The sequence below is a fragment of the Odocoileus virginianus genome, unplaced genomic scaffold (genome assembly GCF_023699985.2).
Source record: "Odocoileus virginianus isolate 20LAN1187 ecotype Illinois unplaced genomic scaffold, Ovbor_1.2 Unplaced_Contig_60, whole genome shotgun sequence".
Classification (NCBI taxonomy): domain Eukaryota; kingdom Metazoa; phylum Chordata; class Mammalia; order Artiodactyla; family Cervidae; genus Odocoileus; species Odocoileus virginianus.
The window spans coordinates 24,972-151,039 of NW_027224377.1; the positions used below are offsets into that span (position 1 = coordinate 24,972).

A 126,068-nucleotide genomic window follows, 5' to 3' on the forward strand; every position below is an offset into this window, starting at 1 on the left:
TGAAAGTGAAAGTGTTAGTAGCTTAGTCGTATTTGAGTCTTTGCGACCCATGCATTGTAGACCAGCAGGCTCCTCCGTCCATGGGATTCTCCAACAAGAATCCTGGAGTGGGTTGCCATTTCCTCCTTCAGGGGATCTTCCAGACCCAGGGATGGAACTCCTTTTATTCCTGATTTAAACCCTTCTTCTAACTCATACTGACCTTGAGAGCAGTGTCTCCCAAACAGACCTTCACCTTGTTCATGCATGGCTCTGTGGCTGTTATTTACTTCAAGGTCCTTGTTTGTAATTCTTTCTTCATTGACTCTAAAGAAATGTTTAAATATACTTTCAAAAAAGCTCAGGGTTTGGTAATACATTGACCTCTCAAGTCCTCAGAGGATTATTGGCCCCGTAGGAATCTTTTCTGAATCATCAGCCAAGGACATTTTTTTTTTTTTTTTTGGTCCTGTTTGACTCCCACAAACAGTATTAGAGACCAGCTTTAGAAATGCAGTTGAGCTTTGGTTAAGCATATGCTTCTGGCTATAGGCTTCCCTGGTAGCTCAGGTGGTAAAGAACCTGCCTGCAATGCAGGAGACCCTGGTTTGATCCCTGGGTTGGGAAGATCCCCTGGAGAAGGGAATGGCTACCCACTCCAGTATTCTTGCCTGGAAAATTCCATGGACAGAGGTGACTTGTGGGCAACAGTCTATGAGGTCACAGAGTCAGACATAACTGACTCACACACACACACACACATATACACACACCTCTGGCTATAGTTTAGGATGAAACTTAGGTAAGGTAAGTGAAAATCTTGATATTAGGATTTTGTTGCTCATTTTGATGTTGGTGACCTTGCCAAAGGATATATGGGGTGGTTTTAGACATAGGGCAGAGTTCAGAGAATGGATTTCTCTCTGAAAACATGAGTGTTTGGTACAATATGGTTACCCTGAGAGTAGAAATGCCAGTCTTTAAAATTATGGGCCAGATTACCCTCGGACATCGTGACATGTTTATTAGTGACTGACCGAGGAGACTTAAATAGCAGGTTCCCAGCTCCCAGACATCGAGTAATTTAAGAGTCATAAACATATCAACTATCTCTGGGATGAGTACCTAGGTGACAGGGCCTCATGATGTATTATAGAGCTTGTAGCTCTGCCACACACGGAGAGACCATAAGAATGTATAGCAATTTTACTGTACCCTATGCTTTCTCAGGGTAGCCTTTGAAAAAAGTCACACTCAGCCAAGCACTCGTGTATAAAGACATCGAGAGGGAAAGAACAGAAACACTACAGAAAGGACACTCCACTATAGTCACTCTTCCTCAGCTTCAAGGTGATGAAGAGCTGGCTGGAACTCTGCACAGAATCATCTTTCTTTCTCATCTACCTTTAACTTTAAACTAAACTGATGCATTGCTGATATTCAGAACAGAGAAGGAAGCAGTGCTTTCAGATCTGTTCTCAGCAGTTAACGATGTTGCTTCTGTTAGTGGCCACCCTCACTCTCAGTCTGTCCCACTCCCCTGATTTTTTTTAATTGTCATAAAATACATATAAAATGAAGTTTACCATTTTAAGTACACACTTGAGTGGCATTAAATACATTTACATTGTTGTGCAAACACCTCACCAACCATCTTCATAATTTTTCACCTTCTCAAAGTGAAACTCCATATTCATTAAATAATTATTTCTCATTCCTCCCTCTCCCCAGGTACTAGCCATCATTATACAGCTTTTTTTTTTTTTAATGAGGGTCTAGGTGTCAATATATCATAATCTGTTTGGGAGAATAAAGGTTTGCTTCCTACTCTATGATGGGGAATCTTGAGGACATAGAGTAGACAATTATGCTTATGTACAGAAGTGACTGAGAAAATCACACTCAGCCAAACTACTTTGTAGAATACACTGGTATGAAAATGAAGAAAAACACTGTAAGTAGGAAAGCTTTGCTTCTGCTTTCTCTTTTTCAGACTCTGATGTGGAGTTGATTGCAACCTTGCCAGGAATCATCTCGAGTGATGTAATTTGAGTTCAGGCTGTTTGTCTACCTAAGGAATTGATCAGGAGTAGGAAAGGTTATGCTCCCTACCCACAGAACAATGCCCTACTGAGAGACTGTCTTTGAGGAAAATGTCACAGTCCATGGGGATTTAGAGAAACACTTATTCACACAAGTAAAACATGGATTCCATCAGCTTGACTGGTTGATTGGGGTTTTGTCCTGGGAAGACTATGCCAGCAGACACAGGATGACTGACCCATAGTGGGAACTTCCTAGCAATGACAGAGAATAATTATAATTCTGATTGATCATTGATTTCGAGAAGACAAGAAGGAAACTGCTTTTGTAATCATCCCTTTTTTTTTTCTTCTGGAACACAATCCCTTAGATTTATCAAGACCCAGAGACACTCTGAGAGATAGTGAGGGACAGGGAGGCCAGGCATACTTCAAGTCAGTCCATGGGGTCTCAAAGAGGGGGGCATGACTTGGTGACTGAACAACAAGGACACTTTTAGTGTGATCTGATAGTTGATAGAATGGTGAAATCATGCAAAGAGATGGTGCATTCAATAGGAAGAGCTGGTCTCCTAATTTATAGAAAGATGTATTGGAAAGGGAAATAAGCTAATAATGAGAATTTGGTGGGAGAGGGAAGAGTAGGGGTGAGGTTAAGAATAACTGAGGAGGGATTTAAGTGATCGCCAAAGGTACTGTTTCCTTGTTTTGACCCCAGATTTCTTGTGAATGGTGGTTCAGTTAAGGCATAAAGATTAATGACCAAAGGTTAAAATTTTGATAGTAAACAAACTAAGATTTCTAAGAAGAGAGAAGGCAATTGCATGCAGAACACAGATAGCTACATTAAAACTAAATAGGAACACTTGCATATATATTAATAGCTTACAATAGAGGGCAAAAGGGGATATAGATGTAATTATTGATGAGGAGGCTTGAGATTGAGAGAAAGATTCTGTTTTTGTCCTGGTTTTTCCTGAGAAGTAGGGAACATAGCATCCTCCTGAGATACATGGAAATTTTGTGGGGATAAAGTTTATAGGAAATCAGTGAAAATTTAGAACATATACTAAAAAGAATATGTAGGAAGAAAGAACTGTTTGGAACAGCCAGAACATTTGCTCAAGAATTTTTGAAGATATAGTTCACATTAGAGTTGAAATTTTTCTTGTCACTCCTAGTTAATAATGGGCTCCCCAGGTGGCTCAGTGATAAAGAATCTGCCTGCCAACGCAGGAGCTGCAGGAGACTCAGGTTAGATGTCTAGGTTGGGAAGATCCCCTGGAGGGAGAAATGGCCATCCACTTAAATATCCTTGCCTGGAAAATCCCACTGACAGAGGAGCCTGGAGGGCTATAGCCAGCCCATGGGGTCACAAATAGTCAGGTATGACTGACTGGCTGAACAGCAATAGCTAGTTAATAATTTTCTTCAAGATTGCCTTATATCTCAGGTAGAGGAAAAGACATGATTGTGTACAAACTTGTGGTTTAAATATTTCAGTTACTGTAGTGCATTACACTGAAGCAAAAATATTCTATTTGGACTTGGTTTTGTAAAGATTGCCATTTATTCATTCTGCATTTTGAGAATGAAGATAACTGCAAAAGTGATGGAAACCTTTTCTCTCTTTGATATTTATGTCTTTTAAAAGATGAAATGAGTCAATGTAACTAGTCAGGATAGGATCATTTTCCTGTAGCAACAAATTAATCCTGAGCTTAACACTTCAACTTTCATGTCCTGTTCAGGCCTAATTCACTGAGAGATAGTTGCTCCCTTAGGACAGCCCTCTTCCAGATAGCTACTGGTTGACACAGCTTGCTTCACTGTGTGGCCCTGCCATCTCAGTGTGTGTCTTCCAGGTTTTCTGCAGCAGGAAAAAAGAAACTGAAATAGTCCCAGCGAGGAACATACAGATTTCTCAATGTTTCAGCCTAACTGTGACACACATCACTTCCTGTTTAAAAACAAAGGGGCTGGAAAATATGGTAGTAACATATGGATTCTTAGTGATCAGCAAATGGATTGGTAACATTTGAAAAAAAAAATCTCCCATTTCAGGGGTTTCCCAGGTGGTGCCATGGTAAAGAGTCCACCTCCCAATGCAGTAGACACAAGAGACGTGGGTTCAATCACTAGGTCAGGAATATCCCCTGGAGAAGGGAATGGCAACCCACTTCAGTATTCTTGCCTGGAAAATCCCATGGACAGAGGAGTTTGGCAGGCTACAGTCTATGGAGTCACAGAGTGAGACATGACTGAGTGTCTCCCATTTAGAAATAATTACTTACTAAATCATTGAAGATTAATGTATTTGCAATGAACACCTTAGGTATGCCTATGGAGTCACTTGGGTTAAATTCAAGTCCTTCTGAAGGTAGAAGTAACATTTATGGATTTGCAAGACTCCAGTCCTGGCCCCAATTTGGATCCCTTTCTTTTATTGGGATTATTTCCTTTAAACTTACACTGTGTCTATATCTCAAATGATTGTCCATGTCGTCATTGGTTTACAATTGGTATAAATTTTCCTTTCAAATTTGAATGTGCACACTTTCTGACTTGATAACTTACCTATCACCAACTTAATTTTTGTTTGTACTGAATATTTTTTCTATCCATTAGCTAAAGCACAAATCAGTCCCCCCAAAACTATTTGGGTATCTTTTACAAAAACAGTGCTCCACAAAACTCTGCCTGGGAAATTGTGTGCAAGATAGCTCTACAGTTGTGCCTGGAAGAATTTTAAATCCCTTCTTGGCTTTAGACATAGAAAATAATTCATTTTGATAACAGCCCAGATTACACTATAAAGGATGTCACTGAAATTGTGCAACACTTGGTACTAATTTTGGAATGAGTCTTGCCTTTATGTCACTCTCATTTCTCAAAACTCATTCATTTCTCATTGGTCATTATCTCACACAATAATAATTCTACCTTGCCTACAGTACTAAAACTATTCATTTGAAAAAAAATATGTGGTTGTTAGGACTTATTGTTTATTTAAATATTGTGGTTGTTAGGACTTATTTTAATTATTTGGCCTATTGGTTATATACTCTATATCTGAAGCTTTACAGAGAATTGTTCTACTGAAAACAGTAACTCAAAGTTTTTCCAGCCTCTGTGATTCTTTAAGTTGATTAACAATGCCCCTTTGAGGGCTTTCTTGGTGGTCCAGTGGTTAAGAATCCACCTACCATTTTGCAGGGGATATGGTTCAGTCTCTGATCCGGGAAGATCCCACATGCTGAGAAGCAACTAAACCTGTGTGCCACAACTACAAAAGCCCATGCACCACGACTACTGAAGCCCTGACACTTAGAGCCCGTGCTCTGAAATTAGAGAAGCAGCTGTGATGAGAAGCCCGAGCACCTCGCTCACTGCTACCAGAGAAAGCCCATGTGCAGCAATGAAGACTCAGTGTAGCAAAAAAAAATAAAAAAAAACCCTTAAAAATAAAATTTAAAAGTAATTATTTTTTAAAAACAACGTCCCCTTGATTAGTAATTTATAGAAGTAATTTATGGAAGCAAAGAAATTTCTATTTGAAGAGCTTTAGTCATCATTTAATCAAATCTTGATATTTTATGAAAGATGAACCATTAAAGATTCCAGAAAGCAAGGGGGTGAATAATATACTTAAAGTCACATATTTTAACTTCAAAATCATTATCCTTTCTATTTGTCACTCTTGTCCTTAAGATATGAATAGATTTTGTTTTATCTTCTCTACTCACAAAAATTTTTACCCAAGGTTACTCTTTGGCTCCAGAGCTTCTTCATGGCATTTTTCACCTCTGAGTTTCTGAGGGTGTAGATTAAAGGGTTTAACATGGGTGTTACCATGGTATAAAACACAGCCACTGCTTTATTGATAGGGAAGGTGATCGTGTGCCGAAGGTACACGAATATACAGGGTACAAAGAACAGGACCACTGCAGTAACATGGGAGGCACAAGTGGAGAGTGCTTTCTGCTATTCTGCAGTGCTGTGTGTTCTTAGAGAGCAAAGGATAAGCACATAGGAGATAATGAGAATAGGAAAAATGAGCATATACATCAGCCCACTATTGGCAGCAACAAAAAGACCAAAGATGTGAGTGTCAGTGCAGGAGAGTTTCAGCAGAGGGAAAAGGTCACAGATGAAATGGTCAATGATGTTGGGGCCACAGAAAGGCAACCAGACTATAAAAAGAATCTGAATCAGAGCATGAAGAAATCCTCCGGCCCAGGCCATGGCCACCAGGAGGCCACACACTTGCTTATTCATTGTGATGGCATACTGCAGGGGCTTGCAGATAGCCTTGAAGCAGTCATAGGTCATCACCGTGAGCAAGAGGATCTCAACTCCTCCAAAGAAATGCTCTGCAAAGAGCTGAGTCATACACCCACTGAAGGAGATGGCTTTCTTTTGAGCAAGTAAGTCAAATATCATTTTGGGGGCCATGGTAGAAGAGCAGCAGCAGTCTATGAAGGACAGAAAGACAGGGAAAAATACATGGGGGAACCTAAGGCTCTGCTAGTGGTGACTGTCACAATGATGAGTAGGTTGCCTGCCACAGTGAGAAAGTAGATGAGGGTAAACAGAGTGAACAAGAGTTTCTGTACATCTGGATTCTGTGTCAGGCCAAACAAGAGGTATTCTGTCACATTGTTCATTTGCTCCATGAATCCAGACTGGCGTTCAGATAACTGTTTTCTCTGAGAATAGCACAGGGATCACAATTGTGAGGATCAATTTCAACCAATCTCACTAAGTTTTCTCAGAATTATTTTTTGTAAAATGGATAAAAACATCAAGTAGATAAAACCAAGACTTAAAGTTGGGCCATATTATTATTAGCCACAAAATGAACACCTAACTGTCTCTCTCTCTTGCACATACCCACACTCACCCAGACAGGAATATACATATTCATATACACAAACACAGTTTTATCACTGTTGACATTCCAGTCATCTTTCTATAATTGTACACTGATGGGTATTCCCACCAACATGCCTGTATATTTTCTCCTGTAGGAAAAGAGGAATAAAAAGAGGACTCATACAAAGGAGTAGAGACTTGAGTTCATGATAATTTATTCCCTTGTCTCTCTTCTCTAGTCACTTGTGCTGATGAGTTTAGGCTGCAGAATTTATTATTCCAACGTTTAACTCATTTCAGGGTGAATATAAAACATGAGGTAAATTCAACTCAACTCAAAATAAGTGATAATATAGTTACACCTCAAAAAAAAAAAAAAAAAAACTGAACTGAATGAATGTTTAAGGCTCCAGTAAGGTATAATTTCTTTACCTAAGGTATACTTCCTAACTTAAGGTATAATGAGGGCTTCCGTGGTACCTTAGATGGTAAAGAATCTGCCTGCAATTCAGGAGACCCTGGCTCAATCCCTGGCTAGGGAAGATCCCTGGAGAAAGAAATGGCAACACATTCCAGTATTCTTGCCTGGAGAATCCCATGGACAGAGGAGCCTGGCAGGCTAGAGTCCATGGGGTCACAAAGAGTTGGACACAACTGAGCAACTGCACTTTCACTTTCAAGGTATAACTGGCAGTTAGATTTGTGAATTTATATTACACTCAAGTAAAACTTTCTAAGAATACCATCACACAAGAAGGAAAAAGTATATTCTGAAGAGGATAAAGTATCATGATGCAATGCAATATCCCACAGATTTTTCGAAACATTGTGATTCACTGCTTGGGGAATTTCTATCATGTTTAGGTTTCAGAGGAATTTTGTAAATCAAGCTCGGTTTAGGGAAGATTGTGAAAAATTCTCTAGACCTCTTTAGAAAATGGGTACTTTTAAAGTAAGGGAACTAAAGCATTATAATTTGTTTAGCAGAGTGTGTTATATACAGTCAGGTATTTTTAAATTCTGTTTTCACTGGTTAGCAGCTATCTGATGTTATATACAGACTTTAGTCTTACTGCACCTAAACTTTTTCATATACAAATTAGGAAAAATAACAGATGGTATGGAGGAATTGAAGAATATTATTATTACATAGGTCAAAATGTTACACTAAAAGTAAAATGCATAACTTTACACATACTCCCAATTTTTGATAAAAGTATGAATGTGAAAAAACTTACATATCATTGTTCTTACCCTTGAAGTAGTTGATTATTATAGGTAGTATTTAGAAAGAACACAAAGAGAGAAAAAGTGAATTAAGTACTCAACCCATGAGGTTAAAAAAGCAACTAATTATATTCATAAAAAGTTCCATGCATGCATAAGTATATTAAATAATAGAAAACTAGTAGGCTAAATAAATGAATTCAAAGGTTTTTTTTAGCATTTTAAAAATATGAATGAAATGAATGAGCACAGACAAGCTCAATAAGAGGCAAGTATGGTCAAACTGTAAAAGGTCATTATTTTTAAAGAAAATTTGAAGAAATATTATGTGTAGTTCATAAAAGATGTTTTAACAACTAAATAGGCACTTTTAAAATAAAGTCTCTGTTCTTATGCCATCACCAAAAAATAAATAAATAAAAAGAAAAATAGAGAAGAAAGTGTAGCCTGCATTAACGACTTTCAATAAAACATATTTCTTCAAAAACAGAAAATCAAACGGGCAAATGTATATCTAATCTCTAGGTGAGAAAGAACATTTTAAGCAAAAATCAACAGTATAAAAACCAGGACAAAGCTAACAGATTCAACTACATAAAGGTATAGAACACATTAGAAAACTATTTGCAGCAAGTATGATAGATAACTATGATCATAGAAGAAGTTTTTACAAAAAAAAATATTCTATCTACACAATTATAAAGTTAGCAAAATTTTTTAATAAAAAGAAAATTCTTAGAAAAAGCACTAGATGCCTAAAAAAAAGTCCCTATTTCATAAGTCATCAGGGAAATACAATTAAAAAACTGAAATATTTTAAACTGGAAAGTGAGCAAAGATTTATGACAGTTTTATTAGTCAGTATTGTATTGATATAAAATATTCTGGAAAGAATTTTGACTTTGTATAATAAGGGCTTTATAACTAGATCATGCCCCTTGATCTAGTACTCCTTATGCTTGAGAATCTATTCTTTATAAAGGTTATGGACAAAAATTGTGCATACAGGCTATATTTTGTATTTTGTATGATAAAGTGAAAACAATCCAAATATGTACATAAAGGGGAAGAATTAAGCAAATTATGGTTATGAAATATCAGGTGAACATTGAGGTTATTTACAAGAAAAATTAATGGTGTGAAAAAATTCTTCCAACATTATATTGAGTGGAAAACACAAGTATTAAACAGCTTCTTTATTATGATCTAAAATGACATATAAACATAGAAAATCACCTGAAAGAAATGCTCTAAAGACTAGTAATGCCTATTTGGATTATGGATTTAAGATACACTTTGTAATCTTTTTAAAATTTTCTGAACTGATTTTTCTAGAGAGAGAATATATTACTTTTATTTTTTATTTTATTATTTTTATTTTTCATTTATTTTTATTAGTTGGAGGCTAATTACTTTACAATATTGTAGTGGCTTTGCCATACATTGACATGAATCAGCCATGGATTTACATGTATTCCCCATCCCGATCCCCCCTCCTGCCTCCCTCCCCATTCCGACCCTCTGGGTCTTCCCAGTCCACCATCCCTGAGTACTTGTCTCATGCATCCAACCTGGGCTGGTGATCTGTTTCACCCTTGATAATATACATGTTTCAATACTGTTCTCTCTAAACATCCCATCCTCGCCTTCTCCCACAGAGTCCAAAATTCTGTTCTGTACATCTGTGTCTCTTTTTCTGTTTTGCATATAGGGTTATTATTACCATCTTTCTAAATTCCATATATATGCGTTAGTATACTGTATTGGTCTTTATCTTTCTGGCTTACTTCACTCTGTATGATGGGCTCCAGTTTCATCCATCTCATTAGAACTGATACAAAAGAATTCTTTTTAATGGCTGAGTAATATTCCATGGTGTATATGTACCACAGCTTCCTTATCCATTCGTTTGCTGATGGACATCTAGGTTGCTTCCATGTCCTGGCAATTATAAACAGTGCTGCGATGAACATTGGGGTGCACGTGTCTCTTTCAGATCTAGTTTCCTCGGTATGTATGCCCAGGAGTGGTATTGCTGGGTCATATGGCAGTTCTATTTCCAGTTTTTTAAAGAATCTCCACACTGCTCTTTATAGTGGCTGTGCTAGTTTGCATTCCCACCAACAGTGTAAGAGGGTTCCCTTTTCTCCACACCCTCTCCAGCGTTTATTGCTTGTAGACTTTTGGATAGCAGCCATTCTGACTGGTGTGTAATGGTACCTCATTGTGGTTTTGATTTGCATTTCTCTGATAATGAGTGATGTTGAGCATCTTTTCATGTGTTTGTTAGCCATCTGTATGTCTTCTTTGGAGAAATGTCTGTTTAGTTCTTTGGCCCACTTTTTGATTGGGTCATTTATTTTTCTGGAATTGAGCTGCAGGGGTTGCTTGTATATTTTTGAGATTAATCCTTTGTCTGTTGCTTCGTTTGCTATTATTTCCTCCCATTCTGAAGGCTGTTTTTTCACTTTGCTTATAGTTTCCTTTATTGTGCAAAAGCTTTTAAGTTTCATTAGGTCCCATTTGTTTATTTTTGCTTTTATTTCCATTACTCTGGGAGATGGGTCATAGAGGATCTTGCTGTGATTTATGGCGGAGAGTGTTTTGCCTATGTTGTCCTCTAGGAGTTTTATAGTTTCTGGTCTTACATTAGATCATTAATCCATTTTGAGTTTATTTTTGTGTATGGTGTTAGAAAGTGTTCTAGTTTCATTCTCTTACAAGTGGTTGACCAGTTTTCCCAGCACCACTTGTTAAAGAGGTTGTCGTTTTTCCATTGTATATCCTTGCCTCCTTTGTCGAAGTAAGTTGTCCATAGGTACCTGGATTTATCTCTGGGCTGTCTATTTTGTTCCATTGATCTATATTTCTGTCTTTGTGCCAGTACCGTACTGTTTTGATGACTGTGGCTTTGTAGTATAGTCTGAAGTCAGGCAGGTGGATTCCTCCAGCTCCGTTCTTCTTTCTCAAGATTACTTTGGCTACTCGAGTTTTTTTGTATTTCCATACAAATTGTGAAATTATTTATTCTAGTTCTGTGAAAAATACTATTGGTGCTTGATAGGGATTGCATTGAATGTATAGATTGCTTTGGGTTGTATAGCCATTTTCACAATACTGATTCTTCCAATCCATGAACACGATATATTTCTCCATCTGTTTGTGTCCTCTTTGATTTCTTTCATCAGTGTTTTATAGTTTTCTATGTATAAGTCTTTTGTTTCTTTAGGTAGGTATACTCCTAAATATTTTATTCTTTTTGTTGCAATGGTGAAAGTTATTGTTTCCTTAATTTCTCTTTCTGTTTTCTCATTGTTAGTGTATAGGAATGCAAGGCATTTCTGTGTTTTAATTTTATATCCTGCAACATTACTGTATTCATTGATTAGCTCTAGTAATTTTCTGGTGGAGTCTTTAAGGTTTTCTATGTAGAGGATCACGTCATCTGCAAACAGTGAAAGTTTTAATTCTTCTTTTCCAATCTGGATTACTTTTATTTCTTTTTATGCTCTGATTGCTGTGGCCAACACTTCAAAAACTATGTTGAATAGTAGTGGTGAGAGTGGGCACCCTTGTTTTGTTCCTAACTTTAGGGGAAATGCTTTCAATTTTTCGCCATTGAGGATAATGTTTGCTGTGGGTTTGTCAAATATAACTTTTATTATGTTGAGATATGTTCCTTCTATCCATGCTTTCTGGGGGGATTTTATCATAAATGAATGCTGAATTTTGTCAAAGGCTTTCTCTTCATCTCTTGAGAATATCATATGATTTTTATTTTTCAATTTGTTAATGTGGTGTATTGCATAGATTGATTTGTGGTTACTGAAGAATCCTTGCATCCCTGGGATAAAGCCCACTTGGTCATGATGTATGATCTTTTTCATATGTTGTTGGATTCTGTTTGCTAGAATTTTGTTAAGGAATTTTGCATCTATGTTCATCAGTGATATTGGCCTGTAGTTACTTTTCTTTTCTTTTCTTTTTTTGTGGCATCTTTGTATTAGGGAGATGGTGGCCTCATAGAATTAGTTTGGAAGTTTGCCTTCTTCTGCAATTTTCTGGAAGAGTTTGAGTAAGATAGGTGTTAGCTCCTCTCTAAATTTTTGGTAGAATTCAGCTGTGAAGCCATCTGGTCCTGGGCTTTTGTTTCCTGGAAGATTTCTTATTACAGTTTCGATTTCTGTGCTTGTGATGGGTCTGTTAAGATCTTCTATTTCTTCCTGGTTCAGTTTTGGAAAGTTATACTTTTCTAAGAATTTGTTCATTTCTTCCAAGTTGCTCATTTTATTGGCATAGAGCTGCTGATAATAGTCTCTTATGATCTTTTGTATTTAAGTGTTGTCTGTTGTGATCTCTCCATTTTCATTTCTAATTTTGTTGATTTGGTTCTTCTCCCTTTGTTTCTTGATCAGTCTGGCTAATGGTTTGTCAATTTTATTTATCTTTTCAAAAGACCAACTTTTAGCTTTGTTGATTTTTTCCTATGGTTTCTTTTGTTTCTTTTGCATTTATTTATGCCCTAATTTTTAAGTTTTCTTTCCTTATACTTACCCTGGGGTTCTTCATTTCTTCCTTCTGTAGTTGCTTTAGGTGTAGAGTTAGATTATTTATTTGACTTTTTTCTTGTTTCTTAAGGTAAGCTTGTATTGCTCTGAACCTTCCCTTTAACACTGATTTTACAGTGTCCCATAGGTTTTGGGTTGTTGTGTTTTCATTTTCATTCGTTTCTATGTATATTTTTATTTCCTTTTTTATTTCTTCTATGATTTGTTGTTATTCAGAAGCGTGTTATTTAGCCTCCATATGTTTGAATTTTTAATACTTTTCCCCCCCTGTAATCGAGATCTAATCTTACTGCATTGTGGTCAGAAAAGATGACTGGAATGATTTCAATTTTTTGAATTTACCAAGGATAGATTTATGACCCAGGATGTGATCTATTCTGGAGGAAGTTCCATGTCCACTTCAGAAAAAGGTGAAATTGATTGTTTTGGGGTGAAATGTCCTATAGATATCAATTAGGTCTAGCTGGTCCATTGTGTCCATTAAAGTTTGTGTTTCCTTTTTAATTTTCTGTTTAGTTGATCTATTCATAGCTGTGAGTAGGGTATTAAAGTCTCCCACTACTGTTGTGTTACTATTAATTTCCTCTTTCATACTTGTTAGCATTTGCCTTACACATTGTAGTGCTCCTATTTGGATGCATATATATATGCATATATATATATATATATATATATATATATATATATATATATATTTGTATTTGTTATATCTTCTTCTTGAATTGATCCTTTGATCATTATGTAGTGTCTTTCTTTGTCTCTTTTCACAGCCTTTATTTTAAAGTCTACTTTATCTGATATGAGTATTGTGACTCCTGCTTTCTTTTGGTCTCCATTTGCATGAAACATTTTTTTTCCCCAGCCCTTCACTTTCAGTCTGTATGTGTCCCTTGTTTTGTGGTGGGTCTCTTGTAGACAAAATATTTAGGGGTCTTGCTTTTGTATCTATTCAGCCAGGCTTTGTCTTTTGGTTGGGGCATTAAACCCATTTATATTTTAGGTAATTATTGATAAGAATGTTCCCGTTGCCATTTGTTTTGTTGTTTTGGGTTCACATTCATACAGCCTTTTTCTGTTCCCTGTCTAGAGAAGATCCTTTAGCATTTGTTGAAGAGCCGGTTTGGTGGTGCTGAGTTCTCTCAGCTTTTGCTTGTCTGTAAAGCTTTTGAATTCTCCTTCATATCTGAATGAGATCCTTGCTGGGTACAGTAATCTGAGTTGTAGGTTATTCTCTTTTATTACTTTAAGTATATCCTGTCATTCCCTTCTGGCCTGAAGAGGTTCTATTGAAAGATCAGCTGTTATCCTTATGGGAATCCCCTTCTGTGTTATATGTTGTTTCTCCCTTGCTGCTTTTAATATTTGTCTTTGTGTTTGATCTTTGTTAATTTGATTAATATGTGTCTTGTGGTGTTTCACCTTGGGTTTATCCTGTTTGGGACTCTCTGGGTTTCTTGGACTTGTGTGACTATTTCCTTCCCCATTTTAGGGAAGTTTTCAGCTATTATCTCCTCGAATATTTTCTCATGGCCTTTCTTTTTGTCTTCTTTTTCTGGGACTCCTATGATTCCAATGTTGGGGCATTTCACGTTTTCCCAGAAGTCCCTGAGGTTGTCCTCATTTCTTTTGATTCTTTTTTCTTTTTTTCCTCTCTGCCTCATTTATTTTCACCATTTTATCTTCTACCTGACTTATCCTATCTTCTGCCTCTGTTGTTTACCATTGGTTCCCTCTAGAGTGTTTTTGACCTCATTTATTGCATTATTCATTTTTAATTGACTCTTTTGTATAACTTCTAGGTCATTGTTAAGCATTTCTTGCATCTTCTCAACCCTTTTCTCCAGGCTATTTATCTGTAAATCCATTTTGTTTTCAAGAATTTGGATCATTTTTATTATCATTATTCTAAACTATTTTTCAGGTAGATTCCCTATCTCCTCCTCTTTTGTTTGGCTTGGTGGGCATTTTTTCATGTTCCTTTACCTGCTGGGTATTTCTCTGCCTTTTAATCTTATTTAGATTGCTGTGTTTGGGGTGGTCTTTCTGTATTCTGGTAGTCTGTGGTTCCTTTTTATTGTGGAGGTTTCTGCCAGTGGTTGTGGCTGGACATTTGGGTTGTCAAGGTTTGCTGGTTAGGGAAGCTTGTGTTGGTGTTCTGGTGGGTGGAACTGGATTTCTTCTCTCTGGAGTGCAATGGAGTGTCCAGTAGTGAGTTTTGAGATGGGTCTATGGGTTTGGTGTGACTTTGGGCAGCCTGTATATTGATGCTCAGGGCTATGTTCCTGCATTGCTGGAGAATTTGCATGGTATGTCTTGCTCTGGAACTTATTGGCTCTTGGGTGGTGGTTGGTTTCAGTGTAGGGATGGAGGCTTTTGGCTGATCTCTTATTAATTAATGTTCCCTGTAGTCAGGAGTTCTCTGGTGTTCTCAGGTTTTGGGCTTAAGCCTCTTGCCTCTGGATTTCAGTCTTATTCTTCCAGTAGCCTCAAGACTTCATCCATACAGCACTGATAATAAAACTTCTAGGTTAATGGTGAAAGGATTTTCCACAGTGATGGACACCCAGAGAGGTTCACAGAGTTACATGAAGAAGAGGAGAGGGAGGAAGGAGATAGAGGTGAGCAGGAGGAGAAAAAGGGGGACTCAAGAGGAGAGAGACAGATCTAGGTTGTACTCTGTTCCCTAAGTGTTCTCTGCAGCCCAGAACACCCACAGAGATTCACAGAATTGGATTGAGAAGAGAAGGGGGAGGGAGGAAATAGAGGTGATCTGGGGGACATGAAGGAGAGTCAAAAGGGGGAGAGAGTGATCAAACCAGTAATCACACTCCTGAGTAAAAATGGGTACTGAAGATTGGATTCTTAAATGTCCAAAATTGATATCAAATACTGAAAAACAAAGATTAAAAATCTAGAGTAGAGGTTAGACTCTTAAAAATACAATATTAAAAAATATACAAAAAAATTAAGAAATATATATGAAGTTTGCTTTTAATATAGAGTTTTTTTTTTTTTTTTTTGCCAGGTTTTAGTGGGTTATAAAAATGAAAATTAAGGGGTAATAGAAGAGCAATAGAGGACTTTAAAAAAAGAAAAAATAATTAAAAATAATTATAGTAAAAATATATCTAGGAATTTCTCTGGAGCTGTTGTGGGCAGTGTGGGCTCGGTTCAGTTTCAGATAGCTTTTGTTCCAGCATACACTTCTCAATGTCTATAGGCCCCTTCCGGTGTAGTTGGTGTTAACTACAGGGATTTTAATCTGTTGCACCTGTCACTTCTAAAGCGGTTCCCTTTGTTTATTTGGCTTCTGTTTGCAGGTCTCTTCAGTGTCTAATTTCTTCCCTGACACAAGTGGTGGAGGGGGTCTCTTTTTTAGGTTAGCTTGCTCAGTCGTGCTGCGGGGAGTGAGGGGCACTGCAAACAAATATCACTGGCATGTGTGGGGAACACTCGCAGTGTTCCAGCCACATTGGGTTTGCCCCTGCTCACGGCATGTTTGCTTTCTCCATCTACACTGCTCAGGCTCCAGGCTGCTCTACAGAGAGTGGGCCCTGAGTTGCGTGTACTTCCCAGGTCTAAGCCACTCAGTTTCGGGTTTTCAGGTACTCCACAAAGGCCAGACTCGGTTATCTTTATAATAAGAAAAATAATTTAATAAAAGAGATAATATTCTGTGTGACTCCTTTTCTCAGTATGTTGGTCATTATTCATACAGATCTGTGACAGTAGAAATGGATGCTTAAACCTAACTCACCTGTAATTTGAATACCCTAGTATGAGATGGTTGTCATCACTGATTCAATGGACATGAACTTGGGCAGTCTCTGTGAGATGATGAAGGACAGAGTAGACTGACGTGCTGCAGTCTATGGGGCTGCAAAGAGTTGGACATGGCGACTGAACAGCAACAATGAAGTATCACCTTGAGAAAACGTGATAAAATATCTCAGATTGTGCTTACCTCTCTGGATGCATTTGGGAAATAAGTAGCATGCTCATTTCATAACAAGACATTACTTGTAGAGCATAATTTGCTTGGATGCAGTGATCATTGACCTATCAATAACTGCTGCTTTAAAGGTTTATTCACTTTTTATCTTAAGTGTAAATTTCCTTTTCTTTACTTAATTATTTGAAAATGATTGCTGAAAGAGAATTCCTAAATAATGCTGAGTTCATGGACTGGGTTTTAGGTTTGCTTCATTGGCTCATACTGTCATGTGAGTAAGGCACACACATCTCAGCTCAGATAACAAATTCCTTTATTCAGACACCTTCCAAAGCCCTAGGCTTAAAAAAAAAGTGATGGGGGGAAAAAGCTAACCAATGGAGGGAATTTTCACTTATGCTATCTTATTATACATTTGACAGTCTTTCTTGTGCCCAAAGTATATTAAAAAGAGCCACTTGGTCTGAGATCTATCCTGACTTAAAGCCCTGGAAATAGCAAACTGTTAAAGTAGAAAAATTAGGAATTGCAAGCACCATAAAATCAGCAACAAATAAAACTTGATTTGAAGTAGCAATTTCCTGAAGTTAGCTCTTTCAAATATTTTTATTACTAAACTTGTTCTCAGCCTTTAGATATATTCTTTGGTTCCTGGGAGTCTGGATCCAAATGTGTTGGAGACTCAAAACCACACAGTTTCTGTGATCTGGGGATGGTTATGCTTATATGGTCTTCCAGGGTTCATCTTTATCAACACTTTCCAGTGTGGTTACAGGGAAATATTTAAATACGTATTACTCAAGTGCAAGGAGTTAGGGAGTCTCTGATCTCTCAACTCCCAGAGGATTAGAACTAGCAGCTTCAACCAAGATGGCAGCCAAACCAGTTTATCCATTCTCTCTTGTGGCCATGGCACCTGTGATCAAGGAGATGAGGGAGGGGCATATGGGCTGGGTTTGCAGGCTCTCTATGACTGTGTTTAGAAAATGATCTTGGACTCTGGACCCAAGGCGCAGAAGGTTCTAGTCATGGGATAATGGATGCATGAGCTCCCTAGTGTTCATAAAACAGCCTTATTCATACCTGTCTCACAGAGTTATAGAGGGGATTGAGGAAGAGAACATGTGGAAATATCTAAGTCCCTGCAGAACTGCTATTCTACTGCTAATGCCCTGTAGATAAAGGCATGTAGACTAGAGTGGCTCAGATGGTAAAGAATTTGCCTGCAGTGCAGGAGATCTGGGTTCAGTCCTTGGGTTGAGAAGGTGCCCTGGAGAAGGGAATGGCAGCCCAATCCAGTATTCTCTCCTGGAGAATTCCATGGGCAGAGGAGCCTAGGGGGCTACAGTCCTTGGGATTGCAAAGAGTCAGACATGACTGAGCAACTGCCAGGCTAGAGAAACTGGTTTTAGTAGAATAGTGAACCATGATTAACTGTAAGAGTTTTGCTGTCTCTTCTGTTTGCTAACTGTGACCTTGGGCAAGCTCCTCAGCCTCTTTCTTTATACCTGAGTTCTAACACTTGTAAGAAGAGGGTGATAGGAGTACCTGCCACAGGATATTGTGGGGTTTCTATCAGTTAGCACATGTAAAGTACTTACAATGGTGCTTGGCATAATGCAAAAGCTCACTGTTGTCTGTTGTCACTTTCTGTATAGGAAACCAGACCACATCAGGAAATCAGAGGAAATCAGGAAGCACAGAGGAAATCAGAGGCCTGACTGATTCAAGTTTCTGGAAAGAATTGTCTCAACTCACATACATGACTTCTTTATTCTTATTGTTGGTAAAATCTGGGCAAATACAGAAATTAAGAGAGAAGGAAGGTTAAGTTTTAAAGTATTGAATACTGATTCATAAGTCATTATAGTTCAGAAATCTATGGATGTTCAGCCTTCTCTCACTAAAAAATCTGACAGTGTAGTGGAGTCCTAGAAAGGTTGTAGGAGATACAGGAAATGTAAATGCAATGAGAACTAACAGATAATGAGCACTCTATATTTACATCACTGTTCTACAGGTGGTATTTCATCTAATTCTCAAATAATCTCCATGTGGGATATATTAATCCTACTTTATGTAAATGAAAATTGATGTTTACTGTGAGCAACTTTTGAGATAAAAAAAGCTAATAATAAGTAGACCTTGGATTGAAATACAAGCTGGTCTAATTTCTAAGCTTGAGCTCTAACAATTATGTTATTGTAGGGCACTGGACACTGATTCTTCTGTGATGTGCTTTTTGCACTGGGATTGGTGGGGGAGGAGGTGCTGATTCAGACCAACTGTGCATTATGTAGAGGCTTTGCTTCTATCACCAGTGGCAGGGAGGACGTATTCCTCAGACAGATCCCCTGTGTAGCACTGACCAGAAAGGACCATTGAGAAAAGAGAATATTTCTCATCTTCCTTTCCACATTTGGCCCCCATCTGGGATATCTTCCTAAGCACTCTCTTGGGAGTTTTCATTCTGGAAATTTCCTGATGTTTTCAGAGTAGAAGGGAAGACTGAGCAGATGTTCAGACCTAGGACCAGGGATACTCTCTATATGAATGGGGCATGGTGGAGTCTTAGAGAAATAATATACCAAAGACATGAACCTGGGTATTGATGATAAGTTCTATGTACTGTAGATTTTATGCTTGTCATTGAACTTACCAGAACCTGTTAAACAGCTTAAATACATCTTAAATAAATAGGGGTTATTGGGAAGAACACCAAAACATAGCATATAAAATTACCTATTAGTTCTTTATGCATAAAAATATTTCCTGAAATAAGTTGAGAAAAATTTGCATTTCTCCACTACTATAATACTGTTGATCATCATTTATTGAATCCTGGCTAAGCTGTGTAATCTTGGGTAAGTTATTCAACTTCTCTGTGGCTCAGTTTCCTCTATCTTATATAGAGAGATAATAACAGTACCTCATAGGTTGATTAGAATCAAATTAGGTACTTAGGTACTGTCTTGGGATATGGGATTGAAGATGATTGTTTTTCAAAATGGGAGAAAGTTGGTCATGTCTAAATACCAGTGGGAAGAGCTTAAAAAGAGAGGAGATGAGGGAGGGTGAGAAATTGGGAGAGAGGAAAAGAGGAAGAGGTATAGGAAGGAGGAGGGCAAGGGAAATGGGAGGGGGCAGGGAAGGAGCGATAAAGTTATAGATACAGGAGTGAGAAGGGAGTAATCAGTAGAGGCTTATTAGGTATGGGACAGTGTTAGTTGTCCACAGAGTAGCCATTTCTCATCTTCTTTCTTTCAACCAGAGCTCCATTTGTTCTGGTGCCAGGTGGCCATGTGTTTGGGGGAATCTGTGGTCCATCCCCAGGCCATAGTGTGAATCTGAATTAGTTTAAGTAACTATGACTATGTTTTTCTCCTTTCTAGTGATAAACTTAGGGATAGGCATGTGACACAATTCCAGCTAAGAAAGAAAAGAAAAAAACTATGGGTATTACTTTTTAAAAAAAATTTATTGAAGTATAGTTGATTTACAATGTTGTGTTAATTTCTTCTGTACAGCAAAGTGACTCAGTTATACACACATATGTATGTGTATATATATATATTCTTTTCCATTATGTTTTGTCACAAGCTATTGAATATAGTTTCTGGTGCTAAATAGTACGACCTTGTTTATCCATCTTGTATATAATGGTTTGCATCTGCTAATCCTAAACTCCCATTCCCTTCCTTCCCTCCCCTATCCAACTTCCCCCTTGGCAACTACAACTCTGTTCTCTATGTCTGTGTGTCTGTTTCTGTTTTGTAGATGTGTCATTTGTGTCATATTTTATTTATTTATTAAATTTTTTTATTGATGCGTAGTTGATTTGCAATATTGTGTTAGTTTCAAGTGTATAGCAAAGTGAAGCAATTGTGCATATATGTATACCCACGCATTTTTTGGTGTCATATTTTAGATTCCACATATAAGTGATATCATATGGTATTTGTGTTTCTCTTTCTGACTTACTTTGCTTAGTATGATAATCTCTAGGTCCATTCATGTTGCTGCAAATGCATTGTTTCATTTTTTCGATGGTTGAATAATATTCCATTGTATATATGTACCACATCTTTCTTTATCCATTCCTCTGTTATGGGCATTTAGGCTGTTTCCTTGTATTGCCTATTGTAAATAGTGTTGCTATGAATGTAGGAGTGCCTGTATCTTTTAAAATTAGTTTTTTCTGAGTATATGCGCAGAAGTGGAATTGCTGAGTCATATGGCAACTCTAGTTTTTTTTTTTTTTTTTTTGAGGAACCTCCATCCTATTTTCCATAGCGGCTGCACCAATATACATTGCCACTAACTGTGTAGAAGCATTCCCTTTTCTCCACATGTGGGTGCACTTCTGAGTGATGCTTCTCTGTTCCTAAAAAGAGTCATAACAACATTTTTTTTTCTTTTCTGAATAATGCTTTTTTGCAAGGGGATGCCAGAACTGCCACTTATTGTTAATCAGTGGGAATTTGGACTAAGAAGTTACCTGAAACACTTAAAAATAACACATTTAAAGATGATTTGCTAGCTGGTAATTGAACTTTACCTGAAACTGCTTTTTACTACTAAAGGACATATATTATTGAGATCTAAAGTACCCCAAATTATGTCAGATCATCATTCTAGTATGTAGGGAAATGAACAGAAGAGTTATTTTATCAAATAGGAAATCAAATTTAAGAATATGTGAATGTGGTAATCATTGCATGTATGAACAATGGCTGCTTTGCCTTCAAGCCCTATATTAGATCCTCCTGAAGACTATCTAAACCTCATGGCTGAAGGAGTCCCTCCCTTATGATCAGTTATTGGAGGATGTCTAAAATCAGTATTATTTACAATCTGGTAAGTAGGAGCATAGAAACTAATTCACTGAAGAGGAAAATGTAAATCCACTCAATGAGTAGAATGAAGAGTGGTGTTCCTTGTGGAACGAGAAGTGGGTTATAATGGTAGTGGCATCAGATGTACTGTACTGATTCTTATTAAGTATCCAATGGATTTGTAATAGAGTCTGCAAAATGGGCCTTAGATAACTGGAAGATAAGGGGAACCCTGGATTATATCAAATGGGGGGATCTAAGTGAAAATTAATTCAAATAATAGAAAGAAATAATTGTTGCTGTAAAGAGAACTGATATATAAATCATAATGTATCTTTTGGGGGGTTAATTAAGTACAACTAGTAGGATTAATTTGATTTCAATTAAATCTGTGATAATACTGATATTGATGATCAAACATATTAGGAAATTGAATTAAAATCTCCTCATGATATTCATCCGATGAAAGCTGATTTGTTAGAGGAGGAACTAGAGTTAGTTAACAATCAATGAATTGTTATATAATCAATATATTGATACCTTTCATTAAGTTTAAATTTTAGTGGTCGGAAGAGATAAAACAGTTATCAAACTCATGCATCCTTATGAACAAGTTTGTGGTGAAATATTTGGTTAACTGAAATGCTTCTTTTAAAAATGCCCACACCTCATTTGATGATACAGGGCATTAGCAGTTTGGCAAATGTCAATCTGTTCTTTTCTGTTCTATAAATGATATATGCAGGAAATAAATAATTATGAGTGATTTTAATTTAATGTCTTGACCAGGAGTCAAAGGATAGAATCTGTGGATTTCTGGGGCATGGTTTCCTGGAAAGTCTCAGAAATTTAATATAGCATTGGATATATAAAATATTATATTTAATATAGCATTGGAGGTCTTATCCAATATAATGTGCTAAGTCGCTTCAGTCATGTCCTACTCTTTGCAACCCTATGGACCTGTAGCCCACCAGGCTCCTCTTTCCATGGGATTCTCCAGGCAGGAATACTGGAGTGGGTTGCCATGCCCTCCTCCAGGGGATCTTCTTGACCCAGGGATCAAACCTGCATCTCTTATGTCTCCTGCATTGGAAGGTGGGTTCTCTAGCACAATCTGGGAAGCATATCCAACACAATACAATAGGAAAATAAAATGAAAGGTATCAAGATGGGAAAATAAAATATAAGACCACTGTTATTCACAGATATCATAATTTTATATATAGACTCAAAGGCTCAGCTGAGCAGAAGAGAGAACTGAGTTGTCAGATGACAGAGGAATGAATAAATTAATAAGCCACAAATGAAAGCAGCAGCCTTAATCATTTGCTGACATAGTATAAGTGACAGGTTAAAAGTAGAGTAAGTATCAGCTTCCCCCTGTTCCATTATCCCTCATGAAACATTGCATAGTCAAGAGTCAGATGGATTAGCACAGCTATGGGAGTCATCTCATTGTTGAAGGAGCCCTGAATAAAAGGTTTCCATAATTTTATAGACCTACACAGGGGAAAGGATGAAGAAGTGGAAAGGGGAAAGGACTAGCAGAAGTAAGATGTAAATCCTATCTTACCAGTAATTATATAAGATAGAAATGGTTTCAGTTCAGTTCAGTCGCTCAGTCGTGTCCGACTCTTTGCGACCCCATGAATCGCAGCAGGCCAGGCCTCCCTGTCCATCACAAACTCCCGGAGTTTACTCAAACTCATGTCCATCGAGTCGGTGATGCCATCCAACTATCTCATCCTCTGTCGTCCCCTTCTCCTCCTGCCCCCAATCCCTCACAGCATCAGGGTCTTTTCCAATGAGTCAACTCTTTGCATGAGGTGGCCAAAGTACTGGAGTTTCAGCTTCATCATCAGTCCTTCCAATGAACACCCAGGACTGATCTCCTTTAGGATGGACTGGTTGGATCTCCTTGCATTCCAATTAATAGGCAGAGATTGGCAGAATTGACAAAAAACATGATTCATATATATTTTATCTACAAGGTCCATAATTCAAAGACACAGATAGTGGAAAGTGAAAATGTCAAGAAATATATATTATGGAAATAGTAACAAGAGAGGTGAAAGAATAGACAATGCAAATATAGGACAAAATAAACTTTAGGCCATAAATTGTTGCTATAGACCAAGAAAGACATTTTATAATGATTAATAGTCAGTTACTCAAGATATAATAATCATGAACCTATATGTATCTCAACCTCCTCTGGTGACCTCAGTCAGTGAGTAAATTTTCTTAGGGATATTCCACCTGGATGAAACCCCATGGTTCCATCATTTAGAGTCCTTCATGCCTCAGCTTTATCACATAATTTTCCAAACCAAGAATGCAGGCTGTTAAAGTGCAGGAAAAGAACCAATCAGGTGATAATGTGTTGTTCATGGATGAAATCTCCCAAATATCAGCTTCTGGCAAAATCTTAAAAAACAGAGGTAATTATTTTTAGGGAGGATAAAGCCTTAGATAGAAAGATTGGTTCTTTGATGTTCTCAGTATCCTCTCTAAACACTAAGATTCATGGAGAAGATGTTTCCTCATTTTAAGAGAAGACTGATACTGCTGCTACTGCTAAGTCACTTCAGTCATGTCTGACTCTGTGCAACCCCATGGACTGCAGCCTACCAGGCTCCTCCGTCCATGGGATTTTCCAGGAAAGAGTACTGGAGTGGGGTGAAGAGAAGACTAAGAAAGGCTTATTAGGTAACAGAAATATGTGTGTCTCCCATGGAATATTACTCAGCCATTAAAAAGAATTCATTTGAATCAGTTCTAATGAGATGGATGAAACTGGAGCCCATTATACAGAGCAAAGTAAGCCAGAAAGATAAAGACCATTACAGTATACTAACACATATATATGGAATTTAGAAAGATGGTAATGATAACCCTATATGCAAAACAGAAAAAGAGACTCAGATGTATAGAACAGACTTGTGGACTCTGTGGGAGAAGGCGAGGGTGGAATGTTTCAAGAGAACAGCATCGAAACATGTATATTATCTGGGGTGAATCAGATCACCAGCCCAGGTTGGATGCATGAGACAAGTGCTCGGGGCTGGTGCACTGGGAAGACCCAGAGGGATGGGGTGGAGAGGGAGGTGGGAGGGGGGACCGGGATGGGGAATACATGTAAATCCATGGCTAATTCATTTCAATGTATGACAAAAACCACTGCAATGTTGTAAAGTAATTAGCCTCCAACTAATTAAAATAAATGAAAAAAAAAAAAAAGAAATATTTGTGTCTCTTGTTCTATTAGCCATAGACTAAGTTATGAATATCAGAAGATTCTTCTTAGTACCTAACACTTTGGGTTTCAAATTCAACATACCATTTTCTTTTATTTTGACTTGATTTTCCAAGACATTGGAGGATGCTGAATCCTTTTAAATAAATTTGTGTCATTTTTACATCTCTGCTTCCTGTAGAATTATCCAGGCAGTGGGGACTTGAGAAATATGCATGATTTGACATTACAAGTAATGGTTATTTCTTATTACTAAATGCCTTGGGCATTCTCCTTAACTACAGAGGCAACCGTGGTAAGTGAACTAGAATTGTTGGTTTTTTTTTTTTTTTCAAGTTTTTACAATTCTTTTTTCCTCCAAGGGATCTTTTTTTTACAATGAAGCTCATTAAAGGTTTACTTCCTAATGTTTTATGGATTACTTTTAGATACCCTGAGATCTTTTGCAGAAATATTTGTTCTCCTCCATGTATATGGAATTATCTGTAATTTATCCAGAATAGGATTACAATTTGTGGATTCTGAAGTCAATTTTTAAGTCAGCCTGGGACTAAAGGGAAGGTCAGCATTTAGATTCTGTTCTTTGAAGGAAATCTTCAGCTCAAATATTGAATTCCAAGTGGAAAATGTGTTAATATATGGCATCTACAAGAATGCTATAAAGAATGTACCCTTTGCTGTAGTTGGGAATATACATTAAATCGCAAGCTCTGGGGAACTTTTTCTTCTGATTACATTTAAACATTCTTGGATCTTCTAAGCAGGTAAGATCTTATTTCTGCTGGAATGGATGTGGTCTCTGCAAATGACTGAATTTCTTCATCCCTGACCTCAGACTTAGATCTTTATCTTAGAGAGTCAGGATGCATATTGCTGAAGACAAAAGATGAAAGTTAATTTTCTTTGTCACGTTAAGGTGTTTTTTGTTTGTTTATTTGCCCTTGTATACACTGGACTTAAGTCATCTTAAGGAAGGTAAGGTGTGGTGGTGGGAAAAAAAAAATCACTGTGTTGGGCATTAGAAAACTTGGATTCTTGTCTGCTACTAATCAGCTGTGTTTCCTCTCTGGACCTCAGCTGCCTCATCTTTAAAGAGAATATGAGTTGATAAAATGCAAGTCCTGGAAAAAAATGTTTTAAACTTCTAATTTTGTATTGGGGTATAGCCAATTAACAATGACTCAGCCATACACATAATATGTGTATCTATTCTCCCCCAAACTCCCCTCCTCTCCTGGGTGCCACATAACATTGATCAGAGTTTCATGCGCCCTACAGTAGGTCTTTGTTGATTATCCATTTTAAATCTAGCAATGTGTACATGTCCATCCAAAACTCCCTAACTATTCATTGGTACTGGAAGAATTTTAGGGCACAAAAATTCTGAAATTGTTAAATAGATCCTGAACTCATTAACATCTAACTGTACATTTCACGGTTTAGCCAAATAACTGCTATGGATTACATATGGTCACAGGTGGTAGCTTTGTCCAAACTCTGACGTTGCTGATTCCCAGAAGTAAACTGGATCTACACTGGAGAGCTAAATTCCAAAGAACTAGAGCCAGACATCCTGGTTTTTAATACAGACTTTATTTTATTTTTTCATCATTTTGACTTGGACAAATTGTTTACCTTCTAACCACATTTACTTTTCTTTAGACTATAGATAATAGTGTACCAAACTCATAAGATTGTTGTGAAGGTGTTGTTAAATGGAATAGTGCACATAAAGCTTTAGTATAGTGATAACACATAGCAAAATCTCAACAACATTTAAAGATTATTATAAGAACAATGTGTGGTAAGTTGCTTCAGTCATGTCTGACTCTTTGCGGCCCTATGCACTATCGCTGGACAGGCTTCTCTATCCTTGGGGGTTCTCCAGGCAAAAATACTAGAGTGGGTTGCCATGCCTTCCTCTGGGGATCTTCCTGACCCAGGGATTGAACCTGTGTCTCTTATGTCTCCTATACTGGCAGGCAGGTTCTTTACCTCTAGTGCCACCTGGGAAGCCCATAAGAACCACATGGCGGAAAATTAATCTCTGCATTCTATTAAGAATGAGAAAACAGCAGATTTATAGTAAAAGTTTGTGTCATATAATGTTTGAGTATATGGAATTTAAACAAATAATAGAGGTTTCTCTGCTTGGAAGAAAATTTATCTGCTTAAGTTATTGCTTCTCAGTTGCAGCATGAATGCCTTGATGAGAGATAAGAATTACTCTGTGAGATTAACACTATTTCTCATTTCTCCAAAAATATGTATCATAGAGGATTTGAGTGTTAATAGGCACAGTTAAGTCTAGTACAGAAGAAAATTATCATGTGTTTGAGTCTGTCAGTTAATAGAGGATATCAAAAACATTGATGTTAGGACTATTTTTAACAGTTCTAATCACTTCAAGGTTTGCAAGAAACAGAAGCAATAAGTGAAATAATGAGAATAGGTGGGTCATGTTTGGAATTTTCTATCTTATTTTGATCATGAAATCCAACCTTTGGTACAGACATTCAGGAAATTATTTGGTTCTTGGTTCTCGCAAAGGCCATCTTCTCTAGGGAAAAATTGGCAAATAGAAGTATATTAAACTTGTTCCTCAAGTGTTCTTGTCCCTGGAAGGATTCTGTGATGCACTGGGCTATCCAGAAAGGAGACTACTATCCTGGGGCTTGGAACTCTAAAGCTAGCTTCTCAATGGAGAGTTTTTAGGATCATCTGGAAGAGATTTCCTTTACACATAACTCATTATTCACCTTGACCATGTGTAACTGGGAGAAATCATTTTACTATTCACTGCTTTTTTGCTTTAAGAATATATAAAGAGAATAATGGAGTCTGAGATACAGGAAAAAGTGAACATTAAAAATGTCATTATTGATGTCCTATAAAACTTAGTTTTATATACTACCTTAAAGTTTAATTGAATAATATGTGTATTACTATTATATCAAGTAGTTGAAATAAACTTTGTAGTAAACTGATCGGTTGGTTATTCAGAGGACTTATTGGCTACCAGTATAAATGGTATAAGTTAAATGCAGAGACCAACATTTTTGTTGGTAGAATAAAGATGGGATCTAAGGTAATTATAAGTGACCCATGGGGCAGTCGGGGCAGCCTTACCCTTCATCCTAATTTTCTGAAGTCAGTGAGTGCCAGTTATGCCCTCACTCTATGTCTAGTTGGTGAATTGATAACAATTGCAAGTACATTAGAGCAGTTAACTAAAATTATATTCAGATATTTCTTGGGGTCCCATGATATACAAAAGTACAATTATATCTGTTTTCTCTTTTTTTTTTTTACATATTTGAAGGCCAAAATCCCAGTGATATAACACAAAAATGTATTTTCACCATTAAATTACATCCCATTTTGTTTTTTGTTTTTTTTTTTTCCATTTATTTTTATTAGTTGGAGGCTAATTACTTTACATCATTGCAGTGGTTTTTGTCATACATTGAATTAGCCATGGATTTACATGTATTCCCCATCCCGGTCCCCCCTCCCACCTCCCTCTCCACCCCATCCCTCTGGGTCCTCCCAGTGCACCAGGCCTGAGCACTTGTCTCATGCATCCAACCTGGGCTGGTGATCTGTTTCACCCTAGATATACATGTTTCGATGCTGTTCTCTTGAAACATCCCACCCCCGGGTTCTCCCATAGAGTCCACAAGTCTGTTCTATACATCTGAGTCTCTTTTTCTTTTTTTGCATATAGGGTTATTGTTACCATCTCATGCATATTCCAATCAATTTAAAATGACAGTTTCAACATTACAACTCTAAGAAAAAACATGAAAATTATATTTATTTTCTCATGATAGAAGTAGTAATGCAAGCTGTAGAAATTTAGAAAATACTGAAAAATATGAGAAATAAAATATCAACCATAATCTCACATTCAGGAGCAAATGTCCTCAATGTATTAAATTATTTTTCTTACCAATCTTCTATACATATGTTTTAACATAGATTAGAAAAGTATATAACATTTTCTAAGTGAAATTTTTGAATTTGAACTTTATTTTTAAAAGATGCATATAAAATCTGTAATCTTTAAATGCTAATTAAGTAAGTATATTCACTAAATTTTTACCTATTTTTACATAATTTGTAAATATAGACTTTTGTGATTTTTTATTCATGTTATTTTGTACATAACTTTTAGATTGTCCTTCAAAATTGTTACATCTAATGGCCCAATTTTTCCATTATATTGATGTTCCATTGAAATATTTCAGGTACTATGGTCAAGGAAATTGAATTTCTTTCTTCTGGTTATCCTATGTCTTACAAAAATAGCTTAAGATTAGAATTTTTTTAAAAAAAGGCTAAGTCAACTAAAAGAAGTTTTAAGATACTACTCCTACAGAGTTTTGGGGAAAGCAAGACTCATCTGTGAGATTATCAGAGAACTGTTAAAAAGGCAGAGTTCTGGTGTATTTGACCCTTTTATGGTTCTTTTTTATTTTCTTTTTAAGGTAAAGTATTCTTTCCCTGAGTTTTTATTACCCACACCACATAGATGGAGAATGAAAGGAATGTGACTGTGTTCATTCTAGTAGGTCTTACACAGAACCCCCAAATGCAAAAAGTAGTGTTTGTGGTGTTTTTGGTCTTGTACATGGTAACCCTCTCAGGCAACCTGCTCATTGTGGTCACCATCACCACCAGCCAGGCTCTGAACTCCCCCATGTACTTCTTCCTGACCCACCTTTCCTTGGTAGATGCAATCTAGTCTTCTTCTTCAGCTCCTCAGTTGATTGTGGACTCCCTTCAGGAGATCAAAACAATCTCCTTTAATGGGTGTATGTCTCAAGTCTATCTAGAGCACATTTTTGGTGCTACTGAGATCCTGCTCACAGAGATGGCCTATGACCGCTATGTGGCCATCTGAAAACCTCTGCACTACACGGCCATCATGAGCCACAGGCTGTGCCTCCTCCTGCTGGGGGTGGCCTGGACCGGAGGGTTTCTCCACGCAAGCGTTCAGATCCTCTTTACAGTCCGGCTGCCCTTCTGTGGCCCCAATGTCATAGACCACTTCATGTGTGACTTGTACCCTTTGTTGAAGCTTGTCTGCGTGGACACCCACATCCTTGGTCTCTTTGTTGCTGCCAACAGTGGGTTCATCTGCCTGTTAAACCTCCTCCTCCTGTTGGTCTCCTATGTGGTCATCTTGCGCTCCCTAAAGAACTCTAGCCTGGAGGGGAGACGCAGAGCTCTTTCTACATGGGTGTCTCGCATCACAGTAGCTGTTGTGTCTTTAGTGCCCTGCATGTTTGTTTATCTTCGCCCAGTCACCACTCTGCCCATTGATAAAGATGTTGCTGTCTTTTACACTGTGGTGGCCCCTATGTTAAATCCTCTAATCTATACCCTCAGAAATGCTGAGGTAAAACATGCTATGAAGAAACTCCAGAAGAAAAAAGTGACTTCAGATAATAGTTAAACAGAATCATTAAACATTGCAGATAGAAGTAACAGAGCCACTCTTATCCAAGCCTCTTGATTAATATATCAAATCTAACAATGAAATGAATAATACTTGCTGATAGCCACTTAAGCATAAGAACTAAAGCTTGGGTTGGAATCCAGACTTACGGTCTCCCAGCTCTCACTCTCCTTATCACAACTTAATGCTTCCTAATAAATAAATACTTACCTATTTAAGAGGAAATCTGTAAATATATTCAGAAGCTAAAAAGCACAAATCTAGAGTTTTGAATTGGTCTTATATAATGTGGAGATGTGTCAGTTACTACTGATTATTGAAACATGCCTAATGATATGCCTTTACTTTGGACTCTGGCCTCAATATAGATTTTTTGTGTGAATTTTCTTGTTCATTAAATCTTGATTGTACAGTAAAAGAAATACTATTTATGACATGCTTATGTCATGTCATACAATGTGATACAATGACAAGCATCGTATTATGCATTTTCCATACTGTGTTAGATGGGGTCTAGAGATCAGAACGGAGTGATTTGAACTGAAAAAGTTCACATGTGATCATTAATTATATCAGGGTGCTGACTATGAAAAGGGTAACGAGCTCTAGAAAAAAGCCCTTTGACTGAGAAATGAGTATCCAAGGAAGGAAGTCATTTAGAATGTGGACTTCCTTCCCAGGCCGGGATTTCAGTCTTTTGGAGAGAGTGTAGATTTTGCCCATGGATGAGGGATGGCATGTTTGAGCAAACTTCAAGTTAGTGGTAGAACTGAGATACATACTGAGTTATTACTCTTTGTCCACATACTTTTTACTCATTAAACACAACTCTAGTGTGTCTTTCCAGGCAGTTTGGACAGAAATGAGGTAATGAAACTGGTGATATTTATTAAAAAAAAACTTCACATGGTTTCCCATTGAGCATGATCCGATGGTCCCAGAGATGATCATTAGTTCATCAGCTGTAACAGTGATCTCTACTTAAATTGTACTTCATTGCTTATGCTACTTCAACTTTTTTCTCTTGAAGTTCTGGTACTTATATCACAAAACAATATTAATTATCCTTAAAACAGTTAAAAAACTGTTCTTTTATCAGTTCTTTTTCACTCTTCCTTTGCATCTGTGTACCCATGTTCCTCAGACCAGCCTTCTGCCACCACAAACTCATTCCCATATGTTTTTGTGCTGTGTTCTGTTGCTAATCACTGCTGTCAGCAGTTGCGGTTATGCCAAACTACACTCACATTTATAATTTTTATGAACAGTTTTGATTTATGAAAATAATAATTGAAAACATTGGTATCTTTATGTTAAGGTACCAAACAACATATTATATAATAATTACATCATATAATTTGGCTTCTAATTTTTAAAATAAAAGCTTTTTCATATGTGAGGAAACCTATATAACACTTTATTTTATTCATATTTAAAAATTAAACTTGGCACACACATTTCTACAGATCCTCATAGTTCTTTTTTAAAATTAATTTTAATCAGAGTATAGTTGCTTTACAATGTTGCATTAGTTTCTTGCTGTACAGCAAAGTGAATCAATCATACCTCTAGATATATCCCCTCCTTTTTGGATTTCCTTTCCATTTAGGTCACAACTGAATAGAGTTCTCTGTGCAATACAGTGGATTCTTATTGTTTATTTGTTTTATATATAGTAGTGTGTATATGTCAGCCCCAATCTCCCAATTCTTTCCACTCCCCCTTCCCCACTTGGTAACCGTGTTTGTTCTCTATATGTGTGACTCTATTTTTGCTTTGCAAATAAGTTCATCTGTACCATTTTTTAGATTCCACATGTAAGTGATATTATTCAATGTTTGTTTTACTCTTTCTGACTTACTTCACTCTGTATGAGAGACTCTAGGTCCATCCACATCTCTGTGAATGGCACTGTTTCATTTTTTATAATATTCCATTGTATATACACACCACATATTCTTCATCCATTCCTCTGTTGATGGGCATTTAGGTTGCTTCTATGTCCTGGCTATTGTAAATAGTGCTATAATGAATATTGGGGTGCATGCGTCCCTTCAAATTGTGGTTTTCTCTGGATATATTCCTAGGAGTTGGATCACTGAATCATATGGTAGTTTTTTTTTATTTTTATTTTTTTCCATTTATTTTTATTAGTTGGAGACTAATTACTTTACATCATTACAGTAGTTTTTGTCATACATTGAAATGAATTAGCCATGGATTTACATGTATTCCCCATCCCAGTGCCCCCTCCCACCTCCCTCTCCACCCGATCCCTCTGGGTCTTCCCAGTCCACCAGGCCCGAGCACTTGTCTCATGCACCCAACCTGGGCTGGTGATCTGTTTCACCCTAGATAATATACATGTTTCAATGCTGTTCTCTTGAAACATCCCACCCTCGCCTTCTCCCAGAGTCCACAAGTCTGTTCTATACATCTGAGTCTCTTTTTCTGTTTTGCATATAGGGTTATCGTTACCATCTTTCTAAATTCCATATATATGTGTTAGTATACTGTAATGGTCTTTATCTTTCTGGCTTACTTTGCTCTGTATAATGGGCTCCAGTTTCATCCATCTCATTAGAACTGATTCAAATGAATTCTTTTTAATGGCTGAGTAATATTCCATGGTGTATATGTACCACAGCTTCCTCATCCATTCGTCTGCTGATGGGCATCTGGGTTGCTTCCATGTCCTGGCTATTATAAACAGTGCTGCGATGAACATTGGGGTGCACGTGTCTCTTTCAGATCTGGTTTCCTCGGTGTGTATGCCCAGAAGTGGGATTGCCGAGTCATATGGCAGTTCTATCTCCAGCTTTTTAAGAAATCTCCACACTGTTTTCCATAGTGGCTGTACTAATTTGCATTCCCACCAACAGTGTAAGAGGGTTCCCTTTTCTCCACACCCTCTCCAGCATGTATTGCTTGTAGACTTTTGGATAGCAGCCATCCTGACTGGCGTGTAATGGTACCTCATTGTGGTTTTGATTTGCATTTCTCTGATAATGAGTGATGTTGAGCATCTATTCATGTGTTTGTTAGCCATCTGTATGTCTTCCTTGGAGAAATGTCTGTTGAGTTCTTTGGCCCATTTTTTGATTGGGTCATTTATTTTTCTGGAGTTGAGCTGGAGGAGTTGCTTGTATATTTTTGAGATTAATCCTTTGTCTGTTGCTTCGTTTGCTATTATTTTCTCCCAATCTGAGGGCTGTCTTTTCACCTTGCTTATAGTTTCCTTTGTTGTGCAAAAGCCTTTAAGTTTCATTAGGTCCCATTTGTTTATTTTTGCTTTTGTTTCTAAAATTCTGGGATGTGGTCATAAAGGATTCTGCTGTGATTTATGTCGGAGAGCATTTTGCCTATGTTCTCTCCTCTAGGAGTTTTATAGTTTCTGGTCTTATATTTAGATCTTTAATCCATTTTGAGTTTATTTTTGTGTATGGTGTTAGAAAGTGTTCTAGTTTCATTCTTTTACAGGTGGTTGACCAGTTTTCCCAGCACCACTTGTTAAAGAGGTTATCTTTTTCCGTTGTATATCCTTGCCTCCTTTGTCAAAGATAAGGTGACCATAGGTTCGTGGATTTATCTCTGGGCTGTCTATTTTGTTCCATTGATCTATATTTCTGTCTTTGTGCCAGTACCATACTGTCTTGATGACTGTGGCTTTGTAGTAGAGTCTGAAGTCAGGCAGATTAATTCCTCCAGTTCCATTCTTCTTTCTCAGGATTACTTTGGCTATTCGAGGTTTTTTGTATTTCCATACAAACTGTGAAATTATTTGTTCTAGTTCTGTGAAAAATACCGTTGGTAGTTTGATAGGGATTGCATTGAATCTATAGATTGCTTTGGGTAGTATAGCCATTTTGACAATATTGATTCTTCCAATCCATGAACACGGTATATTTCTCCATCTGTTTGTGTCCTCTTTGATTTCTTTCATCAGTGTTTTATAGTTTTCTATGTATAGGTCTTTTGTTTCTTTAGGTAGATATACTCCTAAGTATTTTAGTCTTTTTGTTGCAATGGTGAATGGTATTGTTTCCTTAATTTCTCTTTCTGTTTTCTCATTGTTAGTGTATAGGAATGCAAGAGATTTCTGTGTGTTAATTTTATATCCTGCAACTTTACTATATTCATTGATTAGCTCTAGTAATTTTCTGGTAGAGTCTTTAGTGTTTTCTATGTAGAGGATCATGTCATCTGCAAACAGAGAGAGTTTCACTTCTTACTTTTCCTATCTGGATTCCTTCTACTTCTTTTTCTGCCCTGATTGCTGTGACCAAAACTTCCAAAACTATGTTGAATAGTAGTGGTGAGAGTGGGCACCCTTGTCTTGTTCCTGATTTCAGGGGAAATGCTTTCAATTTTTCACCATTGAGGGTGATGCTTGCAGTGGGTTTGTCATATATAGCTTTTATTATGTTGAGGTATGTTCCTTCTATTCCTGCTTTCTGGAGAGTTTTAATCATAAATGGATGTTGAATTTTGTCAAAGGCTTTTTCTGCATCTATTGAGATAATCATATGGTTTTTATCTTTCAATTTGTTAATGTGGTGTATTACATTGATTGATTTCCGGATATTAAAGAATCCTTGCATTCCTGGGATAAAGCCTACTTGGTCATGATGTATGATTTTTTTTAATATATTGTTGGATTCTGTTTGCTAGAATTTTGTTAAGAATTTTTGCATCTATGTTCATCAGTGATATTGGCCTGTAGTTTTCTTTCTTTTTTTGTGGCATCTTTGTCTGTTTTTGGAATTAGGGTGATGGTGGCCTCATAGAATGAGTTTGGAAGTTTACCTTCTTCTGCAATTTTCTGGAAGAGTTTGAGTAAGACAGGTGTTAGCTCTTCTCTAAATTTTTGGTAGAATTCAGCTGTGAAGCCATCTGGTCCTGGGCTTTTGTTTGCTGGAAGATTTCTGATTACAGTTTCGATTTCCTTGCTTGTGATCGTTTTGTTAAGATCTTCTATTCCTTCCTGGTTCAGTTTTGGAAAGTTATACTTCTCTAAGAACTTGTCCATTTCTTCCAAGTTGTCCATTTTATTGGCAGTTTTAGTTTTTTAAGGGGCCTCCGTACTGATTTTCCATAGTGGCTGTACAAATTTCTATTCCCTACACATTTCATGGTACCTTGTCCTTCCACTATTTTATAATTTATAACATCTTGTTGTAATTTTTTACTTCCTTTTGGGAGGTTTTCAATGGATCTTAAGCTTTTTGAAGGCAGAATCCAGGTCTCTCTCTTTTTTCTTTTTTACCATTGCAACCTTAGAAACTATCAACATCTGATATATTCTGTGTGCCCCAAATATTTCCTAGCTAATGAATTAAGACAAAAAAGAATAAAATGAGTGCATTTATCTTGAAAAAGCTTTGGATGTAGACAGAGCCATGTATTTTTAAAAGCAGCTTTTAATAATGAAATGTTACTGAAAAGTAGATAGGTTAACTGAAGAGTATAGCTTAAAGAGCTCATATTCTATACATCTGAGTCTCTTTTTCTGTTTTGCATATAGGGTTATCATTACCATCTTTCTAAATTCCATATATATGTGTTAGTATACTGTAATGGTCTTTATTTTTCTGGCTTACTTCACTCTGTATAATGGGCTCCAGTTTCATCCATCTCATTAGAACTGATTCAAATGAATTCTTTTTAATGGCTGAGTAATATTCCATGGTGTATATGGACTCTGTGGGAGAAGGCGAGTGTGGGATGTTTCAAGAAAACAGCATCAAAACATGTATATTATCTAGAGTGAAACAGATCACCAGCCCTGGTTGGATGTATGAGACAAGTGCTCAGGGCTGGTGCACTGGGAAGACCCAGAGGGATCGGGTGGAGAGGGAGGTGGGAGGGGGAACCGGGATGGGGAATACATGTAAATCCATGGCTAATTCATTTCAATGTATGACAAAAACCACTGCAATGTTGTAAAGTAATTAGCCTCCAACTAATAAAAATAAATGAAAAAAAAAGAGCTCATATTAATAAGAGAAAAAATCTTGCTGAGAGTAGGGAGAATATTAAGGTAAACTATTCACTCATATGCTGAGAAGTGTAGTTTAAATTTCTTTCTCATCCTCAGTTTAAACAGGAATAAAAGCAAATTGTAGTTCCCCCTGAGGTCAAGCCAGACTTTTCCTTGAAGTTGAATCAACTTAAAGTAGAAATGAATTCCCTAGCCTCTAGTACTACTTTTTGGACTTCATTTTAGTGAATTTAATTGTTTTCCTTTATATATTCACCCACACATTCAATATTTACCATGGATATGATATTGTGCTATCTTGTAGAAACTATTGCTATATAGTAGGCAAGTACTTTACAGTACTTTACAGAGTGTGACTGTATATGTCAAAAATAGAAATTCTTTTCTGACATCAAAATGTTCTTTTATTTGAGTCTTTACTCTTTCTGATGTGTTACCAGCAGAGCATGGGTTATATGAGCAATACTAAATGGTGCTGAAGGCTACAAGGAAATTTGGAAATGGTGTAATATTCATTATCTACCCCTCAGAGGTAGACAGGCCAGTGTGTTTATAGCATTAAATAGTTACATACTATAATATTTCAGGTACTATGTGACTATCAATTGTGATATATAAAAACAAGCACAGTTATTAATGAAAAATTATTAGATTTTTAGTGATAATGATCCAATATATACTCTGTTATGCACAGGTCCTGTCTCAGTAAATGGTTAGTAGTACAATTATCTAAGCATTCTGTCATCATTGCCTGGAAGTTCATTGATGTTCAGCCTAACCTGGGAAATTAGTAAATTTTGATTACTGGCTTTCCATTATATATGTTTTGATGCTTTCCTCTTTATGACACTTTTTGATACTTTCCTTTTTCTGCTTCCCAAGGTGGTGCCAGTGGTAAAGAATCTGCCTGCCAATGCAGGAAATGCAAGAGACACAGGTTCAATCCCTGGGTCAATTTCCCTGGAGTAGGAATGGCAACCCACTCCACTACTCTTGTTTGGGAATCACATGGACAGAGAGGGGGCTACAGTCAATGGGGTTGCAAAGAATTGGACAGGATTGAGCATGCATGTATGCACACATATCTTTATGCATACCTTCTTAGATTATTATAGACATTATTTGTTATTGTTCAGTCACCCAGTTGTGCCTGACTCTGCAATGCCATGGACTGCAGCACACCAGGCCTCCCTGTCCCTCATCATCTCTCAGAGTTTTCCCAAGTTCATGTTTATTGAATCAGTGATGTCATACAGCCATCGCATCCTCTGACCCTCTTCTTCTGCCCTCAATCTTTCCCATCATCAGGGACTTTTCCAATGAGTTGTCTGGAGTTTCAGCTTCAGCTTCATCAGTCCTTCAGGTGAATATTCAGAGTTGATCTCCCTTAAGAATGACTGGTTTGATCTCCTTGCTGTCCATGGCACTTTTAGGAGTCTGGAGTCTTCTCCAGAACCACAGTTTGAAGACATCAATTCTTTGGCGTCCTTCCTTCTTTATGGTCCAGATCTCACAATTGTACATGATCTCTGGGAGGACCATAGCCTTGATTATCCAGACCTTTGTTGGCAAAGTAATGTCTCTGCTTTTTAATATGCTGTCTAGGTTGGTCACAGCTTTTCTTCGAAGAATCAAGTGTCCTTTAATGTCATGGCTGGAGTCACCAACTGCAGTGATTTTGGAGCCCAAGAAAATAAAATCTGTCACTGTTTTCATTGTTTCCCCATCTATTTGCCAATGAAGTGATAGGACAGATGCCATGATATTAGTTTTCTGAATGTTGAGTTTTAAGACGACTTTTTCAGTCTCCTCTTTCACTTTCATCAAGAGGATCTTCAGTTCCTCTTCACTTTCTGCCATAAGTGTGGTGTCATCTGCATACCTGAGGTTATTGATATTTCTCCCAGCAATCTTGATTCCAGCTTGTGCTTCATCCAGCCCAGCATTTCTCATGATGTACTCTGCATAGAAGTTAAATAAGCAGGGTGACAATATACAGCCTTGACCTACTCCTTTCCCAATTTGGAACCAGTCCATTGTTCCATGTCCAGTTCTAACTGTTGCTTCTTGATCTGCATACATATTTCTCAGAAGGCAGGTAAGGTGGTCTGGTATTCCCACATCTTGATGATTATTATATATCAGGCAAATACTTTGTGGAATATAACTGCATATATAATAAATAAAATTCCTGTCTAATAGCAAGATGTTCTTTTGAGTCATCATTTTTTATGATTATTTTTCAACCTAAGGTGGTGTCATGAGCAGTACTAATATTCTGAAACCTACAAGAAAATAGGGAAAAATTGTGCAATCTTCATTTAACTGCTACAGAAGTTCAATAATGCATTGCTTTTATAGCTATGAAATAAGTATATACTATAATGTGAGTCAACATACCACTGTCAACAATGGTATATAGAGTTACTAGTGAAAATTAATGGAAAAAGAAAAAGAATTAAATCTTGCCATTTGTGACAATATGAATGGACCTAGAGGGTATTATATTGGTATTAGAGAGGCCAGAATTCTGTATTGGGTAGCCATTCCTTTCTCCAGGGTATCTTCCCAACCCAGAGATTGAACCCAGGTTTCTCACATTGCAGGCAGATTCTTTACCAGCTGAGCAACTATTAATTATATTACCTTTCCATCATTATTGCAGGAGAGTGTATCACAGCAATTAAGATCATGGTCTGGAGAATCAATCATATTTTGATTACTGACTCTTCAATATGTCTGTTTTAATATCCTCCCCTTTCTGAATATTTCCTCACTTACAAAATTGGGATGATAGCAGTGCCTGCTTCTTAGGATTCTTGTAAAGATTACTGCTCAAAACCAAACTACTTAGCATTTTAAAAAATTTATCAGAAGGAAAGTCTATGAATTCACATTCATGGTTGCTGTTTTAAAACTTAACATCAATTTGGTAGAATCTTCTATGTATGAAAGAAATGGTGATGGGTTATGTTTTTCTCCTTTTGTGCAACTATTTCTGTTCCATTCAACAAAAATACTATAATTTTCTCTTTTTTTTCTATTTATTTTTCTGTAGTTAATTTCTTTATCCCTTAAGTAGTTCTTACTGAGCTCATCCAAAATGTCATTTTGACATTTGCCTGGTGGGCTACATAGTTCATGGTGTCACAAAGAGTCAGGCACAACTGAGAGACTAACACTAATCAATGTTAAGTTCTAGGTACATTTATCTCTCATCTGAAATAACTTTCCTACTACACAATTTCCTAATGGCATTTTTCATCTGGGCATTTCTCAAGGTATAGATTAAGGGATTTAACATGGGAGTTATCATAGTGTAGAATACAGCAACTGCTTTATCAATAGGTAAAGTAGCTGCAGGTCTCATGTACACAAATGTGCAGGGCACAAAGAATAAGACAACCACTGTGATGTGGGAGACACAGGTGGAGAAGGCTTTGTGTCTTGCCTCCAAACTGTAGGTCTTTAGGGAGTAAAGGATGGCCACATAGGAGACCAGCAAGAGAAGGAAGTTTAACAGACAGATTAAACCACTGTTGGCAGCAACAAAGAGCCCTAGAGTGTGGGTATCAGTGCAGGCAAGTTTCGAGCAAAGGGTTCAGATCACACATAAAGTGGTCTATGACATTAGGGCCACAGAAGGGTAATTGGAAAATAAAGAGAATCTGTATGAATCCATGAAGATAGCCTCCCACCCATGACACTCCCACTAGCAGTCCACACAGCTGCCGATTCATGATGGTTGTATAGTGCAAGGGCTTGCAGATGGCCACGTAGCGGTCATAGGCCATCACAGTGAGCAGGATTATCTCAGCACCTCCAAAGAAATGTTCCCCAAAGATTTGAGTCATGCAACCATTAAATAGGATAGTCTTCTTTTCATAGAGTGAATCTGCAATCAGCTTGGGGGTACTTACAGAGGAATAGCAGGCATCAACAAAGGAGAGATGGGCCAGGAAAAAGTACATGGGAGACCTCAATGATGAACTGACATTAATGGTGACCATGATGAGCACATTCCCTACCACAGTGGTGAGGTAGATGACCAGAAACACAGCAAATACAATTTTCTGCATCTTTGGATTCTCTGTGAGCCCCAGTAGAACAAACTCTGTCACGTTCCTGTTCTTCATGTGTTTCATATAATGGTTCATTTCATTACCTGAAAGAAAACCACAATTTTCATTCATGCAACTTTGAATTTATTATACTCCATTCCAATAAGTGATAAATGCCCAGGATAGAATGAGTGTGGATTCTTTTGAGTTTATTTGACAGATAAAACATTATAAGATTTTAAGATTATTCCTGTAACCACATACGTGGGAGACCTTTATCTTCTGAGATATCTCAAGTTACTACTGAATTGAAGTAGTAGATTTCCCAAATAATGGCAGATGTGTTTGAAAGGAGTTAGAAAATAGACATAAAGCCATGAATAGAAAGTTTAGGAAGTTTCTTTTTACTCCCTAAGAAACGGGGAATTTTGGAAGGTTGTTAATGTGAGTAGAGGGATGAAAGGAATTTGATCAAGAGGGAATCTTGTATGTTATTCCAGTAAAGATCTTTATGTATCTTAGATGAAGCTGGCTGAGGTTCACTAAAGGGATGCAAGACGGAGACAGAAACCACAGAAACTTCTTATAAGAGTTGGAAAAAGAGTAACAGGAAGATGGTGATGGGAATATAAAAAAAATCAATACAAGAGTTAATTAAAAGTATTTGTAATGTATGTTGACTAAATCTAATCACTTAACAATAATGTAAGTCTTATAAGTTAGTCACTCAGTCATGCCCAACTCTTTGCAAACCCATGGACTGTAGCCCACCAGGCTCCTCTGTCCTTGAAATTCTCTAGGCAAGAATACTGGAGTGGGTTGCAATTTCCTTCTCCAGGGGAATCTTCCCAAACCAAGAATCGAACCCAGGCAGGTTCTTTACCACTGAGTCACCAGGGAAGCCCATGAATGATTGGGTAGCTTAGTAGGTTAGTGGTAAAGAATCTCCCTGCTAATGAAGGAGACAATGCAATGTTCAGTCCCTGGTTTGGGAAGATATCCTGGAGAAGGAAATGGCAACTCATTCTCATATTCTTACCTGTAAAATTGCCTAGACAGAGGAAACTGGCAGGCTACAGTCCATGGGGTTGCAAAGAGTCAGGCAGGATTTACTGACTAAACAGCAACAAGAATGAATGACTGCTGTGTGCATGGTGTAGTAGCACATGATTCACATCCTCGCTTCCTTTTCTTAGCAATAACAACCTGTGCAATTGGTATCATATCATCCACTCTGCAGGTGAGGAAGCAATGCCATAGACTAATGTTAGCAGTTGTAATAATAATGCTTACACTAAAACTGCACACTTACTGTGACTTTAAGTGCTTATTCAGACATGTAATCCTTAGTTCAAACCTAAAAGATACTCACTGCTATCATTTTTAGGACTTCCCTGGTGGCTCAGATGGTAAAGCATCTGCCTACAATGTGGGAGACCCAGGTTCGATCCCTGGGTTAGGAAGATCCTCTGGAGAAGGAAATGGCAACCCACTCCAGTACTCTTGCCTGGAAAATCTCATGGATGGAGGACTTGTAGGCTACAGTCCATGGGATCTCAGAGTCAGACACGACTGAGCTACTTCACTTGTTACTATCATTTTTATACTGATTTTATACATTAGGAAAGAGAAGCATAGAGAAATTTAGGATTTTGTCCACCACCAAGTGGTTAATAATGGGCAGCGCCAACATTAAGTCTCAGGTTAATCTTATTTATTAATTTTCCCTTCAAAATTTTAACCTATACCCAACATTGTTAAGTTATGATAGACAATGTTGAACTAGTAATCTCATTTTGATAATAATTCAAATTATTTTAATACTACTTCAGAAGCAAGTTTATACAGAACAATTTCATCAGCACACACACACACACACCACACACACACACACACAATGACATCTTTGAACTCTCAAATAGTAAGTAAAATGTGGTATTGCATTCATTGAACGGTCCTTCCATCTTGACCTTTCCCTCAGGCCTAACTCTCCATTCTCTAACACCACTCCAAAGACTGGGACACCAGATTTATCTGCAAAATGTTAAAAAATGAATATTGTTTGAGCATCATGAGAGGGTAACAGGCGGGAAGGCCAGGGGTCTCCAAACGGAGGAAAGAGGCTGCAAGTGCCAGACATTTTTATCTCTCTTAAGCGGCAGGAGGAAACAAACCAGCGATATGTTTTTCCTTCTCTATACAAATTTAAAAGGAGGTTTCTCTTAAAATGCTGTGTTGCCATGACACCTGGTCTCACCTAAAGCTAACTACTCTCAAACCTTGAGTTAACCAATACATTTCTTTTTCTTATGGAAATGTTGTCTTAAGCTATGTTAATGTACCCCAGACTCTATCTTCAAGTTGGTTCCGCCAAACGGCCTAACTTACTTACTCAGGTATTGTTCCCCTAATCTATGTAAATGAAACTATTTGTTGGTATTCTGCCCTTCTACAAGATTCAAGTCAATCGTTTTATGGCCAGGGATGAATTATCTGGTGCCATTCTAAATTTTATGACATTCCTTTCTTTTCATTAACAGACTGTGAGTGACTATATAACATACAGCTAAAGACTAGGAGGGGGGTACTCTTTTGCCCCCTTCTGATGCCTGTGTCAGAAGCTTTCTCTATCTCCTTCATACTTTAATAAAACTTTATTACACAAAAGCTCTGAGCCAATCCGGCCTCTTCTCTGGCCCTGGATTGAATTCGTCTCCTCCGGAGGCCAAGAATCCCGTGTCTTATCGTTCAGCAACAACCTTTCAATCAGAAAAACCTGATTCAAATCCTGATTCTTCTGAATGCAACCTCTTTCATCTAAGGTACATTTCTTTGTCACCTCATACCCTTGTTTTTTCAGTTACAAATTTATAATAATGGTATCCACCTCATAGATCATCAGAATAATTGAGGGAATATGTATGAACACATCCACCATGGTGCCATGGATGCAAAAAAAGAGCTTTTGGTTACTTCTGTAACTGTGTATACACCTGTGGGGTAGGAAGAATTAACAGTTGGAGTAGAAAGAACTGTTTAACTGTGCAATGAGCTCCAGAAGAATCACCACCAATTTTACTCTCAAAGACGCAGTGGAGACTCCTCTTATCCTTAGCAATTTTTCTCACGAGAGCCTCCATATTTGTGTTTGATGAGACTGCTGATGATTTATGTCGCTAATATTTGTAATTTCCTCTTTTATATATGTGAAATATATTTAAATTTTGTTTTAATCCTCACCAATAGTTTTCCTTACTAAAGGCACTTACTGTGCCTTTAAGTGCTTATGCAGACATGTAATGAGAAGCCTCATGACAAAGCCTAGTCACGGTGTCAGAGAGCTGGGTGCCTACAATTTGTTTAACCTCTATAAGCCTCAAAATATCCAACTTTCAAATTAAATTAATAAAATCACAAACTACCTTTTGAAAAATTGGAATGAAGATCAAATATTCTATGACTATATCTGAAAAGTGCTGAAAAATAATGAGTAGTATACATGGGAAGTAATAATCTATAATAAATATTGGTACTATTGAAAATCTTACCTCAATTCTTTGAGATGATTTTAGTGATGTTTGAGGTGCCCAGAAAAAAATCCTATATTCAAACTGACCGATTCTTGTAATAAGTAACTTTCAGTATGAAAAATGTCACACTTGAGCAGAGCCTATTCATATAACTAACTGTGAAATGAGCAATTGTTAAGAAATTGTCTACCTTCAATATGTGTACTTTTTTAGGAATATTGATTATACCTCAATAAATATGTTTAAAAAAGTGAAAGCCTTCTTAGAAATCAAAACCTTCCCACCTAGCTTCAAGCCTCGAAATTTCTTCAAGAAGATCTGTTGAAATCTGTTCACTTGTTTGAATTTAGAAGAGGTTCACTTGAAACACTATGGAGAAGTGATCTTAAATAAATCTCTCTGTTCCCACAGGGCAAGAGGCAGAAAGTGTGGAGGAAGCATATTCAAATGGTTCACTGTGCACATAATGAATCTTGCTTTGGAAAAGTGAGCTACAAGACCGGTCATTTTCACTTTGTCCTTTATTGCTGTTTACAGAGATTTCCATAAGGTTCAGGGACCTTGTTTTGCAGTTTCTGCTTTCTCTCTGAGGAATTATCTCCTCTGATGGAAAGGCTTTGCATTAGAAGCAGGTATTCAGGAGTGACATATTAGAGATTCACCCATTCTTTAGCAAGCAATTAAATTCCCTACACCTGAAACTAAGTTTTTGGGAGACCCTTTGCCTGAACCTGGATTGTTAAGAAAAATGAGCATCATGTAATAACAAAGAGGCACAATCCCAGTGTGTGGACCTGTGATGTATTTTCCCCATTGAATCAAGTCATGGAAGAGTTCCTATTTTGTTATGAATGTTAAATCCTTATTGGAAACCACAGCTGATTACTTGATAGCCAGATCAGTGAGGGTACAAAATTAATGAGAACCATTTGAAGTTCTTGACTCTGTTTTTCTCTCTCTGCCTCATTTATTGAAGTATCATGGACAAATAAAATTGTGTGTGTGAAGGTATATAATGATATTTTGATTTAAGTATTCAACTTGTGGTGCTGGAGATGACTCTTAAGAGTTCCTTGGACAGAAAAGAGATCAAACCTGTCAGTCCTACAGGAAATCAAGCCTGAATATTCATTGGAAGGACTGCTGCTGAAGCTGAAGCTCAATACTTTGGCCAACTGATGTGAAGAGCCTACTTACTGGAAAAGACCCTGATGCTGGGAAAGATTGAGGGCAGGAGGAGAAGGGGGTGACAGAGGATGAGATGGCTGGATAGCATCATCAATTTAATGGACATGAGTTTGATCAAACTCCCAGAGGTAGTGAAGTGCAGAGAAGCCTGGCATGCTGCAGTCCTTGGGGTTGCAAAGAGTTGGACATGACTTAACAACTGAACAGCAACAACCATGTACCTTGTTAAGTAATTGCCACAATCAACCATTTTACATATTCATGACTTACGTTGCTACTAATTTTTCTTTTTTTGGTGTTTGGTGATAACACTTAAGATCCACTCACCTAGGTTGCTTCCATGACCTGGCTATTAGACAAGTGCTCAGGCCTGGTGCACTGGGAAGACCCAGAGGGATGGGGTGGAGAGGGAGGTGGGAGGGGGGACCGGGATGGGGAATACATGTAAATCCATGGCTTAATTCATTTCAATGTATGACAAAAACCACTGCAATGTTGTAAAGTAATTAGCCTCCAACTAATAAAAATAAATGGAAAAAAAAAAAAGATTCACTCACCTAGGAAATTTCAAGCGTACAATGCAGTATTGCTAACTATAATCACATTGCTATAAAAGGGATTTCCAGAAATTCTTAATCTTCATCTTATATAATTGACACTTTGTTCCCCTGATCAATGTCTCCCTATTTCTTGCTCCTTAGGCTTTGGCAATCACTATTCTACTTTCTGGTTCTATAAGTTTGACTTTTTAGATTCCATATGTGAGATCCTGTATTATTTCTCTTTTCTCTCTTGCTCATTTTACTTTGCATAACATTCCCTAGGTTTATTCATATCACAGATTACTTTTCCTACTCATAAAGCTACATGATATTTTATGATATTCTAAATATACATCACACTATCTATTCATCCATCAATGGGTACATGAATTGCTTCTATAGCCTGGTTAATGGGAATAACCTGCAATGAACATGAGTGCAGATATCTTTTTGAGATATTATAATTGATTTGAATTCCTTTGAATATGCAACAAGAAATAGGACTGATGGATGAAAAATAGTTCTATTTTTATTTTTGGAGGAATCTCCCTGCTGTTTTCCATAATGGTTATGCCAAAGTATTTCCCACCAAGAGTACAAAAGGGTTCCCTTTTCTTCACATCCTTACCACTGCTTTTTATATTTTATCATTTTGATAATTATAATACTTAAAAATGTGAAGTGATACCTTATTGTGGTTTAAATTTACATTTTCTTGATTATTAGTGATGTTGAACACATTTTTATACAACAGGTGCTTATTTGTATGTCTTTTGAGAAATGTCTATTCAGGTCCTTTGCCAATTTTATTTAAAATTTGTTTTACTTCCAGCTTATTGATATGTAATTGACATATGGCACTGTATAAGTTTAAGATGTAGATCATAATTATTTGATTTACACACACCATGAAATGATTATCACAATAAGTTTAGTGAGCATTCATCATCTGCTACAGATAAAAATTAAATAATTAATTTTTTTTGTGTGTGTGATGAATTCTTAGGATTTATTCCCTTAAAAATGTTTGTATATAACATACAGAAGTGTTAATTATATTTATCATGTTGTACATTTTATTACTAGTATTTACTTACCTTATAACTGGAAGTTTGTATTGACTTTTGACTTCCTTTCTTCATTTTTCCCCCTTTCCCTACCACCTCTGGTAACCACAAATGTAATTCTTTTCTTCAATGTGTTGGTAAGTCTACAGTTTGTTTTTGAAGTATAGTTGACTTACAACACTGTTATTTTCTGTTAAAAAACATAGTGATTTTTTTCCTATACATTTCAAAATGATCACTAAAAGTCTAATTATGTTATGTAATATAAAGCTATTACTTAGTTATTGATTATATTTTCAACACTGTACATTTTATCATCATGACTCATTTATTTTTCTGCTGGAAGTTATTCCTCTTAATTTTCTTCAACTATTTCTTTCGTCTCCCCATTCCTTCTCCTTTGGTATCTAACTGCTTTTTTCTCTGTGACTGTTTATGGTTTGCTATGTTTGATTATTGGTTTTGTTTTTTAAATTCAACATATACATGTTGAATATACCGTCTAGCATATATCCTCAGCATAATAACCTCTAGGTCCATTCACAAATGGCAAGATTTAATTCTTTTTCTTTTTTTTTATAACTGAGTAATATCCCATTGACTTTACATAACACATCTTCATCCATTCATCTATTTATGGGTACTTGGGATCCTTCTATGTCTTGGCTATTATAAATAATGCTGCAATGAACATAGAGTGCATATGTGTTTTCTTTTTTTTTTTCTTTTTTTTTTTCCATTTATTTTTATCAGTTGGAGGCTAATCACTCTACAATATTGTAGTGGTATTTGCCATACATTGACATGAATCAGCCATGGATTTACATGTATTCCCCACCCCGATCCCCCCTCCCACCTCCCTCTCTACCCGATCCCTCTGGGTGTTCCCAGTGCACCAGCCCCGAGCACTTTTCTCATGCATCCAATATGAATGACTATGTCTTCTTTGGAGAAATGTCTATTCAGGTACTCTCCTCATTTTGTAAAACCTGGAATGTTTGTTTTTTTGATGTATGAGTTGTATGAGGTTTGTTTTTTTGTATATTGTAGATATTAACTTCTTATCAAATATATTGTTTGCAAATATATTTTCTCACTTAGTAGGCCTTTTGTGTTTTTGATGGTTTCCTTCACTGTGCAAGAGGTTTTTTACTTTAATGTATCCTCATCTGTTTAACTTTCCTTTTGTTTCTTTTGCCAAAGGAAACATATCCAAAAATTATTGCTAAGATCAATGTCAAAGAGTGTACAGTCTATATTTTCTTCTAGGAGTTTTATCATTTCAGGTCTTATATTCAAGTATTTAACCCATTTTAAATTTATTTTTGTGCATGGTGTGAGAGAGTGGTTAATTTGATCCATCTTATAGCTTTCCAGTTTTTCCAACATTGTTTATTGAAGAGACTGTCTTTTCCCTTTGCCTCCTTTGTCATGGATTAACTGATCATATGCTGTAGGTCCTTTTTTTGGCTCTATAGATTGTTTCATTGATCATGGTATCTGTTTTTATGTTTAAGTCATACTGTTTGATTACTATAGGTTTTTAGTATAATTTGAAATCAGGGAGTGTGCTACTTCCACTTTGTTCTTTCTCAAGACTGTTCTGGATATTCAGGGTATTTATATTTTCATATAAATTTTAGAACTATTTATTCTAGTTATGTGAAAAATAACATTGGTATTTTGGCAGAGATTTCATTGAACCTATAGATTGCCTTAAATAATATTGTGATTTTAATAATATTAATTCTTCCAGTTCATGAACATGATATATATTTACATGCATTTGTATAGTCTTGAGTTTCTTCCATCAGTCTATTACAGCTTACCAAGTCCAGATCTTTTACCTCCTTAATTAGATTTATTCCTCGATATTTTATTTTTTTTATCATGTAATTGTAAATTGGATTGTTCTCTCTTTTTTTTTTCCATTTATTTTTATTAGCTGGAGGCTAATTACTTTACATCATTACAGTAGTTTTTGTCATACATTGAAATGAATTAGCCATGGATTTACATGTATTCCCCATCCCAGTCCCCCCTCCCACCTCCCTTTCCACCCGATCCCTCTGGGTCTTCCCAGTGCACCAGGCCCGAGCGCCAGAACATGGATTGTTCTCTTAATTTCTATTTCTGATGGTTTGTTGCTAGTGTGTTGAAGAAATGCAACAGATTTCTGTATATTAATTTTGTATTCTGAAACTTTACCAAATTCATTGATGAGCTCTAGTAGCTTTTCAAAGATTTTCTATATATATTGTCATATCAGCAGCAGTGACAGTTTTACTTGTTTCTAATTTGGATTTATTTTATTTCTTTTCTCTGATTTCTATGGCTAGAACTTCCAACAAATAATAAATGTGGCAAGAATGAACATCCTTGTCTCTTTTCCTTATCTTAGAGGAAATACTTTCTGTATACATAGTATAACATTATACACTGAGTATAATGTTAACTGTGAGATTATCATGAATGGCCTTTATTACACTGAGATTTGTTTCCTCTATTCCCACTTTCTGAAGAGTTTTTGTCACAAATGGGTGAAGAACTTTGTCAAAAGCTTTCTTTGCCTATATTAAGATGATTAAATGATTTTTAGTCCTCAATTTGTTAACATGGTATATCACATTGATTACTTTGTTGATATTGAACTATCCTTATATCTCTGGGATAAATCTTATTTGATCATAGTGTATGATCAATTTATATTGAATTTAGTTGCTAATATCTTATTGAAGAATTTTACATCTAGGTTCATCAGTATATTGGCCAGTAATTTTCTCCCTTTTTAGTGATATTTCTGTCTGGTTTTGGGTGATGCAGGCCTCATAGAGTGAGATGAGAACCACCCCTTTCTCTGTAATTTTTTTGAAATAGTTTCAGAAAGACAGGCACTAATTCTTCACTAAATATTTGGTAGAACTTACCTGTGAAGTAATCTGGTCCTGGACTTTTTTTATTTTTAATTGAAAGTGTGTGTTACTTGCTCAGTCATGTCTGACTCTTTGTGACCCTATGAAATGTAGACTACCAGGCTCCTCTGTTGGTGGAATTCTTCAGACAAGAATACTGGAGTGGATTGCCATTTTCTCTTCAAGGGGATCTTCCCAATCCAGTAATTGAACCCTGGTCTCCTGCATTGAAGGTGGATTCTTTACCATCTGAGCCACTAAAGCTTTATTTTTTTAAATTACTGACTTAATTTAATTACTGGTAATTGATATGTTCATATTTCTTGTTTTTTTTTTCCTGGTTCAGTCTTGCAGGATTATGCATTTCTAGGAATTTGTCCATTTCTTCTAAGCTGTTTATTTTATTGGCATAAAGTTGTTTGTAGTAATCTCGCCTAGAGTGAGGCATCCTGAAATGCGAAGTCAAGTGGGCCTTAGAAGAATCACTGCAAGCAAAGCTAGTGGAGGTGATGGCATTCCAGTTGACCTATTTCAAATCCTAAAAGATGATGCTGTGAAAGTGCTGCACTCAATATGTCAGCAAATTTGGAAAACTCAGCAGTGGCCACAGAACTGGAAAAGGTCAGTTTCATTCCAATCCCAAAGAAAGGCAATGACAAAGAATGCTCAAACTACCACACAACTGCACTCATCTCACATGCTAGTAAAGTAATGCTCAAAATTCACCAAGCCAAACTCCAGCAATACATGAGCCATGAACTTCCAGATATTCAAGCTGGTTTTAGAAAAGGCAGAGGAACCAGAGATCAAATTGCCAACATCTGCTGGATTATCAAAAAAGCAAGATTTCCAGAAAAACACCTATTTCTGCTTTACTATGCCAAAGACTTTGACAGTCTGGATGACAATAAACTGTGAAAAATTCTGAAAGAGATGGGAATACCAGACCACCTGATCTGTCTCTTAAGAAACCTGTATGCAGACCAGGAAGCAGTAGTTAAGCTGGACATGGAACAGCAGACTGGTTCCAAATAGGAAAGGACTATGTCAAGGCTATATGTTGTCACCCTGCTTATTTAACTTCTATGCAGAGTACATCATGAGAAACCCTGGGCTGGAGGAAGCACAAGTTGGAATCAAGATTGCCGGGAGAAATATCAGTAAATTCAGATATGCAGATGACACCACCCATATGGCAGAAAGTGAAGAAGAATTTAAGAGCCTCTTGATTAAAGTGAAAGAGGAGAGTGAAAACGTGGGTTAAAGCTCAACATTCAGAATACTAAGATCATGGCATCTGGTCCCATCACTTCATGGCAAATAGATGGGGAAACAGTGGAAACAGTGACAGACTTTATTTATTTATTTATTTATTTATCTGGCTCCAAAATCACTGCAGATGTTAATTACAGCCATGAAATTAAAAGACACTTACTCCTTGGAAGGACAGTTATGACCAACCTAGATAGCACATTAAAAAGCAGAGACATTACTTTGTCAACAAGGTCCATCTAGTCAAGGCTATGGTTTTTCCAGTAGTCATGCATGGATGTGAGAGTTGGACTATAAAGAAACCTGAGTGCCGAAGAATTGATGCTTTTGAACTGTGGTGTTGGAGAAGACTCTTGAGAGTCCCTTGGGCTGCAAGAAGATCCAACCAGTCCATCCTAAAGGAGATCAGTCCTGGGTGTTCATTGGAAGGCCTGATGTTGAAGCTGAAACTCCAATATTTGGCCACCTGATGCAAAGAGCTGACTCACTGGAAAAGACCCTGATGCTGGGAAAGATTGAGGGCAGGAGGAGACGGGGGTGACAGAGGATGAGATGGTTGGATGACATTACCCACTCAATGGACATGGGTTTGGGTGGATTCTGGTAGTTGGTTCTGGACAGCGAGGCCTGGCATGATGCAGCTCATGTGGTCACAAAGAGTTGGACATGGCTGAGCAACTGAACTGAACTGAACTAATCTCTTATAATCCTTTTTGCTTTCTGTGGGATTATTTATAACTTCTTTTTTAAAAAATTTTTGTTTTTATTGATTTGGGTCTTGATGAGTCTGGATAAATTTTTGTCAATTTTGTTTATCTTTTCAATGAACCAGGTCTTAGTTTCATTATTATTATTGTATTATTATTTTAATTTTAGTCTTTTTCCATATATTTCTATTCTGATCATTATGATTTCTTTCCTTCTACTAACTTTGGGATTTGTTTGCTTTCTTTTTCTATTTCTTTTAGGTGAATTGTTAGATTGTTATTTGAGATTTCTCCTGTTTCTTGAAGTAGGCTTCTATTGCTCTAAACTTCCCTCTTAGAACTGCTTCTGCTGCCTCCTATAGATTCCTGGATGGAGGGCATGGCAACCTGCTCCAGTATTCTTGCCTGGAGAATCCCCATGAACAGAGTAGCCTTGTAGACTATGGTCCACAGAGTCACACAGAGTAGGATATGACTGAAGCAATGTAGCATGCACACATAGATTCTACGTAATTTTTTGCTGTTGTTTGTTTGTTTGTTTTGTTCTAAATTGTTTCCAGGCATTTTAAAATTTCTTTCTTTTTTTCAGTGATTCATTAATTGTCTAGTGTTGTATTGTTTAACTGCCACTTGCTTTTTCAGTTTTTTTTTTTTCTTTTCCTATAGTTGATTTCTAGTTTCACAGTGTTATGGCCAGAAAAATAATTTCTTGATATGGTTATACTATTATCACTATCTTCCCTAGTTCTCCATCTACTGCCTAGCCATAATATTTAAATATAATAACTATATCAAGTCATATATCATGTGACTTAAACCCTCTCCTCTAGGTTGCAGAGTATTTGCTAAAAATATATGTTTCACTGTCCTGAGGATAATGTGAAGAAACTTTGAAAAAAAAAATTTACCTAGGTAGACTTCTTTTATTGAATGACCAGTTGAATTTCTAAAAGTCTAAAATAGTCAGTGAGAAGGCATAAGAGTATATCTTTCTATATTTCTACACCAGAAGTGTTGGTAGTAGAATTTTAGCCTCTATTTGTTCTCCAACTCTAGATATCACACTGCCTGAAAATATAGCAAGTCACAAGGGTTTCTATAGATAGCGTATGTCCTGATGTGCTTATAGTACAACTGAGAGCTTGACTCAGAATGTCACCCTCATCTGGTAACCTTAGCTAGTGAGGGAATGCTCTCAGGGATATGCAACCTCCAGGAAACTCCATGGAATCGTTCACATAGTGTTTACTATCCTTTATGCCTCAGCTCATGATACCCTAAGACTTATATGAGGACTGCTTTCTCAAACAAATTTACAACCAGGAATGGAAACTGTTACTACATTAGTTTAAAGTTCACAGAAAAGAACCAATCAGGTGAAGATGTGCTGTTTGTGGACAAATTCTCCCAAATATCTGTTTCTAAGGCAAAATCTTAAAAAACAGAGATAATTAATTCCTAGCAGGACAAAGACTTAGATATTAATAGAAAAATCAGTCCTTTAACATTCTCAGTTAATACTGTATTCTCAGTATTCTTCTCTAAATACTAAGATTCAAGAAGAAGCTGTTTTCTTATTTTAAGAGCAGAATAAGAGGAGTTTATTAAGTAATTGAAATATTTGTACTTCTTGTTCTGGAGTCATGAATCTAAGTGCTATAGATCAGATGATTCTCTTTAGTACCTAAGAAGTTTGGGTTTCAAATTTATCATAGCATTTTTTTTTCCTTTGATGTGAATTTCCAAGACACTGGAGCTTTGCAAATGTTTGCTGAATCCATTTGAGTTTATCTGTGCCATCTTGACATTCTCTGCTTCCTGTAGAATTATCCAGTCAGTGGGAACACTTGAGAAACTTCCATTACATGACATGATGTTTGAGCAGCTACAAATAATGATTATTTATTATTCCTGAATGCATTGGTCATTCTTCTGAAGGACAGAGGCCACGATGATAAGTTAACTAGCACTGTTGATTTTTAACCTGGTTTTTACATTTCCATTTTATTCCAAGGGGTTTAGAGTTAAAATCATTAAAGTTTTCCTTTCTGATATTCATGGTTTTAGGTGTTTTAGGATATTTTGCAAAAATATTTATTTTTCTCACTGTTTATGGGTTTAGCTACAATTAATAAGGGATAGGTTTATGATGTATGGATTCCCATGGAGAATCCATGGGAGAGAGGACAACACTTGGATTCTATTTTTTGAAGAAAAAGCTCAGTTCAAAAACCAAGATCCAACCAACTACAATATTGTAAAGTAATTAGCCTCCAACTAATAAAAATAAATGAAATAAATATATATATATATTACATTAAAAAAAAACCAAGATCCAAAGAGAAAATGAATTAAAATATGACTTTAAAAATGTACCCCTTGCTGTGATCAGGCATTGTTATTAAACTCCAAGCTCAAAGGTTATTTTATTCTAATTATATTCAAACTTTGGTTGATCTTGTTAGATCTTATTTTTGTTTCAGTGGATGTGGTCCCAGTAGCATGAATGAATTTCTGTATCCCTGAACTGGACTTCCCTGGTGGCTCAGTGGTAAAGAATCTACTTGCCAATGCAGGAGATGCAAGAGATGCAGGTTTGATCCCTGGGTTGGGAAAATCCTCTGGAGTAGGAAATGGCAACCTATTCCAGTATTCTTGCCTGGAAAATTCCATGGACAAAGGAGCCTGGCAGGCTGCAGTCCATAGAGTCACAAAGACTTGTACATGGCTGAACACACACACACACAATCTTAGACTTACATCTTTTTCTTAGAGAGTCAAAACAGGTATTGCTAAATATGAGAGATGAAAATTAATTCTCTTTGTCACCTTATGGTGATTATTTTTCCTGTATACAGTCACCTTAAGCTGGCTGAACAGAGTAAGATTTGGTGCTGTGAAAAAAAAAAATACTGTTTTGGGCTTTAGAAGACTTGGATTCTTGTGTTCTAATGATCAGTTAGCTGTGTTTCTCTCTGGGTCTCAGTTTCCTCATCTTTAAAGAGGATCATGACATTTGGTCCCATCACTTCATGGCAAATAGATGGGGAAACAATGGAAACAGTGACAAATTTTATTTTCTTGGCTCCAAATCACTGAAGGTGGTGACTATAGCCATGAAATTAAAAGATGCTTGCTTCCTGGAAGAAGAACTATGACCAAACTAGATAGCATATTAAAAAGCAGAGACACTACTTTGCCAACAAAGGTCCGTTTAGTCAAGGCTATGGTTTTTCCAGTAGTCATGTATGGATGTGAGAGTTGGAACATAAAGAAAGCTGAATGCTGAAGAATTGATACTTTTGAACTGTGGTGTTGGAGAAGACTCTTGACAGTCCCTTGGACAGCAAGGAGATCAAACCAGTCAATCCTAAATAGATCAGTCTGAATATTCATTGGAAGATTTGATGCTGAAGCTGAAAGTCCAATACTTTGGCCACCTGATGTGAAGAATTGACTCATTTAAAAAGACCCTGGGAAAGATTGAAGGCAGGAGGAGAAGGGGACAACAGTGGATTAGATGGTTGGATGGAATCACCAACTCAATGGACATGAATTTGAGCAAGCTCTGGAGTTGGTGATGGACAGGGAGGCCTGGCATGCTGCAGTCCATGGGGTCTCAAAAAGTCAGACATCTCTGAGCAACTGAACTGAATCGAACTGATGAGATGATAAAATGTAAAGTACTGGGAGATTTTTTCTTCACAAAATTCTAGGTCTTGTCCAATTGACCCTGGATCCCATTAACATCTTTCACTATATTTCATAGGTTAGCAAAAGAACTGCCACGGATTTCATGTGGTCACTGGTGGCCATGTCTAAACTCTGGCATTGCTGATTCCCAGAAGTAAACTGGATTCCTCCTGGAGAGGCACTCAGTGGTAAAGAGCTACATACAGGCGTCCTGAATTTGAATACAGTCTTCTCTAATAGGTTTTTCATCATTATTACTTTGGACAAGTCATTTATCTTATTGTAACCTCAGTTTCTTTTTCTTTAAAATACAGACAACAGTACACCAACCTCACCAGGATCATTTCAAAGACCACGAACATGTGAAATATTTAGTATAATGCCTAATACATTGTGAAACTCAGCAAAGCTAACAGTTATTATATGAATGCCATGGTGTAAAAAATAAATCTCTGCATTCTATAAAGATTGAGAAAAAGCAGACTTATAGTAAAAGTGCATTTCCCAATGTTTGAGTATATTGAATTTAAGCAAGTAACAAAGATTTTCCTGCTTAAGAAGGGGTTTGTTTGCTGAAGTTCTTAGCTCTCAATTGCAGTCTGGGTGCCATTTGATGGAAGGTCAAGATTATTTTGCTGTCCATAACTTTAGTCCATTTCTTATTTTTCCAAAATTATGAGTATTAGAGAATATGAGTGGAAATAGGGACAGAATTGGTCTTTGGATTAAGGCAAAAAAAAAAAAAAAAACTGAAAATTATCTTGTCTTTGGGTCTGTCAATTAACAGAGGACATCAAAAATATCCACTGAGTTTGATGTAGGCCAGGTTGTTTTGTTTGTGAGTTGGTTACTGTGTTGTGTGGGATAAAAGTAGCTGATATAAATTGTAAAAGAGAACTGTTTTAAAGCTAACTGCTTCCAAGTTTGCAAGAAACTGAGGTAATAAGTGAAGTAATGAGAATGAATGAGTTAAGTTTGGGATTTTCTGTCTGATTTTGATCATGAAATCCAGCCTTTGGTACAGACCATTGGGAAAGTATAAAAATATATCAGTTGGTTCTTGGTTCTCCCAGGTGCCATCTTCTCTAGAGAAGAGTTGGCAATTAGAAGTGCACACAGACTTTCTTCTCAAGTGTTATTGTCCCTGGAAGAATTATCTGATGCCTTGGGCTGTCCAGAAGAGAGCCCACTATCCTGGGGCTTGGAACTCTAAAGCTATCCTCTCAACGAAGAGTTTGTGGTATCATCTGAAAGAGTTCCCTGGTGCAGAGAATCTGGGCTTCCCTGGTAGCTCAGGCAGTAAAGCATCTGCCTGCAATGCGGCAGTCTGGGTTCAATCCCTGGGTCTCAAAGATCCCCTAGAGAAGGAAACGGCAACCCACTCCAGTACTCTTGACTGGAAAATTCCATGCACAGAGGAGCCTGGTAGGCTACAGTCCATGGGATCACAAAGAGTCGGACAAGACTGAGTAACTTCATTGGAAGAGTTACCTCATTATGTACCTTGCCCACTTGTAACATAGACAATTCATTTTACCCTTCAGTGCCTTTTTGCTTTAAAAATACATAAATATAAAGAGAATAATGAAATCTTAGTTATTGTAAAATGCAAAGATTAATAATGACAATACTTAGTATGCATGTTGCTAAGTTACTTCAGGCATGTCTGGCTCTTTGTGACCCTATGGACTGTAGCCCACCAGGCCCTTATGTCCATGGGATTCTCCAGACAAGCATTCTGGAGTGAATTGGCATGCCCTTCTCCAACACAACCAAGAGATCAAACCTGGGTCTTGATGTCTTTTATGTCTTCTGCATTGGCATGCAGTTTCTTTACACTAGTGCCATCTGGGAAGCCCACTGAGCTATGTATGTTACCTTAAAGTTGACTTGACTAATACATATATTCCTCATCAAGTAAATGGAAATAGACTTGGCGTTAAAGTGATCTGGTTGATAACTAAGACTTGGCTTATTACCTGTTAGTATTAATGGCATATGTTAAAACTAGTGATCAATAATTTTTAGATGGTAGACTAAAGACAGCATCTAGGATGATTAAAAGTGGTCCATGGGGCAGCTAGGGCAGACTTACCCCCTGCCCTGATCCTCTAAAAGCTGTTAGAGTCCAGCAAGTCCCTCATTCTATGTTCATTTCATGAACTGATAACAATAAATTTATGAGTACATTAAAGCAATTTCTTCAAATATTAATATATTCAGATAATATATTTTTGGGTCCCACAATGTGCCAGTCACAACTTCCTATGTTCCTTTTCCAATACATATACCATTCAATTAAAAATTCATTGTTTCAACCTAAGGCCTCCAAGAAAAAAACATGTAAGTTATATTTATTTTCTGATTAAAATTAGTAATGAAAGCTCCAGCACTTTAAAAAAATATTAAAGAATGTAAAAACCAAAATCTGAGAGTCAACTAAGAGAAATTTTGATGTATGAGTTCATAGACAGTTTGGGAAAAAGAAGGAATCATTTGTGATATTGTCAGAGTACTGTTAAAAGGTAGTATTTTGCAGTAATTCATTCTTTTATATTCCCTTTTTCTTTCTTTCTTTTTTAAAGGTAAAGTTTTCCTTGCCAGAGTTTTTATTAGCTATACCACATAGAAGGAGAATGAAAGAATGTGACTGTATTCATTCTAGTAGGTCTTACACAGACCCCCCAAATGCAAAAAATAGTGTTTGTTGTGTTTTTGGTCTTATACATGGTAACCCTCTCAGGCAACCTGCTTATTGTGGTTACCATTACCACCAGCCTTGCTCTGAACTCCCCCATGTACTTCTTCCTGACCCACCTTTCCTTGATAGACAATCTAGTCTTCTTCTTCGGCTCCTAAGTTGATTGTGGACTCCCTTCATGAGATCAAGACAATCTCCTTTAATGGGTGTATGTCTCAAGTCTATGCAGAGCACATTTTTGGTGCTACTGAGATCATCCTGCTCCCAGAGATGGCCTATGACCGCTATGTGGCCATCTGAAAACCTCTGCACTACACGGCCATCATGAGCCACAGGCTGTGCCTCCTCCTGCTGGGGCTGGCCTGGACTGGAGGCTTTCTCCACACAACCATTCAGATCCTCTTTACAGTCTGGCTGCCCTTCTGTGGCCCCAATGTCGCAGACCACTTCATGTGTGACTTGTACCCTTTGTTAAAGCTTGTCTGCATGGACACTCACATCCTTGGTCTCTTTGTTGCTGCCAACAGTGGGTTCATCTGTCTGTTAAACTTCCTCCTCTTGTTTGGTCTCCTATGTGGTCATCTTGTGCTCCCTAAAGAACTATAGCCTGGAGAGGAGAGGCAAAGCCTTTCTACATGGGTGTCTCGCATCACAGTAGCTGTTTTGTCTTTAGTGCCCTGCATGTTTGTTTATCTTTGCCCAGTCACCACTCTGCCCATTGATAAAGCTGTTGCTATTTTTTACACTGTGGTGGCCCCTATGTTAAATCCCTTAATCTATACCCTAAGAAATGCTGAGATAAAAAAATGCTATGAAAAAACACTGGAGACAGAAAGTGACTGCAGATAGTGATTAAAGAGATTCACTGAGCTTTATAGATAGAAGTAAAAGAGATAATCTCATCCAATCCTTTTGATCTGTAGATGAATACATCAACTCTAAAAAAGACTGAATAATAATTGCAGATAGCCACTGAATGACAGCGTAGTCTGGCATGCTGCAGTCTGTGGTGTTGTAAAGTATTGGACATGGCTTAGGGACTGAACAGCAACTTGCACACAGACCTAAAGTTTAGACTGGAATCCAGATTTACTTTCTCCCATCCCACACTCTCATCACAACTTAATGCTTTTTAATCAATATTTATCTATTATCTTGTTATCTCAAATGTCTTTAGAAGCTACAAGCTAAGAACCCAGAATATTGGATTGGTATTCAAATTGTCTTATTATGTAACATGGAGATGTTGGTTACTACTGATTATTGAAAATAACATGTCAAAAATATTCATTTATTTTGGACTCAATATAAATTATTTTGTGGAATTTTCTTGTTCATTGAATTTTTGTTGTACAGTGAAAAGAAATAGTATTTCTTAAATGTTTATAAGGCTGGCATTGTGTTTGGTATTTTATATGTGATATCAGTTAAGGTTCAGCCAGGAGACAGACCACAGTGCAATTGAATGGAAAGAGTTCACATGCAATAAATAATTGTATCAGGGTATTAACTACAAGGGGCTTCCCTGGTGGCTGGGTGGTAAAAATTCTACTGCCAATGCAAAAGACTTGGATTCGACCACTGTGTTGGGAAGATCTCCTGGAGAAGGTAATGGCAACCCACTCCATTACACTTGCTTGGAAATCCCATTGACAGAGGATCCTAGTGGTCTGCAGTCTATGGAGTTGCAAGAGAGTCAGACACCACTTAGTGACTAAACGACAACAGCTATTAACTATAACAGGGTGTAATGAGCCCTCTAAAGAAGGACCTGGGGCTGCAAGATGAATTTAGAAGAAAGTAACATACTTAGAATGTGAGTACCCTTCCCGAGTTTGGGATTCTATTCTTATGGAGAAGGTATAGTTTCCCACTGAACTGTGGGAAAGTTTAACTGGGTTGCCTTGGGAGAGAAATAATTCGCGATGTCTGAACAGAGGCTGGCAAGAATGAAATGTTTCTGGCACTGGTGAGATGGAGCCTTTCACTGTAGTGCTGGCTGGCTGAGGCTCATGAATAAAGAACTCTGACCTTGAGTGGCAAGCAGAAAAATCCATTTTGGGTGTAGGTGCAGCAAGGCTGGCAGAAAACACAACCCACTCCAATATTCTTGCCTGGAAAATTCCATGAACAGAGGAGCTTTGTGGGCTACAGCCCATGAGGTTGCAAAAGAATCAGACAACACTGAGCAACTAGCTGAGTGATCATTGATCTCATTAATCCTTTCAGTAAAGATGCACAAACAGAGATGAACAATCACTTGGAGGTGGTTATTTTAGAACAGATTTAAGCATCTTTGTTATTTAAACTTTTAGCTCTGTAACAGAATAAAACAAAATGAAAAGAGAACTTATCAGAATCTGTTGCATGCAGTTCAAGCTGCTCAATGCAACTAAATACAATGTGAAAACTTTAAAAGCTATGAAAACAACCAATGGGCGCTAGCATAAAATTTTGGGAGTTTGAACAAAATATCTACTTTAATTAATAAAACTGTATCACATGTTAATTTCCTGTTTATTTTTTGTTGTTCTTCTTGTTATTTTGTTTTTGTTTTTTACAACATAGTATTTCTCAGAATTGGATCAAAAGTTTCAAGCCTCATTCATTTTTTTTTAATCCCTAAGATAATACACTTTCTAGACTTTTAGTAGTATCACTAGATGGCAGAATAAATGGAACTGTATCAAAGTTTTGAGTGAATTATTCTGTTGGACATATTTTCTAATTTTTCTTGTTATGGATTTTTAGATGGGCTTCCCAGATGGCTCATTAGTAAAGTATCCACCTGCAATGCAGGAGACCCAGGTTTTATCCCTGGGTCAGGAAGATCTCTTGGAGAAGGAAATGGACAACTCACTTCAGTATTCTTGCCTGGTAAATTCCATGAACAGAGAAGCCTGGTGACACAAAAGACTCAGACATGGTTTAGCGACCGTACAACAACAACAGCAATGGCTCCTTAGATCCACTCATCATTCAAATGTGGACATTTAATTTCCAGAAACATGGGGTTTTAAAAGAATCTTTGATATTAATTTTTCATTTAAATGCTATCTTCTCTGCAATCACCCTCTGTTCTTTCTCAGTCTTTTAACTTTTCTGAGGCTTTTAATGGCTAAGTCAAAGAGCTCTTGGTGCATATCACATTGCACTTGCAATTATGCGCTGCATGGCAACCCACTCCAGTGTTCTTGCCTAGAGAATCCTGTGGACAGAAGAGCCTGGTGGGCTGCTGTCCATAGGGTCGCATAGAGTTGGACATGACTGAAGCGACTTAGCATGCATGTGTGCATGCTACTGCTGCTAAGTTGCTTCAGTCGTGTCCGACTCTGTGCAACCCAATAGATAGCAGTCCACCAGGCTCCACCGTCCCTGGGATTCTCCAGGCAAGAACACTGGAGTGGGTTGCCATTTCCTTCTCCAATGCATGAAAGTGAAAAGTGAAAGTGAAGTCGCTCAGTCGTGTCTGACTCTTCACGACCCCATGGACTGCAGCCTACCAGGCTCCTCTGCCCATGGGATTTTCCAGGCAAGAGTACTGGAGTGGGTTGCCATTGCCTTCCCCGGCAATTATGTGAGTTATTGTCAGATATATTTTAATATTTATTTCTAACATAATTCCACAGTGATAAGAGAACAGACTCTGTATGATTTCAATACCTTTAGACCATGAATTTTTGCACCTTGTTTTATGTCCCTGGATATGTTCCAGTGTCTCCTGGTTTATAGTCTATGGGAACTTGAATAGAATTTGTATTTTACTGTTGTGTGAAAATTGTATAAATCTTCATTATATTGAATCGCTTAATAGTGCTTTTCAGGTCTACTTTATCCTTCTACTTTTCTGCTTATTCATTCTATTAATTTTTGTGAGTTTGATGTTGAAACTCCAAATAAAAGTTTAAATTTATCTGTTTAAAAATAATTGCAACATATAGTGGAACTATATGCAACTGTGTTCTGCATTTTCCAAGTCTCTTGTAAATGTGCCATCATACTTTCATGATTAAAAAAAGAAAGATAAAGACTAACTCTACCAAATGTTGTTGAGGATGTGAATTAGCTGAACTTTTATACATTGCTTCAATGTATACATAAAATGAAAATTGATACAAGCACAGAAAACTTTAAACTCTGAATTTTCATGTATCAGTAAGTACAGTAAGTACAGTCAAGCAGTTCAGTTGCTCAGTCGTGTCAGACTCTTTGTGACCCCATGAATCACAGCATGCCAGGGCTCCCTGTCCATCACCAACTCCCAGAGTTTATTCAAACCCATGCCCATCCAGTCAGTGATGCCATCCAGCCATCTCATTCTGTCATCCTGTTCTCCTCCTGCCCCCAATCCCTCCCAGCATCAGGGTCTTTTCCAATGAGTCAACTTTTTGCATGAGGTGGCCAAAGCATTGGAGTTTCAGCTTCAGCATCAGTCCTTCCAATGAACACCCAGGACTGATCTCCTTTAGGATGGACTGGTTGGATCTCCTTGCAGTCCAAGGGACTCTGAAGAGTCTTCTCCAACACCACAGTTCAAAAGCATCAATTTTTTGGTGCTCAGCTTGTCTCTTCACAGTCCAACTCTCACATCCATACATGATCACTGGAAAAACCATAGCCTTGACTCTACAGACATTTGTTGGTAAAGTAATGTCTCTGCTTTTTAATAACCTATCAGTAAGTACATGTGCATGCTAAGTTGCTTTAGTCATGTCTGACTCTTTGCTACCCTATGGGCCCACCAGGCTCTTCTGTCCATCAAATTTTCCAGGCAAGAATAATGAAGTGGATTGCCATTTCCTTCTCCAGTGGATCTTCCTGACCCAGGGATCAAACCCATATCTCTTACATCTCCTGCATTGGCAGGTGGGTTCTTTATCAGTAGCACTGCCTAGGATGAAGTCTAGCACTTTTCAAAGTATAAATGAAGGGTCTAGTCTTTTCTACACTGTCAAAAGAGTTTATAGAGTTAGAGTTTGGCACTAGGATGGGGGCAGGAATATCTAGAGAAGGTGAAGTCCTGGAAAGATTTAAAGTAGCTAGCATCCAGGGACAAAACCGGAAATGATATCCAAAGGTGAATGAAATTTCAACATGGCAGAAAGGCAAAATCATACATAAGTCAACAAGATGGATAACAGACACCAAGCCACCAAGACACTTCAGAGCAGTGGGAAAAAAGTAGAACTTGGAGAATTTGCGGGGTACAACTCTGTGGTGCTTTCCTACTCATTCTATAATTGTAAGGAAATTAATAAAAATGTCCAGTTTGTACAGGAACAAGGTCAGTGAAACTGGTTATAAACCTTCATGTTGATTCCCACTGAGCATGATAAGATGGTCACAGAGATTAGTTAGGCAGGCTTAATAAATGGTGTCTCTACTCAGCTGACTCAATGGACAGGAATTTGAGCAAACTCCAGGAGGTAGTGGAGGACAGAGGAGACTGGTGTGCTACAGTCCATGGGATGGCAAAGAGTTGGACACAACTTGATGGCTGAACAACAATAATAACAACAATCACATTACACTTCATTGCTTTTGTTAAACATATTTTCCTTGCAATTCTGTTTCTTATATCACAGGGTAATTTTAATTCTCATTAAAAATATAAAAAGCTGTTATTTTATCAGATATATCTCATTTCCCTTTGCATCTAAGCATCCATGTTCCTCAAATCACCCTGTTTCCATCAGCAACTCATTTCTGCATGTTTTTTTGTACTGTGTCATATTGCTAATCATTGCCATCAACAGTCAGAGATAATGTCACTCATGTTTATGATTTTTATGAACAGTTTGGATTTATGCAGATAAAAGTCACAAACACTGGTACTCTAAATATAGACATTATATTATATAACAATTATATCATAATTTTCTTCTAAAATTTTTAAATGAAAATAAATTTTCATATGTGAAGATACATGTATTATATTTTATTTCTTCATTAACCTCATTAGGGGTGCACATTTCTACAAGTCCTTATAGTTCTCATAAGAACTATATCTTTGCATTAAGTTTTGAGATTGAAAGTATGAATCAGCCAACTTTATTCTTCACTTTTCAGATTTCTTATTTGGTTTTTTGTTTGTTTGTTTTTACCTTTGGATTATTTGGGATTCTTGCAATTCCATATGAAACTTCTCTACAATTTCACACAAATTTTAGTATTAGTGTTTCCATTTCTGCATAAAATGATTTTTTATAAAGATTGCATTAAATATGCACTCTGGGAGATATTGTTATCTTAATTATATTGAGTCTACAAGTCTATGAATATGGGTTACATTTATATTTAGCTGTGCTCAGTTGCTTCAGTCATGTCTGACTCTATGCAACTCCATAGACTGTAGCCCACCAGGCTCCTCTGTCCAAGGGGTTCTCCAGGCAAAAATACTGGAGTGGGTTGCCATTTCCTCCTCCAGGGATCTTTCCTGACCCAGGTGTTGAACCTGTGTCTCCAGTGTCTCATGCATTGCAAGAGGATTCTTTACCTACTGAGCCACCCTATGTCTTCTTTAATTTATTTTAGTGATTTTTTTTTTTAATTTTTAGTGTACAATTCATCCACCATTTTGGTAAATTTATTCCAAAGCATTTTATTGTTTCTGATGGTATTGTCAACACACTTATTTTCTTAATTTTGTTTTTAGACTATTAATCCCTAGTATATTGAAATATAACTGATTTTGTACTAGTTCTAAGAGCTTCGTGTGTGAGTGTATTCCTTAGATTTTTTTTTCTACATAAGATTATGTCACTTGTTAGTATAGTTTTACTTCTTGCTTTCCAGTTTGTATACCTTTTATTCCTATTTCTAGTCTAATTTTTCTGGCACTAATCTTCAGGAAAATATTAAACAGAAATGATGAAAGGGAGCATGTTCTGATTTTATGAGGTAAGCTTTCAGCCTTTCATCATTAAATATAAGTCTTGGTTATGGGAGAAAGAGTGGCATACATTTGTTGCTGATTTAGAGCATGTCAGCCTTCTGGAGCACTTTGTCCCAGCCTTACTATGAATCGTCCCCATCTGGTCATGTAATTGCTTTCAAAAGGCTATTTCACAATTTTATTCACCAACTTTCTATTAAGTTCTTTTGTCTATAATTTGCAAATACTTCCTGAACTCTATCTCTCCATGTTAGATGGGGATCCCTAGATGCAGATCCTGGGATGGGATTTTTACAGAAGTGATTTATAAGGAGAAAGGGTAGGGTGAAGTGACTATGGTAGGAGAAGAAAGGGTGTAGTCTAAACTCAATTCTGGATTCAGCCTGTAGTCATGAGAGCTCTAGAGTACAATTTTATGGATCCTACACTCTGAGAAGGCAGGACCAAATCTGTTTTTCTTAATCACTGAAGACCCAACAATGATCCATGTGCCCAATTCACTACTTGAGATCAAAAATATTTACTGATAATTGACTGAAGGACAGAGGAATAATGGAAATATTATTAAATTGTTTTGTATGTAGATGTAGGCACAAAATAAAAACAAAAACAGTTTTTAATAGTGAAATGTTGCCAAAAGGTAAAGATTAACAGAAATATAATATGAATAGCTCATATATATAAGATAATGAACCTTGCTGAGACAGGAAAAACATCAAGGTAAACTATTTGCTCATATTGCTGATAATCTCAGTTTTCCTTTCTTTCTGTCTCTCAAAAGAAACAGTACAAAGAAACTGTGATTTCCTTAAATAGTTCAACTAGAATTCTCAGGATCTGAATTAAATAAAGGCAGGAAAAAAATCCTCTGAACTACAGTGCCTTTTGTCTTCTATATTTTGTTGAAATTTTATTTTTATTTAAACTTTTATGTATTAATTCAGTATTTATCATTAACCATAAATTGTGCTACCTTGAAGTAACTATTATTATATACCAGTAAAGTTCTTTATGGAATATGTTTAATAGATAGAAATTCCTATCTGACATCAAGAGTTTCTTCTATTTGAGTCATCACTCTTTCAGAAGGTTTTTCAGCCTAAGATGGTGACATGAGCAATACTAAATGCTATGAATCCTATAAGGAAATTTCAAAATGTCATACAATTTCCATTCAACAATTACAAATGTTCAATGGACAATTTTTAATTAAATGCATCCATTTTAATTGGAGAATAATTTCTCTGCATATTGTGCTGGGTTTTATAACAATAAAATAGTTACATACCATGATGTTACAGATAACAGATCACCATCAACTATGATACATAAAATGAAGAGTTATCAATGAATAGTTGGATTTTTAGTTACAGTAGCAAACTACTATTTACAATCTTTCCAGCATAGTCCTTGTCTCAATGAAAAGGAATTAATTTTTATCTTCCTTTCCTATCTTTTGTTGACAGTGTATCAAGGCAGTTAGGGTTATGGTCAGGGAAATGGGTATGATTCTGATTAATGTCTTTTCAATATATGTGCTTTGATACCATCCACTTTCTTACAATTTCACCACTTGTAAACCTGGGATAATAGCAGCTATCTACCAGTCTTTTTGGTTGCTATAGCGATTACTGGTTAATACTAATATACCTTAGTATTTCTTTCATTTTTTTAGACTAAAAAATCTATGAATCCGCATACATGGTTCTGCTAGTAAAATTAAACCCCAATTCGGTAGAATTTTCTAAATATGGAAAGAGTGGTTCTGGGATATGTTTTTCTTTTCTTTTCTTTTTTGGGGGGGGGGTGGGTTCTTCTTTCTGTTCACCTAAGTGCAGAATGCATAATTTGTTGTGGTTAATTTACTTCTTTATTCTTTACACATTCCTTGTTAAGATAATCCAAAATGTCCTTCAACCTATGTATTAGTTGACCAGTGTTTGACTCTAAAGCACATTTATTTGCTCCCTGAGAAAAGATTTTCTACTACACAAATTTCTAATGGCATTTTCCATCTGGGCATTTCTCAAGGTATAGATTAAAGGATTTAACATGGAAGTTATCATAGTATAAAATACAGCAACTGCTTTATCAATAGGTAAGGTAGCTGCAGGTCTCAGGTACACAAATATGCAGGGCACAAAGTATAAAATGACCTGCTGTGATGTGGGAGATGCAGGTGGAGAGGGCTTTTCGTCTTGCTTCCAAGCTGTAGGCCCTTAGGGAATGCAAGATGACCACATAGGAGACCAGCAGGAGAAGGAAGTTTAACAGACAGATGAAGCCACTGTTGGCAGCAATGAAGAGCCCTAGAGTGTGGGTATCAGTGCAGGCAAGACTGAGCAAAGGGTTCAGGTCACACATAAAGTGATCTATGATATTAGGGCCACAGAAGGGTAAGCGGAAGATGAAGAGGATCTGTATGAATCCATGAAGAAAGCCTCCCACCCATGACACTCCCACTAGCAACCAACACACCTGCCAGTTCATGATGCTTGTGTAGTGCAAGGGCTTGCAGATGGCCACATAGTGGTCATAGGCCATCACAGTAAGAAGGATGACTTCAGCACCTCCAAAGAAGTGTTCCCCAAAGATTTGGGTCATACATCCATTAAATAAGATGGTTTTCTTCTCATGGAGTGAATCTACAATCATCTTAGGGGCACATACAGAGGAGTAGCAGGCATCAATAAAGGAGAGATAGGTCAGGAAAAAGTACATGGGGGACCCCAAAGATGGGCTTGCAGTGATGGTGACCATGATAAGCACATTTCCTACCACAGTGGTGATGTAGATGACAAAGAACATGGCAAATACAATTGTCTGCATCTTTGGATTCTCTGTGAGCCCCAGCAGAACAAACTCTGTCACATTGTTCCTGCTCTCCATGTGTTTCATGAAATGGTTTATTCATGACCTAAAAGTGAGAGAGTTAATTTTTAGGTAGGTCAATAAGGAGTTGGGGCCTTCAAAGAGAAAGGGTCCAGGATCCTTGAGAAGGAGAAAAGGACAAACATTTTTTTTCTACATTGCTTTGTCTTAGTCACATATTTTTTTTTTCTTAAACTGAGTTTTTATGACAAGAATCTTTAAAATTAACTTTCTTTAAGCCCAGAGCTAATGATTACACAAAGAAACAACTCATCTTGCTAAAGGGTATGCTTTTCTCTTAAGCTCTGTACTACTGATTATATAACAACACTGTGTCTTCCTCAAGGGCATTTTTCTCCTCTTCTGATTAATCTTGTTATCTATGTTGTGGGAGTGGGTCTGGTAAGACCTTTCTATTGTGAGTTCTAATCTTGTGAATTTAAGGTGTATATTGTGGGAGTGGGTGTGGTAAAAAGTATATAAGGCCTTAATAAGACTTGATAAGAGGCAGTCTCAGTCTCCCTTCTGATGTCTATGTCAAAAGCTTTCTCTGCCCTTTTTCACCATGATGAAACTTCTGCCACACAAAGGCTCTGAGTGATCAAGATTTGTCCCTGATTCTGAAGCCTAAATCCTCTTCTTGAAAGAAAGAAAGAAAGTGAAGTTGCTCAGTCATGTCCGACTCTTTGCAACCCCATGGACTGTAGCCTGCACCAGGTTCCTCCATCCATGGGATTTTCTAGGCAAGAGTACCAGAGTGGGTTGCCATTTCCTTCTCCAGGAGATCACAAATTCATCATTTACTATCCAAAGCTATCAAAAGAAAACATAGTTTTAATTTATGCATTCTTAAACTTACTAAACTTCTTCACTTTAACAAGTGAAGAATACCCAGACTTTACTGAATATGAATTGTTTCTTGTTTTTTTTTTTTTTTTTTTAATGAAGAAAAGATTCTGAGTTCCTAAGATTAATCCAACTACCTCCAGGAAAAAAATTTTTTAATAATATATATGTGAGGACCTTTTGTAAACCTATGGGTTGGATAACTTAATCATCTGAAATGGTTCAGAGTCTAACTTCAAGTAGTTCATTTCCCAGATAATGGTAACTAAGTGTGAAAAGAGGTAGAGGATGGATGTAAAGCTTAGGAATTGTCCTTTTACTAAGAAATGGGGGCCATGGAAGGTAGTTGGAAGGATGAAATAAATCTCATGAAGAGGGAATCTTGGATGTTGTTCTAGTAAAGATTTTGTGTGTCTAGGATGAAGTTGGCAGGGTTTCAGTAAATGGATGGAAGATGTCTCCCAGATAGAAACCACAGTAGCAAAGTAGTTAGAATAGTTGAAACAGGAATAACACTATAATGTGCATGTGCTAAGTTGCTTCAGTCATGTCCATCTTTTTTGTGACACTATGGACTCTAGCCCACCAGGCTCCTTCCTCCATGGGATTCTCCAGGCAAGAACACTGGAGTAGGTTGCCATGCCCTCAGGTTGCCATCTTCCCAACAGGTTGTTGTGCTGTTTAGTCGCTAAGTTATGTCTGACTCTTTTGTGACCCCAGTGGACTGTAGCTGCTCCACACTCTTCTGTTCATGGGATTTTTCAGGCAAGAATACTGGAGCAGGTTTCTATTTCTTTCTCCATGGGGCTCTTCCTGACCTAGGGATCAAACCTATGTCTCCTGCATCGGCAGGTGGATTTTTACCACTGACTCACCAAGAAAGCCCAAAGAATGGGTGCAAGAGCTAGTTAGTATTCATAATGCATGTTGACTAAACCTAATTACTTTGCAATAGGTACATGTACATTCCAATGATTTATTCCAATGTTCATAGTATACAAGCACATACTTTCTTTTCCAAGTGATAACAACTTGTATGGTTGGTATTGTATCATCCATTTTGCAGATGAGGAAACAATCTCATAAACTAATGTGAATAGTTTAATAAAAGTGCTAATATTAACTAAAATGGCACACTTAGTGTGCATTAAGTGTTATTCAGACATTTAATTTTAATCCTTGGTACAAACCTACAAGATGGTTACTACCTTCATTTTTATGCCTATTTTACACATTAGGAAATAAAAGCATAGAGAAGTTAAGGTTTCTGTTCAAGGTCAAACAGCTAAAATTTTAGACAGAGGTAAGATTAGTTCAGATTATGGATCTTTATTTTTTGCTCCAAATTCTTAATACATGCTCTATATTGTTATGTTATAGCAAACAATGGATAACTAATAACCTCCTTTTGAAGTGACCACGATTATTATACTTTTGACTACTTTATTAATACTTGAGAGGCAAGTTTATATTGAGAAATCTTATCCATTCTCTATGTCACACACAAACACACAGAAACACACACATTGATATCTTTGAACTCCCAAGTAGTAAGTTAACTGTGGTACTGAATTAAGTGAATGGCCCTTTCATCTTGACTTCTTCCTCAGACCTAACTTTCCCTTCACTTATAACACCCCAAAGAATGGGGCTCCAGATTTCTCTGCAAAATGTTGAGAAAGTCTATGCCACTGGTTAAATGGCTTGGTTTGAGAATCGGAAAAGACCCAGTTTGAATCCTGGTTCTTCCAATTGCAGCTTCTTTCATCTGAAGTGCATTTCTTTGGCACCTTACATTCTTGTTTTCTCAGCTATAAAGTTAGAATAATAATATCCACTTCATAGATCAATAGTTGAGTGATTATGTATATGAACACACCCACCTGCTGTGGACACAAAAAATAACTTTTAGTTACTTTTGTGACTGTGTATACACCTGAGGGATAGGAAGAATTAACAATTGGAGCAGTAATACAGAGAAATGTTTAACCATGCTTCAAGCTCCAGAAGAACTTCTGCCAATTTTACTCTCAAAGAAACAGCAGAGGCTGATATTATCCATAGCAGGTTTCCCCAGGAAGGGTCTCCATATTTGTACTTGATGAAACAACTTGTGATTTATGCTACTGACATGTGTAATTCTCCTCTTTTACATATGTGAAGTATAATTAAATTTTGTTTTCATCCTCATTATTAGTCCTGATTACTAAAAAAGATGTTTCACAGCCAAGCATGGTTCCTGGTGTCACAGAGCTGGGTTCCTCAAATTGCTCAACCTCTTTGAATCTCAAATTTTTCAAGTGTCAAATTAAGTTAATATTTATGAATATCTTTTGAAAAATTGAAATTCAGATAAAAGTCTTTTACTATATTGAAAAGTGTTGAAAAATAATGAGTTATACATATGAAGTAGCAAATTAAAATAAGCATCAGCACTATTGAAAACCTTATCTTAGCTCTTCACATGACTTTAGTGATGTTTGAATGTGTTCAGAAGCAGTTCCATATTCAAACTAACTTTTTTTTTAAATTTTCATATATTTATTTCAAGATTTATTAATCATATATCTGTTTTCACAGTGTCTAGAAAGGATTTTTTTGTTTGTTTGTTTGTTTTTTAAATTTTTTTTCCATTTATTTTTATTAGTTGGAGGCTAATTACTTTACAATATTGTAGTGGTTTTTGTCATACATTGACATGAATCAGCCATGGATTTACATGTATTCCCCATCCCAATCCCCCCCTCCCACCTCCCTCTCCACCCGATTCCTCTGGGTTGTCCCAGTGCACCAGCCCCGAGCACTTGTCTCATGCATCGAGCTTGGGCTGGTGATCTGTTTCACCCTAGGTAATATACATGTTTTGATGCTGTTCTCTTGAAACATCCCACCCTTGCCTTCTCCCACAGAGTCCAAAATTCTGTTCTGTATATCTGTGTCTCTTTTTCTGTTTTGCATGTAGGGTTATCAGTACCATCTTTCTAAATTCCATATATATGCATTAGTATACTGTATTGGTCTTTATCTTTCTGGCTTACTTCACTCTGTATGATGGGCTCCAGTTTTATCCATCTCATTAGAACTGATTCAAAAGAATTCTTTTTAATGGCTGAGTAATATTCCATGGTGTATATGTACCACAGCTTCCTTATCCATTTGTCTGCTGATGGGCATCTAGGTTGCTTCCATGTCCTGACTATGATAAACAGTGCTGCGATGAACATTGGGGTGCATGTGTCTCTTTCAGATCTGGTTTCCTCGGTGTGTGTGCCCAGAACACACTTCTTATAACAAGTAACTTTCAGTATAAAAGGTGTAACACTTGAGAAGAGCTTGTTAACTCTGAAATGAACAGTTGTTAAGAAATCATATGCATTTAACATGCACAAATTCATAGTATATCAATTATATCTCATGAAACCTGTTTTAAAAGAAAAAAGTGTTCTTATAAGTCTAAATCTTTCCATCTAGCTTCTAAAGCCTCAAATGTTCTTCATAGAAAACTTGCCTTCTGATTTTGAATTTAGAATGTGTTCTTTGGAAATACTATGGAGAAATGATTTTGAATAAATGTCAGTGGTTCTGTAGCACAAGAATCAGCAGACAGTGTGGAGGATGCATATTCAAATGGTTCATTCTGCCCATGATGAATCTTGTTCTAGAAAGGTGAACAGCAACACAAATCACTTCCACCTTGCTCTTATATATTCATAGATATTCAAAGAAGCTTCAATAAGGTCAGATACCTTGTCTTATAGCTGCTGCTTTCTCCTAGGAATTATCTCCTTTGATGGAAAGGTTTTGTCCAGAAGCAAGTATTCTGGAGAGACAGTGTGAAGAAACACTCACTGTGAAGTGGAGAATAGTTTTTCCTTCATGTGTGTGCATGGGAGTTCAGTTGTGTTCGACTGTTTGTGACCCCATGGAGCCTGCCAGGCTCCTCTGTCTATGCAATTTTCCAGACAAGATTACATGAGTGGGTTGCCATTTCCTTCTCCAGGGGGTCTTCCTGACCCAGGGATCAAACCCATGTCTCTTGTGTCTCCTGCATGGCAGGCAGGTTCTTTACGAGCTGAGCCACTGGAGAAGCTCAGTATTCCTTCACCTGGAACCTAAATCTGTGAGATTCCCTCTTTTCTATCAGCACCTGGATTGTTAAGAAAACTGAATGTCTTGTCAATAGCAAAGTGGCATAATTCCTGTGTGTGACATGTGATGTAGAATCCCCATTGACTCCTGTCATAGGAGAGTTTGTATTTTCTTATCAATTATTAAAACTTTATTGGAAACCATTATTGATTGCTTGAGAGCTAGATCACTGAGGACATACAATTAATGACAGCATTTTGAAAGTTCTTGAATCTAAAAGCTGTTTTTCTTTCTCTCTTCCACCTCCTCCTCCAGATTTATTATTGCATCACAGACAAATAAAATTTTGCTTTTAAGGTGTATAAAGGCATTTAGATATAAGTATACATTGTGAAATAATCACCACAATCAAACTATTCACATGTTTATCAATCATGTTGTTACCATTTTTTCTGGTGATAACATGATCCACCCTGGTAGCAAATTCTGAGTGTACAATGCAATATTGTTAACAATAATCACATTGCTGTATAGCATACTTCCAGAAATTATTTATCCTTACATAACTGAAACTTGGTTCCCCTTTATCAATCTCTGCTCATTTCTCCCTCCCTGGCATTCTACACTTTGCTTCTATGGGTTTGATTATTTTAGATTCCACATATGAGTAATGGAGCTTCCCACGTGGTGCTAATAATAAAGAATCCACCTGCCAATGCAGATAGATGTGAGAGACAGGGGTTTGATTCCTGGGTAGGGAAGATGCTCTGAAGGAGGTCATGGCAACTCACTCCAGGATCCTTGCTTGGAGAATCCCATGGACATTGGAGCCTGGCAGGTTACATTCCATAAGATTGCAAAGAATCGGACACAACTGAAGTGACTTACATGCACACACACATATAAATAATCAGTCAGTTCAGTCGCTCAGTGGTGGCTGACTCTTTGTGACCCCACAAACTGCAGCACACCAGGCCTCCCTGCCCAACACCAATTCCTGGAGTCCACACAAACCCATGCCCATTGAGTTGGTGATATCACCTAACCATCTCATCCTCTGTTGTCCCCTTCTCCTGCCCTCAATCTTTCCCAGCATCGGGGTCTTTTCAAATGAGTCAGCTCTCCGCATCAGGTGGCCAAAATATTGTATCTTCAGCTTCAGCATCAGTCCTTCCATTGAATACCCAGGACCATCCTTTAGGAAGGACTGGTTGGATCTCCTTGCAGTCCAAGGGACTCTCAAGAGTCTTTTCCAACACCACAGTTCAAAAGCATCAATTTTTTGGCCCTCAGCTTTCTTTATAGTCCAACTCTCACATCCATACATGACTACTGGAAAAACCATAGCCTTGACTAGACAGACCTTTGTTGACAAAGTAATGTCTCTGCTTTTTAATATGCTGTCTAGGTTGGTCATAACTTTCCTTCCAAGGAGTAAGCATCTTTTAATTTCATGGCTGCCATCACCATCTGCAGTGATTTTGGAGCCCCCCAAAAAAGTCAGCCACTGTTTCCACTGTTTCCCCATCTATTTGCCATGAAGTGATGGGACCAGATGCCATGATCTTAGTTTTCTGAATGTTGAACTTTAAGCCAACTTTTTCACTCTCCTCTTTCACTTTAATCAAGAGGCTCTTTAGTTCTTCTTCACTTTCTGCCAGAAGGGTGGTGTCATCTGAATATCTGAGGTTATTGGTGTTTCTCCCGGCAATCTTGATTCCAGCTTGTGCTTCATCCAGCCCAGCATTTCTCATGATGTATTCTTCATATAAGTTGGTAAAGCATCTGCCTGCAATGCAGGAGACCCAGGGTTCAATCCCTTGGTTGGGAAGATCCCCTGGAGAAGGAAATGGCAACCTACTCCAGGGTCTCTTGCCTAGAAAATTCCATGGATGGAGGAGCCTGGTGGGCTACAGTCCATGGGGTCACAAGGAGTTGGACACAACTGAGTGACTTCAGTTCAGTATATATGTATATAATTTTGTCCTTGCTCATGAATTGCCCTTTTATTTTTTAAAATGGTGACATTGGATGGAGCATGCTCAGTCGTATCTGACTCTTTGCGACCCCATGGACTGTAGCCTGCCAGACTTCTCTGTCCATGGGATTCTCCAGGCAAGAATACTGGAGTGGGTTGCCATGCCCTTCTCCAGGGGATCTTTCTGACCCAGGGATTGAACACATGTCTCCTGTGTTTCCTGCATTGGCAGGCAGATTCTTTACCATTGAGCCACCTGGGAAACCCATTTAAGTCATGAGTGAGTGGAAGTCACTCAGTCATGTCTGACTCTTTGTGACCCTATGGGTTATACAGTCCATGGATTTTCCAGACAATAATATGGAAGTGGGTAATTGTTCCCTTCTCCAGGGGATCTTCCCAACCAAGGAATTGAACCAGGTCTTGCAGGCAAATTCTTTACCAGCTGAACCACCAGGGAAGCCCAAGAATACTGAAGTGGGTAGCCTATCCCTTCTCCAGCAGATCTTCCCAACCCAGGAATTGAACTGGGGTCTCCTGCATTGCAGGCAGATTCTTTACCAGCTGAGCTACCAGGGAAATCTCATTTAAATCATACATGTATTTTATTTCTTCTTCATATGAATAATTTGTCTCTTCACTATCATACTTTCTTGTCCTTCATCTCTACCTCCTCTGTTCCTTATTATTCTAGTTAATGATTTGTCAATTCTATTTAAGATATCCAAAGAACCAGTTTTTTGCTTCATTGATTTTTCTATTGTTTTTCCATCTTCTGTTTCAATGATTTTTGTTTTTAACTTATTATTTCCTATTTTTAACTTACTTTCTGCTTAATTTCCTCTTGTTTTTCTACATATCTGAATCAAAACCTTTGATAATTGTTTCTAGATACTATTGACTTTCTAATACAGGTATTTTATGGTTCTAATTTCTCTCTAAGGACTTTTCATGCTTCCCAGATGAATAAAAACATACAGTATAAGTCTTTTGCTGTCTGGTTTAATTCACTAAGCATGGTATCCGCTGAATCCATCCATGTTTTTGCAAATGATACAATTTTATTTTTAATGGCTCAGTAGAATTCCATTATGTGTGTGTGTATGTATGTGTATTTCACATTTTCTTTATCCATTAATCTGTTGATGTGTACTTAGGCTGCTTCCATATGTTTACTACTGTAAGTAAGGCTGCAATGAACACTGGAAGGCATATACTTTTTTGAATTAGTGTTTTCATTTTAGGGCAATATATACTGTGGAAAATTTTAAAAGAGATGGGAATACCAGACCACCTGACCTGCCTTTTGAGAAACCTGTATCCAGGTCAGGAAGCAACAGTTAGAACTGGACATGAAACAACAGACTGGTCCCAAATAGGAAAAGGAGTTCATCAAGGATGTATATTGTCACCCTGCTTACTGAACTTTTATGCAGAGTACATTATGAGAAACTCTGGGCTGGATGAAGCACAAGCTGGAATCAAGATTGCCTGGGAGAAATATCAATAACCTCAGATATGCAGATGACACCACCCTTATGGAAGAAAGTGAAGAAGAACTAAAGAACCTCTTGATGAAAGTGGAAGAGGAGAGTGAAAAAGTTTGCTTAAAGCACAATATTCAGAAAACTAAGATCATGACATCAAGCCCATCTCTTCATGAGAAATAGATGGGGAGACAGTGGAAATAGTGGGTGACTTTATATTTCTGTGCTCCAACATCACTGTGGATGGTGATGGCAGCCATGAAATTAAAAGATACTTACTCCTTGTAAGGAAATTTATGACCCACCTAGACACATTAAAAAGCAGAGACATTACTTTGTCAACAAAGGTCCATCTAGCCAAGGCTATGGTTTTTCCAGTGGTCATGTATGGATATGAGAGTTGGACTATAAAGAAAGCTGAGCACTGAAGAATTGATGCTTTTGAACTGTGGTGTTGGAGAAGACTCTTGAGAGTCCCCTGGACTCCAAGGAAACCCAGCCAGTCCATCCTAAAGGAGACCAGTCCTTGGTGTTCATTGGAGGGACTGATGCCGAAAGCTGAACCTGCAATACTTTGGCCACCTGATGAGGAGAGCTGACTCACTTGAAAAGACCCTGATGCTGGGAAAGATTGAGGGCAGGAGGAGAAGGGGTCGACAGAGGATGAGATGGTTGGATGGCATCACCGACCCAAAGAACATGGGTTTGGGTGGACTCCAGGAGTTGGTGATGGATAGGGAGGCCTGGTGTGCTGCGGCTCATGGGTCACAAAGAGTCAGACACGACTGAGTGACTGAACCGAAGTGAACTGATACTTAGGAGTGGTGGTGGTGTTTTACTCATGTAGTTGTGTACAACTCTTGATATCCTGTGGACTGTAGCCTGCCACATTCCTCTATCCATGGAATTCTCCAGGCAAAAATACTGGAGGCACTCAGTAGAATTGCTAAATCCTATGGTAGTTCTGAGTGACTTCACTTTCACTTTTCACTTTCATGCATTGGAGAAGGAAATGGCAACCCACTCCAGTGTTCTTGCCTGGAGAATCCGTTGAACAGAAGAGCCTGGAGGGCTGCCGCCTATGGGGTCACACAGAGTCGGACACGACTGAAATGACTTAGCAGCAGCAGCAGCATGGTATTTCTGTATTTAGTTTTTTCAGTGACGTTCATACTGTTTTCCATAGTGTCTGCACCAAACTACAAACAAAACAAAACAAAACAAAAAACTACAAATTATGTGCTAAATTTTTGTTTTCTCTACATTCCTGTTAACATTTATTATTTGTGGTGTTTCGAAAGGAGCCATTTTGATAGATGTGAGTGAAGTGCTACCTCATTGTGGGTTTGATATACATTTTCCTGATGATTAGTGATGTTGAGCATTTTTTCATGTGGCAGTTGGCCATCTGTATGTTTTCTCAGGTCTTCTGCCTTGAAAACATCTTTTCAGGTTGTCTGCCCATTATTTAGTTAGGTTGTTTGTTTTTTGATATTGAATTGTGTGAGACAGTCTGATGTAGAGTATATGAACCAACTGGTGTCTTTTACATTGCTATTGGAAGTATATGTTGATACAAATACTTCAGAAATAAGTTTTATCTAGTTTTATCTAAACATTCACATAACCTCAATTCTTAGGTTCACCTCCTAAATGTGTACCCAAGAAACAGTTTACACCTGTACAATTGGAGTTGTATACTAGTCCTTATAGTAGATTGTCAATAGCATATAAAACGTGGAACCACCCAGAAATCTGTGAACCAACATCAGCTCTGAAGCACTACCATGAACACTGACTAAAACCACAGGTTTCCCCCAAAATACTGCAGAATTCAGCACTGGTTACCTGCAGAACAAAAAGCTCCAGGGAGAAAGGGTGACCATATTTGTTGTGTGATGGGAAATAATTTATGAGGAATGTCAGAGAAGGTACATTTCTTTAGTCACTTGAAAACAGATTCTCAAAATTTTAATGGAAATTTTATCTAGAGTTTGGATCTTGCTTTTCTAAGTTAGCAAAAACATGGCTCCCATTTGTTGATTTTTTTTTTTTTACTCTTTGTCTGTTTAATCCTTGAAACAATGAAGATGAGGAAAACAGGCTAAGGAAGCTTCGATAATTCATTTCAAGGTAAAACTGACAGCACAGATTAGGTTAGAGATTGGGTCTGTGCTTACCTAACAGCCACATGGCTTTAACTAAGCTGTCTTTATTCATACTTCAGTGAATCACCTATAACTGGTTTTCAGTGGCTCAATGAATTTGAACTCCTCTTCTTATGCAATTTCCAGCTAATTATTAATGATAGTGAAAGCACGTGGTATGCTTGAAGAGTGTTTCAAAAAGTACAGTTGAATGGAATTGGCTCATAACAGGATGGAATTGCCAATGTACTGGGTAGACTCACAGAGATAATTTCTTCACTATCCAACAATGATAGAGTCTGGCTCAATTCTTAAACCTGTCAATATTCCTAAACTCTCAATTTATTTAATCTAGGCCTTGGATAATATTTTTTGGCTTCAACTTCAATATCAATTTTTTAAAGAAAACCTTACCTAAGCATTTCACTTCCATCCTACTTGACACACACAGATACACACTTGACACACACAAATACACACACACACACACACACTTTTCTACTCTTTATCTATCTCTCTTTTTTAATATTTGAATTCTTGCATCATGATGGCAGGAATACTATTGAGGCTTTGGAGGCAGATTTGTATATACATTTCAGTTCTGCCACTACTCACTTTTGATCTTGGGTAACTTATCTAAACTCATAGAGCTCATTTGTAAAGTGTGATAATAATAGGACCCACCAAAATGTGTACCTCACATAGTGTGTTTAATATAGTCTCACCTTTAGCACTTAATAGTTTGCTGCTATCATTTTTATTATTGAATATAACTGCCTGGTTCATTTTAGATATTCCACAAACATTTATTGAAAAAAAAATGAAATGAAGATTCCAAGTTCTGACTGTAGCCTGGTGATCCCATTCCTACAGATGAATTCTAACCCTTGTCAGAGATATCATTCTCTGGTCAGAGGAACCATAGAGGGAAGGGAAAGGCATTTGATTCTCATTTTGGCAAAGTCTCCCTAAGTTAATTGCTCTTCCCTTGAGAAATAACAGAGGTGAGTCACCCACTTGAATAAAATTAGTGTCTCTGTATTGCAAGAATTGAAGGATTTGAGAAGAGGTGTGAAGGTTTTTTGGTGAGTGAAGCACAAAGGCAATGATATTCTTTGTGGCTAGCCATGGTGTTCAGTGAAATGATGAGAGATGGCAGGTTGAGTCCCAAGGACCAAAATACCTGACTTTTCATTGATTGTAGATGATCTGAAAAAAGTTGGAAGAAATGGCTTCTAGAAGTTTTTAACCCAAAGTACTTTTAATCCACTGCTAACTTTTATAATTGGATTTACTTTTTTTTTTTTTTTTTTAGTGTTAGATATGGCTATTATGTTCTTAGGGCCTAGCAGACCAAAGTGAAGTTGCTCAGTCATGTCTGACTCTTTGCGACCCCATGGACTGTAGCCTGCCAGGCTCCTCCATCCATGGGATTTTCCAGGCAAGAGTACTGGAGTGGGTTGCCGTTTCCTTCTCCAGGGGATCTTCCCGACCCAGGGATTGAACCCAGGTCTCCCGCATTGCACTGCAGGCAGATGCTTTTACTGTCTGAGCCCAAACTGAAAATATTACAAACATCTATGAGTCCTAAAGAAATAGAAATGTGCTACAGCTGCTGAAATCTTTCCTCTCTCTCTAAAACCCAAATTCCTTTTAAATACAAAGTGCATGTGTCTTCTGTCTGGGCTAGTTTATTAGCTGAACAAGTCAGGCCAGTATGAGAAGTCTTAGACAGGATCTAATGTGAATTGATATGTAAGAGAAGTACAGTTCTCTTTTTAGAAATTTTACTTCAGGGTTTTCTTTTATGGAGACACTTTGATTTTTAAAAAAAATTTTTTTGCAGTAAATTAACATGTTCATGACTCTGATTACACACACCTTGGGTTGAAGAAAACCCTGATGGAATTTCTTTTAAATATTATTGAACCTTCAAAGGACTGAATATTGATAGGTCAGTAGTTTAAAACCCTCAGGACTGAACTGGGCAAAAATAACGTTTTTTCTGATCATTTTGCATGTAAGAACAACTGATGAATTATTTGCCATTATGTTTTGTGTGTTGTTGATCTTAGTGGTTAATATAAAAAAGTTAAATAGTTTGGAATTCAAGTGCAGCACTTGTTGGCTATATTACAAAGCACCTGCTTCAAAATGTCTTTCTCAGATCACTCTGCAGCATGTCCTTTTCTTCTTTTTCCTCTTCCCTTTTTATCTTTTTCTTTCTTTGTTTTTCCCTTGCACCTTTTCCCTCACCTCTCCTGTCTGTTTCTCTCCACATTTCCTGTCTGTCTCACTAAATGCTTTATAATACCAAATATTGGGAAAAAAATAAATACATCATAAGACTACATTCTATGAAGTCTTTTGCTTGTTTTTTAAAGGTTAAATTCCACTTACATTTATTTATTTATTTATTTTTGCTTTGGTCTGTATGTTTTCCTTTTTTAAAAAATATAATTTATTCATTTTAATTGGAGGCTAATTACTTTACAATATTGTGATGGTTTTTGCTATATATCGACATGAATCAGTCACAGGTGTACATTTGTCCTCCCTTATACAAAGTCTTTATTTGAATAATGAGTTAAGTTTAAAGTTTCTCTTTTCCCAGAAAACTCCACACCCAGTCATAAGCTGAAACTGGAAGGATTAAATTACTTATGTATTGGAATATGGTTTTAGCAAATGAGTTAAAGAAACAAATAATGAAGGAAAACACACAAAAAGTAAAACAAATAAGCAATAATTAAATCTTTATTTTAAAGATTCTATTAATAGCTTGCTTCAATTTTTTAAATTTGACAATCCTCCTTTTCAACATTTATCTGTGTTCTCCTCAACTGGTTAGTTTGCATTTACAGAATCTTTGCCTTTTGGAGATGTTTAGAGAGAATTTTGAAGTTTTCTTTAGTGATAAATTCATGAAAAGAATTAAATCATACAACAACAAAATAATAATGTTTAAAATATTTTAATCTTTACAGTAACCCTAAACACAGTAATATATAACCCTCCTTTAACAGGTGAAAAAATTGAGGAAAAGAAGGATTAAATGAATCAAAATTATATAGTTAATAAGATATAAGTCCCAGATTTAAACTAAGGCTTTGGATTTCTAAGTTCCTCTTTCTTTGCTCTTTAATGTATTTCTAACTACCTTTCTTCTTTTTTCTCTCCCACTTTCTCTTTTCCTCTTTTTTAGTTTTTTATTCTGTCTCTCAGTAAATGTTTACTTTTTGACCAGGAGAGGAAAAACAGTTTATGAATAAGATTGCAATTGTAATAATGCATATTTTTGCCTTCAATGGCACACACTGTTGAAAAAAAGAGATACAAGTGTGAAACAGTGTGACCAGGGCTATAATGGATGTTGACTGCAGCCTCTGAGATCTGGAAGAGCACCATTTCTCAGTCTTGAGGAAGTGGAGAAGCTATCAGACAGGCAAAGTAGGAAAAGATATGGTTCATGAAGATCTTATCTTTTGAGTCATTTTGTTTCTCACTGGTCGACATGCCTAGCCTTTCCAGGAACAGAATTCATACATCTTTGGGTATTTGTGAATGTGCCACCTATGTGGCCACATCATGGATTGGTTCTTGAAGCTTTATGTGTTTTCTTCTTCTCTGATTTTAAAAGTTGCACATTTTTTTGTCACCGAAAGTTAAAAACAAGTTAGTAAATTATAAAGAACAAAATAAATACCACCTATACTTTCACTTGGACTCAAACTGTGAAGCTTCAGAAATTTCCTTTGCTGTGTTTTTAATTGTCTACTTGGTCACCTTGGCAGGCAACCTGCTCATCATGACCACCATCAGTGCCAGCACAGCTCTAGAATCCCCTGTGTACTTCTTCTTGTCTCATTTATCCTTTATAGATGACTGTTGTTCTTCCTCCATGACCCCTAAGATGTTAGTTGACTCCCTTACAATGAGAAAAGCTATCTCTTCTAGGGGGTGTATGACTCAAATCTTTGCTGAGCATCTTTTTGGTGCTGCTGAGATTATTGTTCTCATGGCAATGGCCCATGACTGTTTTGTGGCCATCTGTAAACCCCTGCACTACATGACCATCATGAGCCAGAAGGTGTATAGCCTTCTTGTGGGAGGGGCCTGGGCTGGAGCCTTTGTCCACGCAGCCATTCAGATCCTATTTACAGTCTGGCTGCCCTTCTGTGGCCCTAATGTCAAAGATCATTCCATGTGTGACTTGAACTCTTTGTTGAAACTGGTCTGCATGGAGACTCATTCCCTTGGTCTCTTCGTTACTGCCAACAGTGGGTTCATCTGCCTGTTGAACTTCATCCTTTTGATGGTCTCCTATGTGGTCATCTTGTGCTTCCTAAGGATCTATAGCTCGTGGGGAAGATGCAAAGCCTTCTCCATCTGTGTCTCCCACATCACCATGGTCATTCTCTTTTTTGCACCCTGCATACTTGTATATATGTGTCCAGTGATCACCTTTTCAATTGATAAAGCTGTGGCTGTGTTTTATACCATGATAACACCTATGTTAAATCCTTTAATCTACACCCTCAGAAATGCAGAGGTGAAAAATGCTATGAAGAAGCTCTGGGTCAAAATGTGATTTCACCTGAGAAATAATCACAGCAGCATAAAATGATTTTTATCTTTTAAATCAAAGATAATATCATTTCTTTGGTTCAGTGGCAAGTGAATACCATATGTAAAAGTATGTTGGTGTTGGCATATAAATCCTTTGAGTAACATTTCAGGGAGAAAATTATTTATCACTTCCAAATACCCTATTTAGATTTATTTAGTGCCCATTTGGTTGTCAAACTTGGGTATACTTTCAGAATTATTCAGAATAGTTATTAAAATGTACATTCTCAGGGATACTAATTCAATAAGACTATGGGATTGGCATATCTACATTCTAAATAAATTTTTACAGATGTTTCTAAATGGGTGATTTATGCATACACTTTGAATAATAGTACACTAGATAATATATGCATCCTCAACCAATTAATGGATCACCCAATTAAAGAATTTCCTGGGGATTATCTTTCATAGCATATCTTATGAGAATAATAAAACTTTCAGTTCTTCATAGATCATGCAATGCATGCTTACTACTTTTGTGCTGCAAACCAAGAAATATAGTATTCTGAGAAAATAGACATGTTTTTGGTCTTTATTCTCCTTCTTCTATTTCTATCCTTTTAAAATATTTTGCTACTTATGGTGTGTTGCTGTTGTTGTTGTTTTCCTCTTTGTGCTTACAAAGGGAAGATCTATCATTTATTCTTGCTAAGTTATTTGGACTATTAATAAAATTCATTGTTATTGTAATCTCAACCACTCATATTGAGAACATTGCTTGTAAAAGCAATTTTTCTCTGTGAAAGAGACTTTTTGTATCATTTTTATATGCACATTTGGAGGAATGTGTGATAGGGTTTGATATTCTATAATGGTTAAGAGTAGTCTCTGAGTAAGATAGATTTGAGATAAAAAATTGGTTTTTACCACATAGAGTATGAGCTTTGGCAAATCACATCTTTCTGAGTTAAAGGAGAATGACAGAAACTTAATCAAGATTAAATAAATAATCCTCATGGATTTTTTATTACTAATAAGTGTTCCATAGCTATTGCTCTCACAAATATCATTATTGGAGTCTCTGTAACTATATAGAATCACTCATTAATCTAATATTTCTGAGCATTAGGAGAGATAATATATGATTTCTCTGCATCTGCTGTGAAAAGTAAGGCTCTGAGCTGACTGCCCTTATAATATTTCTTAGGGGCCCAATATTCTCAGTCATTACTGGTCACTCTTTCCTGCTTTTCTGATTTCCATTTGCCTCATGTCCCTTAGACTTTGGGGCTGATCCATTTATAGCTATGATTTCCCCTAAACCTCCCTGATTGTAGGAACAAATGGTCATTTTATTAACTTGAGATCAGCACAACAGGCAACCAGAATATGACCCAATATTTGTGTAGAGAAGGTAGTATAGTGCAGTGGTAAGACTTGACTCAAGTCAGATTTCCTGAGTTTTCATTTTATTTGGGAAAGTTATTTAATCTTTCTACATCATACTTTATTTATCTATAACTACAGTAGCTATTGGGAGAAGGCAATGGCAACCCACTTCAGTACTTTTGCCTGGAAAATCCCATGGACAGAAGAGTGTGGTAGGCTGCAGTCCATGGGGTCATGAAGAGTCGGACATGACTGAGTGACTTCACTTTCACTTTTCACTTTCATGCATTGGAGAAGGAAATGGCAACCCACTCCAGTGTTCTTGCCTAGAGAATCCCAGGGACGGGAGAGCCTGATGGGCTGCCCTCTATGGGGTCGCACAGAGTAGGACACAACTGAAGTGACTTAGCAGCAGCAGCAACAGTAGCTATAATGACTATCTCATAATGATATGGGGCCAGTTAAGTGGGTTTACAGATATTAAGTGCCTGAAGAGGTCATGGTAAATGTGATAAAAATGTTTTTAAAAGGAAAAAGTTATTGACTGGTTCTGACCTGCCTTCCAGCAAAGCCAGATTTGGGATTGTATCTCTTCTTGAACTAGCAAGAGCATCATTCCTTCCAGATCGGGACCTCCATGGATCTTACCTTGGTTCCTTAGATGAAAATGATGCTTCCTTATGTGAGCAATACTGTGTAGATAACTTTTTCCCTTGAATGAATAGAGCTTGCACTGGATTCTACCTCATTAGTTTATGTAACAGTACATGCATTTCATAAGCTCATGGGATTTTGTTTTAGTCTCAGTTCATATGTGCGATGAAATGGTAGTTCATTTCATAGGTCTATTTCAAGCTTTAGATAAAGACATTGTATGCAAAATATCCATGACAGTGCTTTTCACTCAGAGGGTACATAACAAATGACACTATATTTGCCACTTCCTTCATATCTTCCTCAGTTTCCCATTTATATCTGACTTAAAAAAAAACACACTGTATGATTGACATTTATTTTTCAACTCTATGTGGTTATTTTATTAGGAGGTCATGAGGAACTTTCAAAATTCTAAGAGTAAAACCCCCTAAATTAATGCAAGAAACATGGGATTCACTTTCTAAACAATTCACCTTAAAATGTTAACATCTCCAAAGTTAAAATCAGGTTCAGGAAGATCCCAACATCTGATAAACTTTGTATGACAAAATAGAAATCTGTAGCACAATAATTAGTGATTGTAGTAAAAGCTACTGTTACTTACTATGATTTGGCTGGTGCTGCAAAAGCAAGTTTTTATTTAATCTCCAAGAAAACTTATGAAAATCCATAGTATTATTCCTGCTTTCCAGAAGAATTAACTGAAGCTTGGAAAATTTAAATAATTTACCAGAGATCACAATTAGAAAACATCTGGACTTGAACCTATTTAATTTGACTTTAGAACTTGCACTGCTAAAGACTACACACTATATCATACTAATGACACACATCACACAGCTCATAACACTTTCTAGTGGAGGGAGATAGGCAGTAAGTAAGAAACCTATTAAAAATTGCAGTCAGAGTGCAAAGTGCTTAAAAAATTGAAATACCTGGCATGATAGTGACTCAGATGGCAGGGACCACTTTAGATTGTGTGTTCAAGGAAGACACAAGAGCAAGAATTTATAGCATTTGTCTAACAATGTCCAGGATGAGAGACACTGAGGTGAAGGTCATGATTAAAACCACCCAAGAGGAATTTGTCCATGTGGGAAGGGAAGTTTTATCTCACCTGGATGAGTATCACTAACTTCTTTCTAACTCAAAGATCACCAAACAACCTTAATGTTATGATTAATTAAGTTCCACTCAAATCAGGAGGAAGTGAAATAAAACATATGTACTCAAGCAACCTCCTTCCCTAGAAGTTGTGTTCATTTCTCGGCAGGGATTCTCTTTGATGGACTCTTTAGCATAGTCAGCAGCATAGATTTCCTCATTGCCTCTTTGAGGCTTCCTTTAATTTCTTCAATTTCTGCCATGTAGAAGCATTCATTTAGAAGAGCTGAACTAAACTGCTTGGTAGAAAGAAAGTTATCCTTTTAATCAAATTTACACTGTAAGTAATTGGTCTTGGTCTATCAGCCTCTGCCCAATTTCAATCCCTCCACTCCCCTCAAACACGCATCTCTTTCAGTTCAGTTCCATTTAGTCGCTCAGTCATGTCCAACTCTTTGCGATCCCATGGACTGCAGCACACTAGGCTTCCTTGTCTACCACCAACTCCCGGGTCTTACTCAAACTCATGTCCATAGAGTCGGTGATGCCATCCAACCATCTCATTTTCTGTCATCCCCTTCTGCTCCTGCCTTCAATCTTTCCCAGCATCAGAGTCTTTTCCAGTGAGTCACTTCTTTGCATTAGGTGGCCAAAGTACTGGAGTTTCAACTTAAGCAAGTCCTTCCAATGAATATTCAGGACTGATTTCCTTTAGGATGGGACTAGTTGGATCTCCTTGCAGTCCAATGGACTCTCAAGAGTCTTATCCAACACCATAGTTCAAAAGCATCAATTCTTTGGCACTTAGCCTTCTTTATAGTCCAACTCTCACATCTGTTCATGACTACTGGAAAAAAACCATAGCCTTGAGTAGATGGACCTTTGTTGGCAAAGTAATGTCTCTGCTTTTTAATATGCATCTCTTTGAACTTATCCTATATCATTCTTTACCTTGTTCACTAGCTCCAGCTGCAATGGCTTTGCTTTTGCCCATGAACCTTTGAACTAAATCTCTTTATTCCCACAATTCTCTTCCTCTAGACCTCCATCTGTTTGGATCATGGTCTCAGACTGCAGTTCACCTGTCACCTTCTTAGAAGTATTCTTCAGCCCCCAAAATAAAATCATTGTCTATCTCCCTGATTTACTCTCCATCACATCATTTTATTATGTTTTCTCTACAGAATCTTCATCATCTGATTGGTTAATGTACTTATTATCTCTCTCTTCTAATTATTATGTAAACTCCATGTAGTAGAGGTATTGGTTTTTGTACTCACTACTGCATTTCCAGTGCATAGAATAGACTTGGAACAGAGTAAATACTTACTAAATATTTTCCAAATTATAAGCTGCCACTTCCAGTTACCCCTTTCGAGAGTAAATATGGGACTTCCCTGATGGTACAGTGGGTAAGAATCTGCCTTCCAATGCGGGGGACATGGGTTTAATCCCAGGTCTGGGAAGGTGCCAGAATGCTGTGGAGCAACTTAGCTCTTGTACCACAACTACTGAACCTGTGCTCTAGAGCCTGCAAGCCTCCCCAACTGATCTCTGGTGCTGCAAACATATCCCGTCAGTCGTGTCTGATTCTATGTGACCCCATAGACAGCAGCCCACCAGGCTCCTCCATCCCTGGGATTCCCCAAGCAAGAATACTGGAGTGGGTTGTCATTTCCTTCTCCAATGCATGAAAGTGAAAAGTGAAAGTGAAGTCACTCAGTCATGTCTGACTCTTCGCGACCCCATGGACTGTAGCCTACCAGGCTCCTCTGTCCATGGGATTTTCCAGGCAAGAGTACTGGAGTGGGTTGCCACGGCTTTCTTCACATCAATAGTTCATAGAATAAAACCTGGCAAAAAAAATAGATGGTTTTTTTTTTTTTTTAAAATAATGAGTGATTAGATATCTATTACAACTACATTGAAGATAAGATTTTTCACCTGTTCAACCTCACATTTATATAAGTTGATTAAATCAAAGAAAAAATAGTCTTGCTATGGCAAAGTAGAGAAAGTGTCAAACTCATTTTCACTGGGACAAAATGACAGGGCTGATATTTTATTTTCAGCTGGCAATATTTCCATAATGGTTCTGAGACTGTTTGTTGTTGTTGTTGTTGTTGTTCCTCTTGTTACATATTCCTTACTTTAGTTATGTGATGTGATTTTCTTAACAGATTTTTTCTTTTTAATATGTAGATGTTCTTTTAAAATTTGGTGGAAAATCCCATTGAATTTAATTACACAACCATCAGTTTTGGATACATTCCAATTGCAGGATTCCGTGATTAACATCATGAGAATGTACAAAATCATCACAACATTTGGTTGTATTAAGTAGACAATGCTGTCCTCTTAAGAGCTAATGTAATGATTTCAGGAGATGCTTTAGTAGGCTTAAGCTATGATGTAAAAAAGACACAAGAATGCCATCTCTAAAGCTAAAGTAGAACTGTTTGTCCATACCAATACAATAGAATGAGACTAGTTAAACATCTGAATGGTAGTTATTCTTTATTGATATTACTAGAGAAGAATGGATAAGATAGAAAGTTCCCTGGTAAAATAGCTACTGTTACCTTCATACATAGACACAGGATGACATAGGATTTTTTTGGTGTGTTTTTTGTGAAAATTTTCTAATGGGAAACTTTTAGTTTTTCTTCTACTATGATTCTTTTGAAATGGAGCTACAACGTAAGTAACAATTTTCTGAAATACTTGGAAGATCATGGAGAAAATGGACAAACATAGGCATATGAAGTCAAATATGCCTTCAAAGAATAATACAGTTTTTTGTCCTCAGTGAGTTAAGCAGATGGCCCAAAGACTTCCAGGTCTTCATGAGTAAGTAAAAATTCTTCAAATTGTGAGCAAGTTTACAAAAGGTAAGACTTTAATAGTTAACAGTGGAAACCAGGCTTTGCATTTGTATAAATTTCTGCATTACTGTACATAGGAAATCACATCACTTTAGTTTCTAAGAACTGTATTTAAAAAAAAAAGCTGACCATAGAGAAAATTAAATAAATCAAACTTAGACTCCAATTCCAGGTCTGTCACTTAAAATCAGGTAACTTTGGGAAAGTTAATTTGAAATTCTGAGTCTCAGCTTTTTCTTTTTCTTTTTTTAAACTATAAATTGAAGATTTTTTTGTCATTGTGAACATAAAATGTGATGCTTTAAATATAATTATATATATTTATATGTGTATATATTGGCTTCCCCAATGGTTCAATGGTAAAGAATCTACCTGCAATGCAGGAGACACAGGAGACACGGGTTCAATCCCTGATTCAGGAAGATCCCCTGGAGAAGGGCATGGCAACCCACTCCAGTATTCTTGCCTGGAGAATCCCATGAACAGAGGAGCCTGACAGGTTACAGTCCATAGGGTCGCAAAGAGTTGGACATGACTAAAGTGACTGAGCCATGTGTATAATTCTTCATAACAAGAGAAAATTTTTATATTCTTCTAATCATGTTATTTCTTTTCATTAAGATATTTTGGTCTATATTAACATAAATGGTTGAATAAAAAATATTTGTTTTCTCACCATCTTTCACATTTCAGAGGGATATAAACTTGCTGATATGCTTAAATGGAATTTCTGATATTTAAAAAAAAAAAAAAAAACAACGAAGACTGATTATTTATGTTGGTTCAAGAACTCTGCTACTTACATATATGTAGCCCACTAGATACTCAGGAAAACTCAGTTAACTATCTATCAAAATCTCATTTTACAAATATGAAAAGTATGACCCAGAGTGGTGATTGACACTTATTTAAAGTATTACACCTAGATTTATAAAAGTATATTTTCAGTTCAGTTCAGTTGCTCAGTCATGTCTGACTCTGTGTAACCCCATGGACCGCAGCACGCCAAGCCTCCCTGTCCATCACCAACTCCCGGAATTTACCCAAACTCATGTCCATTGAGTCAGTGATCACATCCAACCATCCCTTCCTCTGTCAGCCCCTTCTCCTCCCGTCCTCAATCTTTCCCAGCATCAGGGTCTTTTCAAATGAGTTAGTTCTTCACATCAGGTTTCCAAACATGGGAGTTTCAGCTTCAAAATCAGTCCTTCCGATGAATAATCTAGACTGATTTCCTTTAGGATGGACAGGTTTGGATCTCCTTGCAGTCCAATGGACTCTCAAGAGTCTTCTCCAAGACCACAGTTCAAAAGCATAAATTCTTTGGTGTTCAAGTTTCTTTATAGTCAAACTCTCACATCCATACATGACTACTGGAAAAATCATAGCTTTGACTAGATGGACCTTTGTTGGCAAAATAATGTCTCTGCTTTTTAATAAAGTATATTTTACTGGTTTTGAAATAGGTTTCATGATAAAAGTGATACATATTTGCTAAAAGAAGACTTAAAGACATTTGAGTTACACATATTAATGATGAAGTTTATGTAAAACCCAGTTTCATAAGGCTTTTGGTTTTCATGTCATATAAACTAGGTCACTGGAGTCAAATCTAATAGTTTGCTAAATGGAAACCTCAAGGAATGTTCACTATCACTGAGTAACAAGTGGAACAAGATTAGAACGTGGTTGGTTAAGACTTCTATGACATTTGTCACAAAAAGGTTAAAAAATTAAATGAAGTCAGAAGCCATCTTTTAAACTCAAGAAGTATCCTTATCTGGAAATGAAGGAGAGTTTAATGAAAAGATGCTTCCACAGTCACACTACTATTTTTGTCCTCTGATAGTACCACTCCTGGTATATACCCTGACCATTAATTAATTAGTAGACACTTTGAGATGGCTCCGAGTTTACATTATCTGAAAAATGTGACACAATATAAAGTAAATATTTGTAAACTGTATAAATAAGATTAAACTTACAATATATTGTTCTACAGTATGTCCCATCATTTTAGAGGTAAAATGTTTCTGATCTCTGAAATTACACTCTACAAAAGAATAAATGGAACTATAGAGATGGAAAAGCACTTTGCCTATATGAGGGCTATCCTGTAATTAAAAGATGCTTACTCCTTGAAAGGAAAGTTATGACCCAACCTGGAGAGCATATTAAAAAGCAGAGACATTACTTTGCCAACAAAGGCCCATCTAGTTAAGGCTATGGTTTTTCCAGTAGTCATGTATGGATGTAAGAGTTGGACTGTAAAAAAAGCTGAGGACCAAAGAATGATGCTTTTGAACTGTGGTGTTGGAGAAGACCCTTGAGGGTCCCTTGGACTGCAAGGAGATCCAACCAGTCCATCCTAAAGGAGATCAGCCCTGGTGTTCATTGGAAGGACTGATGTTGAAACTGAAACTCCAATACTTTGGCCACCTGATGCAAAGAGCTGACTCATTGGAAAAGACCCTGATGCTGGGAAAGATTGTGGGCAGACAGAGAAGGAGACAGAGGATAAGACAGCTGGATGGCATCACCAACTCCATGAACATGAGTTTGAGCCAACTCCGGGAGTTGGTGATGGACAGGGAAGCCTGCTGTGCTGCAATCCATTGGGTTGCAAAGAGTCAGACATGACTGAGCCACTGAACTGAACAGCTAATACAGTGGCCTTTAATCATTATATTCAAATTTTTTCTACTGACTGAATATGTAGATTATCTTAAGTGAATCTTCAGTATTATGGTTTTGTGACTTTAAACATATCGCATCTTTTCATGTTATTCCCTGCTGTCCTCTTCTGTTTACCTTCTTCTTTAAAATCAGGGAAAGCATTGCTTCCTCAGGGAAGATTTTCCTGGTATCAGTCTGATTTAGGTGTTCCTTAGCACAACAGGAATATATTTATAATTAAATTGGTTATAAATTATATAATCCAATCTTCATGTATTAAATCATTGAGAGTATGGAAACAATCTTATTCAATATGGTAATCCTAATTTCTGTGATAGGATGTTTGATACAAAGAGCTGCTCCACAGGCATCTTTAAAAAACCTTTTTATTTTATTTTGGAGTATAGTTAATTAACAATGTTGTATTAGTTTCAAGTGTACAACAATGTGACTTACTTGTATTCATACATGCATTTATTATTTTTTCAAATTCTATTCCCATTTTGGTTGTTACATAATATCAAGCAGAGTTCTCTGTGCTATAGAGTAGGTCCATAAACACTTTTGACTGAATGAACAAAGATAATATCAAGCTTTGTTCTTGTTGCCTAGTCGCTAAGTTGTGTCCAACTCTTTTATGATCCCATGGACTGTAGCCCACCTGGCTTCTCTGTCCATGGGAATTCCCAGGCAAGAATACTGGAGTGGGTTGCCATTTCCTTCTCCAGGATCTTCCTGACAGAGGGATTTAACCTGCATCTCTGCATTGGCCGGCAAATTCTTTACAACTGAGCTACATGAGAAGCCATATTTAGCTTATAATAGTTTACAATATTTTTCCTTGCTTTATAGGTAAACTATTTCTAATACGTGAAATCAGTACCTATAAAAGAATAGATGGTATCAAGGAACAATGTGACTTACTTTGTCCTTTTGAGCCTCACACAGAAGCCAAAGGAGCAGAAAGTCCTTTCTATTATGTTCTTGCTCTTCTACATTTTGACCATGGTGGGCAACCTGCTCATTGTTGTGACCGTCACTGTCAGTAAGACTTTAAACTCACCCATGTACTTTTTTCTTGCTAGCTTATCATTCATGGATGCCATTTATTCTTCAGCCATTACCCCAAAATTGATTTCTGATCTGTTCTTTGGGGAAAATACCATATCTTTCAATTTTTGTATGGCTCAGCTCTTTATAGAGCACCTTTTTGGTGGATCTGAAGTCTTTCTTCTGTTGGTGATGGCCTATGACCGCTATGTGGCCATATGTAAGCCCTTGCATTATTTGGTGATCATGAGGCAGAGGATGTGTGTTGCACTGCTGGTGGTGTCCTGGGTTGGAGGTTTCCTGCACTCAGTAATTCAACTTAGCACTGTTTATGGGCTCCCATTCTGTGGCCCCAATGTCATTGATCACTTTCTCTGTGACATGTACCCTTTACTGAAACTTGTCTGTACTGACACTTATGTCATTGGCATCTTAGTTGTGGCCAATGGAGGACTGATCTGCACTATTGTATTTCTGCTCTTACTCGTCTCCTATGGAGTCATCCTGCACTCTCTGAAGAACCTGAGTCAGGAAGGGAGGCGGAAAGCCCTCCAGACCTGTGGTTCCCACATCACTGTGGTTGTCTGCTTCTTTGTTCCCTGTATTTTCATGTATGCAAGACCTGCTAAGACCTTCCCCATTGACAAATCATTGAGTGTGTTTTACACAGTCATAACCCCCATGCTGAACCCATTAATCTACAGTCTAAGAAATTCTGAGATGACTAATGCTATGAAGAAACTCTGGAGAAGAAACATCATATCTTGTAGCAAATAAGTTTGACATTCACCATGAAGAGGTTCATATAACTTTAGGGCCCATCTCCTTAGAAACCAACAGCCTGCTAAAATGGATTCACCTACCCCATTCATTTAAAGCATTTTTATAATTATAATAATTAACTGTATAATTGGGTTACTAATATGCTTCTCTGGTAAAATGTCAGCTCTGCACATAGCATTTTGGTTATCCCTTTGCCTAGTAGGGGGTAATATGTATAAGGAGGAAGTTGATAAAAATATGTAATAAATAAAATGTTTACAATTTCAATGATTTTAATCAATTTATTTATCTTTAAAATTATTTTCTGAGACTTAGTTTTATTTTTTAGTGATATTCTTTTCATTTTTGTCCATTCGTTTTATTTTATTAGTGAAAATATTTAATTATATACATTTTCCTATGTATTCAATTTCAGTTACATTACATGTGAAATTTTCTGTGACAATTTTAATGTAAAAGGAAAGCATAATAATAATCGATAAAGTTTGAAACCACATGAAATGGTGCAAGTGAAAAACACCTTCTTTCAAAATAGTTCAAAACAAGGCAAGAAGGGGAGAATGATAAATTTGAATCAATTAAGAGATTCTGTTCCATAAAAACACCTGGAAGAAAGCAAAAAGGCAAGTTACAAACTGAATTGTTATTCATAGGAAGTGTTCATATACAGTTGGAATGATTCGTTCCTTGAAAGCTTAGTAAAATGACCTGTAAAACCAAACCAAACCTCCTATCCATCCTTTTCAGTGTTTCCTAGTGTTCTTCCCCAGAGTAGTCACAAGTCTGTTTCTTAAGATTATTCAAGTATTAATTTTTACAAATACAAGCATATTTATCTATGATTTTGTGTACAAATGTCTGAAGCAAGTATTTACATTTTATTATCAAACACAGTGAAGATCTTTCAATAACAGTCTGTATAGATCTAACTCATTCTCAGTTAGTCTTACAATATGTGATTTTCCCTTATAACATTCCTGAATTAGTGTATCCAGTACTTTTCATGTCATTTCACATCTTTTCCTGTGATGTGTAATTCTGCAATAAATATGTAACTTCTTGATTATGTGTTCTTAGAAATGTTAGTTTCCAGAAGTAGAGATTTTGGATCACAGGGAATATATGTTTAAAATGTTGATATTCATAGTTATTTTCAAAATGATTCAGGAGGTTATACCTACACTTCTGCCCACAGTCTGAGAATATCTCCTGTTTACCTTCTTAACAACCAGTGATCAGTTTTGGGGATATGACAATATGGTTCATTAAAGAATTTATAATTCATTTGTGTACTTTAATTGAAATTCTTTAAATATAATTGCTTTATGCATCTTTTCACATGTTCCAGTTTTATGTATTTATCTTTGAATTGTCTACTAATATTTTTGATTATTTTCTTTTTCATACTTACTTCTATGAGCAAGTATATACTAAGCAAATAATCTTTTCAAAGAAATGTTATCTATGTACTTAATTTTCTGGCCTGTTATTTGATTTTGAGTTTCTTTTACTATACAGCATTCTTTCTTGGCTATGTAGATTTTTTTTGGTTATTTACTTGGTCAGATTTATGAATATTTTATGTGATTTTGTTTCATCATTAAAAGCTTTGATCATTTCTCCCTAAACATAATATTATTCCATATTTTTTAGATATTAGTATTTTAACACTTTTGTGGTTTTATATTTTATATGAAATGTTTTATCCATCAGGTATTTATTTTGATACATACGGAGTTAAATAAGAATTGTATTTTATTGTTTTCTAAATGAATTTTTTTGGTAGCTGCATAATTATCTTTCACCACTGATATGAAATCCTAACTTTACTGTATTCTAAAATTCCACATCTACGTGGATGCAATTCTGGACTTTATTTTGTTCCACTGATTTCTTCAGTCATGAACTATTTAACGCATGGTACAATTGCAGTTCATCTATAGAACATTTTGAAATCCAATAAGCCCAGAACGTCTTCATTACTCTTCTTTTTCAGAATTATGTCTGTTCTTACATATGTATGTTGTCAAATTAACTTTATAATAAAGGCCCAGCCACAAAAAATTATGTTTCAATTTTTGACTTACAAAGAATAGTTTAGGAAAAGTTAATATCTTTAGAGATTTGAGAACTCCTGTCCATGAAGAGGATAGGTGTTTTCATTGTCTTTTTTATCCTCTTTGTTAGTGCTTTACATATTCTATGTTTTTACATCCCTTATAGATAGCTGCTGTTCTTACTTCCTGACCTCTTAAGTGCTAGCTGACATTATTGCTGTAAGAAAAACTATCTCCTTTAGGAAATCCATGACTTAAAACTTTGCTGACCATCAATTGATGTGGCTGAGATCATTCTACGGATGGGTCTGGCCTATGACTACTATGCATCCATCTGTACTACCTCACTATCATGTTTATATAGGTGTGGCCATATATGGGAGTCACCCAGGTTAGAAGATTTATTCATATAACACTGCGGATCCTCTTTACAGTCTGGCTGCTTTTTTTTGCCCCAGTGACATAGAATCCATGTGTAACATGACTCTGTCGAAAGTCGTTTACATGAATACTTACACATTTTATTGCTGCCAACTAAGAATTTATCTGCCTGTTAAATGTAATGCCTTTTGATGGACTCACATGTTGTGATCCTATACACTTTGAAATCTCACAGAATGGTAAGTTCAACACCCTCTCCATCTGAGTCTCTCGCATCTCTCTGGTTATTTTATTCTTTGTGCCCTGCATATTTGTGTATATGCCTCAGATCCTTTTCAATCAATGTCTGTATTTTATACTATGCTAACTCTTACCTTATATTCTTTATCCCACATCCTCAGAAATACAGAGGTAATAATTGCTGTGAAGTTCTGAGTCAAAAGATGACTTCAGAAGGGAAGTAATGAAAACAGAAAATAATTTTAACTGTTTATCATATAAGGGATAAAGTTATTTTGTGCTGTTTTCATAATTTCCCCTCTGAAGTCATTTTTTGATTCAGAATTTCTTCACAACACTGCTTACCTTTGCATTTCTGAAGGTGTAAAATAAAGAGTTGGATTTCCCTGATGGTCCAGTGGCTAAGACTTGCACTCCCAATGCAGGGTGCCAGGTTTAATTCCTGGTCAGGAAGCTAAATCCCACATACAGCATATATATATATATATATATATATATATATATATATATATATATATATATATATATATATATATATATATATAATGCTTTATTTTATATTGGAGTATAGCTGATTAACAGCATTGGACAGCAAAGGGACTCAGCCATGCATATACATGTATCCATTCTCTCCCAAACTCCCCTCCCATCCAGATTGCCACATAACACTGAGCAGAATTCCCTGCACTACACAGTAAAATAAACAAACTATATATTTAAAAATTGGTGAAGTATTAAAGATAATTTCTGTTTTTTAGGACCAAGAGAACACTGTTTGTCAGAGGAATACTGATGTTGGCATTCGGAAATCTGAAGAGAGGCCATAATAGGAACTCATCATTACAAAAATACTCATTTTAGACGTACTTATCACCTTATTTGTTTGTCAAATGTTGGAGTACTGTCAGAACAAGTTTGGTTTCTTGTTAAAATGCAGTTGTTCACTGCCCATGAAATTTCAAAACAAAATAAAGCATTTGGGGAAAACAGGAAACATTCTTATCTGACTTTATGATCTTAATGTCAGGTTTAACACATTGAATGAATAAAATATGTTAAGCTTATAATCCATGTAAAGGTGTTTTTAAGTTTTTGATTTGATTTATAGTTAAACTGTTCCTCATATCTGAAGTCAGCACCTATAAGGAATAGGTGGAACCAAGAAGCAATGTGACTCACATTGTCCTGGGCCTCACACAGAATCCAAAGGAGCAGAAAGTCCTTTTTGTTATGTTCTTGTTCTTCTACATTTTGACCATGATGGGCAACATGCTTATTGTGGTGACTGTAACATTTAGTAAGACCCTGAATTTACCGATGTACTTTTTTCTTGCTAGTTTATCATTTATGGATGTCATTTATTCCTCATCTATTTCTCCCAAATTGATTTCAAGCTTGTTTGTAGGGAAAAATACCATATCCTTCCAATCTTGTATGACCCAGCTGTTTACAGAGCATTTTTTTGGTGGATCAGAGGTCTTCCTTCTGCTGGTGATGGCCTATGACCGCTATGTGGCCATCTGTAAGCCCTTGCATTATTTGGTGATCATGAGGCAGAGGGTGTGTGTTGTGCTGCTGGTGGTGTCCTGGGTTGGAGGTTTTCTGCACTCAGTAATTCAACTTAGCACTATTCTTGGGCTCTCATTCTGTGGCCCCAATATCATTGATCATTTTTTCTGTGACATGTACCCTCTATTGAAACTGGTCTGTACTGACACTATGTCATTGGCCTCTTAGTAGCAGCACATGGAGGACTGATCTGCACTATTGTGTTTCTGCTCTTACTCATCTCCTGTGGAGTTATTCTGCACTCTCTGAAGAACTTGAGTCAGGAAGGGAGGCGGAAAGCCCTCCAGACCTGTGGGTCCCACATCACTGTGGTTGTCTGCTTTTTTGTTCCCTGCATTTTCATGTATGTGAGACCTGCTAAGACCTTCCCTATTGACAAATCATTAAGTGTGTTTTATACAGTCATAATGCCCATGCTGAATCGATTCATCTACACTCTGAGAAACTCAGAGATGACAAATGCCATGAATAAGCTTTGGAGAAGGAACATGGTATTTTATGGTAAAAAATGCATTCATCCACCATGAAGGGGGTCATTTGACATCAGAGACCACTTCCTTGGCCTTCAGTAGCTTTCTCAAATCTGATGTTGATTTCTTTTTCTTTATTTATAACTATAATATAAAAATTATAATATAACTATGCAACTGTGCTGTTAATAACATGGATAGTTCCTTTCCATGGTAGAATGTAAGGTCTGTAATATTTTGCTTATCACTGTACCTAGAAAGATGTAAGGCTTATACTGAAGGAACCAATATCATGCAACAGATTAGTGAAGAAAATTTTATATAGTTACATTGATTTTTAATCAATTTATGCATTTTTTTTTTTTAATTTTTTCCCAGACAGTATTTATTTTTAGATTCTTGTCTTTTAAGTTATTATTTTTATTATGCTATTTAAAGTATTTAATGCTATATACTCTGTGTTCTTTATAAAATTTCAGTTGCATTATACACAAAACTTTTCATATAACCCTAATTTTTTTAAACTGTTGAAATGAAATAGATAATAATAAATAGTAAAAATGCAAATCATATACAATGGGAGAAAGTGTAGAATACATTTCCTATTATCTCTCAGTATATTTTCTAGTCCACTTCTGCAGGAGCACTCTATTTATTGATATCCATCTGGTAATAACCTATGTAAAAGCAATTGTATTTAAGTACATGTATTTTTTTTTTTCTGTGTAGGTAAACTTTGTTTTTTTAGTAACATCTATGAAGTATTTTCCTACCAGTCCATTTAGACCTAATCCTTAATTTTCTCATACTACATCATATTCCTTTATCGAGACATGCTGAAATTAATGCTTCCATTCTTTTTCATGTTCCTAAACTTTTTCTATGAAAAGTAATTTTGCAATAAATATATATTTTTGAATGTGTACAACTATGAGCTCCTGGAAGTGAAGTTGTTGATATATGTGCTGTGTTTGAATCAATGCTCAGGTAATACATGCATTTAAAATATTGATGGTCATAGCTATTGCCATCTTTGAAGTTGTACAAACAGCTACACTCCTGTTCACAGTTTGTGAGAATATTTTTGTCCACATTCTCAAAATCAACCCTGATAAATACTGATGGCATATGATAATCAGATTAAATTTACTCTAAATTTGATTTTATAATTTATCTCAAATCCTTTTGATATAATTGGATTTGAACATATTTTCATTTGTTTGATATAATTTGTATATTTTTTCCTAGAATTGTCTGTTAATCTGTTTTATCTATTCATTCAATTGTTGATCCTTTCCATGCTGATTTTTATGAAATAATTGTCTAATAAAGAAACAACTCTTTTACTATCATACACATAATTGATATCTTTTTGGCTAGTCCCCAGACAAGGTGTCCTGGAGCTGGTATCATTTTGCTGGTTGGTAGAATGGTCAGGCCAGGGTGTCCTGGGTGGTGCTGGCCTGCTGATGAATGGGCTGGGATTGACTGGCCTGGCATCAGGGCCATGGGCTGGTGAGTGGGGCTTTGGCCAAGTAGATCCTGGGGCTGATGCTTGCCCATTGGTGGGCGAGACCAGGACCTGGGACTAAGGCTAGCCCACTGATGGTAGAGCCGAGTCCCAGGGTCCCTGTCTGTGGGGCCAGGGGCCCCAGAACTTGTGTTGTCTGAGTGGTTGCTGGTCCCCGAGGGTTCTGGGCCACTGTCCTTGTTACTTCCCAGGGTTCTTGATCTCCTTAATCAATAGAAATTGATTAGAGACCAGACAAGAAATTCAGGCAAGGCTTTATTGGGGTCCCTGCTGCAGCAGGGGGTAGTAAGAACAAGCAACTCCTAGGTGGTATTGTGTGCAGGGGGCATGCACAATACCCTACTTTTCTCTAGACTCTCTGCTTTTTGCTCCAAGCTCTTCAAATGTGGTGTGTGTTTAGGCCAAGTCTCTCCAGCCTAGTCCGACTCTTTGAGGCCCTGTGGACAGTTGCCCACCAGAATCTTCTGTCCATGGGATTCTCCAGGGAAGAATACTGGAGTGGATTGCCATGGATCCTTCTCCAGGGGATCTTCCCAATCCAGAGGCTGAACCCACGTTTCCTGAGTCTCCTGCATTGCAGGCAGATGCTTTACCACTGAGCCACCACCAGGAAAGCCCCTATTACCTTAGTTCTTAAATTTATTTTAAAATTTGTGGTCAAATATACATAACAAAAATTTTAATTTTAACCATTTAAAAATTCACCCTGTTATGCAAACAATACCACTGTCTATCTGCAGGACATTTCCAGCTTCCCAAACTGAAATTCCACAGCTGTTAAATAAAATTTCCCATTTCCACTCAGTGAGCCCCAGGCAATCACCATTCTAATTTCTGTCTGTGAAACTGACTACTTTAAGTGCCTCATGTAAAGTGGAGTCATTTATTTTTTTTTGATTGCCTTTTTTCACTCAGTATAATATCCTTTCCCCATTAAATGCTGTTGGCACCCTTGTTGAATATTATTTAAACACATATAAAAGGTTTATTTTTAGACTCTCTTAATTCCATTAATTTGTTGTCTGTCTTTATTCCAAAACTGGTGGTGTGACTACTGCTGCTTTGTGTAATGTGGTAGAATCCGGAAGTATTAGACCAACTACTTTCTCCTTTTCAAGAATGTCTTGGCAAAAATTTGGAGTCCTTGAGATTCCATATAAATTTTTCTATTTCTGCCAAAAACATTTTTTTTTTGTTTTGATAAGGACTGTACTGAATCTGTAGGTCACTTATGGTCATATTAACATTTTAACACTATTAAATAACCCAGTTCATAAATTTCTTTCCATATATGTATGTGTTCTAGAATATTTGAGTAAAACTTTGTAGTTTTCAGTTTATAAAATTTTTGTCTCTTTGGTTATGCTTTTTCTTAACTATTTTATTCTTTATGATGTGCTTGTAGGTGGAATTATTTTCTTTATTTCTCCTGGGTTGTTCATGATGGTATAGAACTTCAATTCCACTTCATAAAAATCTCAACAACTTGGAGATAGAAAGAAGATATATTATAATAAGGATATATTATGTCAATATTATTATATATATCATATATATATATATATATATATATAATGCCAATACATTGACAAAATAAATCCATATATTTACAGATCACAGCTAACAACATCTTCAACTTTGCTTTTTTATTTTTTAAATTTATCTATTTTAATTGGAGACTAATTACTTTACAATATTGGAGTGGTTTTTGCTATACACTTTGAAAAACTGAAAACGTCCCCATTAAAATGTGGATGAAGAGGGCACACTCTCACAACGCTTTTTTAACATAGCATTGCCATAAAAAGTCTTGTGAAGACTTTAGAGTTTTCTAAGTATAACTCCTGTCAACTCTGAAAGTGAGCTAATTTCATTAATTATCTCACTTTTTAATTTAGTTTTACTTTCTTTAATAGTGCTTCTTTATCGAAAAATCTTTTATTTTACATTGGAGTATAGCCAATTAATGAGTGTCACCAGTGGCTCAGTGGTCAAGAATCCACCTGCAATGCAGGAGACTCAGGAGACAAGGGTTCAATTCCTGGGTTGGGAAGTTTCGCTGAGGACATGGCAACCCACTCTAGTATTCTTGCCTGGATAATCCCATGGACAGAGGAGACTGGTGGGCTATAGTCCATGGTCCTCAAAGAACTGGACGTGACTGAAGTGACTGAAAATTCAGGCACAGTCATTAACAATGTTATGATAGTTTCAGGTGGACAGCAAAGGGACCCAATCACGGATACATGTAGCCATTCTCCCCAAACTCCCTTCCCATTCTGGCTGCCACATAACACTGAACAGAGCTTCCTGTACTGAACAGTGGGATCTTGTTGGTTATCCACTTTAAATGAAGCAGTTTGAACACATAGATCTCAGTCTTCCTAACTATCTCTCTCAAATTATTCTCCGCTGACAACCATAAGTTTGTTCTCTGAATCTGTTCTGCTTTGTTCATTGGCATCATTTCTGTAACAGTGCTTCTGATGGTATTCATTTTCTATCTTTTCAATCTCATCTTAAACATATCCTTTTAAGAAAAATCATCTCTGGTTACATTGTCCATAGTAGAATTTTCCCTCTTATTTTCTGTCACACTACCCTATTTCTTAACTTATAAGTAGTGAAAAGAATAAAACTACTCTATTAAACTGTATCTTTCTTTATTATCTGAATCATAAATAAACAACATCCATGCAGGAGAAAAATTTTGCATGATTTTCCAACCGATTTTAGAAATTGCTGGGCCCTAACTCAATGTGCAATTGCTGGCATTACACAGGTGTCCTAACCTTTTAAAAATTGATAATTGGATAAATAATTGGCTGTTATCTCTAAAATGCTAACTCGTTTAGTTGTGTTTTCTGATATAATTTTATACCTCTAACAAAATTTTAAGCTGAGAATAAGTTCAGTTCAGTCATTCAGTCAAGTCCAACTCATTGCCACCCCATGGACTGTAGCAATCCAGCCTTTCTTGTCACATCACCATATCCTGAAGCTCACTCAAATTCATGTCCATCAAGTCAGTGATGCCATTCAACCTTCTCATCCTCTGTTGTTCCCTTCTCCTCCTGCCTTCAATTTTTCCCAGCATCAGGGTCGTTTCAAATGAGTCAGTTCTTCACATCAGGTGGTCAAAGTATTGGGACTTCAGCATCAGTCCTTCCAATGAACACCCAGGACTGATCTCCTTTAGGATGGACTGGTTGGATCTCCTTGCAGTCCAAGGGACTCTCAAGAGTCTTCTCCAACACCACAGTTCAAAAGCATCAATTCTTCAGTGCTCAGCTTTCTTCACAGTCCAACTCTCACATCCATACATGACTACTGGAAAAACCAGTAGCTTTAACTAGATGGACCTTTGCCTGCAAAGTAATGTCTTTGCTTTTTATTTATTTTTTATTTTTTTTTCTTTTTTTTTCCATTTATTTTTATTAGTCGGAGGCTAATTACTTTACATCATTACAGTAGTTTTTGTCATACATTGAAATGAATTAGCCATGGATTTACATGTATTCCCCATCCCAGTCCCCCCTCCCACCTCCCTCTCCACCCCATCCCTCTGGGTCTTCCCAGTCCACCAGGCCCGAGCACTTGTCTCGTGTACCCAACCTGGGCTGGTGATCTGTTTCACCCTAGATAATATACATGGTTCAATGCTGTTCTCTTGAAACATCCCACCCTCGCCTTCTCCCAGAGTCCACAAGTCTGTTCTATACATCTGAGTCTCTTTTTCTGTTTTGCATATAGGGTTATCGTTACCATCTTTCTAAATTCCATATATATGTGTTAGTATACTGTAATGGTCTTTATCTTTCTGGCTTACTTCGCTCTGTATAATGGGCTCCAGTTTCATCCATCTCATTAGAACTGATTCAAATGAATTCTTTTTAATGGCTGAGTAATATTCCATGGTGTATATGTACCACAGCTTCCTCATCCATTCATCTGCTGATGGGCATCTGGGTTGCTTCCATGTCCTGGCTATTATAAACAGTGCTGCGATGAACATTGGGGTGCACGTGTCTCTTTCAGATCTGGTTTCCTTGGTGTGTATGCCCAGAAGTGGGATTGCTGGGTCATATGGCAGTTCTATTTCCAGCTTTTTAAGGAATCTCCACACTGTTTTCCATAGTGGCTGTACTAATTTGCATTCCCACCAACAGTGTAAGAGGGTTCCCTTTTCTCCACACCCTCTCCAGCATTTATTGCTTGTAGACTTTTGGATAGCAGCCATCCTGACTGGCGTATAATGGTACCTCATTGTGGTTTTGATTTGCATTTCTCTGATAATGAGTGATGTTGAGCATCTTTTCATGTGTTTGTTAGCCATCCGTATGTCTTCCTTGGAGAAATGTCTGTTGAGTTCTTTGGCCCATTTTTTGATTGGGTCATTTATTTTTCTGGAGTTGAGCTGGAGGAGTTGCTTGTATATTTTTGAGATTAATCCTTTCTCTGTTGCTTCGTTTGCTATTCTTTTCTCCCAATCTGAGGGCTGTCTTTTCACCTTGCTTATAGTTTCCTTTGTTGTGCAAAAGCTTTTAAGTTTCATTAGGTCCCATTTGTTTATTTTTGCTTTTATTTCTAAAATTCTGGGATGTGGGTCATAGAGGATCCTGCTGTGATTTAACACCATACACAAAAATAAACTCAAAATGGATTAAAGATGTAAATGTAAGACCAGAAACTATAAAACTCTTTGCTTTTTAATATGCTGTTTAGGTTTGTCATAGTTTTTCTTCCAAGGAGTCTTTTGATTTCATGGCTGCAGTTACCGTTTGCAGTGATTTTGGAGCCCAAGGAAATAAAGTCTGTCACTGTTTCTATTCTTTCCCAATATATATGCCATGAAGTGATGGGACCAAAAGCCACGACCTTTGTTTTTTGAATCTTGAGCTATAGCCAGCTTTTTCCCTTTACTCTTTCATTATCATCAAGATTTCTTTAGTTCTTTGCTTTCTGCCATAATGATGGTATCATCTGCATATCTGAGGTTATTGATATTTCTCCCAGCAAGCTTAATTCCAGCTTGTGCTTCATCCACCCCAGCATTTCACATGATGTACTCTGCCTTAAGTACAAACAGGATGACAATATACAGCCTTGACTCACTCCTTTTGCAATTTGACCCATTTTTCCATGTCTGATTCCAACTGTTGCTTTTTGACCTGCATACAGATTTCTCAGGAGACCCGTAAGGTGGTCTGGTGTTTCCATCTGTTAAGAATTTTCCACAGTTTGTTGTGATCCACACGGTCAAAGGCTTTGGCATGGTCAATTAAGCAGAAGTAGATTTTTTTTTTCTGGAACTTTCTTGCTTTTTCAATGATTCAACGCCTGTTAGCACTTTGATCTCTTGTTCCTCTGCCTTTCCTAAATCCAGTTTGAACATCTGGAAGTTCTCAGTTCGCATACTGTTGAAGCCTGGCCTGGAGAATTTTGAGCCTGACTTTCCTAGGTTGTGAGATGAGTGCGATTGGGCGGTAGTTTGAATGTTCTTTGGCATTGCCTTTCTTTGGAATTGGAAGGAAAATTGACCAACTGCTGAGTTGTCCAAATAGCTGGCATATGAGTGCAACACTTTAACAGAGTCATCTTTTTGGATTTGAAATAGCTCAACTGAAATTCCATCACCTCCACTAGCTTTGTTCATAGTGATGCTTCCTAAGTCCCACTTGACTTCACATTCCAGGATGTCTGGCTCTAGGTGAGTGATCACACCATCATGGTTATCTGGGTCATGAAGATAATTTTTGTATAGTTCTTCTGTGTATTCTTGTCACCTCTTCTTAATATCTTCTGCTTCTGTTAGGTCCATAACATTTCTGTCCTTTATTGTGCCCATCTTTGCATGAAATATTCCCTTGGTATCTCTAATTTTCTTGAAGAGGTCTCTAGTCTTTCTCATTCTATTGTTTTCCTCTATTTCTTTGCACTGATCACTGAAGAAGGCTTTCTTATCTCTCCTTGCTGTCCTTTGGACTCTGCATTCAAATAGGTACATCTTTCCTTTTCTCCTTTGCCTTTAGCTTCTCTTCTTTGTTCAGTTATTTGTAAGGCTCCTTAGACAACCATTTTGCCTTTTTGCATTTCTTTTTCTTGGGGATGATCTTGATCACTGCCTCCTGTACAATGTCATGAACCTCTGTCCATAGTTCTTCAGGCATTCTGTCTATCAGATCTAATCCTTTGAATCTATTTGTCACTTCCACTGTATAATCATAAGGGATTTGATTTAGGTTGTACCTGAATGATCCTGTGATTTTCCCTACTTTCTTCTATTTAAGAATTTTTTAAAATTAAAATTAAAATTTAATTTAAATTTAAAATTTAAGATTTCTTTTCTTTTTTTTTTTTTTGGCTCTATACGGTCAATAAAGCAAGACTGGGAGCTGACTGTGGGTCAGATCATGAACTACATATTGCCAAGCTGAGAATATTGAGTAGTAAATAAAAGAATGGAAAATCTTCCTATGCCAGCTGTGGGGAATATATAACAAATAAGTTCACTGGAACAAAAAGATTGGGTTGACTTTATTCTTGATTGGCAGTAGTCTCATAATGATTCTAAAGCTATTTTTCCATCATTATGTTGCATCATTATGATATTTAAAATGAAATTTGGTCTAATAATTTATTTACTTATAGATGTTCTTTAAAAACTTTGTGGAAAATTCCAGTGTATTAATCAAAGCAAGAATCAGTCTTGGACACATTCCAATTCCAGGACTCCATGATAAAATCAGCTGGAAGGGATAAAATATTCTGAAATCTCACTCTTAACAGGGAGAAGATGCTATCCACTCAGTGACTGTGATACATTCTTACATTCAAAGCATGACAAAAACTCACAGCAAAATCTTTCAAAATCTGAGGTCAATTAGTCTGTCCATGTTAATGCGAGTGTGAGAGGATATAAACATTCAAATGTTATTTTTCATTTTGATGTTAATAGGAGATAAGTTGTGAAAAACTTCCCTGGGAAATGACTAGTTGATATCTATCTACGTTTCTATGAATATGGAAGATTTGCTGGTCATTTTGACACATTTCCTGATGTGATAAACTATTTTTTCCCCTGTGGGCCATGGAACACCTTTCAAATAACCTATATTTTGCATAAAAATGACCTTCTGAATAATCAGAAGATTCAGTGGAGAAAAAGGACAGACTGCCAAGTGAAATAAACTCAAGTAATAAGGCAGCATTTGGCCTCTGCCATCAAAGTGGATGAAAAATAATTTCAAATGTTTTGAATAACTTTAAATCATCCTTAGATTCTGAACAAACCTCCACAAGGTAAAACTAGCAGAAAATAATGAGAACCAGGCTCACAGTTGTATGACTTTCTTTATGTAAGAAATTAAATTACTTTGAAGTCAAACAAACTTAGATTCAATTCTATATGTATCACTTAGAAATGTGTGGAGTCTTTAGGGTTTTCTATGTAGAGGATCATGTCATCTGCAAACAGCGAGAGTTTCACTTCTTCTTTTCCTATCTGGATTCCTTTTACTTCTTCTTCTGCCCTGATTGCTGTGGCCAACACTTCCAAAACTATGTTGAATAGTAGTGGTGAGAGTGGGCACCCTTGTCTTGTTCCTGATTTCAGGGGAAATGGTTTCAATTTTTCACCATTGAGGGTGATGCTTGCTGTGGGTTTGTCGTATATAGCTTTTATTATGTTGAGGTATGTTCCTTCTATTCCTGCTTTCTGGAGAGTTTTAATCATAAATGGATGTTGAATTTTGTCAAAGGCTTTTTCTGCATCTATTGAGATAATCATATGGTTTTTATCTTTCAATTTGTTAATGTGGTGTATTACATTGATTGACCATTATACACCAGTCAGGATGGCTGCTATCCAAAAGTCTACAAGCAATAAATGCTGGAGAGGGTGTGGAGAAAAGGGAACCCTCTTACACTGTTGGTGGGAATGCAAATTAGTACAGCCACTATGGAAAACAGTGTGGAGATTCCTTAAAAAGCTGGAAATAGATCTGCCATATGACCCAGCAATACCACTTCTAGGCATACACACTGAGGAAACCAGATCCGAAAGAGACACGTGCACCCCAATGTTCATCGCAGCACTGTTTATAATAGCCAGGTCACGGAAGCAGCCTAGATGCCCATCAGCAGACGAATGGATGAGGAAGCTGTGGTACATATACACCATGGAATATTACTCAGCCATCAAAAAGAATTCATTTGAATCAGTTCTAATGAGATGGGTGAAACTGGAACCCATTATACAGAGCGAAGTAAGCCAGAAAGATAAAGATCATTACAGTATACTAACACATATATATGGAATTTAGAAAGATGGTAACGATAACCTTATATGCAAAAAAAGAAAAAGAGACTCAGATGTATAGAACAGACTTGTGGACTCTGGGAGAAGGCGAGGGTGGGATGTTTCAAGAGAACAGCATCGAAACATGTATATTATCTAGGGTGAAACAGATCACCAGCCCAGGTTGGATGCATGAGACAAGTGCTCAGGCCTGGTGCACTGGGAAGACCCAGAGGGATGGGGTGGAGAGGGAGGTGGGAGGGGGGACTGGGATGAGGAATACATGTAAATCCATGGCTAATTCATTTCAATGTATGACAAAAACCACTGCAATGTTGTAAAGTAATTAGCCTCCAACAAATAAAAATAAATGGAAGAAAAAAAATAAAAAAAATAAAATAAAATAAAATTGCAAAAAAAAAAAAAAAGAAATATGTGATTTTGGGAAAATGAATGATATGTTCTGAGTAGATTCCTCAATTATAAAATGGCAACTTCATTTCTTGTTATTGTAAATATTAAATATGATACATTAGACTATGAGTGCATGCTTAGAATATACTGTAGCAGTTTTGAGCAATAGAGTGATGTCATCAGAATAAAACTGAAAAAGACAATTTGAGCTGCTTTAGGAGAACAGATTTTTGGAGAGTAAACACAAAAAAACTTGGTAGGAGGGTACTGCAGTAGAATAGGAAGAAATTAAGAAGGGAATGAAAAATTAGTGATATATTTTGAAAGTAGAGTCAACAGGATTTAATAAAGTTTTATGAGAGTATCAAGTGTAGAGGACTGCAATTTTTTTTTTTTTGTTGGGACAATAGCATAGAAAATTATAGTATTTAATGAGATAAATAGGGAATACCTCTTTAAATTTTGTATAGGAACTGCTTATGTTTTTCATGGAAAATTTAAAAGCTAGTTTTATAAATACTAAATTGCCAGTCAATTGGATGTCAAAAACTAGAAATGTTGCATATACAAATTTGAAAATTAAGGGAGAGAGAGGGGCTGGAGACACAAAATTAGACTGCTGCAGCATTTATTGGTCAGGAAAAGGGAATAAATATTCACCTAAAGGCCTAAGATGTGTCATTGAGGTCTGAGTCAATTCAAGATAGGGATCTTCTATTCATAGCTAAGTCTACTCACATTGATTATGTAAATTATCTTAAGAGAGTCACAGGTATTACACATTTGTGACTTTATAAATGATGCTCTTTTTCATGGAATTCTCTTCCCATCTTTATTATTCTCTCATTAAACAAACAAACAAACAAACAACAACAAAAAAAAAAAAAACAGCTGAAGCATTGCTTCCTTTGGGAAGTCTTCTCTGATTTCAGTTTGATATACACCTGTGATGTGGCTCTTAGCACACATACGAATATTCAGTTAATGGCTGGAATTGCCTGATCACTCATTATGTATCATAGCATTGAGGGTAGTGTTCTATGGCTTATTCAAGCTGGTAAGTAAAATGTCAATGGCACATTGGACCCAAAGATACTCCATTCACATTCTTCTAATGAATGGATAAATTAAAAAAATAAACATTTAATTCTTTCCCCCCTTGTTTTATAGGTAAACTGCTTCTTATATGCGAATTCAGCTCTTGTAAGAACTAGTTGGAACCAAGTAACAATTTATCTTACTTTGTCCTCTTGGGCCTCACAAAGAATCCAAAGGAGCAAAAAGTCCTTTTTGTTATGTTCCTGGTCTTTTACATTTTGACTGTACTGGGCAACTTTCTCATTATCATTACTGTAACTGTCAGTAAGACTCTGAACTCACCGATGTACTTTTTTCTTGCTAGCTTATCATTTATGGATGTCACTTATTCTTCTTGTATTACCCCCAGATTGATTTCAGGCTAGTTCTTTGGGAGAAAAAAAAATTCTTTGAATCTTGCATGACTCAGCTGTTTGCAGAGCACATTTTTGCTGGATCCGGAGTCTTTCTTGTCTTGGTGATGGCCTGTGATCGCTATGTGGCCATCTGTAAGCCCTCGCATTATTTGCTGATCATGAGGCAGAGTGTGTGTGTTGTGTTGCTGGTGGTGTTCTGGGTTGGGAGTTTTCTGCGCTCAGTAATTCAACTTTGCACTGTTTATGGGCTCCCATTCTGTGGTACCAATGTCATTGATCACTATATGTGTGACATACACCCCTACTGAAACTCGTCTGTACTGACATCTATGTCAGTGATCTTTTAGTTGCTTTCAGTGGAGGACTGATCGGCACTCTTGGGTTTCTGTTCTTACTCATCTCCTATGGAGTCATCCTGCACTCTCTGAAGAACCCGAGTCAGGAAGGGAGGCGGAAAGCCCTCCAGACCTGTGGTTCCCACATCACTGTGGTTGTCTACTTCTTTGTTCCCTGTATTTTCATGTATGTAAGACCTGCTAAAACATTCCCCATTGATAAACTATTGAGTGTGTGTTTTATACAATCATAACACCCATTAATCTACAGTCTAAGAAATTCTGAGTTGACTAACGCTATGAAGATGCCCTGGAGAAGAAACATTGTATCTCATATTAAACAAATGCATCATCCATCATGAAGGGAGTCATTTGACACCAGGTTCCATTTCCTTCAAATGCAGGAACTATTTTAAATTTGATTCTGATTTCTCTTTCTTCTAGAAAATTATTATAACTATCATTAAATAATATAATCATATAACTGTGCTATTCATAAAAGTTTGCTCCAAGCTATGATGTAAGGTCCTTCATTCTTGCTTATCAATGTACCTAGAAAATTGTAATGCTTATACAGCAAGGCAGTAATAATAAATAAAAGATAATTAATAAAATGTTATATATGTATACTGATTTTTAATCAGTTCATGTATCTTTATCTTTTATACTTTTTCAGACAGAGTGCAATTTTCATTTAGATTCTTTTCATTTAAGTGAACTTTTTATTTACATTATTTAAAATATTTAATTCTATATAGGTTTCCTTCTTTACTATATTTCAGTTGCATTATACATAACAATTTTTACTTGAATACTTTTACTATTTATAAGAAAAATATAGTAAAATAGATAATCATAAAAGCATAAGTGAAACCAAATTATATGGGATGCAGTGTTGAATAAATTTCCTATTTTCCTTCAACATTTTCTAGTCCTCATACTCAGAGACTGGCCCAAATTTGTTTTTTCATTTTCATCTGGGAATAATTTGTGTAAATGCAAGTGTAAATGCCATATGTATGTTTGCTCTTTTTTATGTATGTAGCACTTTTAGTATGCAACATCTTAAAAATATCTCCATATCACTCCATATATATATCTTATTTTTTTCTCATCCTGCACAATACTCCTTATAAATATAAAGTTAATATGTTGTTTCCACTTCTTGCAGTTCATAAACATCTTTTATGGTAAATACTTTTCCAACAAATATATGTTCTTGAATTGTGGGAATATTACTGTAGGCCTGGGCTCAGTCTCTTTTCAGGGAATTTGGATTCTACAAGCCACAGAAAGAGTAAACCCTCCTCCCACCAAACTAAAATCAAACAAAAAACAGACTCATTAACAAAACTCAAAAAACCCTGTTAGATGAAATTCTAGAGATTTGGGGGGTGGGGTATGGAAATACAGACATATTTACTCAGTTTAGTTCAGTCGCTCAGTCGTGTCTGACTCTTTGAGACCCCATGAATCGCAGCACGCCAGGCCTTCCTGTCCATCACAAACTCCCGGAGTTTACTCAAACTCATGCCCATCGAGTCGGTAATGCCACCCAGCCATCTCATCCTCTGTCATCCCCTTCCCTTTCTGCCCCCAATCCCTCCCAGCATCAGGGTCTTTTCCAATGAGTCAACTCTTCGCATGAGGTGACCAAAGTATTGGAGTTTCAGCTTCAGCATCAGTCCTTCCAATGAACACCCAGGACTGATCTCCTTTAGGATGGACTGGTTGGATCTCCTTGCAGTCCAAGGGACTCTCAGGAGTCTTCTCCAACACCACAGTTCAAAAGCATCAATTTTTCGGCACTCAGCTTTCTTCACAGTCCAACTCTCACATCCATACATGACCACTGGAAAAACCATAGCCTTGACTACACAGACCTTTGTTGGCCAAGTAATGTCTCTGCTTTTAATATGCTATCTAGGTTGGTCATAACTTTCCTTCCAAGAAGTAACCGTCTTTTCATTTCATGGCTGCAGTTGGTTCAAAAGTAATCGTGGTATTTGCATTGTTAAAATTTGCCATTTGATATTGGAGTGCATTCTTAAATGTGGTTAAATTATATGCATCATTTTAACACACTTTTTTTCACTTTATGTTTTTTGCTAATTACCTATTACTTGCTCTTTATTTTATATGTCAGACTAGGGAAATGATGTTAGACAAAAAGCAAATTCAATTGATTTTCTTATTCGAGTCCAAAATGGGTGTTTAAGCAGCAGAGACCATTCACAACTCAACAATGCATCTGGCCCAGGAAATACTAACAAACAGTTCTGGTGCAGTGGAGTACAGTGGTGGTTCAGGAAGTTTTGCAAAGGAGATGAGAGTCTTGAAGATGAGAAGCTTAGTGGCTGGTCATCAGAAGTTGAAAAAGACCAATTGAAAGCAATTATCGAAGCTGATCCTCTTATAATTACATGAGAAGTTGCTGAAGAACTCAAAGTCAACCATTCAATGGTCATTCAGTGTTTGAGGCAAATTGCAAAGGTGAAGTTGGACTAAAGAGAAGCTCCAAAGCACTTCCCAAAGCCAAATTTGCACCAAAAAAAGGTCATGGTCACTGTTTGGTGGTCTGCTGCTGGTCTGATCCACTACAGCTTTCTGAATCCCAGTGAAATCATTACATCTGAGAAGTATGCTCAGCAAATCAATGAAGTACAGTGAAATGAAATGAAAGTTTCTCAGTCATGTCAGACTCTTTGCAATCCCAGGGACTGTAGCCTGCCAGGCCCCTCTGTCCATGGCATTCTCCAGGCAAGAATACCGGTGAAAGTGAAGATGCTCAGTTGTGTCTGACTCCTAGCAACCCCATGGACTGCAGCCCACCAGGCTCCTCCATCCATGGGATTTTCCAGGCAAGAATACTGGAGTGGGTTGCCATTTCCTTCTCCAGGGGATCTTCCCAACCCAGGGATTGAACCTGGGTCTTCTGCACTGCAGGCAGATTCTTTACTGTCTGAGCCACCAGGGAAGTCCCAGCAAATCAGTGTGATGCCTCCAAAACGGCAATGCCTGCAGCCAGTATTGTTCAACAGAAGGGGCCCAATTCTTCAGGATAATGACCAACTGCACCTCACACATACAATTCTTCAAAAGTTGAACAAACAGGTCTACTAAGTTTTGCATCATCTGCCATGTTCAACCTGATCTCTCACCAATTGTCTACCACTACTTCAAGCATATCGACTTTTTCAGGGAAAACAGCTTTCACAACCATCAGGAGGCAGAAAATGCCTTCCAAGAGTTTGTGGACTCCCCAAGCCTGGATTTTTACATATAGGAATAAACAAACGTATTTCTCATTGGCAAAAATGTGTTGATTGCAATGGTTGCCTATTTTGATTAATAAAGATGTTTGAGCCTACTTATTAATATGTTGATTTAATAGTCACAGTCTGAAACCGCAATCACATTTGCATCAATCTGTTTTATTACAACTCATTACAATTTCTATTTAAGACATCACTTTCCCATGTAGCATAGATTATTCCCTGTCACTTTGAGGGTAAACCCATCCCAAAGAGTGTTTCATCAGTAACTTTGGTACCTCTGTTTGCAAGGTGGAGTTTAAGTCCAATCTGTAGTGCAAATTCTCATTGCTTTGTAGGCAAGGAAGTTTCCTATTGTAAAATCTCATCTTTCCTCTGAAAAATCAGACAATCTGAAGTAGTCCAGAGGAGCACAAAATGCTTCAAAAGTGTTTGCTAACTTGCTTCTAAAATCTGAGTTTGAAACTCCAAAATAAAGAGTTTGGGTTTTTGTTCCTTCTTTCTTCCTTCTTCTTCATTTTTTTTTTTTTTTGGTCTACTTTCTTTATTGATTCATCCTGAGTACTTAAACAATTCCTGACCCACAGGAGGTACTTCAATATTTGTTGAATTGACTAAATAAAATTTTGGAATTAATATATACAGACTACTATATTTAAAATTGATAACCAACAAGGACCTACTGTATAGCACAGGGAACTCTGCTCAATATTCTGTAATAACCTAAATGGGAAAATAATTTGAAAAGGTTAGGTCCATGTATATGTATACCTGAATCACCTTGCTATACACCTGAACTAACACATTGTTAATCAACTGTATTCCAATACAAAATAAATATTAAAAATAGAGATTTTAATTTAGTAGTTTTGTTATTTGATTTACATATTTACCTTTTAGAAAGATTATCTTGCTTTATTTGAAGCCCATGATCTTTGCATATACTTTGGGCTCTTGTGCTATAGTTTATGTTCACATAAGTCAATTAATGAGGTCAACTCAGTTATTATGTTTATTTTAAAAATTGTGGTGAAATATGCATAAAAAATTTACAATTTGACCATTTTAAAGTGGCACTAAGTTAATTCACATTGTTACACAAACATTACCACCATCCATCTCTAAAACTTTTCCAGCTTTCCAAACTGAAATTCCACAGCCATTAGACAAAATTATCCATTTTCACTCACTGAGCACTAAACAGAGCAACTACCATTCTATTTCCTGCCTATGAATTTGACTACTTTAAGTGCCTCATGTAAGTGGAATCATACCATTTTTGTTTTTTGGTGATTGTCTTTCTATCACTTATAATTTCTTTACCCCATTAAATGCTTGGCACCCTTGTTGAAAATTACCTAAACACATATAGGAAGATTTATTTCTAGACTATATATTTTACTCCATTAGTCCACTGTCCTTCTTTATTTCAACACTGGGGCTGTGATTACCATCAGTCAGTCAGTTCAGTCGCTCAGTTGTGTCTGACTCTTTGTGACCCCATGAATTGCAGCATGCCAGGCCTCCCTGCCCATCACCAACTCCCGGAGTTTACTCAAACTCATGTCCATCGAGTCAGTGATGCCATCCAGCCATCTCATCCTCTGTCATCACCTTCTCCTCCTGCCCCCAATCCCTCCCAGCATCAAGGTCTTTTCCAATGAGTCAATTCTTCGCATCAGGTGGCCAAAGTATTGGAGTTTCAGCTTCAGCATCAGTCCTTCCAATGAACACCCAGGACTGATCTCCTTTAGAATGGACTGGTTGGATCTCCTTGCAGTCCAAGGGACTCTCAAGTGTCTTCTTCAATGCCACAGTTCAAAAGCATCAATTTTTCGGCACTCAGCTTTCTTCACAGTCCAACTCTCACATCCATACATGACCACTGGAAAAACCATAGCCTTGACCAGACGGACCTTTGTTGGCAAAGTAATGTCTCTGCTTTTTGATATGCTATCTAGGTTGGTCATAACTTTCCTTCCAAGGAGTAACTGTCTTTTAATTTCATGGTTGCACTCACTATTTGCAGTGATTTTGGAGCCCCCCAAATATAAAGTCTGACACTGTTTCCACTGTCTCCCCATCTATTTCCCATGAAGTGATTACCATAGCTTTGTATAAAATAATTTTTAATCAGGAGGTATGAGACTCCCAATCTTCTTTTTATAGATTGTTTTGACAATTTGGAGTCCTTGAGATTCCATATGAATTTTAGCATGGATCTGTCTGTTTCTGCAAAAAGTGATTTTGTGATTATGACAAGGATTGCACTAAACCCCTTGAGGTATTATTAATATCTTAATACTGTTGAATATCCCAGCTCATAAATGTCTTCTTGTATGTGTGTGTGCATGTGTGTTCTATATATGTCAGCAACATTTTGTAGTTCTCAGAGTATAAGGTTTTATTTTATTCTTTTTTGATGCTTTTGTAAGTGGAATTATTTTCTTAAATTCTCCTTGGGTTGTCCATGATCAGATAGAAATTCAATTTTCATTTCATAGAAAGAGAAATTTCATAGAACTAGACTTCATAGAAACCTCTCAACAAGTTGTAAATACCTTGACAAAGATCCATATATGACAGATCTACAGCTAATAACTTCCTCAATATGAAAGGTTGAAAGCTTTTCCATTAAAATCTGTAATAAGACAAGAGGGCATATTCTCTCTGGCCCTTTTTAATGCAGTACAGCCATAAAAATTCCTGTGAAAATTTTAGAGTTTCCTAGGTATAGCTCCTGTTTTCTCTGAAGTGAGATAGCTTTATTCATTAATTGTATTTAGTTTCAGTTTCTGTAACAGTGCTTCTGATGGTAGCCACTTGCTATCCTTTCAATCTCAGCTTAAGCATCACCTTTGAAGAAAGGTCATCTCTACATTTTCCACAGTAGAACTCTCTCTTCTCTTTTGTCACAGTATTCTATTTCTTTTATTTTTTTTCAGCAGTGAAGTTCCTATTTTGCCTTTTTATTTATTTTTTCCCATTTATTTTTATTAGTTGGAGGCTAATTACTTTACAATATTGTAGTGGTTTCTTATAAGCGGTGAATAAGACTGAAGTTACTTTGTTAAGTTGTCTCATTCTTTATTTTCTGACTCTAAGAAAGAAGATCCATGCAGGAAAAACCCTGCATTAATGTCTGTGTCTTCACTCATAGGACAGTTGCTGATATGAGAGAGGTGCCTAGACTTTAAAACAATGATAATGATTAGATAAAAAATTAGCTATTATATCTAAAATTTTAATACATTGAGTTGTTTTTTGATATAATTTCATATATCTAACCAAATTAAGAGATTAACTTGAGTACTAAACAAAAGGAAAGAAAATCCTGCTATGGCAGGTGGGGAAAGAAATAACCAATAAGTTCACTGTGACAAAATTTTTGATTATTTTTGATTGACTTTAGTCTCATAAAGATTCTAAAGCTGCCTTTTTTTTGGGGTATTGCACTTTTCTGATATCATTTATGTGACTTTGCCTATTAATATCTTTACATATAGATGCTTAAAAAAAACTCTGGGGGAAATCCCAGTGAATTAATTAAACAAGAATCAGTCTTGAACACATTCCGATTATAAGACTCAATAATAATTGCAGCTGAAAGGGATTAAACACCCTGTGATCTTGCCCGCTAACAGGAAGAAGATGCTATCCACTAAATAACTGGAATCAATTTTTCAGGAGGTCCTTTTATAGACTTAAAGCATGGCAAAAAAAATAATGAAAGTGTCTTTCAAAATCTGTCAATGAGTTTGGTCATGTTAATATGGCAGAATGAAAATGGTTAAACAGTCAAATATCATTTTTCTTTTTGAAGTTAGTAGGAAAGACGTTACTTCTGAAAAGCTTCCCTGCCAAGTAACTAGTTGATTTCTTCTATGTATATGTAAGATTTGCTACTCATTTTGATAAATTTCCTAACATGGTAAACTTTTGTTTTTCTGGGTGTTCACCATGGAATTCCTTTCAAATAGTCAACACAACACATAAAAATGTGCCTCTGAATAATCAGAAGACTCCATGGAGAAAATGGACAGATAGTCAAATGAAATAAAATGCATCCTCAAGTAATAAGGTGGTCTTTTGTCCTCTGTTTTCAAACTGGGTGAAAAATAATTTCAAATGTTTAATGTGTAACTTAAAGTCACCCTTAGATCCAGAACAAGCCTCCACAAGGCAAGGTTAGCAGTAAGTAATGGGAACCAGGCTCATAATTGTGGGACTGTCTTTATTATGTAAGAAATTTAATTACTTTGAAATCAATCAAACTTAGATTCAGTTCGAGGTATGTCCCTTAGAAATGTATGATTTTGGGAAAATGGATGAGATCTTCTAGCATTAGTTTCTTCAATTATAAAATGAGGATTACAATTCTTGTTACTGTCAATATTAAACAGTAAACTGTGAGTGTATGATTAGAATATACTCTAGGATTTTTGAGCAGTAGAGTGATGACATTTGGGCTGCTTCAGGAGAACTGATTGTTGGAGACTAGAATAAACATGGAGAGACTTGATAGGAGCCTATTGCAGTGGACCAGGAAGAAATTAAGAAGTAGAGAATTATCACATTTGTGATATATTTTCATAGTAGAGTGAATAGGATTTATTAAAGTGTTATGAGAGTAACAAATGAGTGAAGAGTATAGCAATTTTTTGTCTGAAAAATAACATGGAGAAAGCATTTAATGAGATAAATAGGGAACATTTCTTTAAATTTTGCTTAGAAAATGCTTATGTTTATTATGAATATTTAAAAAGCTTTTAAATACTAAATTGCCATTCACTTGGATGTCAAAATTAGAGATGTTGTATATCCAAGTTTGCAAATTAAGAAGAGAGGTAGGGACTGGGGACACAAAACCACCATTCTAGTGGTTAATTGTCAGGAAAAGGGAAATATCCACCTAAAAACCTAAGAAGTGTCAGCAAGGTCTGCCACAATTCAGCAGGGAACTTCCATTCACAGTTTGATCTACCCACATTGATTATGTAAATTACCTCAAGTGTGCCTCAAGTATTAGACTTTTATGACTAAAAATGCTGCACTTTTTGGATTTCTCTAACTTATTATTTTTTATTCATTCAATTCTTTTTTACACTTCAGCAGCTGAAGCTTTGCTTCCTCTGGAAAGTCTTCTGTCACACATATTTGATACACTCATACTATGACTCTTAGTGCTGTTTGAATATTCATTTAATGACACTAATAACGTGAGTCTGGAATTGCTTGATTTCTTGTTATGTGTCATAGCATTGAAGGAAAGAAATTCTGCCTTCAACTTGTTAATAAAAATGCCCATGACACATTGGACACTAATAGTTGTTCTATATTCATTCTTCCAATGAATGGGGGAAAAAATCCCATACATTTGAGCATTTTCCCCCTTTAACTTTCCCTCCTTGTTTTGTAGGTAAATTGCTTCTACTATATGAAGTCAGCTCCTGTCCAGATTAGATGGAATCAAGAAATAATGTAACCTACTTTGTTCTCCTGGGACTCGCACAGAATCCCAAGGAGGGGAAAGTACTTTTGTTTATGTTCCTGTTTGTCTACATTTTGACCGTGGTGGGCAATTTTCTAATTATAGTCACTATAACTGTCAGTAAGACCCTGAACTCACCAATGTACTTTTTTCTTGCTTGCTTGTCATTTATGGATATTGTTTATTCCTCTTCTATTACCCCCAGATTGATCTCAGACTTGTTCTTTGGAGAAAAATACATAACCTTTCAAATCTTGTATGACCCAGCTGTTTACAGAGCACCTTTTTTCTGGATCAGGGGTCTTCCTTCTGCTGGTGATGGCCTATGACCGCTATGTGGCCATCTGTAAGCCCTTGCATTATTTGGTGATCATGAGGCAGAGGGTGTGTGTTGTGCTGCTGGTGGTGTCCTGGGTTGGAGGTTTTCTGCACTCAGTAATTCAACTTGGCACTGTTTATGGGCTCCCATTCTGTGGCCCCAATGTCATTGATCACTTTCTCTGTGACATGTACCCTTTACTGAAACTGGTCTGCGCTGATACCTTTGTCATTGGTATCTTAGTTGTGGTCAGTGGGGGATTGATTTGCACTATTGTGTTTCTGCTCTTACTCGTCTCCTATGGAGTCATCCTGCACTCTCTGAAGAACCTGAGTCAGGAAGGGAGGTGGAAAGCCCTCCAGACCTGTGGTTCCCACATCACTGTGGTTGTCTGCTTCTTTGTTCCCTGTATTTTCATATATGTAAGACCTGCTAAGACCTTCTACATTGATAAATCATTGAGTGTGTTCTATACAGTTATAACCCCCATGCTGAACCCACTAATCTACAGTCTGAGAAATTCTGAGTTAACTTATGCTATGAAGAAGCTCTGGAAAAGACACATCATCTCCCATATTAAATAAATGCATCATACATCATGAAGGAAGTCGTTTGACATCAAGATTCATTTTCTTTTTTTTTTTAAATTCACAGATTTTATCAAAAAATATAAAGTGTCTATTGATAGAGCACACCATAAATAGGATTAAGAAATAAATAAAACACTTAGACAATTATTTCCATCTTCTATAGTGAACATATTATATAATAAGAAGCTATGATTTAATAAGGAAAAAAGGAAAACCCTGATAGAATATAGTAAAAGATATGAATAAAGAATATGTATACCTATATAAAAAGATCATTCATATCATTATTAATCCAAGGAACAGCAAATTAAAACAATGAAATAGTTTTATCTGAGCACCTAGCAAAGAGCAAAGGCGAGCTTAAACTTAAATGAAAGGACTAATTCCCATGTTGGAGTATGGAGAAGCAGTCACTTTCATATATTAACTGGTAAAACTAGAAACAAATACACAATTTTAAAACAACTTTCTAACCTATGTGAATATATATAAATTTGATAATAACTGTAAATATTTTAATTTCACTTTTAGGGATTTATCCTGCAGAAATACTCTCATTGGCGTCTAAAGATACATGGACCAAGATGTTCTTAGAAACATTATTTTTTTTTTTCTGTACATAGGTGATTTTTATTCTCTTCTAGTTATTTCTTCAATTTCTTTAAGTATAATTTTTTTTTCATTTATTTTTATTAGTTGGAGGCTAATTACTTTACATCATTGCAGTAGTTTTTGTCATACCTTGAAATGAATTAGCCATGGATTTACATGTATTCCCCATCCCAGTCCCCCCTCCCACCTCCCTCTCCACCCGATCCCTCTGGGTCTTCCCAGTGCACCAGGCCCGAGCACTTGTCTCATGCACCCAACCTGGGCTGGTGATCTGTTTCACCCTAGATAATATACATGTTTCGATGCTGTTCTCTTGAAACATCCCACCCTCGCCTTCTCCCAGAGTCCACAAGTCTGTTCTATACATCTGAGTCTCTTTTTCTGTTTTGCATATATAAGCAAGGTGAAAAGACAGCCCTCAGATTGGGAGAAAATAATAGCAAACGAAGCAACAGACAAAGGATTAATCTCAAAAATATACAAGCAACTCCTCCAGCTCAATTCCAGAAAAATAAATGACCCAATCAAAAAATGGGCCAAAGAACTCAACAGATATTTCTCCAAGGAAGACATACAGATGGCTAACAAACACATGAAAAGATGCTCAACATCACTCATTATCAGAGAAATGCTTCTATTTTTTGTAACTAACATTGTTAAATAGTAACAAAAAATATATGAAAATATTCTGTGTATACATTTTTCATTCTACTTCTCAACCTCCTGAAGATCGTTACACGCAAGTGTGTATGCTAAGTCCATTCAGTTGTGTCTGTCTCTGTGCCACCCTACAGACTGCAGCCAGCCAGGCTCCTCTCTTCATGTAATACTCCAGGCAAGAATACTGGAGTGGGTTGCCTCTCCAGGGGATCTTCCCAACCCAAGGACTCAACCCAGGTCTCCAAATTGCAGGCAGATTCTTTACCATCTGAGCCACCAGGGAGCCTCCATACAAGTTTATATAAGACTAAATAATTTTTTCTTCATACTGCTTAACTGTGATATAAAGATACACCAACACTGATGCATCCAGTCCTGTTCATCTTTTCCTCAGTCTTTTACTCCCCTAAGTTTGGAAAATACCCTTTTGACACATTCCAATATTCAGTTCTTGGTAAAGATTTATGTTATATGAAAGTCTGATTAAATAAATAATTCTACTTGTATACTTTAATTATAAATAATAAAGTTGAATTTGAGCATCTATTCATAGGTTTAAAATGATTTATATTCTTTTCTCACAAATTGCCTATTAAGAAACTTTATATGTTTAGTTGATTGTTGATCTTTATCTATACCGAAAGGCATTTAATTATATACTAAAAAAAAATCCCATTTCCTTTGTATGTGGAATTATTATTTTTCTAGCTTGTAATTTGTTTTTCTTATTTTTATACTGTGCAGAACATTTAAAATTTAATGTAAGCAGAATATTCTTCTCCACATTTAACTTTTTAAGTATTTTTGCTATTTTATGTTTTATATTTAAAATTGGAAACCATCTACACATCATTTGTAGGGATTACATTTCAATTATTGCTCTAGGTTTCCAATTTTTTATAAGGATATTTATTTCTCCCCATAGCTTTGGTATTCAAACTATGCAATAAAAAATATGGCATATGTTTGGATCAAATTCAGGCTGCCATTATGTTCACTTGATCTCTTTTTTCATGTGTAATTTAATGCAAAATATAATTATACACTATTTAAAATAAACTTTATATCTCATAAGTCTAGGACTCCTTTATTTAGTATTCCTTATCGGAACTATGCTTATTCTTACATATTCATACTTTAAAATTAAATTTCACTATGCCTTTCCAGTTAAAACTATACTTAGTATTTTGAATAGATTTGACTGGGAAAGAATTTGTATCTTCAGAGAATTCATAATTTTTATACACAAACTACATAGGTCTTCCACTTAGAGGTCTTCCTTTATGTTCGAGTCTCCCTATATTTCTAGTTTGTAACTTTAGATTTTTGAATTTGTATGCCACTATTTTAAACTAGATTATGTCTTCTATCACATTTTCCAAGCATCTGTACTTTTGATGTATGACATCTGTTTTTTAAGCTTTTTAATAGCATGTGATCTTCACAGTACATCCATAATTTAAAAAAAATCTAAGTTCTGTAAATTTTGATACACAAGTCATGTAGTCACTGTCACATTCAATATTCAGAATGTTTCATCATCAGTAGTATTTCTCCATAAACTTTGTAATCACCTCCTGTCTTCATTTCCAAGTCCATTTCCTTTCCTTTAATTTTGTCATTTTCCAGAATGTCAATTAAATTCAATCATATGGCATGTAAACTTTCCCTCATAGCTTTATTGGGGTATAATTAACAAATTAAAGTGTATATTTCAGATTACAGTGTGATGACTTTATACATATATACTCTGTTGAAGTGGTTAACAGTCCACACTTGCAAAGCATAGGGCATGGATTCTACCCCTGGTTAAAGTACCAAGATCCTGCTTGCTCTATGATGCAGACAAAAAAGGAAGAATTAAAAAAAAAATCAAGGGTACAATATAGTTTAATAAACTATAGCCAACATGAGCTTCCCAGATAGTACTAGTGCAGTCAGTGCAGGACATATAAGTGAAAGTTTTAATCCCTGGGTCAAGAAGATCCTCTGGAGTAGGAAATGGCAATTTGCTCCAGTATTCTTGTCCAGGAAATCCCACTGATATAAGAGCCTGGCAGGCTGCAGTCCATGGGGTCACAGAAGTGTGACACAACTGAGCGACTTAGCACCGCACATGTTATGTTTCATGGATACATACACTAAGAGAAAGTTAAGAAAAATTATAGTAAATATATAGATTTTAATATATCAAAGGAGTAGTACTGCAGGTTAGTGGGAAACAGAATAATTATTCTGTACATGTACTGGGAAAATTCATTTATTCTTCTAATCAGAAAAGTGAAAGTGAAAGTAGCTCAGTCGTATCTGACTCTTTTTGAGCCCATGGGCAATACAGCCCATGGAATTCTGCAGGCCAGAATATCAGAAGGGGTAGCCTTTCCTTCCTCCAGAGGATCTTCCCAACCCAGGGATCAAACCCAGGTCTCCCTCATTGCAGGCAGGTTTCTTTACCAGTTGATCAGAAAGGAATGGGTATTTCCTCTTCACACTGTACTTGAAAATGTATATCCTATGTGGGTTAAATATGTAAATGTGAAAGTGTGCTCAGCTGCTCAGTCATGTCTGACTCTTTGCCACCTCGTAGACTATATCCTGTTGTCCATGAAGTTATCACAGCAATAATACTGGAATAGGTTGCCATTTCCTCCTCCAGGGGATCTTCCCAAGCCAGCAGGTTCTTTACCACTGAGCCACTTGGGAAGCCCAAATGGTGAAAATGATTCACTTTAAAAAGCATAAAGATAATTATCCTTATAACTTGGGACAGGAAAAACAAGAACTTTGCATAGTTTTTTCGTCCTGGATCCACTTTCCATGTCCCTATATCATAGCATACGTGAGGCATCTTTGATGAGACAACATTCACTGCTGTATCCAGGTGTGAATTCTTCTCATTTTGATACCCTGGAAGTATTTAATTCACCATTCAAATTTCTTTCTGGTTAGAAGATCTAAAGTGTGTTATATTTCTTTCACCAAAGAATAAATGCAAAATTATTGCTGGATTTCTTCAATATGTGCTAAATATTTAGGCCATTAATATTGATAAGTATATAAAATGAATCCAATTATAATTTCAGAAAATGATGATGATATATTTTGTGCCTCAGTATCTGTATAGTAGGTGGAATTCTCATAAGAAACATGAAATGCCAGAGCTTTATTAAGGCTGTTTGTAACACAGTCAATGACACCAAAACTACTATAGAATCACTAAATTGTAAACAGAAAATATCTTTCATTTAAGTCAAGAACATATAGATTGCAGAGAATCAGAAAGTCATTCATTGTATAAAACAAACTAGTCTTCACCCAAAATGTTATACATTCATTGCATTAAAAAAAATTTGGGTTTAAAATTGGCTGACTCAGGATGTCTGCTGGGATATGTGGTAGGCTTGGATTACTGTAAATTTTACTAGTAGAACTGTTTTTACTGCATCCCTCAAGTTTTGGATTATGGATCAATTTTCATTTGGCTATAAACATTTTTCAATTTCCTCTTTGATGACTTCAGTTGTGTTGTAGTGTTTAGTTCAGCCTCCACATGTATGCAGGTCAGGAAACAACAGTTAGAACTGGACATGGAACAACAGACTGGTTCCAAAGAGGAAAAGAAGTATGTCAAGGCTGTATATTGTCACCCTGCTTATTTAACTTCTATGCAGAGTACATCATGAGAAACACTGGGCTGGATGAAGCACAAGCTGGAATCAAGATTGCCAGGAGAAATATCAACAACCTCAGATATGCAGATGATACCACTCTTATGGCAGAAAGTGAAGAGAAACTAAAAAGCCTCTTGATAAAAGTGAAAGAGGAGAGTGAAAAAGTTGGCTTAAAGCTTAACATTCAGAAAACTAAGATCATGGCATCTGGTCCCATCACCTCATGGGAAATAGATGGGGAGACACTGGAAACAGTGTCAGACTTTATTTTTTTTTTGGGGGGGGGTTCCAGAATCACTGCAGATGGTGACTGCAGCCATGAAATTAAAAGACATTTACTCCTTGGAAGGAAAGTTATGACCAACCTAGATAGCATATTAAAAAGCAGAGGCATTACTTGGCCAACAAAGGTCTGTCTGGTCAAGGCTATGGTTTTTCCAGTGATCATGTATGGATGTGAGAGTTGGACTGTGAAGAAAGCTGAGTGCCGAAAAACTGATGCTTTTGAACTGTGGTGTTGGAGAAGACTCTTGAGAGTCCCTTGGACTGCAAGGAGATCCAACCAGTCCATCCTAAAGGAGATCAGTCCTGGGTGTTCATTGGAAGGACTGATGCTGAAGCTGAAACTCCAATACTTTGGCCACCTCATGCAGAGTTGACTCATTGGAAAAGACCCTGATGCTGGGAGGGATTGGGGGCAGGAGGAGAAGGGGATGACAGAGGATGAGATGGCTGGATGGCATCACTGACTCGATGGGCATGAGTCTGAGTAAACTCCAGGAGTTGGTGATGGACAGGGAGGCCTGGTGTGCTGCGATTCATGGGGTTTCAGAGAATCATACACGACTGAGTAACTGAACTGAACTGTAACATCTTTCAGTAATATTTTGTAGTTTTCAGTGTAGAAGACTTTGCTTCTCACTTAAGTTTACTTTTGGACTTCACTGGTGGCTTAACTAGTAAAGATTCTGCCTGCAATGAGGGAAACTTGGGTTTGATCCCTGGGTTGGGAGGACCCCCTGGAGAAGGGAAAGGCTACCCACTCCTGTATTCTGGCCTGGAGAATTCCATGGACTATATAGTCCAGGGGGCCACAAAGAGTTGGACATGAATGAACAACTTTCACTTACATTTACTTTTAATTATCTTATTCTCTTTGATGCTGTTATAGGTGGAATTATATTCTTAATTTCCTCTTTGTTGTGTTCATTGACACCATAGAAACTTAACAGCCTTTTGAGATGAAACATTTTCAACAAATTAGGTACAAAAGGGATGCACCACACCATGATAGAGCTGTGTATGACACATCCACAGGGAGCATTAGATTCAATAGAAGAGGTGAACACTTTCCCCTTGAACAGCAGGAATAAAAGAAGTGTGCATACTTTCACTA

At 36.9% G+C, this 126,068-nt stretch overlaps 4 protein-coding genes, 1 long non-coding RNA gene and 6 pseudogenes across 5 annotated transcripts; 8 read left to right on the forward strand and 3 right to left on the reverse strand.

The window, feature by feature from the left end:
• Positions 1-5,759: 5,759 nt before the first annotated feature.
• On the reverse strand, positions 5,760-6,697 carry LOC110145714 (olfactory receptor 4C5-like). The gene is given in 2 exon segments (XM_020906133.2): positions 5,760-6,514; positions 6,517-6,697. Coding segments are annotated over 2 exon segments (936 nt in total).
• Positions 6,698-29,271: 22,574 nt separating this feature from the next.
• On the forward strand, positions 29,272-30,198 carry LOC110145713 (olfactory receptor 4C12-like; annotated as a pseudogene).
• A 9,212-nt stretch (positions 30,199-39,410) lies between these two features.
• On the reverse strand, positions 39,411-40,347 carry LOC139029564 (olfactory receptor 4C13-like). Its single transcript, XM_070464691.1, is given in 2 exon segments — positions 39,411-39,788; positions 39,790-40,347. Coding segments are annotated over 2 exon segments (936 nt in total).
• Positions 40,348-47,517: 7,170 nt separating this feature from the next.
• Positions 47,518-58,731, forward strand: LOC110145685 (olfactory receptor 4C12-like; annotated as a pseudogene).
• Positions 58,732-66,716: 7,985 nt separating this feature from the next.
• Positions 66,717-67,668, reverse strand: LOC110145715 (olfactory receptor 4C46-like; annotated as a pseudogene).
• An 11,423-nt stretch (positions 67,669-79,091) lies between these two features.
• LOC139034230 (uncharacterized) lies at positions 79,092-93,921 on the forward strand. Its single transcript, XR_011486651.1, has 3 exons — positions 79,092-79,192; positions 88,720-88,801; positions 93,720-93,921. It is a non-coding gene; the product is annotated as an uncharacterized lncRNA (long non-coding RNA).
• Positions 81,703-82,779, forward strand: LOC110145686 (olfactory receptor 4C12-like). The gene is made up of 2 exons (XM_020906112.2): positions 81,703-81,742; positions 81,854-82,779. The coding sequence occupies exons 1-2, from the start codon at positions 81,703-81,705 to the stop codon at positions 82,777-82,779; spliced, it is 966 nt and encodes a 321-aa protein (XP_020761771.2).
• LOC110145716 (olfactory receptor 4A47-like) lies at positions 92,366-93,298 on the forward strand. The gene has a single exon (XM_020906135.2). It carries the CDS (start codon positions 92,369-92,371, stop codon positions 93,296-93,298), a length of 930 nt encoding a protein of 309 aa, XP_020761794.2. The 5' UTR covers positions 92,366-92,368.
• A 1,742-nt stretch (positions 93,922-95,663) lies between the features above and the next one.
• Positions 95,664-98,078, forward strand: LOC110145687 (olfactory receptor 4A47-like; annotated as a pseudogene).
• A 153-nt stretch (positions 98,079-98,231) lies between these two features.
• Positions 98,232-110,416, forward strand: LOC110145688 (olfactory receptor 4A47-like; annotated as a pseudogene).
• Positions 110,417-118,792: 8,376 nt separating this feature from the next.
• Positions 118,793-119,723, forward strand: LOC110145695 (olfactory receptor 4A47-like; annotated as a pseudogene).
• The last annotated feature ends 6,345 nt before the right edge of the window (positions 119,724-126,068 follow it).

Excerpts from the sequence above, each read along its gene's own strand:
- LOC110145686 (XM_020906112.2), top strand. The coding sequence starts at position 81,703 with ATGCCTAGCCTTTCCAGGAACAGAATTCATACATCTTTGG. Across the intron at positions 81,743-81,853 it reads CAGAATTCATACATCTTTGG|TTAAAAACAAGTTAGTAAAT; the intron begins GTATTTGTGAAT and ends TGTCACCGAAAG.
- LOC110145716 (XM_020906135.2), top strand. The coding sequence starts at position 92,369 with ATGGTATCAAGGAACAATGTGACTTACTTTGTCCTTTTGAGCCTCACA.